The 144179-nt window shown below is 43.4% G+C and overlaps 2 protein-coding genes, 1 long non-coding RNA gene and 1 pseudogene across 3 annotated transcripts; 2 read left to right on the top strand and 2 right to left on the bottom strand.

Moving 5' to 3' along the window:
* Window positions 1-58140: 58140 nt before the first annotated feature.
* LOC117969222 (homeobox expressed in ES cells 1-like) lies at window positions 58141-62293 on the bottom strand. Its single transcript, XM_059000402.1, has 4 exons — window positions 61961-62293; window positions 61016-61194; window positions 59718-59819; window positions 58141-58510 (listed from the first exon to the last, which is right to left on the bottom strand). The coding sequence occupies exons 1-4, from the start codon at window positions 62226-62228 to the stop codon at window positions 58403-58405; spliced, it is 657 nt and encodes a 218-aa protein (XP_058856385.1). The 5' UTR covers window positions 62229-62293; the 3' UTR covers window positions 58141-58402.
* A 297-nt stretch (window positions 62294-62590) lies between these two features.
* LOC131701592 (uncharacterized) lies at window positions 62591-71716 on the top strand. The gene is made up of 4 exons (XR_009308899.1): window positions 62591-62715; window positions 70024-70075; window positions 70876-70955; window positions 71335-71716. It is a non-coding gene; the product is annotated as an uncharacterized LOC131701592 (long non-coding RNA).
* A 2197-nt stretch (window positions 71717-73913) lies between these two features.
* LOC117969221 (DCC-interacting protein 13-alpha-like) lies at window positions 73914-110073 on the top strand. Its single transcript, XM_058999343.1, has 22 exons — window positions 73914-74131; window positions 80704-80802; window positions 82191-82250; window positions 85840-85911; window positions 90844-90931; window positions 91253-91294; window positions 91563-91621; window positions 93274-93420; window positions 93835-93917; window positions 95385-95543; window positions 96586-96774; window positions 99129-99171; window positions 99998-100054; window positions 100636-100727; window positions 102177-102344; window positions 102932-102981; window positions 105101-105275; window positions 106135-106171; window positions 106987-107133; window positions 107818-107868; window positions 108232-108321; window positions 109284-110073. The coding sequence occupies exons 1-22, from the start codon at window positions 74078-74080 to the stop codon at window positions 109431-109433; spliced, it is 2112 nt and encodes a 703-aa protein (XP_058855326.1). The 5' UTR covers window positions 73914-74077; the 3' UTR covers window positions 109434-110073.
* A 6103-nt stretch (window positions 110074-116176) lies between these two features.
* On the bottom strand, window positions 116177-132980 carry LOC117970342 (dynein axonemal heavy chain 12-like; annotated as a pseudogene).
* Window positions 132981-144179: the final 11199 nt, after the last annotated feature.

Raw genomic sequence — 144179 nt, 5'->3', positions numbered from 1 at the left:
CATGCAGGGAGTGTGTTTGGTGTTTGGTGAAGTTCACATGCAGAGAGGAAATTGAATTTCATGCTTCTTCTGAACACATCGTGAAAGAAAGCGAAACTGCTCTGGGACCTGAAATGGTTCACTCACCAACACAGAGCGTATTCATTACAAATCAAACATACACATTTATTTTCCAGTTGTCCTTTCTTACTCTCAACTAGCCCGGCCCAAAACAGAAGGTGTTTTCCAGCAGGACAGCAAAGTGGAATAATGGGGTTCTGTAAACATGAGAACGCAATCATGAATGCGCCCAGCAGGGGTCACCAGATACCAGCCAGACAAGCCAGTCACCTTCTCACATTTAGATTATTCGCATTTTCATAGATAACTAATTGTCCCTCCTCAATTGAGCACAACACACCCTCTATTCCCCAAACCCTTTGAAACAAATCCAGTTGGTGTGCCAGTCTATAATAATGGTGCACCCGTCTATAAACAGGTGAACTCGAGTCTTATTCGAGACCACACCAGCACCTTAAACACCAGCAGCACATCCCTCGTCAGCACCTCTCTCTCCCGTTTCTTCCAGATCTTTAGTATAGTCAGTTTGGCCTGACCAAAGAGAAGATTAGCCAGCTGCACTCTATGCTTTTCCCCTTGCAGTACATAACCCCAAATATAAACACAGTCAGAGGAAAAGTTAACTGCAGACCAGTAAACAGGTCCTTTAAAAACCATAGAAGAGGCTGTAACCTTGAACAGTGCAAATAACATTGGAATATGGTTTCACTGCTATTGCAGAAAAAACACTTCTCAGAATCCCCTTTTTGGATAATTGTAAGGAACGCGTTAGTGGTCATAACGGTGTGCAACACTCTCCACTGTTAGTCTCCTAGTCGCTTCTGCAGTGGTGGCTTACACAGAGCCCCTCGCCCTGAAACAATGGCCTCGTCTACATTGAATTTTTCACGCCAACATGTGTCCATTCATGTATTCAGAATGTTGTGTAAAATTAAACTGTCCATTTCTAAAAGAACCATACTGTGGTCTGAGAATCCATGTTGAATAATAATTTTAAAAAAAAAACACTGTGGTCTGAGAATCCATGCTGAATAAGTGTAAACCTTTCAAGGCATTTCAACAGCATGATGGAGTGGAACATTCTCCTGTTAGAGCAAGGCATTTCAACAGCATGATAGAGTGGAACATTCTCTCGAGCAAGGCATTTCAACAGCATGACAGAGTGGAACATTCTCCTGTTAGAGCAAGGCATTTCAACAGCATGATAGTGTGGAACATTCTCCAGTTAGAGCAAGGCATTTCAACAGCATGATAGAGTGGAACATTCTCTAGAGCAAGGCATTTCAACAGCATGACAGAGTGGAACATTCTCCTGTTAGAGCAAGACATTTCAACAGCATGACAGAGTGGAACATTCTCCTGTTAGAGCAAGGCATTTCAACAGCATGATAGAGTGGAACATTCTCCTGTTAGAGCAAAGACATTTCAACAGCATGACATAGTGGGACATTCTCTAGAGCAAGGTATTTCAACAGCATGACATAGTGGGACATTCTCTAGAGCAAGGCATTACAACAGCATGACAGAGTGGAACATTCTCCTGTTAGAGCAAGGCATTTCATCAGCATGATAGAGTGGAACATTCTCCTGTTAGAGCAAGGCATTTCAACAGCATGATAGTGGAACATTCTCCTGTTAGAGCAAGGCATTTCAACAGCATGACAGAGTGGAACATTCTCCTGTTAGAGCAAGGCATTTCAACAGCATGATAGTGGAACATTCTCCTGTTAGAGCAAGGCATTTCAACAGCATGACAGAGTGGAACATTCTCCTTTTAGAGTAAGGCATTTCAACAGATGCCAGAGTGGAACATTCTCCTGTTAGAGCAAGGCATTTCAACAGCATGACAGAGTGGAACTGTGACAGGATGGACCGAGGTTTGAGACTCAGAGAAGGTTTTAAAGTTCAAAAATAAAGTTTTTAATTAACAAAAATACAAAATAAATCAGCACGAGTGCCAAACAAAAAGATTTTAAACATAAAATACAAACACAAAACAAAACTTACAAAAATAAAGATTTCCAGGCTGGGCGTTGCCTTCACTGGAACCAAAAACTTACAAAGACACAGCACAAACAAAACACTCCTCTTCTGGAACTCTCCTTCAACTCTCTCTCTTAGCCAGGGCCTCTCCCCTGGCTTTTATTCCCTGTGGCTGGAGCCCAATTATTCAATAATTACTGATTAGTCAATTAGGGCTCCAGCCACATTCTCACATGTTTTTCTGGCAGGGAGGAATTTTAACCCCCTCCCTGCCAGTCCCAACATTGATCATAAAGACGGGGCAGTACCCCGTCACAGGAACATTCTCTAGAGCAAGGCATTTCAACAGCACGATAGAGTGGAACATTCTCCTGTTAGAGCAAGGCATTTCAACAGCATGATAGAGTGGAACATTCTCTAGACCAAGGCATTTCAACAGCATGAAAGAGTGGAACATTCTACTGTTAGAGCAAGGCATTTCAACAGCATGATAGTGTGGAACATTCTCCAGTTAGAGCAAGGCATTTCAACAGCATGATAGAGTGGAACATTCTCTCGAGTAAGGCATTTCAACAGCATGACAGAGTGGAACATTCTCTAGAGCAAGGCATTTCAACAGCATGATAGAGTGGAACATTCTCCTGTTAGAGCAAGGCATTTCAACAGCATGACAGAGTGGAACATTCTCCTGTTAGAGCAAGGCATTTCAACAGCATGACAGAGTGGAACATTCTCCTGTTAGAGCAAGGCATTTCAACAGCATGATAGAGTGGAACATTCTCCTGTTAGAGCAAGGCATTTCAACAGCATGATAGAGTGGAACATTCTCCTGTTAGAGCAAGGCATTTCAACAGCATGATAGAGTGGAACATTCTCTAGAGCAAGGCATTTCAACAGCATGACAGAGTGGAACATTCTCCTGTTAGAGCAAGGCATTTCAACAGCATGATAGAGTGGAACATTCTCCAGTTAGAGCAAGGCATTTCAACAGCATGATAGAGTGGAACATTCTCCTGTTAGAGCAAGGCATTTCAACAGCATGATAGAGGGGAACATTCTCCTGTCAGAGCAAGGCATTTCAACAGCATGATAGAGTGGAACATTCTCTAGAGCAAGGCATTTCAACAGCATGATAGAGTGGAACATTCTCCTGTTAGAGCAAGGCATTTCAACAGCATGATAGAGTGGAACATTCTCCTGTTAGAGCAAGGCATTTCAACAGCATGATAGAGTCATTCTCCTGTTAGAGCAAGGCATTTCAACAGCATGATAGCGTGGAACATTCTCCTGTTAGAGCAAGGCATTTCAACAGCATGATAGAGTGGAACATTCTCCTGTTAGAGCAAGGCATTTCAACAGCATGATAGAGTGGAACATTCTCCTGTTAGAGCAAGGCATTTCAACAGCATGATAGAGTGGAACATTCTCCTGTTAGAGCAAGGCATTTCAACAGCATGACAGAGTGGAACATTCTCCTGTTAGAGCAAGGCATTTCAACAGCATGATAGAGTGGAACATTCTCCTGTTAGAGCAAGGCATTTCAACAGCATGATAGAGTGGAGCATTTTCCTGTTAGAGCAAGGCATTTCAACAGCATGATAGAGTGGAACATTCTCCTGTTAGAGCAAAGCATTTCAACAGCATGATAGAGTGGAACATTCCCCTGTTAGAGCAAGACATTTCAACAGCATGATAGAGTGGAACATTCTCCTGTTATAGCAAGGCATTTCAACAGCATGACAGAGTGGAACATTCTCTCGAGCAAGGCATTCCAACAGCATGATAGAGTGGAACATTCTCCTGTTAGAGCAAGGCATTTCAACAGCATGATAGAGTGGAACATTTTCCTGTTAGAGCAAGGCATTTCAACAGCATGATAGAGTGGAACATTCTCTAGAGCAAGGCATTTCAACAGCATGATAGAGTGGAACATTCTCCTGTTAGAGCAAGACATTTCAACAGCATGATAGAGTGGAACATTCTCTCGAGCAAGGCATTTCAACAGCATGATAGAGTGGAACATTCTCTAGAGCAAGGCATTTCAACAGCATGATAGAGTGGAACATTCTCCTGTTAGAGCAAGACATTTCAACAGCATGATAGAGTGGAACATTCTCTCGAGCAAGGCATTTCAACAGCATGATAGAGTGGAACATTCTCTTGAGTAAGGCATTTCAACAGCATGAAGAGTGGAACATTCTCCTGTTAGAGCAAGGCATTTCAACAGCATGATAGAGTGGAACATTCACTAGAGCAAGGCATTTCAACAGCATGACAGAGTGGAACATTCTCATGTTAGTACAAGGCATTTCAACAGCATGACAGAGTGGAACATTCTCCTGTTAGAGCAAGGCATTTCAACAGCATGATAGAGTGGAACATTCTCTAGAGCAAGGCATTTCAACAGCATGATAGAGTGGAACATTCACTAGAGCAAGGCATTTCAACAGCATGACAGAAAGGAACATTCTCATGTTAGTACAAGGCATTTCAACAGCATGACAGAGTGGAACATTCTCCTGTTAGAGCAAAGCATTTCACAGCATGATAGAGGAACATTCTCTAGAGCAAGGCATTTAAACAGCATGACAGAGTGGAACATTCTCCTGTTAGAGCAAGGCATTCCAACAGCATGATAGAGTGGAACATTCTCCTGTTAGAGCAAGGCATTTCAACAGCATGATAGAGTGGAACATTTTCCTGTTAGAGCAAGGCATTTCAACAGCATGATAGAGTGGAACATTCTCCTGTTAGAGCAAGGCATTTCAACAGCATGATAGAGTGGAGCTTTCTCTCGAGCAAGGCATTTCAACAGCATGATAGAGTGGAACATTCTCCTGTTAGAGCAAGGCATTTCAACAGCATGATAGAGTGGAACATTCTCCTGTTAGAGCAAGGCATTTCAACAGCATGACAGAGTGGAACATTCTCCTGTTAGAGCAAGGCATTTCAACAGCATGATAGAGTGGAACATTCTCCTGTTAGAGCAAGGCATTTCAACAGCATGATAGAGTGGAGCATTTTCCTGTTAGAGCAAGGCATTTCAACAGCATGATAGAGTGGAACATTCTCCTGTTAGAGCAAGGCATTTCAACAGCATGATAGAGTGGAACATTCTCCTGTTAGAGCAAGGCATTTCAACAGCATGATAGAGTGGAGCATTTTCCTGTTAGAGCAAGGCATTTCAACAGCATGATAGAGTGGAACATTCTCCTGTTAGAGCAAGACATTTCAACAGCATGATAGAGTGGAACATTCTCCTGTTAGAGCAAGGCATTTCAACAGCATGATAGAGTGGAGCATTCTCATGTTAGTACAAGGCATTTCAACAGCATGACAGAGTGGAACATTCTCCTGTTAGAGCAAGGCATGTCAACAGCATGATAGAGTGGAACATTCTCTAGAGCAAGGCATTTCAACAGCATGATAGAGTGGAACATTCACTAGAGCAAGGCATTTCAACAGCATGACAGAGTGGAACATTCTCATGTTAGTACAAGGCATTTCAACAGCATGACAGAGTGGAACATTCTCCTGTTAGAGCAAGGCATTCCAACAGCATGATAGAGTGGAACATTCTCCTGTTAGAGCAAGGCATTTCAACAGCATGATAGAGTGGAACATTTTCCTGTTAGAGCAAGGCATTTCAACAGCATGATAGAGTGGAACATTCTCCTGTTAGAGCAAGGCATTTCAACAGCATGATAGAGTGGAGCATTCTCTCGAGCAAGGCATTTCAACAGCATGATAGAGTGGAACATTCCCCTGTTAGAGCAAGGCATTTCAACAGCATGATAGAGTGGAACATTCTCCTGTTAGAGCAAGGCATTTCAACAGCATGACAGAGTGGAACATTCTCCTGTTAGAGCAAGGCATTTCAACAGCATGATAGAGTGGAACATTCTCCTGTTAGAGCAAGGCATTTCAACAGCATGATAGAGTGGAACATTCTCCTGTTAGAGCAAGACATTTCAACAGCATGATAGAGTGGAACATTCTCTCGAGCAAGGAATTTCAACAGCATGATAGAGTGGAACATTCTCTAGAGCAAGGCATTTCAACAGCATGATAGAGTGGAACATTCTCCTGTTAGAGCAAGACATTTCAACAGCATGATAGAGTGGAACATTCTCTCGAGCAAGGCATTTCAACAGCATGATAGAGTGGAACATTCTCTCGAGTAAGGCATTTCAACAGCATGATAGAGTGGAACATTCTCCTGTTAGAGCAAGGCATTTCAACAGCATGATAGAGTGGAACATTCACTAGAGCAAGGCATTTCAACAGCATGACAGAGTGGAACATTCTCATGTTAGTACAAGGGATTTCAACAGCATGACAGAGTGGAACATTCTCCTGTTAGAGCAAGGCATGTCAACATCATGATAGAGTGGAACATTCTCTAGAGCAAGGCATTTCAAAAGCATGATAGAGTGGAACATTCACTAGAGCAAGGCATTTCAACAGCATGACAGAGTGGAACATTCTCATGTTAGTACAAGGCATTTCAACAGCATGACAGAGTGGAACATTCTCTAGAGCAAGGCATTTCAACAGCATGACAGAGTGGAACATTCTCCTGTTAGAGCAAGGCATTTCAACAGCATGATAGAGTGGAACATTCTCCAGTTAGAGCAAGGCATTTCAACAGCACGATAGAGTGGAACATTCTCTCGAGCAAGGCATTTCAACAGCATGATAGAGTGGAACATTCTCTCGAGTAAGGCATTTCAACAGCACGATAGAGTGGAACATTCTCCTGTTAGAGCAAGGCATTTCAACAGCATGATAGAGTGGAACATTCTCTAGAGCAAGGCATTTCAACAGCATGATAGAGTGGAACATTCTCCTGTTAGAGCAAGCATTTCAACAGCATGATAGAGTGGAACATTCTCCTGTTAGAGCAAGGCATTTCAACAGCATGATAGAGTGGAACATTCTCCTGTTAGAGCAAGGCATTTCAACAGCATGACAGAGTGGAACATTCTCCTGTTAGAGCAAGGCATTTCAACAGCATGATAGAGTGGAACATTTTCCTGTTAGAGCAAGGCATTTCAACAGCATGATAGAGTGGAACATTCTCCTGTTAGAGCAAGGCATTTCAACAGCATGACAGAGTGGAACATTCTCCTGTTAGAGCAAGGCATTTCAACAGTATGATAGAGTGGAACATTCTCTCGAGCAAGGCATTTCAACAGCATGATAGAGTGGAACATTCTCTCGAGTAAGGCATTTCAACAGCATGACAGAGTGGAACATTCTCCTGTTAGAGCAAGGCATTTCAACAGCATGACAGAGTGGAACATTCTCCTGTTAGAGCAAGGCATTTCAACAGCATGATAGAGTGGAACATTCTCTAGAGCAAGGCATTTCAACAGCATGATAGAGTGGAAAATTCTCCTGTTAGAGTAAGGCATTTCAACAGCATGACAGAGTGGAACATTCTCCTGTTAGAGCAAGGCATTTCAACAGCATGACAGAGTGGAACATTCTCTAGAGCAAGGCATTTCAACAGCACGATAGAGTGGAACATTCTCCTGTTAGAGCAAGGCATTTCAACAGCATGATAGAGTGGAACATTCTCTAGAGCAAGGCATTTCAACAGCATGATAGAGTGGAACATTCTCCTGTTAGAGCAAGCATTTCAACAGCATGATAGAGTGGAACATTCTCCTGTTAGAGCAAGGCATTTCAACAGCATGATAGAGTGGAACATTCTCCTGTTAGAGCAAGGCATTTCAACAGCATGATAGAGTGGAACATTCTCTAGAGCAAGGCATTTTAACAGCATGACAGAGTGGAACATTCTCCTGTTAGAGCAAGGCATTTCAACAGCATGATAGAGTGGAACATTCTCCAGTTAGAGCAAGGCATTTCAACAGCATGATAGAGTGGAACATTCTCTCGAGCAAGGCATTTCAACAGCATGATAGAGTGGAACATTCTCCTGTTAGAGCAAGGCATTTCAACAGCATGATAGAGTGGAACATTCTCCTGTTAGAGCAAGGCATTTCAACAGCATGATAGAGTGGAACATTCTCTAGAGCAAGGCATTTCAACAGCATGACAGAGTGGAACATTCTCCTGTTAGTGCAAGGCATTTCAACAGCATGACAGATTGGAACATTCTCCTGTTAGAGCAAGGCATTTCAACAGCATGATAGAGTGGAACATTCTCTCCTGTTAGAGCAAGGCATTTCAACAGCATGACAGAGTGGAACATTCTCCTGTTAGAGCAAGGCATTTCAACAGCATGATAGAGTGGAACATTCTCCTGTTAGAGCAAGGCATTTCAACAGCATGATAGAGTGGAACATTCTCCTGTTAGAGCAAGGCATTTCAACAGCATGATAGAGTGGAACATTCTCTCGAGCAAGGCATTTCAACAGCATGATAGAGTGGAACATTCTCCTGTTAGAGCAAGACATTTCAACAGCATGATAGAGTGGAACATTCTCCTGTTAGAGCAAGGCATTTCAACAGCATGATAGAGTGGAACATTCTCCTGTTAGAGCAAGGCATTTCAACAGCATGATAGAGTGGAACATTCTCCTGTTAGAGCAAGGTATTTCAACAGTATGATAGAGTGGAACATTCTCTAGAGCAAGGCATTTCAACAGCATGATAGAGTGGAACATTCTCCGAGCAAGGCATTTCACAGCATGACAGAGTGGAACATTCTCTAGAGCAAGGTATTTAAACAGCATGACAGAGTGGAACATTCTCCTGTTAGAGCAAGGCATTCCAACAGCATGATACAGTGGAACATTCTCCTGTTAGAGCAAGGCATTTCAACAGCATGACAGAGTGGAACATTCTCCTGTTAGAGCAAGGCATTTCAACAGTATGATAGAGTGGAACATTCTCTCGAGCAAGGCATTTCAACAGCATGATAGAGTGGAACATTCTCTCGAGTAAGGCATTTCAACAGCATGACAGAGTGGAACATTCTCCTGTTAGAGCAAGGCATTTCAACAGCATGACAGAGTGGAACATTCTCCTGTTAGAGCAAGGCATTTCAACAGCATGATAGAGTGGAACATTCTCTAGAGCAAGGCATTTCAACAGCATGATAGAGTGGAAAATTCTCCTGTTAGAGTAAGGCATTTCAACAGCATGACAGAGTGGAACATTCTCCTGTTAGAGCAAGGCATTTCAACAGCATGACAGAGTGGAACATTCTCTAGAGCAAGGCATTTCAACAGCACGATAGAGTGAAACATTCTCCTGTTAGAGCAAGGCATTTCAACAGCATGATAGAGTGGAACATTCTCTAGAGCAAGGCATTTCAACAGCATGATAGAGTGGAACATTCTCCTGTTAGAGCAAGCATTTCAACAGCATGATAGAGTGGAACATTCTCCTGTTAGAGCAAGGCATTTCAACAGCATGATAGAGTGGAACATTCTCCTGTTAGAGCAAGGCATTTCAACAGCATGATAGAGTGGAACATTCTCTAGAGCAAGGCATTTCAACAGCATGACAGAGTGGAACATTCTCCTGTTAGAGCAAGGCATTTCAACAGCATGATAGAGTGGAACATTCTCCAGTTAGAGCAAGGCATTTCAACAGCACGATAGAGTGGAACATTCTCTCGAGCAAGGCATTTCAACAGCATGATAGAGTGGAACATTCTCTCGAGTAAGGCATTTCAACAGCATGACAGAGTGGAACATTCTCCTGTTAGAGCAAGGCATTTCAACAGCATGACAGAGTGGAACATTCTCCTGTTAGAGCAAGGCATTTCAACAGCATGATAGAGTGGAACATTTTCCTGTTAGAGCAAGGCATTTCAACAGCATGATAGAGTGGAACATTCTCCTGTTAGAGCAAGGCATTTCAACAGCATGACAGAGTGGAACATTCTCTCGAGCAAGGCATTTCAACAGCATGATAGAGTGGAACATTCTCTCGAGTAAGGCATTTCAACAGCATGACAGAGTGGAACATTCTCCTGTTAGAGCAAGGCATTTCAACAGCATGACAGAGTGGAACATTCTCCTGTTAGAGCAAGGCATTTCAACAGCATGATAGAGTGGAACATTCTCTAGAGCAAGGCATTTCAACAGCATGATAGAGTGGAAAATTCTCCTGTTAGAGTAAGGCATTTCAACAGCATGACAGAGTGGAACATTCTCCTGTTAGAGCAAGGCATTTCAACAGCATGACAGAGTGGAACATTCTCTAGAGCAAGGCATTTCAACAGCACGATAGAGTGGAACATTCTCCTGTTAGAGCAAGGCATTTCAACAGCATGATAGAGTGGAACATTCTCTAGAGCAAGGCATTTCAACAGCATGATAGAGTGGAACATTCTCCTGTTAGAGCAAGCATTTCAACAGCATGATAGAGTGGAACATTCTCCTGTTAGAGCAAGGCATTTCAACAGCATGATAGAGTGGAACATTCTCCTGTTAGAGCAAGGCATTTCAACAGCATGATAGAGTGGAACATTCTCTAGAGCAAGGCATTTCAACAGCATGACAGAGTGGAACATTCTCCTGTTAGAGCAAGGCATTTCAACAGCATGATAGAGTGGAACATTCTCCAGTTAGAGCAAGGCATTTCAACACATGATAGAGTGGAACATTCTCTCGAGCAAGGCATTTCAACAGCATGATAGAGTGGAACATTCTCCTGTTAGAGCAAGGCATTTCAACAGCATGATAGAGTGGAACATTCTCCTGTTAGAGCAAGGCATTTCAACAGCATGATAGAGTGGAACATTCTCTAGAGCAAGGCATTTCAACAGCATGACAGAGTGGAACATTCTCCTGTTAGTGCAAGGCATTTCAACAGCATGACAGATTGGAACATTCTCCTGTTAGAGCAAGGCATTTCAACAGCATGATAGAGTGGAACATTCTCTCCTGTTAGAGCAAGGCATTTCAACAGCATGACAGAGTGGAACATTCTCCTGTTAGAGCAAGGCATTTCAACAGCATGATAGAGTGGAACATTCTCCTGTTAGAGCAAGGCATTTCAACAGCATGATAGAGTGGAACATTCTCCTGTTAGAGCAAGGCATTTCAACAGCATGATAGAGTGGAACATTCTCTCGAGCAAGGCATTTCAACAGCATGATAGAGTGGAACATTCTCCTGTTAGAGCAAGACATTTCAACAGCATGATAGAGTGGAACATTCTCCTGTTAGAGCAAGGCATTTCAACAGCATGATAGAGTGGAACATTCTCCTGTTAGAGCAAGGCATTTCAACAGCATGATAGAGTGGAACATTTTCCTGTTAGAGCAAGGCATTTCAACAGCATGATAGAGTGGAACATTCTCCTGTTAGAGCAAGGCATTTCAACAGCATGATAGAGTGGAACATTCTCCTGTTAGAGCAAGGCATTTCAACAGCATGATAGAGTGGAACATTCTCCTGTTAGAGTAAGGCATTTCAACAGCATGACAGAGTGGAACATTCTCCTGTTAGAGCAAGGCATTTCAACAGCATGATAGAGTGGAACATTTTCCTGTTAGAGCAAGGCATTTCAACAGCATGATAGAGTGGAACATTCTCCTGTTAGAGCAAGGCATTTCAACAGCATGACAGAGTGGAACATTCTCCTGTTAGAGCAATGCATTTCAACAGCACGATAGAGTGGAACATTCTCTAGAGCAAGGCATTTCAACAGTATGATAGAGTGGAACATTCTCTCGAGCAAGGCATTTCAACAGCATGACAGAGTGGAACATTCTCCTGTTAGAGCAAGGCATTTCAACAGTATGATAGAGTGGAACATTCTCTCGAGCAAGGCATTTCAACAGCATGATAGAGTGGAACATTCTCTCGAGTAAGGCATTTCAACAGCATGACAGAGTGGAACATTCTCCTGTTAGAGCAAGGCATTTCAACAGCATGACAGAGTGGAACATTCTCTAGAGCAAGGCATTTCAACAGCACGATAGAGTGGAACATTCTCCTGTTAGAGCAAGGCATTTCAACAGCATGATAGAGTGGAACATTCTCTAGAGCAAGGCATTTCAACAGCATGATAGAGTGGAACATTCTCCTGTTAGAGCAAGCATTTCAACAGCATGATAGAGTGGAACATTCTCCTGTTAGAGCAAGGCATTTCAACAGCATGATAGAGTGGAACATTCTCCTGTTAGAGCAAGGCATTTCAACAGCATGATAGAGTGGAACATTCTCTAGAGCAAGGCATTTCAACAGCATGACAGAGTGGAACATTCTCCTGTTAGAGCAAGGCATTTCAACAGCATGATAGAGTGGAACATTCTCCAGTTAGAGCAAGGCATTTCAACAGCATGATAGAGTGGAACATTCTCTCGAGCAAGGCATTTCAACAGCATGATAGAGTGGAACATTCTCCTGTTAGAGCAAGGCATTTCAACAGCATGATAGAGTGGAACATTCTCCTGTTAGAGCAAGGCATTTCAACAGCATGATAGAGTGGAACATTCTCTAGAGCAAGGCATTTCAACAGCATGACAGAGTGGAACATTCTCCTGTTAGTGCAAGGCATTTCAACAGCATGACAGATTGGAACATTCTCCTGTTAGAGCAAGGCATTTCAACAGCATGATAGAGTGGAACATTCTCTCCTGTTAGAGCAAGGCATTTCAACAGCATGACAGAGTGGAACATTCTCCTGTTAGAGCAAGGCATTTCAACAGCATGATAGAGTGGAACATTCTCCTGTTAGAGCAAGGCATTTCAACAGCATGATAGAGTGGAACATTCTCCTGTTAGAGCAAGGCATTTCAACAGCATGATAGAGTGGAACATTCTCTCGAGCAAGGCATTTCAACAGCATGATAGAGTGGAACATTCTCCTGTTAGAGCAAGACATTTCAACAGCATGATAGAGTGGAACATTCTCCTGTTAGAGCAAGGCATTTCAACAGCATGATAGAGTGGAACATTCTCCTGTTAGAGCAAGGCATTTCAACAGCATGATAGAGTGGAACATTCTCCTGTTAGAGCAAGGCATTTCAACAGTATGATAGAGTGGAACATTCTCTAGAGCAAGGCATTTCAACAGCATGATAGAGTGGAACATTCTCCGAGCAAGGCATTTCACAGCATGACAGAGTGGAACATTCTCTAGAGCAAGGTATTTAAACAGCATGACAGAGTGGAACATTCTCCTGTTAGAGCAAGGCATTCCAACAGCATGATACAGTGGAACATTCTCCTGTTAGAGCAAGGCATTTCAACAGCATGATAGAGTGGAACATTCTCCTGTTAGAGCAAGGCATTTCAACAGCATGACAGAGTGGAACATTCTCCTGTTAGAGCAAGGCATTTCAACAGTATGATAGAGTGGAACATTCTCTCGAGCAAGGCATTTCAACAGCATGATAGAGTGGAACATTCTCTCGAGTAAGGCATTTCAACAGCATGACAGAGTGGAACATTCTCCTGTTAGAGCAAGGCATTTCAACAGCATGACAGAGTGGAACATTCTCCTGTTAGAGCAAGGCATTTCAACAGCATGATAGAGTGGAACATTCTCTAGAGCAAGGCATTTCAACAGCATGATAGAGTGGAAAATTCTCCTGTTAGAGTAAGGCATTTCAACAGCATGACAGAGTGGAACATTCTCCTGTTAGAGCAAGGCATTTCAACAGCATGACAGAGTGGAACATTCTCTAGAGCAAGGCATTTCAACAGCACGATAGAGTGGAACATTCTCCTGTTAGAGCAAGGCATTTCAACAGCATGATAGAGTGGAACATTCTCTAGAGCAAGGCATTTCAACAGCATGATAGAGTGGAACATTCTCCTGTTAGAGCAAGCATTTCAACAGCATGATAGAGTGGAACATTCTCCTGTTAGAGCAAGGCATTTCAACAGCATGATAGAGTGGAACATTCTCCTGTTAGAGCAAGGCATTTCAACAGCATGATAGAGTGGAACATTCTCTAGAGCAAGGCATTTCAACAGCATGACAGAGTGGAACATTCTCCTGTTAGAGCAAGGCATTTCAACAGCATGATAGAGTGGAACATTCTCCAGTTAGAGCAAGGCATTTCAACAGCACGATAGAGTGGAACATTCTCTCGAGCAAGGCATTTCAACAGCATGATAGAGTGGAACATTCTCTCGAGTAAGGCATTTCAACAGCATGACAGAGTGGAACATTCTCCTGTTAGAGCAAGGCATTTCAACAGCATGACAGAGTGGAACATTCTCCTGTTAGAGCAAGGCATTTCAACAGCATGATAGAGTGGAACATTTTCCTGTTAGAGCAAGGCATTTCAACAGCATGATAGAGTGGAACATTCTCCTGTTAGAGCAAGGCATTTCAACAGCATGACAGAGTGGAACATTCTCCTGTTAGAGCAAGGCATTTCAACAGTATGAGAGTGGAACATTCTCTCGAGCAAGGCATTTCAACAGCATGATAGAGTGGAACATTCTCTCGAGTAAGGCATTTCAACAGCATGACAGAGTGGAACATTCTCCTGTTAGAGCAAGGCATTTCAACAGCATGACAGAGTGGAACATTCTCCTGTTAGAGCAAGGCATTTCAACAGCATGATAGAGTGGAACATTCTCTAGAGCAAGGCATTTCAACAGCATGATAGAGTGGAAAATTCTCCTGTTAGAGTAAGGCATTTCAACAGCATGACAGAGTGGAACATTCTCCTGTTAGAGCAAGGCATTTCAACAGCATGACAGAGTGGAACATTCTCTAGAGCAAGGCATTTCAACAGCACGATAGAGTGGAACATTCTCCTGTTAGAGCAAGGCATTTCAACAGCATGATAGAGTGGAACATTCTCTAGAGCAAGGCATTTCAACAGCATGATAGAGTGGAACATTCTCCTGTTAGAGCAAGCATTTCAACAGCATGATAGAGTGGAACATTCTCCTGTTAGAGCAAGGCATTTCAACAGCATGATAGAGTGGAACATTCTCCTGTTAGAGCAAGGCATTTCAACAGCATGATAGAGTGGAACATTCTCTAGAGCAAGGCATTTCAACAGCATGACAGAGTGGAACATTCTCCTGTTAGAGCAAGGCATTTCAACAGCATGATAGAGTGGAACATTCTCCAGTTAGAGCAAGGCATTTCAACACATGATAGAGTGGAACATTCTCTCGAGCAAGGCATTTCAACAGCATGATAGAGTGGAACATTCTCCTGTTAGAGCAAGGCATTTCAACAGCATGATAGAGTGGAACATTCTCCTGTTAGAGCAAGGCATTTCAACAGCATGATAGAGTGGAACATTCTCTAGAGCAAGGCATTTCAACAGCATGACAGAGTGGAACATTCTCCTGTTAGTGCAAGGCATTTCAACAGCATGACAGATTGGAACATTCTCCTGTTAGAGCAAGGCATTTCAACAGCATGATAGAGTGGAACATTCTCTCCTGTTAGAGCAAGGCATTTCAACAGCATGACAGAGTGGAACATTCTCCTGTTAGAGCAAGGCATTTCAACAGCATGATAGAGTGGAACATTCTCCTGTTAGAGCAAGGCATTTCAACAGCATGATAGAGTGGAACATTCTCCTGTTAGAGCAAGGCATTTCAACAGCATGATAGATTGGAACATTCTCTCGAGCAAGGCATTTCAACAGCATGATAGAGTGGAACATTCTCCTGTTAGAGCAAGACATTTCAACAGCATGATAGAGTGGAACATTCTCCTGTTAGAGCAAGGCATTTCAACAGCATGATAGAGTGGAACATTCTCCTGTTAGAGCAAGGCATTTCAACAGCATGATAGAGTGGAACATTTTCCTGTTAGTGCAAGGCATTTCAACAGCATGATAGAGTGGAACATTCTCCTGTTAGAGCAAGGCATTTCAACAGCATGATAGAGTGGAACATTCTCCTGTTAGAGCAAGGCATTTCAACAGCATGATAGAGTGGAACATTCTCCTGTTAGAGTAAGGCATTTCAACAGCATGACAGAGTGGAACATTCTCCTGTTAGAGCAAGGCATTTCAACAGCATGATAGAGTGGAACATTTTCCTGTTAGAGCAAGGCATTTCAACAGCATGATAGAGTGGAACATTCTCCTGTTAGAGCAAGGCATTTCAACAGCATGACAGAGTGGAACATTCTCCTGTTAGAGCAATGCATTTCAACAGCACGATAGAGTGGAACATTCTCTAGAGCAAGGCATTTCAACAGTATGATAGAGTGGAACATTCTCTCGAGCAAGGCATTTCAACAGCATGACAGAGTGGAACATTCTCCTGTTAGAGCAAGGCATTTCAACAGTATGATAGAGTGGAACATTCTCTCGAGCAAGGCATTTCAACAGCATGATAGAGTGGAACATTCTCTCGAGTAAGGCATTTCAACAGCATGACAGAGTGGAACATTCTCCTGTTAGAGCAAGGCATTTCAACAGCATGACAGAGTGGAACATTCTCTAGAGCAAGGCATTTCAACAGCACGATAGAGTGGAACATTCTCCTGTTAGAGCAAGGCATTTCAACAGCATGATAGAGTGGAACATTCTCTAGAGCAAGGCATTTCAACAGCATGATAGAGTGGAAAATTCTCCTGTTAGAGTAAGGCATTTCAACAGCATGACAGAGTGGAACATTCTCCTGTTAGAGCAAGGCATTTCAACAGCATGACAGAGTGGAACATTCTCTAGAGCAAGGCATTTCAACAGCACGATAGAGTGGAACATTCTCCTGTTAGAGCAAGGCATTTCAACAGCATGATAGAGTGGAACATTCTCTAGAGCAAGGCATTTCAACAGCATGATAGAGTGGAACATTCTCCTGTTAGAGCAAGCATTTCAACAGCATGATAGAGTGGAACATTCTCCTGTTAGAGCAAGGCATTTCAACAGCATGATAGAGTGGAACATTCTCCTGTTAGAGCAAGGCATTTCAACAGCATGATAGAGTGGAACATTCTCTAGAGCAAGGCATTTCAACAGCATGACAGAGTGGAACATTCTCCTGTTAGAGCAAGGCATTTCAACAGCATGATAGAGTGGAACATTCTCCAGTTAGAGCAAGGCATTTCAACACATGATAGAGTGGAACATTCTCTCGAGCAAGGCATTTCAACAGCATGATAGAGTGGAACATTCTCCTGTTAGAGCAAGGCATTTCAACAGCATGATAGAGTGGAACATTCTCCTGTTAGAGCAAGGCATTTCAACAGCATGATAGAGTGGAACATTCTCTAGAGCAAGGCATTTCAACAGCATGACAGAGTGGAACATTCTCCTGTTAGTGCAAGGCATTTCAACAGCATGACAGATTGGAACATTCTCCTGTTAGAGCAAGGCATTTCAACAGCATGATAGAGTGGAACATTCTCTCCTGTTAGAGCAAGGCATTTCAACAGCATGACAGAGTGGAACATTCTCCTGTTAGAGCAAGGCATTTCAACAGCATGATAGAGTGGAACATTCTCCTGTTAGAGCAAGGCATTTCAACAGCATGATAGAGTGGAACATTCTCCTGTTAGAGCAAGGCATTTCAACAGCATGATAGATTGGAACATTCTCTCGAGCAAGGCATTTCAACAGCATGATAGAGTGGAACATTCTCCTGTTAGAGCAAGACATTTCAACAGCATGATAGAGTGGAACATTCTCCTGTTAGAGCAAGGCATTTCAACAGCATGATAGAGTGGAACATTCTCCTGTTAGAGCAAGGCATTTCAACAGCATGATAGAGTGGAACATTTTCCTGTTAGTGCAAGGCATTTCAACAGCATGATAGAGTGGAACATTCTCCTGTTAGAGCAAGGCATTTCAACAGCATGATAGAGTGGAACATTCTCCTGTTAGAGCAAGGCATTTCAACAGCATGATAGAGTGGAACATTCTCCTGTTAGAGTAAGGCATTTCAACAGCATGACAGAGTGGAACATTCTCCTGTTAGAGCAAGGCATTTCAACAGCATGATAGAGTGGAACATTTTCCTGTTAGAGCAAGGCATTTCAACAGCATGATAGAGTGGAACATTCTCCTGTTAGAGCAAGGCATTTCAACAGCATGACAGAGTGGAACATTCTCCTGTTAGAGCAATGCATTTCAACAGCACGATAGAGTGGAACATTCTCTAGAGCAAGGCATTTCAACAGTATGATAGAGTGGAACATTCTCTCGAGCAAGGCATTTCAACAGCATGACAGAGTGGAACATTCTCCTGTTAGAGCAAGGCATTTCAACAGTATGATAGAGTGGAACATTCTCTCGAGCAAGGCATTTCAACAGCATGATAGAGTGGAACATTCTCTCGAGTAAGGCATTTCAACAGCATGACAGAGTGGAACATTCTCCTGTTAGAGCAAGGCATTTCAACAGCATGACAGAGTGGAACATTCTCCTGTTAGAGCAAGGCATTTCAACAGAATGATAGAGTGGAACATTCTCTAGAGCAAGGCATTTCAACAGCATGATAGAGTGGAAAATTCTCCTGTTAGAGTAAGGCATTTAAACAGCATGACAGAGTGGAACATTCTCCTGTTAGAGCAAGGCATTTCAACAGCATGACAGAGTGGAACATTCTCTAGAGCAAGGCATTTCAACAGCACGATAGAGTGGAACATTCTCCTGTTAGAGCAAGGCATTTCAACAGCATGATAGAGTGGAACATTCTCTAGAGCAAGGCATTTCAACAGCATGATAGAGTGGAACATTGTCCTGTTAGAGCAAAGCATTTCAACAGCATGATAGAGTGGAACATTCTCCTGTTAGAGCAAGGCATTTCAACAGCATGATAGAGTGGAACATTCTCCTGTTAGAGCAAGGCATTTCAACAGCATGATAGAGTGGAACATTCTCTAGAGCAAGGCATTTCAACAGCATGACAGAGTGGAACATTCTCCTGTTAGAGCAAGGCATTTCAACAGCATGATAGAGTGGAACATTCTCCTGTTAGAGCAAGGCATTTCAACAGCATGATAGAGTGGAACATTCTCTCGAGCAAGGCATTTCAACAGCATGATAGAGTGGAACATTCTCCTGTTAGAGCAAGGCATTTCAACAGCATGATAGAGTGGAACATTCTCCTGTTAGAGCAAGGCATTTCAACAGCATGATAGAGTGGAACATTCTCTAGAGCAAGGCATTTCAACAGCATGACAGAGTGGAACATTCTCCTGTTAGTGCAAGGCATTTCAACAGCATGACAGATTGGAACATTCTCCTGTTAGAGCAAGGCATTTCAACAGCATGACAGAGTGGAACATTCTCTCCTGTTAGAGCAAGGCATTTCAACAGCATGACAGAGTGGAACATTCTCCTGTTAGAGCAAGGCATTTCAACAGCATGATAGAGTGGAACATTTTCCTGTTAGAGCAAGGCATTTCAACAGCATGATAGAGTGGAACATTCTCCTGTTAGAGCAAGGCATTTCAACAGCATGACAGAGTGGAACATTCTCCTGTTAGAGCAATGCATTTCAACAGCACGATAGAGTGGAACATTCTCTAGAGCAAGGCATTTCAACAGTATGATAGAGTGGAACATTCTCTCGAGCAAGGCATTCCAACAGCATGATAGAGTGGAACACATTCTCCTGTTAGAGCAAGGCATTTCAACAGCATGATAGAGTGGAACATTTTCCTGTTAGAGAAAGGCATTTCAACAGCATGATAGAGTGGAACATTCTCCTGTTAGAGCAAGGCATTTCAACAGCATGACAGAGTGGAACATTCTCCTGTTAGAGCAAGGCATTTCAACAGCACGATAGAGTGGAACATTCTCTAGAGCAAGGCATTTCAACAGCATGATAGAGTGGAACATTCTCTCGAGCAAGGCATTTCTACAGCATGACAGAGTGGAACATTCTCCTGTTAGAGCAAGGCATTTCAACAGCATGATAGAGTGGAACATTCTCCTGTTAGAGCAAGGCATTTCAACAGCATGATAGAGTGGAACATTCTCCAGTTAGAGCAAGGCATTTCAACAGCATGATAGAGTGGAACATTCTCTAGAGCAAGGCATTTCAACAGCATGATAGAGTGGAACATTCTCCTGTTAGAGCAAGGCATTTCAACAGCATGATAGAGTGGAACATTCTCTAGAGCAAGGCATTTCAACAGCATGATAGAGTGGAACATTCTCCTGTTAGAGCAAGGCATTTCAACAGCATTATAGAGTGGAACATTCTCTAGAGCAAGGCATTTCAACAGCATCACAGAGTGGAACATTCTCCTGTTAGTGCAAGGCATTTCAACAGCATGACAGATTGGAACATTCTCCTGTTAGAGCAAGGCATTTCACAGCATGATAGAGTGGAACATTCTCTAGAGCAAGGCATTTAAACAGCATGACAGAGTGGAACATTCTCCTGTTAGAGCAAGACATTTCAACAGCATGAGAGAGTGTAACATTCTCTAGAGCAAGGCATTTCAACAGCATGATAGAGTGGAACATTCTCTAGAGCAAGGTATTTCAACAGCATGATAGAGTGGAACATTCTCCTGTTAGAGCAAGGCATTTCAACAGCATGATAGAGTGGAACATTCTCCTGTTACAGCAAGGCATTTCAACAGCATGACAGAGTGGAACATTCTCCTGTTAGAGCAAGGCATTTCAACAGCATGATACAGTGGAACATTCTCCTGTTAGAGCAAGACATTTCAACAGCATGACATAGTGGGACATTCTCCTGTTAGAGCAAGACATTTTAACAGCATGATAGAGTGGAACATTCTCTGTTAGAGCAAGGCATTTTAACAGCATGATAGAGTGGAACATTCTCTAGAGCAAGGCATTTCAACAGCATGATAGTGGAACATTCTCCTGTTAGAGTAAGGCATTTCTACAGCATGACAGAGTTGAACATTCTCCTGTTAGAGCAAGGCATTTCAACAGCACGATAGAGTGGAACATTCTCTAGAGCAAGGCATTTCAACATTATGATAGAGTGGAACATTCTCTCAAGCAAGGCATTCCAACAGCATGATAGAGTGGAACATTCTCCTGTTAGAGCAAGGCATTTCAACAGCATGATAGAGTGGAACATTTTCCTGTTAGAGCAAGGCATTTCAACAGCATGATAGAGTGGAACATTCTCCTGTTAGAGCAAGGCATTTCAACAGCATGACAGAGTGGAACATTCTCCTGTTAGAGCAAGGCATTTCAACAGCACGATAGAGTGGAACATTCTCTAGAGCAAGGTATTTCAGCAGCATGATAGAGTGGAACATTCTCTCGAGCAAGGCATTTCAACAGCATGACAGAGTGGAACATTCTCTTGTTAGAGCAAGGCATTTCAACAGCATGATAGAGTGGAACATTCTCCTGTTAGAGCAAGGCATTTCAACAGCATGACAGAGTGGAACATTCTCCTGTTAGAGCAAGGCATTTCAACAGCATGATAGAGTGGAACATTCTCTAGAGCAAGGCATTTCAACAGCATGATAGAGTGGAACAATCTCCTGTTAGAGCAAGACATTTCAACAGTATGATAGAGTGGAACATTCTCCTGTTAGAGCAAGGCATTTCAACAGCATGATAGAGTGGAACATTCTCTAGAGCAAGGCATTTCAACAGCATGACAGAGTGGAACATTCTCCTGTTAGAGCAAGGCATTTCAACAGCATGACAGAGTGGAACATTCTCCTGTTAGAGCAAGGCATTTCAACAGCATGATAGAGTGGAACATTCTCTAGAGCAAGGCATTTCAACAGCATGATAGAGTGGAACATTCTCCTGTTAGAGTAAGGCATTTCAACAGCATGACAGAGTGGAACATTCTCCTGTTAGAGCAAGGCATTTCAACAGCATGACAGAGTGGAACATTCTCTAGAGCAAGGCATTTCAACAGCACGATAGAGTGGAACATTCCCCTGTTAGAGCAAGGCATTTCAACAGCATGATAGAGTGTAACATTCTCTAGAGCAAGGCATTTCAACAGCATGATAGAGTGGAACATTCTCCTGTTAGAGCAAGGCATTTCAACAGCATGATAGAGTGGAACATTCTCCTGTTAGGGCAAGGCATTTCAACAGCATGATAGAGTGGAACATTCTCCTGTTAGAGCAAGGCATTTCAACAGCATGATAGAGTGGAACATTCTCTAGAGCAAGGCATTTCAACAGCATGACAGAGTGGAACATTCTCCTGTTAGAGCAAGGCATTTCAACAGCATGATAGAGTGGAACATTCTCTAGAGCAAGGCATTTCAACAGCATGATAGAGTGGAACATTCTCCTGTTAGAGCAAGGCATTTCAACAGCACGATAGAGTGGAACATTCTCTAGAGCAAGGCATTTCAACATTATGATAGAGTGGAACATTCTCTCAAGCAAGGCATTCCAACAGCATGATAGAGTGGAACATTCTCCTGTTAGAGCAAGGCATTTCAACAGCATGACAGAGTGGAACATTCTCCTGTTAGAGCAAGGCATTTCAACAGCATGATAGAGTGGAACATTCTCCTGTTAGAGCAAGACATTTCAACAGCATGACATAGTGGGACATTCACCTGTTAGAGCAAGACATTTTAACAGCATGATAGAGTGGAACATTCTCCTGTTAGAGCAAGGCATTTTAACAGCATGATAGAGTGGAACATTCTCTAGAGCAAGGCATTTCAACAGCATGATAGAGTGGAACATTCTCCTGTTAGAGCAAGGCATTTTAACAGCATGATAGAGTGGAACATTCTCTAGAGCAAGGCATTTCAACAGCATGATAGAGTGGATCATTCTCCTGTTAGAGCAAGACATTTCAACAGCATGACATAGTGGGACATTCTCCTGTTAGAGCAAGACATTTTAACAGCATGATAGAGTGGAACATTCTCCTGTTAGAGCAAGGCATTTTAACAGCATGATAGAGTGGAACATTCTCTAGAGCAAGGCATTTCAACAGCATGATAGAGTGGAACATTCTCCTGTTAGAGCAAGGGATTTTAACAGCATGATAGAGTGGAACATTCTCTAGACCAAGGCATTTCAACAGCATGATAGAGTGGATCATTCTCCTGTTAGAGCAAGACATTTCAACAGCATGATAGAGTGGAACATTCTCCTGTTAGAGCAAGGCATTACAACAGCATGACAGAGTGGAACATTCTCCTGTTAGAGCAAGGCATTACAACAGCATGACAGAGTGGAACATTCTCCTGTTAGAGCAAGGCATTTCAACAGCATGACAGAGTGGAACATTCTCTAGAGCAAGGCATTTCAACAGCACGATAGAGTGGAACATTCTCCTGTTAGAGCAAGGCATTTCAACAGCATGATAGAGTGGAACATTCTCCTGTTAGAGCAAGGCATTTCAACAGCATGATAGAGTGGAACATTCTCCTGTTAGAGCAAGGCATTTCAACAGCATGATAGAGTGGAACATTCTCCTGTTAGAGCAAGGCATTTCAACAGCATGATAGAGTGGAACATTCTCTAGAGCAAGGCATTTCAACAGCATGACAGAGTGGAACATTCTCCTGTTAGAGCAAGGCATTTCAACAGCATGATAGAGTGGAACATTCTCCAGTTAGAGCAAGGCATTTCAACAGCATGATAGAGTGGAACATTCTCTAGAGCAAGGCATTTCAACAGCATGATAGAGTGGAACATTCTCCTGTTAGAGCAAGGCATTTCAACAGCATGATAGAGTGGAACATTCTCTAGAGCAAGGCATTTCAACAGCATGACAGAGTGGAACATTCTCCTGTTAGTGCAAGGCATTTCAACAGCATGACAGATTGGAACATTCTCCTGTTAGAGCAAGGCATTTCACAGCATGATAGAGTGGAACATTCTCTAGAGCAAGGCATTTAAACAGCATGACAGAGTGGAACATTCTCCTGTTAGAGCAAGGCATTTCAACAGCATGATAGAGTGGAACATTCTCCTGTTAGAGCAAGGCATTTCAACAGCATGAGAGAGTGTAACAATCTCTAGAGCAAGGCATTTCAACAGCATGATAGAGTGGAACATTCTCTAGAGCAAGGCATTTCAACAGCATGATAGAGTGGAACATTCTGCTGTTAGAGGAAGGCATTTCAACAGCATGAGAGAGTGTAACATTCTCTAGAGCAAGGCATTTCAACAGCATGATAGAGTGGAACATTCTCTAGAGCAAGGCATTTCAACAGCATGATAGAGTGGAACATTCTCCTGTTAGAGCAAGGCATTTCAACAGCATGATAGAGTGGAACATTCTCTAGAGCAAGGCATTTCAACAGCATGATAGAGTGGAACATTCTCCTGTTAGAGCAAGGCATTTCAACATCATGATAGAGTGGAACATTCTCTAGAGCAAGGCATTTCAACAGCATGACAGAGTGGAACATTCTCCTGTTAGTGCAAGGCATTTCAACAGCATGACAGATTGGAACATTCTCCTGTTAGAGCAGGGCATTTCACAGCATGACAGAGTGGAACATTCTCTAGAGCAAGGCATTTAAACAGCATGACAGAGTGGAACATTCTCCTGTTAGAGCAAGACATTTCAACAGCATGAGAGAGTGTAACATTCTCTAGAGCAAGGCATTTCAACAGCATGATAGAGTGGAACATTCTCTAGAGCAAGGCATTTCAACAGCATGATAGAGTGGAACATTCTCCTGTTAGAGCAAGGCATTTCAACAGCATGATAGAGTGGAACATTCTCCTGTTACAGCAAGGCATTTCAACAGCATGACAGAGTGGAACATTCTCCTGTTAGAGCAAGGCATTTCAACAGCATGATAGAGTGGAACATTCTCCTGTTAGAGCAAGACATTTCAACAGCATGACATAGTGGGACATTCTCCTGTTAGAGCAAGACATTTTAACAGCATGATAGAGTGGAACAGTCTCTGTTAGAGCAAGGCATTTTAACAGCATGATAGAGTGGAACATTCTCTAGAGCAAGGCATTTCAACAGCATGATAGTGGAACATTCTCCTGTTAGAGTAAGGCATTTCAACAGCATGACAGAGTTGAACATTCTCCTGTTAGAGCAAGGCATTTCAACAGCACGATAGAGTGGAACATTCTCTAGAGCAAGGCATTTCAACATTATGATAGAGTGGAACATTCTCTCAAGCAAGGCATTCCAACAGCATGATAGAGTGGAACATTCTCCTGTTAGAGCAAGGCATTTCAACAGCATGATAGAGTGGAACATTTTCCTGTTAGAGAAAGGCATTTCAACAGCATGATAGAGTGGAACATTCTCCTGTTAGAGCAAGGCATTTCAACAGCATGACAGAGTGGAACATTCTCCTGTTAGAGCAAGGCATTTCAACAGCACGATAGAGTGGAACATTCTCTAGAGCAAGGTATTTCAACAGCATGATAGAGTGGAACATTCTCTCGAGCAAGGCATTTCAACAGCATGACAGAGTGGAACATTCTCTTGTTAGAGCAAGGCATTTCAACAGCATGATAGAGTGGAACATTCTCCTGTTAGAGCAAGGCATTTCAACAGCATGACAGAGTGGAACATTCTCCTGTTAGAGCAAGGCATTTCAACAGCATGATAGAGTGGAACATTCTCTAGAGCAAGGCATTTCAACAGCATGATAGAGTGGAACAATCTCCTGTTAGAGCAAGACATTTCAACAGTATGATAGAGTGGAACATTCTCCTGTTAGAGCAAGGCATTTCAACAGCATGATAGAGTGGAACATTCTCTAGAGCAAGGCATTTCAACAGCATGACAGAGTGGAACATTCTCCTGTTAGAGCAAGGCATTTCAACAGCATGACAGAGTGGAACATTCTCCTGTTAGAGCAAGGCATTTCAACAGCATGATAGAGTGGAACATTCTCTAGAGCAAGGCATTTCAACAGCATGATAGAGTGGAACATTCTCCTGTTAGAGTAAGGCATTTCAACAGCATGACAGAGTGGAACATTCTCCTGTTAGAGCAAGGCATTTCAACAGCATGACAGAGTGGAACATTCTCTAGAGCAAGGCATTTCAACAGCACGATAGAGTGGAACATTCCCCTGTTAGAGCAAGGCATTTCAACAGCATGATAGAGTGGAACATTCTCTAGAGCAAGGCATTTCAACAGCATGATAGAGTGGAACATTCTCCTGTTAGAGCAAGGCATTTCAACAGCATGATAGAGTGGAACATTCTCCTGTTAGGGCAAGGCATTTCAACAGCATGATAGAGTGGAACATTCTCCTGTTAGAGCAAGGCATTTCAACAGCATGATAGAGTGGAACATTCTCTAGAGCAAGGCATTTCAACAGCATGACAGAGTGGAACATTCTCCTGTTAGAGCAAGGCATTTCAACAGCATGATAGAGTGGAACATTCTCCAGTTAGAGCAAGGCATTTCAACAGCATGATAGAGTGGAACATTCTCTAGAGCAAGGCATTTCAACAGCATGATAGAGTGGAACATTCTCCTGTTAGAGCAAGGCATTTCAACAGCACGATAGAGTGGAACATTCTCTAGAGCAAGGCATTTCAACATTATGATAGAGTGGAACATTCTCTCAAGCAAGGCATTCCAACAGCATGATAGAGTGGAACATTCTCCTGTTAGAGCAAGGCATTTCAACAGCATGACAGAGTGGAACATTCTCCTGTTAGAGCAAGGCATTTCAACAGCATGATAGAGTGGAACATTCTCCTGTTAGAGCAAGACATTTCAACAGCATGACATAGTGGGACATTCTCCTGTTAGAGCAAGACATTTTAACAGCATGATAGAGTGGAACATTCTCCTGTTAGAGCAAGGCATTTTAACAGCATGATAGAGTGGAACATTCTCTAGAGCAAGGCATTTCAACAGCATGATAGAGTGGAACATTCTCCTGTTAGAGCAAGGCATTTTAACAGCATGATAGAGTGGAACATTCTCTAGAGCAAGGCATTTCAACAGCATGATAGAGTGGATCATTCTCCTGTTAGAGCAAGACATTTCAACAGCATGACATAGTGGGACATTCTCCTGTTAGAGCAAGACATTTTAACAGCATGATAGAGTGGAACATTCTCCTGTTAGAGCAAGGCATTTCAACAGCATGACAGAGTGGAACATTCTCTAGAGCAAGGCATTTCAACAGCATGATAGAGTGGAACATTCTCCTGTTAGAGCAAGGGATTTTAACAGCATGATAGAGTGGAACATTCTCTAGAGCAAGGCATTTCAACAGCATGATAGAGTGGATCATTCTCCTGTTAGAGCAAGACATTTCAACAGCATGATAGAGTGGAACATTCTCCTGTTAGAGCAAGGCATTACAACAGCATGACAGAGTGGAACATTCTCCTGTTAGAGCAAGGCATTACAACAGCATGACAGAGTGGAACATTCTCCTGTTAGAGCAAGGCATTTCAACAGCATGACAGAGTGGAACATTCTCTAGAGCAAGGCATTTCAACAGCACGATAGAGTGGAACATTCTCCTGTTAGAGCAAGGCATTTCAACAGCATGATAGAGTGGAACATTCTCCTGTTAGAGCAAGGCATTTCAACAGCATGATAGAGTGGAACATTCTCCTGTTAGAGCAAGGCATTTCAACAGCATGATAGAGTGAAACATTCTCCTGTTAGAGCAAGGCATTTCAACAGCATGATAGAGTGGAACATTCTCTAGAGCAAGGCATTTCAACAGCATGACAGAGTGGAACATTCTCCTGTTAGAGCAAGGCATTTCAACAGCATGATAGAGTGGAACATTCTCCAGTTAGAGCAAGGCATTTCAACAGCATGATAGAGTGGAACATTCTCTAGAGCAAGGCATTTCAACAGCATGATAGAGTGGAACATTCTCCTGTTAGAGCAAGGCATTTCAACAGCATGATAGAGTGGAACATTCTCTAGACCAAGGCATTTCAACAGCATGACAGAGTGGAACATTCTCCTGTTAGTGCAAGGCATTTCAACAGCATGACAGATTGGAACATTCTCCTGTTAGAGCAAGGCATTTCACAGCATGATAGAGTGGAACATTCTCTAGAGCAAGGCATTTAAACAGCATGACAGAGTGGAACATTCTCCTGTTAGAGCAAGGCATTTCAACAGCATGATAGAGTGGAACATTCTCCTGTTAGAGCAAGGCATTTCAACAGCATGAGAGAGTGTAACAATCTCTAGAGCAAGGCATTTCAACAGCATGATAGAGTGGAACATTCTCTAGAGCAAGGCATTTCAACAGCATGATAGAGTGGAACATTCTGCTGTTAGAGGAAGGCATTTCAACAGCATGAGAGAGTGTAACATTCTCTAGAGCAAGGCATTTCAACAGCATGATAGAGTGGAACATTCTCTAGAGCAAGGCATTTCAACAGCATGATAGAGTGGAACATTCTCCTGTTAGAGCAAGGCATTTCAACAGCATGATAGAGTGGAACATTCTCCTGTTAGGGCAAGGCATTTCAACAGCATGACAGAGTGGAACATTCTCCTGTTAGAGCAAGGCATTTCAACAGCATGACAGAGTGGAACATTCTCTTGTTAGAGCAAGGCATTTCAACAGCATGATAGAGTGGAACATTCTCCTGTTAGAGCAAGGCATTTCAACAGCATGACAGAGTGGAACATTCTCCTGTTAGAGCAAGGCATTTCAACAGCATGATAGAGTGGAACATTCTCTAGAGCAAGGCATTTCAACAGCATGATAGAGTGGAACAATCTCCTGTTAGAGCAAGACATTTCAACAGTATGATAGAGTGGAACATTCTCCTGTTAGAGCAAGGCATTTCAACAGCATGATAGAGTGGAACATTCTCTAGAGCAAGGCATTTCAACAGCATGACAGAGTGGAACATTCTCCTGTTAGAGTAAGGCATTTCAACAGCATGATAGAGTGGAACATTCTCTAGAGCAAGGCATTTCAACAGCATGATAGAGTGGAACATTCTCCTGTTAGAGTAAGGCATTTCAACAGCATGACAGAGTGGAACATTCTCCTGTTAGGGCAAGGCATTTCAACAGCATGATAGAGTGGAACATTCTCCTGTTAGAGCAAGGCATTTCAACAGCATGATAGAGTGGAACATTCTCTAGAGCAAGGCATTTCAACAGCATGACAGAGTGGAACATTCTCCTGTTAGAGCAAGGCATTTCAACAGCATGATAGAGTGGAACATTCTCCAGTTAGAGCAAGGCATTTCAACAGCATGATAGAGTGGAACATTCTCTAGAGCAAGGCATTTCAACAGCATGATAGAGTGGAACATTCTCCTGTTAGAGCAAGGCATTTCAACAGCACGATAGAGTGGAACATTCTCTAGAGCAAGGCATTTCAACATTATGATAGAGTGGAACATTCTCTCAAGCAAGGCATTCCAACAGCATGATAGAGTGGAACATTCTCCTGTTAGAGCAAGGCATTTCAACAGCATGACAGAGTGGAACATTCTCCTGTTAGAGCAAGGCATTTCAACAGCATGACATAGTGGGACATTCTCCTGTTAGAGCAAGACATTTTAACAGCATGATAGAGTGGAACATTCTCCTGTTAGAGCAAGGCATTTTAACAGCATGATAGAGTGGAACATTCTCTAGAGCAAGGCATTTCAACAGCATGATAGAGTGGAACATTCTCCTGTTAGAGCAAGGCATTTTAACAGCATGATAGAGTGGAACATTCTCTAGAGCAAGGCATTTCAACAGCATGATAGAGTGGATCATTCTCCTGTTAGAGCAAGACATTTCAACAGCATGACATAGTGGGACATTCTCCTGTTAGAGCAAGACATTTTAACAGCATGATAGAGTGGAACATTCTCCTGTTAGAGCAAGGCATTTTAACAGCATGATAGAGTGGAACATTCTCTAGAGCAAGGCATTTCAACAGCATGATAGAGTGGAACATTCTCCTGTTAGAGCAAGGGATTTTAACAGCATGATAGAGTGGAACATTCTCTAGAGCAAGGCATTTCAACAGCATGATAGAGTGGATCATTCTCCTGTTAGAGCAAGACATTTCAACAGCATGATAGAGTGGAACATTCTCCTGTTAGAGCAAGGCATTACAACAGCATGACAGAGTGGAACATTCTCCTGTTAGAGCAAGGCATTACAACAGCATGACAGAGTGGAACATTCTCCTGTTAGAGCAAGGCATTTCAACAGCATGACAGAGTGGAACATTCTCTAGAGCAAGGCATTTCAACAGCACGATAGAGTGGAACATTCTCCTGTTAGAGCAAGGCATTTCAACAGCATGATAGAGTGGAACATTCTCCTGTTAGAGCAAGGCATTTCAACAGCATGATAGAGTGGAACATTCTCCTGTTAGAGCAAGGCATTTCAACAGCATGATAGAGTGGAACATTCTCCTGTTAGAGCAAGGCATTTCAACAGCATGATAGAGTGGAACATTCTCTAGAGCAAGGCATTTCAACAGCATGACAGAGTGGAACATTCTCCTGTTAGAGCAAGGCATTTCAACAGCATGATAGAGTGGAACATTCTCCAGTTAGAGCAAGGCATTTCAACAGCATGATAGAGTGGAACATTCTCTAGAGCAAGGCATTTCAACAGCATGATAGAGTGGAACATTCTCCTGTTAGAGCAAGGCATTTCAACAGCATGATAGAGTGGAACATTCTCTAGAGCAAGGCATTTCAACAGCATGACAGAGTGGAACATTCTCCTGTTAGTGCAAGGCATTTCAACAGCATGACAGATTGGAACATTCTCCTGTTAGAGCAAGGCATTTCACAGCATGATAGAGTGGAACATTCTCTAGAGCAAGGCATTTAAACAGCATGACAGAGTGGAACATTCTCCTGTTAGAGCAAGGCATTTCAACAGCATGATAGAGTGGAACATTCTCCTGTTAGAGCAAGGCATTTCAACAGCATGAGAGAGTGTAACAATCTCTAGAGCAAGGCATTTCAACAGCATGATAGAGTGGAACATTCTCTAGAGCAAGGCATTTCAACAGCATGATAGAGTGGAACATTCTGCTGTTAGAGGAAGGCATTTCAACAGCATGAGAGAGTGTAACATTCTCTAGAGCAAGGCATTTCAACAGCATGATAGAGTGGAACATTCTCCTGTTAGAGCAAGGCATTTCAACAGCATGATAGAGTGGAACATTCTCCTGTTAGGGCAAGGCATTTCAACAGCATGACAGAGTGGAACATTCTCCTGTTAGAGCAAGGCATTTCAACAGCATGATAGAGTGGAACATTCTCCTGTTAGAGCAAGACATTACAACAGCATGACATAGTGGGACATTCTCCTGTTAGAGCAAGACATTTCAACAGCATGATAGAGTGGAACATTCTCCTGTTAGAGCAAGGCATTTCAACAGCATGATAGAGTGGAACATTCTCTAGAGCAAGGCATTTCAACAGCATGATAGAGTGGATCATTCTCCTGTTAGAGCAAGGCATTTCACAGCATGATAGAGTGGAACATTCTCTAGAGCAAGGCATTTAAACAGCATGACAGAGTGGAACATTCTCCTGTTAGAGCAAGGCATTTCAACAGCATGAGAGAGTGTAACATTCTCTAGAGCAAGGCATTTCAACAGCATGATAGAGTGGAACATTCTCTAGAGCAAGGCATTTCAACAGCATGATAGAGTGGAACATTCTCCTGTTAGAGCAAGGCATTTCAACACCATGATAGAGTGGAACATTCTCCTGTTAGAGCAAGGCATTTCAACAGCATGACAGAGTGGAACATTCTCCTGTTAGAGCAAGGCATTTCAACAGCATGATAGAGTGGAACATTCTCCTGTTAGAGCAAGACATTTCAACAGCATGACATAGTGGGACATTCTCCTGTTAGAGCAAGACATTTTAACAGCATGATAGAGTGGAACATTCTCCTGTTAGAGCAAGGCATTTTAACAGCATGATAGAGTGGAACATTCTCTAGAGCAAGGCATTTCAACAGCATGATAGAGTGGAACATTCTCCTGTTAGAGCAAGGCATTTTAACAGCATGATAGAGTGGAACATTCTCTAGAGCAAGGCATTTCAACAGCATGATAGAGTGGATCATTCTCCTGTTAGAGCAAGACATTTCAACAGCATGACATAGTGGGACATTCTCCTGTTAGAGCAAGACATTTTAACAGCATGATAGAGTGGAACATTCTCCTGTTAGAGCAAGGCATTTTAACAGCATGATAGAGTGGAACATTCTCTAGAGCAAGGCATTTCAACAGCATGATAGAGTGGAACATTCTCCTGTTAGAGCAAGGGATTTTAACAGCATGATAGAGTGGAACATTCTCTAGAGCAAGGCATTTCAACAGCATGATAGAGTGGATCATTCTCCTGTTAGAGCAAGACATTTCAACAGCATGATAGAGTGGAACATTCTCCTGTTAGAGCAAGGCATTACAACAGCATGACAGAGTGGAACATTCTCCTGTTAGAGCAAGGCATTACAACAGCATGACAGAGTGGAACATTCTCCTGTTAGAGGAAGGCATTTCAACAGCATGACAGAGTGGAACATTCTCTAGAGCAAGGCATTTCAACAGCACGATAGAGTGGAACATTCTCCTGTTAGAGCAAGGCATTTCAACAGCATGATAGAGTGGAACATTCTCCTGTTAGAGCAAGGCATTTCAACAGCATGATAGAGTGGAACATTCTCCTGTTAGAGCAAGGCATTTCAACAGCATGATAGAGTGGAACATTCTCCTGTTAGAGCAAGGCATTTCAACAGCATGATAGAGTGGAACATTCTCTAGAGCAAGGCATTTCAACAGCATGACAGAGTGGAACATTCACCTGTTAGAGCAAGGCATTTCAACAGCATGATAGAGTGGAACATTCTCCAGTTAGAGCAAGGCATTTCAACAGCATGATAGAGTGGAACATTCTCTAGAGCAAGGCATTTCAACAGCATGATAGAGTGGAACATTCTGCTGTTAGAGCAAGGCATTTCAACAGCATGATAGAGTGGAACATTCTCTAGAGCAAGGCATTTCAACAGCATGACAGAGTGGAACATTCTCCTGTTAGTGCAAGGCATTTCAACAGCATGACAGATTGGAACATTCTCCTGTTAGAGCAAGGCATTTCACAGCATGATAGAGTGGAACATTCTCTAGAGCAAGGCATTTAAACAGCATGACAGAGTGGAACATTCTCCTGTTAGAGCAAGGCATTTCAACAGCATGATAGAGTGGAACATTCTCCTGTTAGAGCAAGGCATTTAAACAGCATGACAGAGTGGAACATTCTCCTGTTAGAGCAAGGCATTTCAACAGCATGATAGAGTGGAACATTCTCCTGTTAGAGCAAGGCAATTCAACAGCATGAGAGAGTGTAACATTCTCTAGAGCAAGGCATTTCAACAGCATGATAGAGTGGAACATTCTCTAGAGCAAGGCATTTCAACAGCATGATAGAGTGGAACATTCTGCTGTCAGAGGAAGGCATTTCAACAGCATGAGAGAGTGTAACATTCTCTAGAGCAAGGCATTTCAACAGCATGATAGAGTGGAACATTCTCTAGAGCAAGGCATTTCAACAGCATGATAGAGTGGAACATTCTCCTGTTAGGGCAAGGCATTTCAACAGCATGACAGAGTGGAACATTCTCCTGTTAGAGCAAGGCATTTCAACAGCATGATAGAGTGGAACATTCTCCTGTTAGAGCAAGACATTACAACAGCATGACATAGTGAGACATTCTCCTGTTAGAGCAAGACATTTCAACAGCATGATAGAGTGGAACATTCTCTAGAGCAAGGCATTTCAACAGCATGATAGAGTGGATCATTCTCCTATTAGAGCAAGGCATTTCAACAGCATGATAGAGTGGAATATTCTCCTGTTAGAGCAAGGCATTTCAACAGCATGACAGAGTGGAACATTCTCCTGTTAGAGCAAGGCATTTCAACAGCATGATAGAGTGGAACATTCTCCTGTTAGAGCAAGGCATTTCAACAGCACGATAGAGTGGAACATTCTCCTGTTAGAGCAAGGCATTTCAACAGCATGATAGAGTGGAACATTCTCCTGTTAGAGCAAGGCATTTCAACAGCATGACAGAGTGGAACATTCTCTAGAGCAAGGCATTTCAACAGCACGATAGAGTGGAACATTCTCCTGTTAGAGCAAGGCATTTCAACAGCATGATAGAGTGGAACATTCTCCTGTTAGAGCAAGGCATTTCAACAGCATGACAGAGTGGAACATTCTCTAGAGCAAGGCATTTCAACAGCACGATAGAGTGGAACATTCTCCTGTTAGAGCAAGGCATTTCAACAGCATGATAGAGTGGAACATTCTCTAGAGCAAGGTATTTCAACAGCATGACAGAGTGGAACATTCTCCTGTTAGAGCAAGGCATTTCAACAGCATGATAGAGTGGAACATTCTGCTGTTAGAGCAAGGCATTTGAACAGCATGATAGAGTGGAACATTCTCTAGAGCAAGGCATTTCAACAGCACGATAGAGTGGAACATTCTCCTGTTAGAGCAAGGCATTTCAACTGCATGATAGATTGGAACATTCTCCTGTTAGAGCAAGGCATTTCAACAGCATGATAGAGTGGAACATTCTCCTGTTAGAGCAAGGCATTTCAACAGCATGATAGAGTGGAACATTCTCCTGTTAGAGCAAGGCATTTCAACAGCATGATCGAGTGGAACATTCTCTAGAGCAAGGAATTTCAACAGGATGATAGAGTCATTCTCCTGTTACAGCAAGGCATTTCAACAGCATGATAGAGTGGAACATTCTCCTGTTAGAGCAAGGCATTTCAACAGCATGATAGAGTGGAACATTCGCCTGTTAGAGCAAGGCATTTCAACAGCATGATAGAGTGGAACATTCTCCTGTTAGAGCAAGGCATTTCAACAGCATGACAGAGTGGAACATTCTCTCGACCAAGGCATTTCAACAGCATGACAGAGTGGAACATTCTCCTGTTAGAGCAAGGCATTTCAACAGCATGATAGAGTGGAACATTCTCCAGTTAGAGCAAGGCATTTCAACAGCATGATAGAGTGGAACATTCTCTCGACCAAGGCATTTCAACAGCATGACAGAGTGGAACATTCTCCTGTTAGAGCAAGGCATTTCAACAGCATGATAGAGTGGAACATTCTCCAGTTAGAGCAAGGCATTTCAACAGCATGATAGAGTGGAACATTCTCTAGAGCAAGGCATTTCAACAGATGATAGAGTGGAACATTCTCCTGTTAGAGCAAGGCGTTTCAACAGCATGATAGAGAGGAACATTCTCCTGTTAGAGCAAGGCATTTCAACAGCATAATAGAGTGGAACATTCTCCTGTTAGAGCAAGGCATTTCAACAGCATGATAGAGTGGAACATTCTCCTGTTAGAGCAAGGCATTTCAACAGCATGATAGAGTGGAACATTCTCTAGAGCAAGGCATTTCAACAGCATGACAGAGTGGAACATTCTCCTGTTAGAGCAAGGCATTTCAACAGCATGATAGTGTGGAAAATTCTCCAGTTAGAGCAAGGCATTTCAACAGCATGATAGAGTGGAACATTCTCTAGAGCAAGGCATTTCAACAGCATGACAGAGTGGAACATTCTCCTGTTAGAGCAAGACATTTCAACAGCATGATAGAGTGGAACATTCTCTCGAGCAAGGCATTTCAACAGCATGATAGAGTGGAACATTCTCTAGAGCAAGGCATTTCAACAGCATGACAGAGTGGAACATTCTCCTGTTAGTGCAAGGCATTTCAACAGCATGACAGATTGGAACATTCTCCTGTTAGAGCAAGGCATTTCACAGCATGATAGAGTGGAACATTCTCTAGAGCAAGGCATTTCAACAGCATGACAGAGTGGAACATTCTCCTGTTAGAGCAAGGCATTTCAACAGCATGATAGAGTGGAACATTCTCCTGTTAGAGCAAGGCATTTCAACAGCATGAGAGAGTGGAACATTCTCTAGAGCAAGGCATTTCAACAGCATGATAGAGTGGAACATTCTCTAGAGCAAGGCATTTCAACAGCATGATAGAGTGGAACATTCTCCTGTTAGAGCAAGGCATTTCAACAGCATGATAGAGTGGAACATTCTCCTGTTAGAGCAAGGCATTTCAACAGCATGACAGAGTTGAACATTCTCCTGTTAGAGCAAGGCATTTCAACAGCATGACAGAGTGGAACATTCTCCTGTTAGAGCAAGGCATTTCAACAGCATGATAGAGTGGAACATTCTCCTGTTAGAGCAAGACATTTCAACAGAATGACATAGTGGGACATTCTCCTGTTAGAGCAAGGCATTTCAACAGCATGACAGAGTGGAACATTCTCCTGTTAGAGGAAGACATTTCAACAGCATGATAGAGTGGAACATTCTCTAGAGCAAGGCATTTCAATAGCATGACAGAGTGGAACATTCTATAGAGCAAGGCATTTCAACAGCATGATAGAGTGGAACATTCTCCTGTTAGAGCAAGGCATTTCAACAGCATGATAGAGTGGAACATTCTCCTGTTAGAGCAAGGCATTTCAACAGCATGATAGAGTGGAACATTCTCCTGTTAGAGCAAGGCATTTCAACAGCATGATAGAGTGGAACATTCTCCTGTTAGAGCAAGGCATTTCAACAGCATGACAGAGTGGAACATTCTCCTGTTAGAGCAAGGCATTTCAACAGCATGATAGAGTGGAACATTCTCCAGTTAGAGCAAGGCATTTCAACAGCATGATAGAGTGGAACATTCTCTCGACCAAGGCATTTCAACAGCATGACAGAGTGGAACATTCTCCTGTTAGAGCAAGGCATTTCAACAGCATGATAGAGTGGAACATTCTCCAGTTAGAGCAAGGCATTTCAACAGCATGATAGAGTGGAACATTCTCTAGAGCAAGGCATTTCAACAGATGATAGAGTGGAACATTCTCCTGTTAGAGCAAGGCGTTTCAACAGCATGATAGAGAGGAACATTCTCCTGTTAGAGCAAGGCATTTCAACAGCATAATAGAGTGGAACATTCTCCTGTTAGAGCAAGGCATTTCAACAGCATGATAGAGTGGAACATTCTCCTGTTAGAGCAAGGCATTTCAACAGCATGATAGAGTGGAACATTCTCTAGAGCAAGGCATTTCAACAGCATGACAGAGTGGAACATTCTCCTGTTAGAGCAAGGCATTTCAACAGCATGATAGTGTGGAAAATTCTCCAGTTAGAGCAAGGCATTTCAACAGCATGATAGAGTGGAACATTCTCTAGAGCAAGGCATTTCAACAGCATGACAGAGTGGAACATTCTCCTGTTAGAGCAAGACATTTCAACAGCATGATAGAGTGGAACATTCTCTCGAGCAAGGCATTTCAACAGCATGATAGAGTGGAACATTCTCTAGAGCAAGGCATTTCAACAGCATGACAGAGTGGAACATTCTCCTGTTAGTGCAAGGCATTTCAACAGCATGACAGATTGGAACATTCTCCTGTTAGAGCAAGGCATTTCACAGCATGATAGAGTGGAACATTCTCTAGAGCAAGGCATTTCAACAGCATGACAGAGTGGAACATTCTCCTGTTAGAGCAAGGCATTTCAACAGCATGATAGAGTGGAACATTCTCCTGTTAGAGCAAGGCATTTCAACAGCATGAGAGAGTGGAACATTCTCTAGAGCAAGGCATTTCAACAGCATGATAGAGTGGAACATTCTCTAGAGCAAGGCATTTCAACAGCATGATAGAGTGGAACATTCTCCTGTTAGAGCAAGGCATTTCAACAGCATGATAGAGTGGAACATTCTCCTGTTAGAGCAAGGCATTTCAACAGCATGACAGAGTTGAACATTCTCCTGTTAGAGCAAGGCATTTCAACAGCATGACAGAGTGGAACATTCTCCTGTTAGAGCAAGGCATTTCAACAGCATGATAGAGTGGAACATTCTCCTGTTAGAGCAAGACATTTCAACAGAATGACATAGTGGGACATTCTCCTGTTAGAGCAAGGCATTTCAACAGCATGACAGAGTGGAACATTCTCCTGTTAGAGGAAGACATTTCAACAGCATGATAGAGTGGAACATTCTCTAGAGCAAGGCATTTCAATAGCATGACAGAGTGGAACATTCTATAGAGCAAGGCATTTCAACAGCATGATAGAGTGGAACATTCTCCTGTTAGAGCAAGGCATTTCAACAGCATGATAGAGTGGAACATTCTCCTGTTAGAGCAAGGCATTTCAACAGCATGATAGAGTGGAACATTCTCCTGTTAGAGCAAGGCATTTCAACAGCATGATAGAGTGGAACATTCTCCAGTTAGAGCAAGGCATTTCAACAGCATGATAGAGTGGAACATTCTCTCGAGCAAGGCATTTCAACAGCATGACAGAGTGGAACATTCTCCTGTTAGAGCAAGGCATTTCAACAGCATGATAGAGTGGAACATTCTCCTGTTAGAGCAAGGCGTTTCAACAGCATAATAGAGTGGAACATTCTCCTGTTAGAGCAAGGCATTTCAACAGCATGATAGAGTGGAACATTCTCCTGTTAGAGCAAGGCATTTCAACAGCATGATAGAGTGGAACATTCTCTAGAGCAAGGCATTTCAACAGCATGACAGAGTGGAACATTCTCCTGTTAGAGCAAGGCATTTCAACAGCATGATAGAGTGGAACATTCTTCTGTTAGAGCAAGGCATTTCAACAGCATGATAGAGTGGAACATTCTCCTGTTAGAGCAAGGCATTTCAACAGCATGACGAGTGGAACATTCTCTAGAGCAAGGCATTTCAACAGCATGATAGAGTCATTCTCCTTTTAGAGCAAGGCATTTCAACAGCATGATAGAGTGGAACATTCTCCTGTTAGAGCAAGGCATTTCAACATCATGATAGAGTGGAACATTCGCCTGTTAGAGCAAGGCATTTCAACAGCATGATAGAGTGGAACATTCTCCTGTTAGAGCAAGGCATTTCAACAGCATGACAGAGTGGAACATTCTCTCGACCAAGGCATTTCAACAGCATGACAGAGTGGAACATTCTCCTGTTAGAGCAAGGCATTTCAACAGCATGATAGAGTGGAACATTCTCCAGTTAGAGCAAGGCATTTCAACAGCATGATAGAGTGGAACATTCTCTCGACCAAGGCATTTCAACAGCATGACAGAGTGGAACATTCTCCTGTTAGAGCAAGGCATTTCAACAGCATGATAGAGTGGAACATTCTCCAGTAGAGCAAGGCATTTCAACAGCATGATAGAGTGGAACATTCTCTAGAGCAAGGCATTTCAACAGATGATAGAGTGGAACATTCTCCTGTTAGAGCAAGGCGTTTCAACAGCATGATAGAGAGGAACATTCTCCTGTTAGAGCAAGGCATTTCAACAGCAAATAGAGTGGAACATTCTCCTGTTAGAGCAAGGCATTTCAACAGCATGATAGAGTGGAACATTCTCCTGTTAGAGCAAGGCATTTCAACAGCATGATAGAGTGGAACATTCTCTAGAGCAAGGCATTTCAACAGCATGACAGAGTGGAACATTCTCCTGTTAGAGCAAGGCATTTCAACAGCATGATAGTGTGGAAAATTCTCCAGTTAGAGCAAGGCATTTCAACAGCATGATAGAGTGGAACATTCTCTAGAGCAAGGCATTTCAACAGCATGACAGAGTGGAACATTCTCCTGTTAGAGCAAGACATTTCAACAGCATGATAGAGTGGAACATTCTCTCGAGCAAGGCATTTCAACAGCATGATAGAGTGGAACATTCTCTAGAGCAAGGCATTTCAACAGCATGACAGAGTGGAACATTCTCCTGTTAGTGCAAGGCATTTCAACAGCATGACAGATTGGAACATTCTCCTGTTAGAGCAAGGCATTTCACAGCATGATAGAGTGGAACATTCTCTAGAGCAAGGCATTTCAACAGCATGACAGAGTGGAACATTCTCCTGTTAGAGCAAGGCATTTCAACAGCATGATAGAGTGGAACATTCTCCTGTTAGAGCAAGGCATTTCAACAGCATGAGAGAGTGGAACATTCTCTAGAGCAAGGCATTTCAACAGCATGATAGAGTGGAACATTCTCCTGTTAGAGCAAGGCATTTCAACAGCATGATAGAGTGGAACATTCTCCTGTTAGAGCAAGGCATTTCAACAGCATGACAGAGTTGAACATTCTCCTGTTAGGGCAAGACATTTCAACAGCATGATAGAGTGGAACATTCTCTAGAGCAAGGCATTTCAATAGCATGACAGAGTGGAACATTCTCTAGAGCAAGGCATTTCAACAGCATGATAGAGTGGAACATTCTCCTGTTAGAGCAAGGCATTTCAACAGCATGACAGAGTGGAACATTCTCCTGTTAGAGCAAGGCATTTCAACAGCATGATAGAGTGGAACATTCTCCTGTTAGAGCAAGACATTTCAACAGAATGACATAGTGGGACATTCTCCTGTTAGAGCAAGGCATTTCAACAGCATGACAGAGTGGAACATTCTCCTGTTAGAGGAAGACATTTCAACAGCATGATAGAGTGGAACATTCTCTAGAGCAAGGCATTTCAATAGCATGACAGAGTGGAACATTCTATAGAGCAAGGCATTTCAACAGCACGATAGAGTGGAACATTCTCCTGTTAGAGCAAGGCATTTCAACAGCATGATAGAGTGGAACATTCTCCAGTTAGAGCAAGGCATTTCAACAGCATGATAGAGTGGAACATTCTCTCGAGCAAGGCATTTCAACAGCATGACAGAGTGGAACATTCTCCTGTTAGAGCAAGACATTTCAACAGCATGATAGAGTGGAACATTCTCTCGAGCAAGGCATTTCAACAGCATGATAGAGTGGAACATTCTCTAGAGCAAGGCATTTCAACAGCATGACAGAGTGGAACATTCTCCTGTTAGTGCAAGGCATTTCAACAGCATGACAGATTGGAACATTCTCCTGTTAGAGCAAGGCATTTCACAGCATGATAGAGTGGAACATTCTCTAGAGCAAGGCATTTCAACAGCATGACAGAGTGGAACATTCTCCTGTTAGAGCAAGGCATTTCAACAGCATGATAGAGTGGAACATTCTCCTGTTAGAGCAAGGCATTTCAACAGCATGAGAGAGTGGAACATTCTCTAGAGCAAGGCATTTCAACAGCATGATAGAGTGGAACATTCTCTCGAGCAAGGCATTTCAACAGCATGATAGAGTGGAACATTCTCTAGAGCAAGGCATTTCAACAGCATGACAGAGTGGAACATTCTCCTGTTAGTGCAAGGCATTTCAACAGCATGACAGATTGGAACATTCTCCTGTTAGAGCAAGGCATTTCACAGCATGATAGAGTGGAACATTCTCTAGAGCAAGGCATTTCAACAGCATGACAGAGTGGAACATTCTCCTGTTAGAGCAAGGCATTTCAACAGCATGATAGAGTGGAACATTCTCCTGTTAGAGCAAGGCATTTCAACAGCATGAGAGAGTGGAACATTCTCTAGAGCAAGGCATTTCAACAGCATGATAGAGTGGAACATTCTCCTGTTAGAGCAAGGCATTTCAACAGCATGATAGAGTGGAACATTCTCCTGTTAGAGCAAGGCATTTCAACAGCATGACAGAGTTGAACATTCTCCTGTTAGGGCAAGACATTTCAACAGCATGATAGAGTGGAACATTCTCTAGAGCAAGGCATTTCAATAGCATGACAGAGTGGAACATTCTCTAGAGCAAGGCATTTCAACAGCATGATAGAGTGGAACATTCTCCTGTTAGAGCAAGGCATTTCAACAGCATGACAGAGTGGAACATTCTCCTGTTAGAGCAAGGCATTTCAACAGCATGATAGAGTGGAACATTCTCCTGTTAGAGCAAGACATTTCAACAGAATGACATAGTGGGACATTCTCCTGTTAGAGCAAGGCATTTCAACAGCATGACAGAGTGGAACATTCTCCTGTTAGAGGAAGACATTTCAACAGCATGATAGAGTGGAACATTCTCTAGAGCAAGGCATTTCAATAGCATGACAGAGTGGAACATTCTATAGAGCAAGGCATTTCAACAGCACGATAGAGTGGAACATTCTCCTGTTAGAGCAAGGCATTTCAACAGCATGATAGAGTGGAACATTCTCCAGTTAGAGCAAGGCATTTCAACAGCATGATAGAGTGGAACATTCTCTCGAGCAAGGCATTTCAACAGCATGACAGAGTGGAACATTCTCCTGTTAGAGCAAGACATTTCAACAGCATGATAGAGTGGAACATTCTCTCGAGCAAGGCATTTCAACAGCATGATAGAGTGGAACATTCTCTAGAGCAAGGCATTTCAACAGCATGACAGAGTGGAACATTCTCCTGTTAGTGCAAGGCATTTCAACAGCATGACAGATTGGAACATTCTCCTGTTAGAGCAAGGCATTTCACAGCATGATAGAGTGGAACATTCTCTAGAGCAAGGCATTTCAACAGCATGACAGAGTGGAACATTCTCCTGTTAGAGCAAGGCATTTCAACAGCATGATAGAGTGGAACATTCTCCTGTTAGAGCAAGGCATTTCAACAGCATGAGAGAGTGGAACATTCTCTAGAGCAAGGCATTTCAACAGCATGATAGAGTGGAACATTCTCCTGTTAGAGCAAGGCATTTCAACAGCATGATAGAGTGGAACATTCTCCTGTTAGAGCAAGGCATTTCAACAGCATGACAGAGTTGAACATTCTCCTGTTAGGGCAAGACATTTCAACAGCATGATAGAGTGGAACATTCTCTAGAGCAAGGCATTTCAATAGCATGACAGAGTGGAACATTCTCTAGAGCAAGGCATTTCAACAGCATGATAGAGTGGAACATTCTCCTGTTAGAGCAAGGCATTTCAACAGCATGACAGAGTGGAACATTCTCCTGTTAGAGCAAGGCATTTCAACAGCATGATAGAGTGGAACATTCTCCTGTTAGAGCAAGACATTTCAACAGAATGACATAGTGGGACATTCTCCTGTTAGAGCAAGGCATTTCAACAGCATGACAGAGTGGAACATTCTCCTGTTAGAGGAAGACATTTCAACAGCATGATAGAGTGGAACATTCTCTAGAGCAAGGCATTTCAATAGCATGACAGAGTGGAACATTCTATAGAGCAAGGCATTTCAACAGCACGATAGAGTGGAACATTCTCCTGTTAGAGCAAGGCATTTCAACAGCATGATAGAGTGGAACATTCTCCAGTTAGAGCAAGGCATTTCAACAGCATGATAGAGTGGAACATTCTCTCGAGCAAGGCATTTCAACAGCATGACAGAGTGGAACATTCTCCTGTTAGAGCAAGGCATTTCAACAGCATGATAGAGTGGAACATTCTCCTGTTAGAGCAAGGCGTTTCAACAGCATAATAGAGTGGAACATTCTCCTGTTAGAGCAAGGCATTTCAACAGCATGATAGAGTGGAACATTCTCCTGTTAGAGCAAGGCATTTCAACAGCATGATAGAGTGGAACATTCTCTAGAGCAAGGCATTTCAACAGCATGACAGAGTGGAACATTCTCCTGTTAGAGCAAGGCATTTCAACAGCATGATAGTGTGGAAAATTCTCCAGTTAGAGCAAGGCATTTTAACAGCATGATAGAGTGGAACATTCTCCTGCTAGAGCAAGACATTTCAACAGCATGATAGAGTGGAACATTCTCCTGTCAGAGCAAGGCATTTCAACAGCATGATAGAGTGGAACATTCTCCTGTTAGAGCAAGGCATTTCAACAGCATGACAGAGTTGAACATTCTCCTGTTAGAGCAAGGCATTTCAACAGCATGACAGAGTGGAACATTCTCCTGTTAGAGCAAGGCATTTCAACAGCATGATAGAGTGGAACATTCTCCTGTTAGAGCAAGACATTTCAACAGAATGACATAGTGGGACATTCTCCTGTTAGAGCAAGGCATTTCAACAGCATGACAGAGTGGAACATTCTCCTGTTAGAGGAAAACATTTCAACAGCATGATAGAGTGGAACATTCTCTAGAGCAAGGCATTTCAATAGCATGACAGAGTGGAACATTCTATAGAGCAAGGCATTTCAACAGCACGATAGAGTGGAACATTCTCCTGTTAGAGCAAGGCATTTCAACAGCATGATAGAGTGGAACATTCTCCAGTTAGAGCAAGGCATTTCAACAGCATGATAGAGTGGAACATTCTCTCGAGCAAGGCATTTCAACAGCATGACAGAGTGGAACATTCTCCTGTTAGAGCAAGGCATTTCAACAGCATGATAGAGTGGAACATTCTCCTGTTAGAGCAAGGCGTTTCAACAGCATAATAGAGTGGAACATTCTCCTGTTAGAGCAAGGCATTTCAACAGCATGATAGAGTGGAACATTCTCCTGTTAGAGCAAGGCATTTCAACAGCATGATAGAGTGGAACATTCTCTAGAGCAAGGCATTTCAACAGCATGACAGAGTGGAACATTCTCCTGTTAGAGCAAGGCATTTCAACAGCATGATAGAGTGGAACATTCTCCTGTTAGAGCAAGGCATTTCAACAGCATGATAGAGTGGAACATTCTCCTGTTAGAGCAAGGCATTTCAACAGCATGATAGAGTGGAACATTCTCCAGTTAGAGCAAGGCATTTCAACAGCATGATAGTGTGGAACATTCTCTCGACCAAGGCATTTCAACAGCATGACAGAGTGGAACATTCTCCTGTTAGAGCAAGGCATTTCAACAGCATGATAGAGTGGAACATTCTCCAGTTAGAGCAAGGCATTTCAACAGCATGATAGAGTGGAACATTCTCTAGAGCAAGGCATTTCAACAGATGATAGAGTGGAACATTCTCCTGTTAGAGCAAGGCGTTTCAACAGCATGATAGAGAGGAACATTCTCCTGTTAGAGCAAGGCATTTCAACAGCATAATAGAGTGGAACATTCTCCTGTTAGAGCAAGGCATTTCAACAGCATGATAGAGTGGAACATTCTCCTGTTAGAGCAAGGCATTTCAACAGCATGATAGAGTGGAACATTCTCTAGAGCAAGGCATTTCAACAGCATGACAGAGTGGAACATTCTCCTGTTAGAGCAAGGCATTTCAACAGCATGATAGTGTGGAAAATTCTCCAGTTAGAGCAAGGCATTTCAACAGCATGATAGAGTGGTACATTCTATAGAGCAAGGCATTTCAACAGCATGACAGAGTGGAACATTCTCCTGTTAGAGCAAGACATTTCAACAGCATGATAGAGTGGAACATTCTCTCGAGCAAGGCATTTCAACAGCATGATAGAGTGGAACATTCTCTAGAGCAAGGCATTTCAACAGCATGACAGAGTGGAACATTCTATAGAGCAAGGCATTTCAACAGCACGATAGAGTGGAACATTCTCCTGTTAGAGCAAGGCATTTCAACAGCATGATAGAGTGGAACATTCTCCAGTTAGAGCAAGGCATTTCAACAGCATGATAGAGTGGAACATTCTCTCGAGCAAGGCATTTCAACAGCATGACAGAGTGGAACATTCTCCTGTTAGAGCAAGGCATTTCAACAGCATGATAGAGTGGAACATTCTCCTGTTAGAGCAAGGCGTTTCAACAGCATAATAGAGTGGAACATTCTCCTGTTAGAGCAAGGCATTTCAACAGCATGATAGAGTGGAACATTCTCCTGTTAGAGCAAGGCATTTCAACAGCATGATAGAGTGGAACATTCTCTAGAGCAAGGCATTTCAACAGCATGACAGAGTGGAACATTCTCCTGTTAGAGCAAGGCATTTCAACAGCATGATAGAGTGGAACATTCTCCTGTTAGAGCAAGGCATTTCAACAGCATGATAGAGTGGAACATTCTCCTGTTAGAGCAAGGCATTTCAACAGCATGATAGAGTGGAACATTCTCCAGTTAGAGCAAGGCATTTCAACAGCATGATAGTGTGGAACATTCTCTCGACCAAGGCATTTCAACAGCATGACAGAGTGGAACATTCTCCTGTTAGAGCAAGGCATTTCAACAGCATGATAGAGTGGAACATTCTCCAGTTAGAGCAAGGCATTTCAACAGCATGATAGAGTGGAACATTCTCTAGAGCAAGGCATTTCAACAGATGATAGAGTGGAACATTCTCCTGTTAGAGCAAGGCGTTTCAACAGCATGATAGAGAGGAACATTCTCCTGTTAGAGCAAGGCATTTCAACAGCATAATAGAGTGGAACATTCTCCTGTTAGAGCAAGGCATTTCAACAGCATGATAGAGTGGAACATTCTCCTGTTAGAGCAAGGCATTTCAACAGCATGATAGAGTGGAACATTCTCTAGAGCAAGGCATTTCAACAGCATGACAGAGTGGAACATTCTCCTGTTAGAGCAAGGCATTTCAACAGCATGATAGTGTGGAAAATTCTCCAGTTAGAGCAAGGCATTTCAACAGCATGATAGAGTGGTACATTCTATAGAGCAAGGCATTTCAACAGCATGACAGAGTGGAACATTCTCCTGTTAGAGCAAGACATTTCAACAGCATGATAGAGTGGAACATTCTCTCGAGCAAGGCATTTCAACAGCATGATAGAGTGGAACATTCTCTAGAGCAAGGCATTTCAACAGCATGACAGAGTGGAACATTCTCCTGTTAGTGCAAGGCATTTCAACAGCATGACAGATTGGAACATTCTCCTGTTAGAGCAAGGCATTTCACAGCATGATAGAGTGGAACATTCTCTAGAGCAAGGCATTTCAACAGCATGACAGAGTGGAACATTCTCCTGTTAGAGCAAGGCATTTCAACAGCATGATAGAGTGGAACATTCTCCTGTTAGAGCAAGGCATTTCAACAGCATGAGAGAGTGGAACATTCTCTAGAGCAAGGCATTTCAACAGCATGATAGAGTGGAACATTCTCTAGAGCAAGGCATTTCAACAGCATGATAGAGTGGAACATTCTCCTGTTAGAGCAAGGCATTTCAACAGCATGATAGAGTGGAACATTCTCCTGTTAGAGCAAGGCATTTCAACAGCATGACAGAGTTGAACATTCTCCTGTTAGAGCAAGGCATTTCAACAGCATGACAGTGTGGAACATTCTCCTGTTAGAGCAAGGCATTTCAACAGCATGATAGAGTGGAACATTCTCCTGTTAGAGCAAGACATTTCAACAGAATGACATAGTGGGACATTCTCCTGTTAGAGCAAGGCATTTCAACAGCATGACAGAGTGGAACATTCTCCTGTTAGAGGAAGACATTTCAACAGCATGATAGAGTGGAACATTCTCTAGAGCAAGGCATTTCAATAGCATGACAGAGTGGAACATTCTATAGAGCAAGGCATTTCAACAGCACGATAGAGTGGAACATTCTCCTGTTAGAGCAAGGCATTTCAACAGCATGATAGAGTGGAACATTCTCCAGTTAGAGCAAGGCATTTCAACAGCATGATAGAGTGGAACATTCTCTCGAGCAAGGCATTTCAACAGCATGACAGAGTGGAACATTCTCCTGTTAGAGCAAGGCATTTCAACAGCATGATAGAGTGGAACATTCTCCTGTTAGAGCAAGGCGTTTCAACAGCATAATAGAGTGGAACATTCTCCTGTTAGAGCAAGGCATTTCAACAGCATGATAGAGTGGAACATTCTCCTGTTAGAGCAAGGCATTTCAACAGCATGATAGAGTGGAACATTCTCTAGAGCAAGGCATTTCAACAGCATGACAGAGTGGAACATTCTCCTGTTAGAGCAAGGCATTTCAACAGCATGATAGAGTGGAACATTCTCCTGTTAGAGCAAGGCATCTCAACAGCATGATAGAGTGGAACATTCTCCTGTTAGAGCAAGGCATTTCAACAGCATGATCGAGTGGAACATTCTCTAGAGCAAGGCATTTCAACAGCATGATAGAGTCATTCTCCTGTTAGAGCAAGGCATTTCAACAGCATGATAGAGTGGAACATTCTCCTGTTAGAGCAAGGCATTTCAACAGCATGATAGAGTGGAACATTCGCCTGTTAGAGCAAGGCATTTCAACAGCATGATAGAGTGGAACATTCTCCTGTTAGAGCAAGGCATTTCAACAGCATGACAGAGTGGAACATTCTCTCGACCAAGGCATTTCAATAGCATGACAGAGTGGAACATTCTCCTGTTAGAGCAAGGCATTTCAACAGCATAATAGAGTGGAACATTCTCCTGTTAGAGCAAGGCATTTCAACAGCATGATAGAGTGGAACATTCTCCTGTTAGAGCAAGGCATTTCAACAGCATGATAGAGTGGAACATTCTCTAGAGCAAGGCATTTCAACAGCATGACAGAGTGGAACATTCTCCTGTTAGAGCAAGGCATTTCAACAGCATGATAGTGTGGAAAATTCTCCAGTTAGAGCAAGGCATTTCAACAGCATGATAGAGTGGTACATTCTATAGAGCAAGGCATTTCAACAGCATGACAGAGTGGAACATTCTCCTGTTAGAGCAAGACATTTCAACAGCATGATAGAGTGGAACATTCTCTCGAGCAAGGCATTTCAACAGCATGATAGAGTGGAACATTCTCTAGAGCAAGGCATTTCAACAGCATGACAGAGTGGAACATTCTCCTGTTAGTGCAAGGCATTTCAACAGCATGACAGATTGGAACATTCTCCTGTTAGAGCAAGGCATTTCACAGCATGATAGAGTGGAACATTCTCTAGAGCAAGGCATTTCAACAGCATGACAGAGTGGAACATTCTCCTGTTAGAGCAAGGCATTTCAACAGCATGATAGAGTGGAACATTCTCCTGTTAGAGCAAGGCATTTCAACAGCATGAGAGAGTGGAACATTCTCTAGAGCAAGGCATTTCAACAGCATGATAGAGTGGAACATTCTCTAGAGCAAGGCATTTCAACAGCATGATAGAGTGGAACATTCTCCTGTTAGAGCAAGGCATTTCAACAGCATGATAGAGTGGAACATTCTCCTGTTAGAGCAAGGCATTTCAACAGCATAATAGAGTGGAACATTCTCCTGTTAGAGCAAGGCATTTCAACAGCATGATAGAGTGGAACATTCTCCTGTTAGAGCAAGGCATTTCAACAGCATGATAGAGTGGAACATTCTCTAGAGCAAGGCATTTCAACAGCATGACAGAGTGGAACATTCTCCTGTTAGAGCAAGGCATTTCAACAGCATGATAGTGTGGAAAATTCTCCAGTTAGAGCAAGGCATTTCAACAGCATGATAGAGTGGTACATTCTATAGAGCAAGGCATTTCAACAGCATGACAGAGTGGAACATTCTCCTGTTAGAGCAAGACATTTCAACAGCATGATAGAGTGGAACATTCTCTCGAGCAAGGCATTTCAACAGCATGATAGAGTGGAACATTCTCTAGAGCAAGGCATTTCAACAGCATGACAGAGTGGAACATTCTCCTGTTAGTGCAAGGCATTTCAACAGCATGACAGATTGGAACATTCTCCTGTTAGAGCAAGGCATTTCACAGCATGATAGAGTGGAACATTCTCTAGAGCAAGGCATTTCAACAGCATGACAGAGTGGAACATTCTCCTGTTAGAGCAAGGCATTTCAACAGCATGATAGAGTGGAACATTCTCCTGTTAGAGCAAGGCATTTCAACAGCATGAGAGAGTGGAACATTCTCTAGAGCAAGGCATTTCAACAGCATGATAGAGTGGAACATTCTCTAGAGCAAGGCATTTCAACAGCATGATAGAGTGGAACATTCTCCTGTTAGAGCAAGGCATTTCAACAGCATGATAGAGTGGAACATTCTCCTGTTAGAGCAAGGCATTTCAACAGCATGACAGAGTTGAACATTCTCCTGTTAGAGCAAGGCATTTCAACAGCATGACAGTGTGGAACATTCTCCTGTTAGAGCAAGGCATTTCAACAGCATGATAGAGTGGAACATTCTCCTGTTAGAGCAAGACATTTCAACAGAATGACATAGTGGGACATTCTCCTGTTAGAGCAAGGCATTTCAACAGCATGACAGAGTGGAACATTCTCCTGTTAGAGGAAGACATTTCAACAGCATGATAGAGTGGAACATTCTCTAGAGCAAGGCATTTCAATAGCATGACAGAGTGGAACATTCTATAGAGCAAGGCATTTCAACAGCACGATAGAGTGGAACATTCTCCTGTTAGAGCAAGGCATTTCAACAGCATGATAGAGTGGAACATTCTCCAGTTAGAGCAAGGCATTTCAACAGCATGATAGAGTGGAACATTCTCTCGAGCAAGGCATTTCAACAGCATGACAGAGTGGAACATTCTCCTGTTAGAGCAAGGCATTTCAACAGCATGATAGAGTGGAACATTCTCCTGTTAGAGCAAGGCGTTTCAACAGCATAATAGAGTGGAACATTCTCCTGTTAGAGCAAGGCATTTCAACAGCATGATAGAGTGGAACATTCTCCTGTTAGAGCAAGGCATTTCAACAGCATGATAGAGTGGAACATTCTCTAGAGCAAGGCATTTCAACAGCATGACAGAGTGGAACATTCTCCTGTTAGAGCAAGGCATTTCAACAGCATGATAGAGTGGAACATTCTCCTGTTAGAGCAAGGCATCTCAACAGCATGATAGAGTGGAACATTCTCCTGTTAGAGCAAGGCATTTCAACAGCATGATCGAGTGGAACATTCTCTAGAGCAAGGCATTTCAACAGCATGATAGAGTCATTCTCCTGTTAGAGCAAGGCATTTCAACAGCATGATAGAGTGGAACATTCTCCTGTTAGAGCAAGGCATTTCAACAGCATGATAGAGTGGAACATTCGCCTGTTAGAGCAAGGCATTTCAACAGCATGATAGAGTGGAACATTCTCCTGTTAGAGCAAGGCATTTCAACAGCATGACAGAGTGGAACATTCTCTCGACCAAGGCATTTCAATAGCATGACAGAGTGGAACATTCTCCTGTTAGAGCAAGGCATTTCAACAGCATGATAGAGTGGAACATTCTCCAGTTAGAGCAAGGCATTTCAACAGCATGATAGAGTGGAACATTCTCTCGACCAAGGCATTTCAACAGCATGACAGAGTGGAACATTCTCCTGTTAGAGCAAGGCATTTCAACAGCATGATAGAGTGGAACATTCTCCAGTTAGAGCAAGGCATTTCAACAGCATGATAGAGTGGAACATTCTCTAGAGCAAGGCATTTCAACAGATGATAGAGTGGAACATTCTCCTGTTAGAGCAAGGCGTTTCAACAGCATGATAGAGAGGAACATTCTCCTGTTAGAGCAAGGCATTTCAACAGCATAATAGAGTGGAACATTCTCCTGTTAGAGCAAGGCATTTCAACAGCATGATAGAGTGGAACATTCTCCTGTTAGAGCAAGGCATTTCAACAGCATGATAGAGTGGAACATTCTCTAGAGCAAGGCATTTCAACAGCATGACAGAGTGGAACATTCTCCTGTTAGAGCAAGGCATTTCAACAGCATGATAGTGTGGAAAATTCTCCAGTTAGAGCAAGGCATTTCAACAGCATGATAGAGTGGAACATTCTCTAGAGCAAGGCATTTCAACAGCATGACAGAGTGGAACATTCTCCTGTTAGAGCAAGACATTTCAACAGCATGATAGAGTGGAACATTCTCTCGAGCAAGGCATTTCAACAGCATGATAGAGTGGAACATTCTCTAGAGCAAGGCATTTCAACAGCATGACAGAGTGGAACATTCTCCTGTTAGTGCAAGGCATTTCAACAGCATGACAGATTGGAACATTCTCCTGTTAGAGCAAGGCATTTCACAGCATGATAGAGTGGAACATTCTCTAGAGCAAGGCATTTCAACAGCATGACAGAGTGGAACATTCTCCTGTTAGAGCAAGGCATTTCAACAGCATGATAGAGTGGAACATTCTCCTGTTAGAGCAAGGCATTTCAACAGCATGAGAGAGTGGAACATTCTCTAGAGCAAGGCATTTCAACAGCATGATAGAGTGGAACATTCTCTAGAGCAAGTCATTTCAACAGCATGATAGAGTGGAACATTCTCCTGTTAGAGCAAGGCATTTCAACAGCATGATAGAGTGGAACATTCTCCTGTTAGAGCAAGGCATTTCAACAGCATGACAGAGTTGAACATTCTCCTGTTAGAGCAAGGCATTTCAACAGCATGACAGAGTGGAACATTCTCCTGTTAGAGCAAGGCATTTCAACAGCATGATAGAGTGGAACATTCTCCTGTTAGAGCAAGACATTTCAACAGAATGACATAGTGGGACATTCTCCTGTTAGAGCAAGGCATTTCAACAGCATGACAGAGTGGAACATTCTCCTGTTAGAGGAAGACATTTCAACAGCATGATAGAGTGGAACATTCTCTAGAGCAAGGCATTTCAATAGCATGACAGAGTGGAACATTCTATAGAGCAAGGCATTTCAACAGCACGATAGAGTGGAACATTCTCCTGTTAGAGCAAGGCATTTCAACAGCATGATAGAGTGGAACATTCTCCAGTTAGAGCAAGGCATTTCAACAGCATGATAGAGTGGAACATTCTCTCGAGCAAGGCATTTCAACAGCATGACAGAGTGGAACATTCTCCTGTTAGAGCAAGGCATTTCAACAGCATGATAGAGTGGAACATTCTCCTGTTAGAGCAAGGCGTTTCAACAGCATAATAGAGTGGAACATTCTCCTGTTAGAGCAAGGCATTTCAACAGCATGATAGAGTGGAACATTCTCCTGTTAGAGCAAGGCATTTCAACAGCATGATAGAGTGGAACATTCTCTAGAGCAAGGCATTTCAACAGCATGACAGAGTGGAACATTCTCCTGTTAGAGCAAGGCATTTCAACAGCATGATAGTGTGGAAAATTCTCCAGTTAGAGCAAGGCATTTTAACAGCATGATAGAGTGGAACATTCTCCTGCTAGAGCAAGACATTTCAACAGCATGATAGAGTGGAACATTCTCCTGTCAGAGCAAGGCATTTCAACAGCATGATAGAGTGGAACATTCTCCTGCTAGAGCAAGGCATTTTAACAGCATGACAGAGTGGAACATTCTCCTGTTAGTGCAAGGCATTTCAACAGCATGACAGATTGGAACATTCTCCTGTTAGAGCAAGGCATTTCACAGCATGATAGAGTGGAACATTCTCTAGAGCAAGGCATTTCAACAGCATGACAGAGTGGAACATTCTCCTGTTAGAGCAAGGCATTTCAACAGCATGATAGAGTGGAACATTCTCCTGTTAGAGCAAGGCATTTCAACAGCATGAGAGAGTGGAACATTCTCTAGAGCAAGGCATTTCAACAGCATGATAGAGTGGAACATTCTCTAGAGCAAGGCATTTCAACAGCATGATAGAGTGGAACATTCTCCTGTTAGAGCAAGGCATTTTAACAGCATGATAGAGTGGAACATTCTCCTGTTAGAGCACGGCATTTCAACAGCATGATATAGTGGAACATTCTCCTGTTAGTGCAAGGCATTTTAACTGCATGATAGAGTGGAACATTCTCCTGTTAGAGCAAGGCATTTCAACAGCATGATAGAGTGGAACATTCTCCTGTTAGAGCAAGGCATTTCAACAGCATGATAGAGTGGAACATTCTCCTGTTAGAGCACGGCATTTCAACAGCATGATATAGTGGAACATTCTCTAGAGCAAGGCATTTCAACAGCATGACAGAGTGGAACATTCTCCTGTTAGAGCAAGGCATTTCACAGCATGATAGAGTGGAACATTCTCCTGTTAGAGCAAGGCATTTCAACAGCATGATAGAGTGGAACATTCTCCTGTTAGAGCACGGCATTTCAACAGCATGATATAGTGGAACATTCTCTAGAGCAAGGCATTTCAACAGCATGATAGAGTGGAACATTCTCCTGTTAGAGCAAGGCATTTCACAGCATGATAGAGTGGAACATTCTCCTGTTAGAGCAAGGCATTTCAACAGCATGATAGAGTGGAACATTCTCCTGTTAGAGCACGGCATTTCAACAGCATGATATAGTGGAACATTCTCTAGAGCAAGGCATTTCAACAGCATGATAGAGTGGAACATTCTCCTGTTAGAGCACGGCATTTCAACAGCATGATAGAGTGGAACATTCTCCTGTTAGAGCAAGGCATTTCAACAGCATGATAGAGTGGAACATTCTCCTGTTAGAGCAAGACATTTCAACAGCATGATAGAGTGGAACATTCTCCTGTTAGAGCAAGGCATTTCAACAGCATGATAGAGTGGAACATTCTCCTGTTAGAGCAAGGTATTTCAACAGCATGATAGAGTGGAACATTCTCCTGTTAGAGCAAGGCATTTCAACAGCATGATAGAGTGGAACATTCTCTAGAGCAAGGCATTTCAACAGCATGACAGAGTGGAACATTCTCTAGAGCAAGGCATTTCAACAGCATGATAGAGTGGAACATTCTCCTGTTAGAGCAGGGCATTTCAACAGCATGATAGAGTGGAACATTCTCCTGTTAGAGCAAGGCATTTCAACAGCATGATAGAGTGGAACATTCTCCTGTTAGAGCAAGGCATTTCAACAGCATGACAGAGTGGAATATTCTCTAGAGCAAGGCATTTCAACAGCATGACAGAGTGGAATATTCTCTAGAGCAAGGCATTTCAACAGCATGACAGAGTGGAACATTCTCTAGAGCAAGGCATTTCAACAGCATGATAGAGTGGAACATTCTACTGTTAGAGCAAGGCATTTCACAGCATGATAGAGTGGAACATTCTCCTGTTAGAGCAAGGCATTTCAACAGCATGATAGAGTGGAACATTCTCCTGTTAGAGCAAGACATTTCAACAGCATGCTAGAGTGGAACATTCTCCTGTTAGAGCAAGGCATATCAACAGCAGATAGAGTGGAACATTCTCTAGAGCAAGGCATTTCAACAGCATGATAGAGTGGAACATTCTCCTGTTAGAGCAAGGCATTTCAACAGCATGATAGAGTGGAACATTCTCCTGTTAGAGCAAGGCATTTCAACAGCATGATAGAGTGGAACATTCTCTAGAGCAAGGCATTTCAATGGCCGCTCAACTTTCAGAAGTACTGATTTTCAGATCTTTTTACCCCAAAGTGTACAGAATGAAAAATAAACAACCATACTTATTGAAACTGGCTTCAACTAAATATCTCTTTACTTCTAGTTCTGTAGGTTTGAACAGGGGCCTTTCTCCTTTCAATTAGTCATTTGGAGTAAAAGGCCTGAAAGTAACCCCTTTGTTTTATTAACCGTAGTTTCCAAAGTTTGTGTTTGAATTTGTTTTGTGAGCAATCCTCTCCTCTGTTGGCTGGTACATTTTCATCACTGGTTTCTGATACTGTGAATAAAGTTTACTGGAGTTAGCGTTACTGTAAGTAGGTTCATTTAGGTTCATGTGGGGAAGTGTATAAAAGACCAGGGTTTGGCCACACTTTCAAAAATAAAACATATTATTTTATTGGCAGGATCAGGTTTTCATCAAATCAAGAGATAATTAAAAAACAAGTGTGTTATCTTCCTTACACCTTTATCAGCAAGGCAAGGGAAACACAAACAAACTCAACCAACTCCTGCATTCAACCAGTCACTTCTGTGGAATACTCTCCTCTCTCCTCCCTCCTCTCTCCTCCCTCCTCTCTCCTCCCTCCTCTCTCCTCTCTCATCTCCTCTACTCCCTTCCCTCTCTCCTCTCCTCTCTTTCTCTCCTCCCTCCTCTCTCCTCTCCTCTTTCTCCTCTCCTCCCTCCTCTCTCCTTTCTCCTCTCTCAACTCCTCTCTCCTCTCTCCCCTCTCCTCTCCTCTTTCTCCTCCCTCCTCTCTCCTCCCTGCCCTCTCCTCTCCTCCTCTCTCCTCTCCTCTTTCTCCTCTCTCCTCCCCCTCCTTAACGAGTAACTAGTGCTGCTTGTATAAATGTACCAATTAGCCAATTTGGTATCCTGAAGACCTAATCCTTGTGATTTTAGCATGGAACCTCAACCTTCTCACTCCAGGACTCCTGCACCAGGCCTCGGAGCTTTTTAAGCCAATTAATCTTCAAAAGCTTGTAGAGAGACACGGGGAAAAGCAACAGAAATTAGCATTCCACAGCTTTACACATACAAATAGTATTGATATGGAAAAATGGAAAATGGAAAATTCAACATAAATACAAAGGCGCATTTCAATATGTGTAAATTTAGCTAAATGTCATAAAGAACTGGTGTTCTACCAGACTTGGAAGCAAGCATTTGTGATGACCACTGCATAAATCAGAAAATGTTTCTGAATGAAATCATTATAAACCTATTTCTGTTCTGCCTGTAATATCTAAGATCTTTGAGAAACAAGTTCCTAATCAAGTCTCACATTATTTACATTGTAATAATATACTGATTTCTTATCAGTCAGGGTTCAGACCCAATTGTTCACTGGGTAAGGGTCGTGTGTCTGGTGCACTTTTCATTGATCGAACCAAGGCATCTGACCTGCTAGAGCATAGTTTATTACTGAATAAACGCGATGACATTGAAGTTTCAACAGGTTAGTCAACAGGTTTAATGCTTATTTGACTAATAGAAGACAAACTGTTGCATTACAAGATACTCAGTCAGATTTGACACGAGGAGTCCCACAGGGCTCAGATTTAGGTCCTCTTTTATTTGTATCAATGATCTTCCTGGTGTGTGCAGGGCCAGCAGTATCCCTCTCTATGCAGATGGTACTGTTGAACACAACCATTGATCTTTACCCGACTTGATAAAAGATATACTGTACAGCCTGACTGCAATAATACCCAACACTGGTTTTAAACAAAACAGGTTACAAGTTGTTGGTATTTAAGCTATCGCTCCCTAACTGTTTAAATATGAGCAATCAACATGCGTTCAAAAGTATGTGCTTGCCATTCCCTTCCTTCAGTCTCACATGTTGCATTGCTGTGTGTGAATAGGGCAGGACTATTGTTGAGGTGATTGCTAATTGATTGGCCAATAGCTTAATCAGTTCCCTCTGTATACAAAAATAAATCATTTTTACTGCTGTTACCAGCGAACAAGAGAGCTGGAGTTTTTAAACAGTGAAGAAGACTGTAGGCTACATGATACATGTGATAGGTCTGAGGGATCAGTAATGCTTGACTAGTTTGACAAACCTTCAATAATGCCTTCAAACTGCATTTATTTATCCTTCACATAATAATACAAATATAGGGATCTTCCACATTATACATAAGAATCATTTTATTTATTGAAAATGTCGTTTTATGTCCACATTTGTGCATTAATGCAACAGGGCAGTCTTTCCAGTCGACTGCACAGCCACTGTATTGCAAAAGTGCAGAAGACCAATATTATCATGACTGCTCGGATAGAAGCCACCTTCCCAATGCCTTGTGATCTGAATGCAAAACCATATTGAAATATGAACTGGGAACTACTTACTCTAAATCATCATTAGCACATTTGACATCATTAACATTTCAAAAACGAATAATAAACCACGTTAGACTGACCACCACGCCCTACATGAAATGTCCAAATTGTTTATTTCTGAGTTGGTAACTTTATTGGGTGTGTTTCTACACTCTGGAAAAATCATGCTAATGACAGTTTGGATAAAGGGTTGAGAATCTAGACCTTTTTGTAGAATGGTCCTCAGAAGAGTTTGAACTCGTGAGGTCCTGCGCTCGCTCAGGGGTTGAATTGATCCCGAGGGCACTGCTGGGTGTTTTAGAGCAATCTGCAGCCCTGGGTTGCATCAAGCAGCTTACAGGTGGCTGCAGCAACCCAGGTGTATTCCCCTGTTAATAAACACAGCTGAGACTCCTTCCAGCAGCGCAAGCGCTGATCAAACCAACACCAAACTGCACCCCTCGCATTTCAGCTTTTTTTCTTGAATTTCTGTACTGTTCAGTATTTCACCCCTCGAAATGCTCATTTTGAGATTGACCGAGTTATTTTAAAGGTTGAATGGTGTACATTTTACTTCAGAAGTGTTTATCCCAATTGTAATGTGGTTACTCAGTCGTCAGAGTTTTTAAAACGTGTTTGCAGTACATCTTTAAATGTAATTGAGTTTGTCTGTTTACTACATTATTAGAAGAAAGCGTGCTGACAAACCAGTTGCAATACATTTTAGACACAACTACCTTCCTCACTTTAACCTTACTTGCCACTGCGTCGTTCTGGGAGGCAGATGGGAATGCTCCTGTTTGCCACAGTAGGGAGTTATAAACATAGTGCTCAAGATCTTTAGACCAGGAAGCAAAACAGAAATTTGAGGGGGCCAGGGAACATTTCAACAGTAATGCATCTGATATTTTCAAGCTCATCTTAGAAACCTTCTTGAATGTGAAAAAACATTTTAGAACAGTATGAAACACTACTCCTTTAACACACAGCAAAGAAAATCTCATTAAAACAATAACATTTATTAAACAATATTTATTAAGCAATAACATTTTATGAACCACCAAAATATACAGAATGTATTTTATATAATAAATTACAACACTTACATAACATCTTAAAAACAAGACTCTGTACAAACCCAGTGGAATGCAGAGGAAAGACCCATGTTTCCAGCTGTAACAGGAGGGTCTCAGATTACAGAGACACATGTCAGATTACAGAGACGCATGTCAGGAGGGTCTCAGATTACAGAGATGCACGTCAAGGCTCTGCCGGGTCCTGCAGAGCTGTGAAGACCTTCTTCACCAGGAGGAACCGAGACTCTCTGTGAGACCGTTTCAGTTTAGCACGCCGATTCTGGAACCAAATCTGGGAAGGAATGACAAAAAATGATTAATCTTGAAAAAGCACCCATCAACTCCGACAGACTTTCACTTTTAATATCACAAACATGCCAATTAAATATATTTTGGAAGAGAAACTTAATACAAATCAAAATATATTTAGATATTGTTTTGAACATTGCAATATATATTTTGAAATACTACAAATATTCTGGAAAATAAATATTTATAAATACAAATAAAATATATTCTGTAAAAAATACATTAATATAAACCAGAATACAATAGATTTTGAAAGAAAATCTAAATATATAAATTAGGGCTTCTGAGTTTCAGTGTTTTCTGCTGACTTTGTACTCTCCTTTAAAAATTCAATTGATCCCTGTTAAGCCTTTTGTGTATCTCAATCACAACTGAGAAACGTGTTGATACCAGCATGGATTTAAAATTTACAGGGGTTTTCTATAAAACAACTAAATTGGCTTTTAAATTTTAAGTCTTACTTTTTCATTTCAAAGCAGAAGTGACTTCTCGAATGTAAATACAGTCACGCAGAACTGTAATTGTGTCCAGCATAAAATTCTTTATTTTGCATTATAGCTTTAAAAGATTAGTCACATAAAATTTTGCGATCTCATTTGTACGTTCTGCTTGTTAATCAAAACTTAAGGCTTGCCCAATTTAAAAGCCAATTTTAGTTTTTTCATAAAAAAAATCATAAATTAAGTCAATTTTACTATTAGCATGTTTCTCAGTTGTGATAGAAATTGAATTTATAAATGGAGAGTAGAAAAGTTGCAGTAAAGCACTGAAAATCAGAAGCCCTATGTATTGACTGATCTTCTCTTTGCACTCAAATGCGATTTCCTCTCTTTGTTGTTCAAGTAAAATACAATTTAATCATCTTACAAAACTCATAAACAAACAACTCATAGCTTTAATAAAGTCAAGGGTGTGCTGATTAGTTTAGGACATTGCCAGCTTTATGCTTCTGTTTTTAATTAATCTTAGCCTAAATAAGCACATTGAAATATTGAAAGATATTGTAATACATTTTTAAATATATTCTGGAAGTGAAATGTATTTAAATATAAATGACAAAACCTTTCCTGAATGAATGCATCAGTCCTGAGTATTGCAATGCATTTTAAAATCCGTTCTGGAAGAGGTGTAGTGCAATCTAAATGAGAAGCCCTCTCCTGCATGAACGGTCAGTCCTGTACTGCACACACCTGGATCCGGTCCTCATCCAGCTCCAGTTTGCACGCCAGCTCCTCCCTCACATCGATCCCAGGGTAGGGGTTCACTCTGAACACACTCTCCAGAACCTCGATCTGTGAGCAGGCAGGGTAACAATGAGGCTCACACTTCAAAAGGTGTCCGAAACCAATTCCTCTCACAGGGTTTCAGACCGGTTTGGCGACAGGCAATGCGATACCTCTCTTGGCGGTAACTATAGAAACCCATTGTTCAAATTAAGAGCAAACGTCCCACCAAATCTTTCTGCATTGGAAGGGAATGAATAACATTTGGGCTACCCATTTACCTCGCTAATATAGCCCTGGATCTGCACCCCACACAGGGGAATTAATAACTCATTCACAGTAATACACAGAGACTACTGTGTTTAAGAACACTTTGCCTTAGAGAACACCCTTGTGTTGAAATTGATACCCCCCCCATTGTAAATGCTCTGGCTAAAGGAACAGGAACTTCACTTAAAAGAACACCGCTAACTCAAACTTAAACTAAAATGGTTTATCCAATCATTTCAAATGTGACTTGTCATCGCGAAAGGGTCTTGAGGCACACAGATTGGTTTATTAAATCTTTTCAGAATCGCAGTCATATCATTGACTCGTTTTGTATTCTGATTTCCATGAGTGCAGCTCATCGCTACAAAATGGCATGCAAACAAATGCTGCCGTTTCTCTTGCTACACAAAGTTGGAAATTGTTCGAGCTCTTTGGGGGGGGGGGGGGACGGACACAAGTCACCGAGCAATCTGGTGTTTTCCGTTCCAGCGAGTTGCTTCCCCATTCTGTTGAATAACTCTGCATGTCTGGAATGTTGCTCTTGTACAGGCACTGTGCTCCCCCTTTATAAGGCAGCCCGTTATACTGCGGAACAGGTTAGAAGACGGTACGGTCATGGCTCCCATGTCATGGCTCCCATGTGCCCCATAATGCCATAGGGGTAGGGGTGCTGTATTAAATTTAGTTTGACAGTTTATTAACATTAGTTTGTCTGTTACTTTATTATAGTTTATTAACCCTATATACACTTGCCTGTTGCTTTTCATATGTTGATGCACGTGCGTCATGACAAGTAATATACATGTATTTATTGGTTCATATTGTGTCTGTGGTCAACTCCGTCTTAAAGAACAGTTTGGCTAAGAGAACACTTTGCTTGCTTCCCGAGGGGCGTTGTCTTAGCCGGAGACCACTGTAACACAAACATGCCCCTGTATCTATCCTGGAAACATGTAAATAAACACAATGCACGTGTGAATGTACGTTGCGGTTACCTGGGCTCCACTGAAAGCCGTCCTGGGCCTCCTGCCTATGTACCAGTTCAAAGCTCGTTTGTATGACGCCGAGCACTGCCGCTTATTGTAGACAACATTTTTGTCCTCTTGAGCTCTCATCTGCGGCAGCAGGACTAGCTCACGCGCTACAGGAGGCGCGTCTTGTTGGCGGCTGACGTCTGGACATAAAAATAAGTCAAAGATTGTGATTAATAAAGTGTCCTACAAAATCATACATAAATGCTATACTGTCAAACACAATTTAAGAATACTAAAAATGTGACATTAAAACTAACTGTTCATTATGTAATGATTATACTGAAACAGTTTCTCATCTATTTAGGAATTGTATACTCCATATATTGTGGAAAGACAGTTTCCTTTACAGCTGATAACATTATTAAAAACTTTTAATTATAAATTGGTCATGTACTGTTCGGTTTCATAAAATATACATTATTATCATCAAAATGTCTAATGAAAATCTGTAAAAACGTTCCATCTTTGTAATTTATTGAACACTTATTGAAGTTGTTAGATCCAGCCCACCTTCTGGTTCTTAATAGACGAGTACCCGTAATACTTTGCATACTTTTTGTACTATGTATTACTAAAATGTATATGCATTTTATTCTGTTTAATATATATATATATATATATATATATATATATATATAATATTGCAAACCACAGATACAATAATAAACCACATTTAACTTTACTGTGCTATCCTGCTGGAAGCAGATGAGAATTTCCCACAGAATGTAGAAGTTAGACTACCTGCTTCCGTAAGGGAAGAAATTATATATATATATATATATATTATAGCCTGGTAGTGATGTCTATATATTCACAATATAATCACAAACTCGAATAACAAATGTAACGTTTTTTTTTGTTTTTTTTTAAATTAAAGAAAAATATGTATGTATGTATTTGACGTACCAGTCCACGGCCGGTGTGGCTTTGCTGATGGAGCACATTCCTTCGTCCTGTCGAGTCCCAGTATACTCTCAATAGTAAACGTAGTCTTCCTGTCACTCAGCACTTTGTGAAATTGCGCGGAAGAGGCCATGCTGGCACCGTGGCGAACCAGCACGATGCAATCCACCTGCTGTACTGCACGATGAAATCCACCTGCTGTACTGTAGAGCTGCACGAGGTCTTCTGCGAGCCTGGCATTTAAAGGAACGAGCTGAATTTTCTGCGTCATTAATTACAATCTTGTATTTGGAGATCTTAGCATCTCAATGCCGTGCCCCCCGCCACGGGACGTGCCGAGTAATTGTTTGTTTGCAGGTAATTATTATGTGGCGACACGGGGGCCATCAGGGGCACAAAGCGTGTTATCGCCTCAGCCCAGATAACCTTCTCAGGGGCTATTAAATCATTACAAACCGCGAGCACTCCATTATTGGAAACCATTAAGGGAGAAAATTACCCCCTCCTTTCAAATTAAGGACATAATGGGAGCCGTTTTGAATGGGAGGCAGGAGCTGCATTCGGAAACCGGTCCACTATATAAGAAGTGTATAATCTTATTTAGGTGAATTTGTCTTCCATGGAAATTATACATTTTGTAATCTCTTAATGCTATTATGGTAATCCTGATGACTTTTCTCGCGTTTTCCCTTCACATGCATATTTAACGGTGAATGTGAACAATTGAAGACAATGGCTTTGGCAGAAGGCAAGCTACGGTGGGTTGGCTTGTTGTTTTACTCGATTTATTGCGCCCCGTCTGTCCGGATTAATACGGCGTTGCCATTCAGAGCGGTTCTTTAAATAAGTGTAGCTATTTATTTAGCGCTTTTACTAGGAAAACGAGCCAGGCACACCTGCTGGGTGTCTCAAGTGTACGCTCTGAACGGCATTGTTTCCCGTGTGTGTCTGTATGCGCTCTGAACGGCATTGTTTCCCGTGTGTGTCTGTATGCGCTCTGAACGGCATTGTTTCCCGTGTGTGTCTGTGTTGTTGTGGTTCGGTAATGAAATCAGCAGTGACAATAGGGTTTATAAACTTTCTACTTTAATAACACCCTGCTCTTGCTTTTCCTGGTTTGGGAAACGAGAGCGAGGACTTAGCTGCTATAGAAATACAAATGTCTGAAGTTGGCTAATTGTTTGATATCATTTATAGTCATTGATTCCAAATAAGCTTAATTTACCACAATGGACTTTAAATATTAATTATGAGGGCATCAGTGTGTATCTTGTGGCACTATTATTTGTGCTGAATGTTCCTTACAGCAGTGACAGTAACACCTGATTGGACGCATCCCCTGTTAAAGGCCACTTTACAATGAAGGCCTTTTTTTCCCAGAATGTAATGTCAGTCTGTATACAGTGTGCAGGACACCATCAGCAGTCCCAAGCCTATCAAACCTCTGTGTTCCCCTGCCTCTCCTATAAGACCACCATTCTGTACTATACCAACCGTTTTGAAAACTTGGATGCAAAATTATGTAACATTGTGTAGGATTTAAATATATTTATAATAGAAACAGAACCGTTTGTATAAAGAAACATGAAAGTAGAAAGGTCTGGGAAACAGTTAAAGTGTTCACCAGTTAAATGAACTGGCGAAGCGAAGAGCTTTTTAAACAATGGTTTTCTGTTCATTTGTGTCCCTTGAAGGAAGCCACTCCCCTTTTAAGGGCACTATTTTTTGGTCCCTTGCCTGGCCTCAATAGCAGAGCTGTACAGATTGACGTGAGGTACTGATATGTGCAACACCCTTCGTATGTCCAGAGGTGCAACCCAATTGAAAGACTGAGCCACCTACTGCTGAAAGCAGAAGCATGTCTAATCACATCCCAGATTGACAGAGATCCCTCAGCTGAGACACACACGTACACAGATACAGCAGTACTGTACATGGATATAGATACTTAAGCATGACACTCCCTTAGAAAAGTTGGTATGATCATTTTTCAGTATTCCCATGGTTATACTATGCATTTACCATGCTTTTAATATGCTTTACCATATCCCTCTGGTATTTTACAATGCTTACCTATACTTTACCATGCTTTTACTCGGCTTAAACACTTTGCTTTCACTATGGTAAGCTTCTGTAAGGAATGACACTCAATTTTCAAAGCATTTAGTCCCGTTTAAATCACTCCTTTTATAAAACATTATAAAATGGAAAAACAAAACCAAGATATTTAGTAAGTTTAGTGTTAAACTGGGCTATAGATGCCCCAACCCCAGTCATTCTTTATTCCTAGAAAACAGATACATTACAATTGTTGTTTGGATGTGTACACTCTTGTATGGCTCACATGTTATCTACAGACCTTTTCTTTTTAGAGAAAGAAGTATAAAATTCACGCAGAAAACAAGCAAACAAAAAATCCACAGGTTTGTAGACATTCTCTAAGAATCAAGTTATCAGCTAATAATAAATGACTTGTAATATTTAGGATTATGCAAACTGGCTCTCTGTTTAATATTACCCTGCACTGGTTTGATAATCTAGGGCTTCTGCAGGGCACTTCATAAAACACGTTGTGACCATTTGCTGTTTTTCAGGACAAGTCTGTGAGTGATCTGTGTAATGTCCCAGATTAGAAACCCCTTGTTCCATGTTTATTATGTCCAACAGGCCCTTCAAACCCAAGAAGATCTGTGTGATCTACACCTACACTGAGATCAACAACACAGTGATCCACACCTACACTGAGATCAACAACACAGTGATCCACACCTACACTGAGATCAACAACATAGTGATCCACACCTACACTGAGAACAACAACACAGTGATCCACACCTACACTGAGAACAACAACACAGTGATCCACACCTACACTGAGAACAACAACACAGTGATCCACACCTACACTGAGAACAACAACACAGTGATCCACACCTACACTGAGAACAACAACACAGTGATCCACACCTACACTGAGAACAACACAGTGATCCACACCTACACTGAGAACAACAACACAGTGATCCACACCTACACTGAGAACAACAGCACAGTGATCCACACCTACACTGAGAACAACAACACAATGATCCACACCTACACTGAGAACAACAACACAGTGATCCACACCTACACTGAGAACAACAACACAGTGATCCACACCTACACTGAGAACAACAACACAGTGATCCACACCTACACTGAGAACAACAGCACAGTGATCCACACCTACACTGAGAACAACACAGTGATGCACACCTACACTGAGAACAACAACACAGTGATCCACTACACTTTGATTTAGCCATAAGGTCGACTCATTGTTGACTGACGTGTGTGCCTGCTGAGTTGCTGCTGAGTTTTATGGTTTAAGTTTTAGGATTGATTATGTGTTTGTTTTATTCCTTATTTTTTGTGTGCTGTGTGGTTTGCTGTGGTGGTGTGAGCCTCTTGCCAGGTCATCAGTGTAAATGAGGATGTGTTCTCAATTGACTCATCTGGATATTGTTCTGATTGATTGATTGATTGATTGATTGATACTTCACTGCTAACAGTGATTGGTGGTTGTGAACCCCACTTTGTAAGTCCTTTCCAGTTACATGCAGTTAAGGCTGCTAACCCACCAGACGTGGAACTGTGCAGCGATGCATCACAATAAATAGAACCAATACTTTTGATAACCAATACTTTAGTACCTTTCACACCAGAGGTGACGCGACAGGCAATGCAGGAGCAGCACCGGAGCGACGCAAAATAAATAGGATTGAATCCGATTTTTTCCGATTTGACGAGTGTCACCTAGGGCATTGATCAATCAGAGAACAGCTTCAGAGCATATGGTCCAGCAGGGTGAAGCAGTATCCAAAATGATTGAGGAAACAATACCTGCCCTGGAAAAATACCCAGAGCTTTATGACAAAGGGCATCACAATTATAAAGATACAGATTGAAAGACAATATATGGGAGTACATTTCGAAAGAACTGGATAAGCCTGGTGTGTATGATTTGTTGCTATACGTTTTGAAATACAGTGAGGGAAGACACTTGTAATTACTGCATCATGTTGACAATATGTGTTAGTCTTGATCATAGGTTTGTCAATAGCAATTTTTTAAAAGTTGTATAGATCTGGCAATTTTCAAACCCGTCGCATCGCCTCTGTGTTGCTTCTGGTGTGTATGGTCATGACGCTGTGAAAGATCGCCAATTAAAACGCATCTGGTGTGTGGAGACCTTTACTCTCCTGGCGGAAGGAGATGACAGAGACATTAGCATGTACTGGGATTTATCAACAGATGTTCCTGGCTTCAGATATATGAATGAGTGAGAGGCAGCTGGGGGTAAAGGGAATGGCATGGATTTCATCCCCAGGGTGGCTTGGTGTATGTCCTGCCAGAACCTGTCAACTTTAGCACACTGCCAGAGGCAGAGCATGTGAATAAAGGGCCAGGCCCCTGCTGCACAACTTCCTGTTTATCTTCCGTGTCACGCAGTGGAAGCTGGTCTCTACCCACCACACTACCAACCCACGACCCAGGAAATGTAGTATTCAGCTGAGCCGAAAACAGCAGAAACAAAAAGGTGAACAGCACCAATGAGAGAGAATGATATGGTGCTGATTAGAGGGAAGAAGATTGACCACTGGAGGGAGCCCCTCTCATCTCCATCTCTTGTGGCTCTTGGTCGCCCCTTGGTGGTTGATTTAACTCTGTCAGAGTAACACAATTCAATCTATCAAAACAAACTGCTTTCAGTGTTACGGTAAAAGTCTGAATATGGGCAGATCTCAAGAATTACTGGTAATTCTTGACATAAACATGAAAACGTTTACTTCAGACATTTAGTACCTTTGGCTAATAACCCAATGGCCGTGGCTGATAACCGAGTGTCTTTCTAATCGCCTTCATTATTATTTATTTCTTAGCAGACGCCCTTACCCAGGGTAACTTACAATTGTTACAAGATATCACATTATTTTTACATACAATTACATTATTTTTACATACAAGTACCCATTCATACAGTTGGGTTTTTACTGGAGTAATCTAGGTAAAGTACCTTGCTTAAGGGTACAGCAGCAGTGTCCCCTACGTGGGATTGAACCCACAACCCGCTGGTCAAGAGTCCAGAGCCCTAACCACTACTCCACACTGCCGCCTTATGCGTTTATATAGTTGTGTCTTTCTAATCACCTTCATGCATTTATATAGTGTGTGTGTAAGCGCGCCATGCATTTATGTAGTTGCCAGCATGGCTGCCCTTAAATGCTTGAATTTTCATTTAACCAGGAGTTAAATTGGCGCATAACGGACCGGAACAGCGTTCCGCCTCTACAGGATTCCGTTCCTGCTCTTCTGATAGAAAGTAAAAACTACCAATCATACAGTTACTGTAACTGTTTGATGCCACGCGCAGAATATATAGTAAAACGACGTGCCAAAGTTTATTCAGTTAGAATTGTGATGGTTATAGGTGAGTATGGCCTCTGTGGTACTACGCTGCTACTCCAGCCCAGAACACAAGAAGACCAAGTAAGAACACACATGAATTAATTCACTAGCACCAGTGGCGGAGCAAATAGCAGGTGCAGCAGGTGCAACGGCACACGGGCCCACACACTCAGACGGCCCCGGAGGGGTATAGAACAATGACACTATCCTTTGCGTTTATATTTTCAGATGTTACACATTTGTATCACTGTAGCTGCCGTGCCAGTAATTCAGTACCTCATTTCAACAGGTATCGCTATTGTCTTAATTATCCTAACTTTTTTCCCCCGGACGTGAAGGACGTCTTCATGGAGGGTTTTGGGGTACTATTGAGCACAGACATCTGCAATTATATTCTGTGTGCACGATTCATCCTGTAGTTTAGACGGAAGCTGATCAACAGGCCTGCATTTCTGATTTAAAAATAAAAACAAGCGTCGGAGGACACCACAGCTCTGGGCAGCCTACAGGCAAGCCTGCAGTCACCTGGCCAGTCTACAGGGGTCGCTGGTGCGCGGTGAGCCGAGAACACCCTGGTCGACCTAACCCTCCCCCACAAATAAGACACAGGCCCTCCAGGACCTGAATTGGGCACCCCTGCTCTACACTGTTATACCAAATAATGAAGGGTTAATTGCATAAAGCACTTTCTTGATGGACAGTGAAAGAACCTCCAGCAGATATCCTTCTGAGACTGGCTGAACTTGTGCTCACATTAAATTGTTTTTCCTTTGATGGTAATTTTTACACTGAAGTAAGGGGTGTTAGCATGGGAACTAAAATGGGACCATCATATCCTTGCCTTTTTGTGGGATCGGTTGAACACAAATCTTTACAGCAATACAATGGAAACACACCTAAACTATATCTTAGGTAGATTGACGACATCTTTGGAATTTCCACCAGCTCCAGTGAGGATTTCAAACAGTTCATTCAGTCAGGAACACATTCCCACCCAGCCCTGGATTTCACATGGAACACATCAGAAACTGGCAACAGTATATCTGTCTTAGACATTTCCAATTCCACCATTAACACCACTGTGTACTACAAACCAGCTGATTCTCATTCATATCTGCAATATGACTCCTCACACCCTAAGGCTTGCCGTGACTCTATTCCCTATTCTCAACTGTTAATACATATTTGCAGCGACTATCAAGCGAGGAAATGTGTGTGTTTTTGGAAATTGTGGCTTTCTGGATAAGATAATCACTAAAGCTAAATCCAGCATTTCAAATATAAATAGAAAAATGCTTTATATAATAGCAATGTATAACACACAGATGATATAATCTCTCTGGTCCTCACTTACCACCCTACCAACAGAAAGATACAGACGATTGTGCAAAAAAACTTTAAAATTTTACAACAAAACCCATCTACAGAGCCTATTTTGAAGACACGCCCCTTGATGTCATATAGAAGAGACAAGAGTATAAGATAATATGTGGTACACAGTGCTATTCGTCCTTCTGGGGAACCTTTGAAAGACACATATCCATGTAATAGACCATGATGTACACCCACATAAAAAAGGGTTCAAATGGTTCTTTCGATGTTGTCAAGGTTCTTTAAAGAACCTTTTGTGTGTGAAGAACCTTATACCTTATCAGATGGTTCTTTAGCAGGCTAAAATGCAGAAAAGGGTTCTTGATAATTTTACAAAAATAATCCTCCCACAACCAACTTGCATGTTCTTCTAATGACTGCAGTGACTGGGGAGAGTTCAGAGACCGGGGGTCGCTTTTTTTATTTTAACAACAATTCAGTTTCTTTTTTTTTAATTGTGTTATTTTTTCATGATTTATTTTTCAATCTATTTTTTTTCACGTTTATTTACATTGTAGGTGTGCAGTTTGTACACTGCACTGTAAAACCAAAGAACGTGTGACGCGTTTATAAGCTAAATGGCGTGTGTTTATTGATGCAGAGAGATGATCTGTCCCTAAACAGCAGTGTTATAAGTGATAATGTAAGCACTGGTGTTTAGACCTTTGTAACATGAACGCATTGTTAAACACTTTTTTTCACACACCCTGAATATCACTGTTCGATTAGTTTACCAACATTAGCATTATAGGAATCCAAGATTACTGATAATCAACGTATGTGAAAACAGAACATCTCAACAGTTCAACTTTCAGTATAAATGGATTATTTTAAAACCACCCATTTTAGCAGTGAAACACACACACACACACACACACACATCGAGAGATGAAACTGTTAAATAAAACAAAGTAAACAAAATTGTCATACAAACATGGATTTGTTAAATAATATTTAACTAAATACAAACTAAACACTGCCGTCGATGAGCGCCATTTGGACAGCGGCTGGTCTGGACTTGGCTCGCGCTCAGGCTCTGCTCGGCTCGCGCTTAGCTGTTCGAAGTTGCCAACGGTTATCTTTTTTTTTCCTGAGGTAAAGCATCTCTGGTCTGTCTGAGGTAAGTCATTCATCTTAAGATAATGTTCAATACATTTTATTATATTTAATATAATTTTATATGTAAAGATAGAGTATAGAAAGTCTCATTTAAGCTGCTTTTTTTTTTTTTTTTTTTTTGGCAGAATTGAGCTTGTTTGGTTGTTACCCGCACAAGAAATACAATAGGCCTTGAGGGTAAGTTATTTACGCAACTTGTTTCCTTTGTTGAAAGAGATTTGTCCTGTTTTTTATTTCATCAGCATCGCTGCGCCTGTAACAGATTATTGTATTTTCGTACGTGTTGTGTTACTGCGTGAAAAATAAAAACCTAGAGTTAATGCTATAACATAATGCGCTCCACCCCCCACCCCTCCCCACCCCACCCCACCCCAGTTTTCATTTTATTATTCAATTAAAATGTAAGTTATTTATCTTTTTTAAGTACATGCAGTTACACACCAATTCAAGTTTAATGTTCAAATGTATCATATTAAAAGAAAAAAAGACGCGAACCAAGCTATAGCGTTATACGGACTGTTTTCATAGCTTCAGTCATCACCGCTCTCTCTGTGGCTGCTTGAATGACCTAGAGAAGAAAGGTAACAAGCTTTGATTTGAGTTTTGATTCAGTTCTGGAAAACATTGAGGTTGACATTACATTGTTTTGTTTGGATTTTAATATTGATAGCTATAAAAATAATTATTCAGGTAAATAGAGATACTGTGTGTGTGTGTGTGTGTGTGTGTGTGTGTGTGTGTGTGTGTATATATATATATATATATATATATGTGTGTATATATATATATATATATATATATATATATATATATATATATATATATATATATATATATGTATATATATATATATATACACAAATATTTTTTAAAGCAGCTGACACCTGGATCTTTTTGGAATGCGATTTCTCTGGATACTGGTACTGATGTCAAGTAACAACCTATCGGTTATTATGTTTTTTTGGTTTTTTTTCTAGGTTTGGAGTTGACTGCAGCAATATTACTTCTACCATCCCTGTTAAAAGAAGATTCGTCAACTTTATTTGTGATAGATCAGGTACATTTGGATTGATCGGTTGTTTCCATCTTTTACTGCTTGTAGGCTGAATGTAAGAGAATGTAAAAGAAACATTGCAACTAACAGATGTATTTACATTTTGTACACCTTTTGCATGTACTATATATTACTACTTGATCAAAACAAAAGTTTGTAAATGTTTCAGAATATTTTTTCTGATATTATGAAAACATAAGTGGCCTTTCCTTCCACCCCATGTGCATTTGTAATAGCTCTTATGTATATTCAGCCAGTGCAATTATCCTATCAGAAACATTTTGAATGACCTCCAAGTCCATAATGTTTTTTTTTGTTGTTTTGTACTGTATTTTTTTTTTGACATGTATGGGTTTCTGAATTTAAAAAATATATATTTCAGGACCCAGCCTTCCCAACCCCTGTGATTTGTTTTACATGACTGTACAGAGGGAAATCCTATGTCATACGAGAAAGTGACCGTCGTAATGGATGGCCAGTCCATGCTAACTGATGATTTGAATCTCTTGCTTTGGGGGCTGTCTGTTTTTTCTTTATATTATATATTTGGTATTGAATATCCAAAGCAGACGAGGAAGACAATGAACTTTTTGGCGGCATTTGTCTTCAAACTTAATACTTTAAAGACAATTTGCCTTAAAATACTATATAATGCTGTTTCGGCCTCTGTTTAGAAAATAAACACATAAAGTGACCATTAAGGTTCTGTTCTGAAAGTGCTGCAGAAATGTTTAGTGTTTTAAGTTTGTTTTTACTGGAGTTTACTGGAGAAAATGTGAAGGAAGTCTCTAACTCTTTCATTTTAATTGATTTACTTAATTTCAATTTAATTATGTACATATTTTATGATTGTATTTAATAAATGGAGCTTCTTTTCTCCAATTAGAGAAAAAAAAAGATTTGCTGCATTTTTTTAAATTTCACTTTACACAGAAGTAGTTAGTAATTTGTGTGTTCTATTTATTACTGCTAACTAAAATGAAGATATTTCTATAGCTTACTTACAGAGGAGAATTGTAAAAGGGAATGGTCTATCTACATAGTTAAATGTTACAGTAACAAAAATACATTACATTAATCTTTAATTTCACACAATGATTTTGTAGTAGGAGCAATATAATAAAAATCAAGATGGGAGGGTCGTATTGCAGACAAAATATGCATGGGTAAAGAAATGGTTTGAAAGAATCTTTTGGGTTGGGGGGGGGGGATGAACCTAAAAAGGTTCTTTAAAGAACCATTTAAAAAGGTTCTTTGAAGAACCAATAAAGATTCCCTACTACAGCGATGCAAGAACCTTTAATGGTTCTAGATAGAACCTTTTTTCTCTTTAAAGAACCATTTTGAAAAGGTTTGACCTTTTCAAAACGGTTCTTTGAAGAACCAAAAAAGGTTCCCCTATGACATCGGTGCAAAGAACCTTTAATGGTTCTAGATAGAACCTTTTTTCTCTTTAAAGAACCATTTTGAAAAGGTTTGACCTTTTCAAAACGGTTCTTTGAAGAACCAAAAAAGGTTCCCCTATGACATCGATGCAAAGAACCTTTAATGGTTCTAGATAGAATCTTTTTTTCTAAGTGTGACCTGTAAATACATTCATTCTGAAACAGATAAGAGGCATTAAATCTTCATTCAAGATTCATGAACATTTTACAAGTACCTCTAAAGGAATAGTCTACTGCATTATCTGCAAGAAATGCAACAAGTTGTATATTGGGGAAACTAAAAGGCGTTTAGCAGACCGGTTTGTATAACACTTAAGAAGCATTTGCATTAACACCACTGCATTTCCAGTAGCCCATCACTTCAACAATGATGATCACACTGCTGAAGACATCACAGTCTATGTGATCAATCAGTGCTATGGAACAAATGTTGCTCGGAAACAAAAGGCATAAGTTATAATAAGTGTCTGCGTGTATCAGCAGTGTTGCCAACTCCACAAAGCAGGAAGTCGCTGGAGAAACCACACAAAGTCGCTAGATGTCGCTATTTAGACATTCTAAAGTCGTCAGAAATGTCGCTATACAATTTACCACTCCTCTTGGAATCGCTTAACCAGAGTAAACACCAATATAAACTATATTAAATGTTTTAATGATGGTTGATCGTTTTAAACATCCTATTTATATTTGTCTGGATTATCTGCCTATACAGTTAGTCTGATGTCATTGATTTTATTGTAACATTATACCCCACTTATCACTGATTTAGTACAGTATGTTTGTTTAAATAACTGACGTCGTTCGCGTCCGCTAACAAGCGGGCAGCAGTTGTAGTAGTTATTTGCATTACGATTAGCAGGTCACTCGTGATCTCTTTGGTTCACAGCCGCAACCAGCTCCGCAGCGGCTTTTCAAAGCTGCGCCGGGCTGTGCAGGATCTGCACAGATTTCTGCGGGTGGAGTTCAGTGACGTCACGCAGCAGCCCTCGGAGAACGCGTATCTCTGCGATTGTGTGCAGATCTGTGGGAATCTGCACCACTTGAAGAACGCCAACACTGTACTACTTCATTACTTCAGGACGAGAGAAGCGTGGTGTATTGAGCTGCGTGTGATTTATGCTGTGATGATACAATTTGGCGACTTCTTTCTCCGACAATCCCTGTGAAGTCGCTAGATTTGTCACTAGGGAAACCCAAAAGTCGCTGGATCTAGCGACAAAATCGCTAAGTTGTCAACACTGTGTATCAGTGTGTTTTTATGCAGATGACCCCTCCCCCTCCCTTTCAGAAAGCACAAATCCAGCTTTGCCCCACAGGAGAGGCTATGAAACTGTACCCCCGTCTCCGCCATTACGGCTCCTATCCTCCATTAGCTCACTAAGGCGAAGCTCTCTGTTAGAGGCACAATGGCACCCGTTTCAAACCATTCCTTTGCTCAAAACCAGGGAACGTGACGACTGGCGCTAGATAGATCCAATCAAGGATATAGAATATGACATCAACATTTAGTTTCTTCCAATTAGCAGGCGAAGGCGGTATTTCCGGGGCTGGGTGAGCTGGGGTAGGGTGTTTTGGATGCTGTATGGATTTGTGGCACTCGGACGGAGTTAAGGAAAGCTGGTGTTGTTGTCATTATCGGTATATTCATATATTCATTTTGCTAAATAGCACAAATACGCCATGCCCGGGATTGATAAACTACCCATCGAAGATGCCCTCGAGGACAGTCCACAGGTAACGCCTATTTTGTTTTGTTTTGCACACTGTGTTGAAGGGAGCGGGCCAGCACATTCCAGTATATAAACGACGCTGCTCAATAAAGAACTCCCCGCGCCGATATCCTTCTCTGTACATGTCATAAACACTACCGGGCATCGGTGAGTGTTTGCAATGTAGCGTGCACTGCAGCTGCCCAGCACGCTGTATACCGAGACGTGTCAACTGCATGCCTCTCAGCACAGCGCTCTGCTCTCTGGTGAGCAGACTGGACAGAGGCACGGAAAGACCTGCGCTATGCAGCACACACTTGTGCAAACGCGCTGTTGCTCGTATCTCCGTTATGATTATTTACGGCTTTTATTTGTAATGTAATAATGTATTTGGTCCATTGAGATCTAACACCTCCTCGACAGTGATGGAAGTTATCCGAGCACTGATCACAGGGATGGGAATAAGACTCCTATTGCACAGCAGTTTCACTCATTCCAGGTTTTAATATGAGTTTGATTAGCCACGGTGTATATGTAACAAGCTCAAGTGTATCTTATTAAACTCATAGTAAAACCAGGAGTGGATCACACTGCTATGCAATTGGAGTCTTATTTCCATCCCTGGATTAGGCAATACAGCAGAGCTGAGAGACAGCATGTGATTGGTTGGTAGGTGCTTCCATATCCAAGAACACACTGATTACTGTTGCTTCGGTGACACTCAAGTTTAGTAGCCATGTAATTAAACTCACTCACTACTGCAGCAAGATACTCCCAACCAGTTTACAATTCAGGAAATAACTGATTTACCCTTTGACACGCTGCGCACTGTGCAGAACACACTGGTGTCACTGCTGCTAGCTTGTGTAACTTCATGGAGTTGTATTCCCCTTGCTATAATGCCATCTTCACTGGAATGCTGTTTTGACTCGTGTCCTGTAAGAAGGAAGGATAGGAATAGCAAAGTGCACTGCAGAATCACTGGGGGAGTGAGGCTGACCTACAGCTCAGGAAGTGAAGCGGTGGTTGAAACTCAATGTAAAGAAACCAAGGTGATTAATAACAAGATGAGCAGCACTCCTCTTCACAATGATTGCAGCTAACACAATCCTTCCATAAATCAGCCATCAAGCACTTCCATTAGCTCCATGCATCTCAGATGTGGAGTTTCAAAAGAAACACATGTTATAGCACACGTGGATTAAAAGATGATATGTGCTGCCACACTAGGATGAAGGAAACTCTCAGTTTCTAACCCGTATTCTTGTACTGTACTGCCTGGGTCATTTCACCGCAGCAGTGGCTTCTGGTTAAAAGCATGTTGCTGGCTGAAAGTTACATGCGAGTCAATAGGGGAAGCAGTGATTGGTTATTGACAGAAAAGAAGCCGGTGAAATGACCCTGGAAGTACAAGCCAGTATAAAAGCCTGGCTTCCAAACAGAGTTTTCTTGAATCTAGTCTAGTTTCAGCTGTCCTGTTTGATAATGAAAGCTGCACACTGAGATCAAGGTTTTGCACTCAGTTCAGAATGTGAGAACTTCCCATTGATGTGAGTATAATAGGTGCCAGGAATTCTTTCAATCCAAACTCCCCCAAGTGAAGGAAACACCTCCCACCTGAGGAAGATTCATTACTCCAGCGACGGTTGTGCTGCCCAGTACAAAACCCGCTTCAGTTTCATTAATATCTGCCATTATAACCTGGATGCACAATGGATTTTCTTTTGCAACTTCACATGGCAAAGGCCCTTGTGATGGTATTGGGGGGAAGTCAAGCGAAAGACTGGAGGCTGTGTGGTCCAGTGGTTAAAGAAACAGGCTTGTAACCAGGAGGTCCCCGGTTCAAATCCCACCTCAGCCACTGACTCATTGTGTGACCCTGAGCAAGTCACTTCACCTCCTTGTGCTCCGTCTTTCGGGTGAGACGTAATTGTAAGTGACTCTGCAGCTGATGCATAGTTCACACACCCTAGTCTCTAAGTCGCCTTGGATAAAGGCGTCTGCTAAATAAACAAATAATAATACTGCAAAAACAAGCTTGCAGCGTCACACTGATGGCCAGATTGTCACCCCTGAAGACATGGATTCATTCTGCAACACTGCCTTCGACAGCATGACCTTCATCTTTGTATCCGGGAAAGACTTGGCCAATGCTGAACATAAAACATGGGTTCAAGTATGCATTAACCATAAAGGGCATTAAACGCCTGCATAGATTCATCCCCATTTCCCAGACTCGGCTTCAAGTCTCTTCCCTCTCCAGAAGTGAATCTGAAACTGTAAGCATCTCCTGGGATGGCTCTGATGAATCCAAAGCTAAGGAAGAAGATGCAGTTTTATACCAGAGAGGAAGTTTTGTTTCTGTCATCTTTGTTTATACATGTTGGATGGGTCTGATTGAAAATGTCTGTGAGGAATTTGAAGACTTTTATATGCAATGCATGCAGACTGGTGGGACTCACAGCAGTATCGCTGGCCAGAGAAGCAGGGCACATGCTGGGTACCCCATGGCAACATTCTGTACAGTGTTATATGCTCTAGTCTCACGTCATCTTCCTCAAGAGGCTACAAGTTTCAGAATCAAATCATTCTTCATGAACTCATGTCATCTGATTCAAAGTAAATGTTTGTTACCTGAAGATTATTCGGGTTTCTTAGAAATGGGAGGGGGAAGGTTAGGTTTAGATTTTTTCAAAGCAAACCACAATTCTTACCTTCCTGGAATTTTGCACAGAGATTTGAGATTTTTATTTTTTGGGTTTCACCCCAAGGTCAAAGGTAAAAAACTTTAAGGTGTAACTTCCTTTTTGTTTTCTTTCAAATGTATTTGCTGTGCGATTTCCAATAAAATGACACCTCCCAAAAGTCTGCAGCACAACCTGTTTTTTAGGTAAAAGGTTGGTTAACATTAAGGGGGGGTCCCATCAACCACATTTTGACCTCTCTGTAACTTTTGACCCCTTGACCTGATCAGTCTAACAATGTAAATTTGAGCTTGTTTCCAGGAAACAACCCCAAGAACCAAGAGACGGTCGGGTATAACCTGTTGGGTGATTTGTCACAGAATGGCCCTGCAATTACTGTAAAGGGGAGCTGGGCAGTGTCAGTACTGCTAGTGCTAACAAGTCAAGACAATGGATTTTCAGAACTTCTAGAACTTGACAACACTTTGAAACATAGTTTGTAATTTGTTTTGGTTATTTCCAAAATGTAATGAAATGCCTTTCCTCCCGAGGAACCCTTCGCTGCTCTGAGAGTGTTTAATCTCCAGTTTGTTTTCATTAGATAATGAGAATATAAAGTGTATGCATCAGCTTTATTAAGCTGTAACTGTGTGTGATCAGCTCCTTAGTGCAAGAAGCGAAGGTGGGAGCTCTCTCTGGCTCTCTGGCTCACATGCATGTCTGACTTGTTAATGTCTGTTAGGAGCTCCAGTCGTACACCAGGTACTGGTGCAGAGAAGGGTGTTTTTCTAGTTTGTATTTCTGCAATTGTAACAGACAAAACATCAGACACCGAGCTGTTTAGTAAAGAAGGGTAAAAGTGGCAGTAATGTCTGAGTGGGGTAAAAAGGCAAGAGCTACCCCACCCCAGTCTTTCTGCATCCCTGCACTGGTTTATAGACCTCAGTGTGGGGAGGAGGGCACAGTAAAATGAGTCTCTTCTCAGCAGTAAACTGAAGCATCCCTGTACCAGAGAAAGCGATCCTTTCCTCCCCTCCTCTACAGTGCTGTGAAGAATTTGCTAGCTCTAAAGTGTTTTCTATATTTATCTCCTTGCACTCTCAGTTGAGTCTGGCAGTGAATGCTTCCACACTTTCACGTCGCTCTGCTGGTCCAGGGTATGTTTCGATGTAGGCTGTGCTGGGATAGATATGATATGGCACTTCTCTGCCAAGTTCATCCACGTCTGTTTGCATTACAGTAAAGCTGTCCTGTCTTCCAGGGGTGGAAAGTGCAGACACCTCGATGTGTTTAGTATACAGTAATCCGTCGTGTAACTGCCCGTCACGTATCTGCCCTAACCGTTTATCCACCATGATCAAGCTTGTCAGCAGTGTGTGTGTGTGTAAGAGAGAGTGAGAGAGTCAGAGAGTACCAGAACCAGGTAGATACTGAAGAGTGAGTAAGCAAGTCGAAGCTGCCGACAGCCGAGCGAGTAGCGGGAGTTTGTTTATTATTGAACAGAGAAGATTAGTTCAGAGATTGTAGATCCCACCAAAGGTTTCGTACACTGTGTTGTACAATTGCTGGTCGTGTCACGTGAGCGGTTCAGTGTGTTGACGTAAATAAATCAACTTCTACCTCCGTCTCGATCTCCTGCCTCTTTCAGCAGTGAATGCACACACCCACACGGCAGACAGAGGCCCTGTCACAAGCAGTAATACCCTGTACCTTTCTAAACAAGCGATTTAGGAGCGCTCCCCAATAAAAGCTGAATCTGAAAACAATAATTGTGTGAATATAGTAATTGTTACAGCTGTGTATAATGGTATTTAAAACAAGATTCATTCATCTGACTTCTGACATGTCCTTGTTTTATAAATTACTTTATTGATGAAATAAAAATCATATACAGACGTGCTCAAATTTGTTGGTACCCTTACAGCTCATTGAAATAATGCTTCATTCCTCCTGAAAAGTGATGAAATTAAAAGCTATTTTATCATGTATACTTGCATGCCTTTGGTATGTCATAGAATAAAGCAAAGAAGCTGTGAAAAGAGATGAATTATTGCTTATTCTACAAATATATTCTAAAATGGCTTGGACACATTTGTTGGTACCCCGTAGAAAAGATAATAAATAATTGGATCATAGTGATATTTCAAACTAATTAGTTTCTTTAATTAGTATCGCACATGTCTCCAATCTTGAAATCAGTCATTCAGCCTATTTAAATGGAGAAAAGTAGTCACTGTGCTGTTTGGTATCATTGTGTGCACCACACTGAACATGGACCAGAGAAAGCAAAGGAGGGAGTTGTCTGAGGAGATCAGAAAGCAAATAATAGACAAGCATGGTAAAGGTAAAGGCTACAAGACCATCTCCAAGCAGCTTGATGTTCCTGTGACAACAGTTGCAAATATTATTAAGAAGTTTAAGGTCCATGGAACTGTAGCCAACCTCCCTGGGCGCGGCCACAAGAGGAAAATCAACCCCAGATTGAACAGAAGGATAGTGTGAATGGTAGAAAAAGAACCAAGGATAACTGCCAAAGAGATACAAGCTAACTCCAAGGTGAAGGTACGTCAGTTTCTGATCGCACCATCCGTCGCTTTTTGAGTGAAAGTGGGCTCCATGGAAGAAGACCCAGGAGGACTCCACTTTTGAAAGAAAAACATAAAAAAGCCAGACTGGAATTTGCTAAAATGCATATTGACAAGCCACAATCCTTCTGGGAGAATGTCCTTTGGACAGATGAGTCAAAACTGGAGCTTTTTGGCAAGTCTCATCAGCTCTATGTTCACAGACGAAAAAATGAAGCTTGCAAAGAAAAGAACACCATACCTACAGTGAAACATGGAGGAGGCTCGGTTATGTTTTGGGGCTGCTTTGCTGCCTTGAATCTGTGCAGAGCACAATGAAATCTCAAGACTATCAAGGCATTCTGGAGCGAAACGTACTGCCCAATGTCAGAAAGCTCTGTCTCAGTCGCAGGTCATGGGTCCTCCAACAGGATAATGACCCAAAACACACAGCTAAAAGCACCCAAGAATGGATAAGAACAAAACATTGGACTATTCTGAAGTGGCCTTCTATGAGTCCTGATCTGAATCCTATCGAACATCTATGGAAAGAGCTGAAACTTGCAGTCTGGAGAAGGCACCCATCAAACCTGAGACAGCTGGAGCAGTTTGCTCAGGAAGAGTGGGCCAAACTACCTGTTAACAGGTGCAGAAGTCTCACTGAGAACTACAGAAAACGTTTGATTGCAGTGATTGCCTCTAAAGGTTGTGCAACAAAATATTAGGTTAGCGGTCCCATCATTTTTGTCCATGCCATTTTCATTTGTTTTATTATTTACAATATTATGTGGAATAAAAAATCAAAAGCAAAGTCTGATTTCTATTAAATATGGAATAAACAATGGTGGATGCCAATTACTTTTGTCAGTTTCAAGTTATTTCAGAGAAAATTGTGCATTCTTCATTTTTTGTGGAGGGGTACCAACAAATTTGAGCACGTCTGTATTTGTATGTGTTTTATGGCCAGCAGTATAAGGATGGCTGGATCTTGAAAATGCCATTTGTATGTGATCTCAGTGAGATACAGTGTACTTGAAGAATGAGTTTTGACTCACATACTTCTGTCACTGGATGCTTTGGATTCCACCCGCATTGCATGAAGTGTGACTGAGCTCTTAATATTGAGAGGAATGTGTGTGTGCTGATTATTCACATATTATACATTCATCTGGTAACTGTACATGCTGCCTGGCTGTGGCCTTGCAATCGCCCTTCACCTTTGGTTATAAAAACTACAACACATTTTGTTGCAACACAAGTGGATTGTGTTTGAAAAGCAGCTGGCGAGCTTAATGTGTTTGAAAAGCAGTTGGCAAGTTTATCTCTCTTGTTCTTCTGTGTCTCTCCAGACGCGGTCCTTGCTGGGGGTGTTTGAAGAGGATGCGGCTGCTATTTCTAGCTATTCCCAGCAGCTGTACCAGGCCATGCAGAGGATCTACGATGCACAGGTGAGACTCCTGCCCTGCTCTCATCCCTGGTACATATACTCCCAAAACTCCTGAACTCCCACCACCAAACAAAAGATTCCTCCTCTTTTTATATCATGTGGCTGGGTCTTGATTGATTATTGAGACCCAGCCACATTCCACACGAGTATTCAGCAGGGATGGAATTCATCTCGTCCCTGGCAAACAAATAAAAACACATATATATACACTATTTACACCATGCCCTGAATTGTAATTACTGTTTCCATTCCACATCCAGTGTAGGCAAATACATTTCATATTCAGTGCTTCACAGGCCATATACATCTTATACACCCATACATGTTGCAGTAATAAGGTCTAATGTTTAAACGTGAGTGAGAGGGTGGTGAAATTCACTGGACACAACACAGTGGGTAAAGGTTTGAGCACCCCGCAGGGTGTACTTTATTAATTCTGCCACAAGGTGGCACTGCGCTGCTGGCTCACTCAAATACCATCAATGGTAAAAGAGGAGCAGAAAATAAAAGCACACACACACACAGGCACGTCAAATAATAATACAAACAAAAGGTGAAAGAAAAATAAAACACAGAAACAAAACTACAAATAAAAGTTGCTGCTTTTGCAGCGTTCCCCCATTAGGGTGGTGCTTATTGCAACATATTGATGTGGAGATGCAACAATGAAAAAGTGGCCATTGAAATGTCAGTCACAGGATCTCTTTTTCAAGATGCTGGTAGCTCTAGTTCTGCAGGTCACAGGATCTCTCTTTCAAGATGCTGGTAGCTCTAGTTCTGCAGGTCACAGGATCTCTCTTTCAAGATGCTGGTAGCTCTAGTTCTGCAGGTCACAGGATCTCTCTTTCAAGATGCTGGTAGCTCTAGTTCTGCAGGTCACAGGATCTCTCTTTCAAGATGCTGGTAGCTGTAGTTCTGCAGGTCACAGGATCTCTCTTTCAAGATGCTGGTAGCTGTAGTTCTGCAGGTCACAGGATCTCTCAAGATGCTGGTAGCTGTAGTTCTGCAGGTACAGGATCTCTCTTTCAAGATGCTGGTAGCTGTAGTTCTGCAGGTCACAGGATCTCTCTTTCAAGATGCTGGTAGCTGTAGTTCTGCAGGTCACAGGATCTCTCTTTCAAGATGCTGGTAGCTGTAGTTCTGCAGGTCACAGGATCTCTCTTTCAAGATGCTGGTAGCTGTAGTTCTGCAGGTCACAGGATCTCTCAAGATGCTGGTAGCTCTAGTTCTGCAGGTCACAGGATCTCTCTTTCAAGATGCTGGTAGCTGTAGTTCTGCAGGTCACAGGATCTCTCTTTCAAGATGATGGTAGCTCTAGTGCCAGGGGTTTGAACAGCATGTCTCTGCCATGCTCCTTCCTTCAGTGCTAACACGGCTTCTTTGTTGCAGAACGAGCTGAGTGCAGCCACACACCTGACCTCCAGGCTTCTGAAGGAATACGACAATCAGGTGAGTCCCTCTGTTCTTGATCTCCACCAGTCTCCTGTTTCAGCCCTACATCACTACAGAGTTAAACAATGTGTTAACTCCTGCTTTCTCTGTAGTTAGTAGTGTTGGGTGATATTCCGGTATCCACGATATATCACTGTACCAAAGTGTTGCTATTGGCCCATTGACTGTGCCACGATAACATTGTGGAGAAGGTACTAAAACCCCACAGCTTCATTGGAAGTATAGTAGTATACATTAGAGCTCATTCAAGAACACAGTCAGAACCCTGACTCGTACCAGAGTGTACACACACACAGATTAAACAGTACATACAATGAGGACTTGAGCTCAAGCTAACCAAACTCAGCTATTGAAATACAAACGACAGCTCTGGAAATGAAATGACCCCTTCGGCAGTGGAAGGTGGATAGAGGTGCAAATGCAGCCCCATATATAAACCCACACAAAACCCATACATAAACCTTTACATAAACCCACACATAAACCATTACATAAACCCACACATAAACCATTATATATATATATATATATATATATATATATATATATATATATATATATATAGTGCAGTCACAGAAGGGAAATGTGTGAGCCTGAGAGTGTCTGAAGCCCTGGTCCCTTATAAAAGGTAAATGCGGTAGCAGCAGTGCGCTTGCAGTGCGATAGGAGCAGTGCGCTGGCAGTGCGGTAGCAGCAGTGCGGTAGGAGCAGTGCACTGGCAGTGCAGTAGCAGCAGTGCACTGGCAGTGTGATAGGAGCAGTGCGCTGGCAGTGCGGTAGCAGCAATGCAATAGGAGCAGTGCGCTGGCAGTGCGGTAGCAGCAGTGTGCTGGCAGTGCGGTAGCAGCAGTGCGATAGGAGCAGTGTGCTGGCAGTGCGGTAACAGCAGTGCGATAGGAGCAGTGTGCTTGCAGTGCGGTAGCAGCAGTGCAGTAGGAGCAGTGCGCTGGCCCCCAGGTGTCATCAGTTGGCTTAATGGAGAAAGGCTGTATAAAATACAATGAGGTAATGGTATTATTGTGATACTTGTAGATTGATGAATTGCATGGAGAGTGAACTGTGTGTAAAAAGAGTCCTTTGTTCTCAAACTGGTTGGGTGTGGTAGGAGTTGGGAGAGGGAAACAATGTGGAGGAAGACAAACAGAACGAGAACAGGAGTGGTGTGTATTAATAGGAGAAATAACAACTGTGTGGTAGCATCTTACCAGCGTGTTATTAAAATCGAAAATCAGAAGCCCTAGTTATAAATAAGAGCCAAATAGGATTCCTTGTAAAACACGGCACTGCTGAGCACATCTTTACCGTAAACCAGAGGTCAGCACCATATCGAGAGGTGATGGATATGCGTGTGTGTTCCATAATCATAGCCACGGACACTGATAACTCTCACCACGGACATGCGTGTGTGTGTTCCATAATCGCTGTCACGGACACTGATAACCTTCGCCACGGACATGCGTGTGTGTGTTCCATAATCGCTGCCACGGACACTGATAACCCTTGCCACGGACATGCGTGTGTGTGTTCCATAATCACAGCCACGGACACTGATAACTCTCACCACGGACATGCGTGTGTGTGTTCCATAATCGCTGCCACGGACACTGATAACCCTCGCCACGGACATGCGTGTGTGTGTTCCATAATCACAGCCACGGACACTGATAACTCACCACGGACATGCGTGTGTGTGTTCTATAATCGCTGTCACGGACACTGATAACCCTCGCCACGGACATGCGTGTGTGTGTTCCATAATCACAGCCACGGACACTGATAACTCTCACCACGGACATGCGTGTGTGTGTTCCATAATCGCTGTCACGGACACTGATAACCCTCGCCACGGACATGCGTGTGTGTGTTCCATAATCACAGCCACGGACACTGATAACTCTCACCACGGACATGCGTGTGTGTGTTCTATAATCGCTGTCACGGACACTGATAACCCTCGCCACGGACATGCGTGTGTGTGTTCCATAATCACAGCCACAGAACTGATAACTCTCACCACGGACATACGACCCCTGCTCTAAACACACTGATCAACAAACACAACACCAGCAAAGCAAGATATTCACCTGCTTTACTGATTTCAAGAAAGCATTTGATTCTCTTTGGCACCCTGGACTGTACCTCAAGCTGCTCTTGTAAAGCCAGCACGGCTTTTCTGTTTTCTGTTTTATTATTTTTATCTCACGACTCGCGTTTCTCATTCTGTCTCTGAACACACCAACCCAACCGAGTGAGAAATTCATGCTCCTTTTAAGCAGCTGTGCCGGGACTTGATTGCTAATCATTCAGTCTGGCCCCAGCACAGTCTGCACGTGAAGTACTTGTGACATCCCTGTGCCCACATACCAATATACACTATAAATCAATCAAACTGTACAAAACAACCCAAATACACCCAGGGGCAGGGGTGACCCCTCACAGTTTCCCTTTCACATTTTCACAGTCATCCACAGATGCTGTCTGTTTGTTGTCTTGTGCGTGAAGCACAATCGGTTCAAGGCGGGAGGGATGGAGCGTCCCTCAGTTTGCCATCACCAGCAGCAGGAAGACTTGGCCCATATGCTGTGATAGCCGCTCGAGGAATCTGTTATTGAGACGAATGTAGAGGACTGTGAATTTAAAATGAGTCTGGCATTGTTAATGTTACAGGGATGCTGTGCTTGAAAGTGCAGTGCAAAGGGGGTGGGGCGGAGTCTCCTCTCATAGGGATGTAGTGGTGATAGTGACAAGCCAGTGCAAAGGGGGTGGGATGAGTCTCCTCTCATAGGGATGTAGTGGTGATAGTGACAAGCAAGTGCAAAGGGGGTGGGATGAGTCTCCTCTCATAGGGATGTAGTGGTGATAGTGACAAGCCAGTGCAAGGGGGTGGGGCTGAGTCTCCTCTCATAGGGATGTAGTGGAGGGGGCTCTGGATATGTGCAGTGAGTCAAACTGTATTTCTGCATACATAGAGAATGGCTTTGCCAGTGGGGATCGTGTGATGTCCCTTTAAACATATTTTGAGCCGATTTGTTTTCTTAATTGAGTTAACAAACAACGTGCATTGATCTCCCCTGATTCTATTTGAACCTGCATTTCAATCTGTTGAATTCAGCTTATTAATGTCCACTGCGTTAGTTTCCAGTAGTGCGTCACTCATTTAAACAATCTGGTATTCAGTTAAGGCTTAACAACTATTAATTAAGGTTTAAAGGGAGGGAGAGAGATGGAAAATAAAAAACGAAAACTAGAAGCCCTAATTATACCTCTCAGGACTGTACAGTACTTACCTATGCTGTACAATGCTTTCACTGTGCTTTATTACACTTTGCTATGCTTTTACTATGGAACGCTTTTATAAAAGTATGGTGATCAACTTTCTTTCTTAAGATACTGATAGCTCAGGGCGGGGGTGTATGTTATGCTGTGGTTGAAGGGAGTTGGATTGGGTACCTCTCTTTGTGCAAACAGAAATGACTAAGATGTATTATCTTTGTTTTAGCTGCTGTGTGTCTGTGATGTGTCTTGTTGTTTTCCATGCAGGGCACTGAAGGGTTAATACTTTGTTTTTCATTGTGTTTTTTTGCAGCGCTTCCCTCTAGGTGGCGATGATGAGGTTATGAGCGCCACTCTGCAGCAGTTTTCCAAAATGATCGATGAGGTAATAAAACACAACGCGGGGTCCAGTGATGATCTAAACAAAGGCAGACCCAATACCTCTAGTACCATCACTGAGTGCAATAGCAATTAAGAAGTGTGAAATATATAAGTAGACATTGTACTGCACAGAAGAGCGTTTCTCTCCTTTCTGTAGCAGGTATTTGATAGACAGTCCCAGCGTTTCTCTCCTTTCTGTAGCAGGTATTTGATAGACAGTCCCAGCGTTTCTCTCCTTTCTGTAGCAGGTATTTGATACAGTCCCAGCGTTTCTCTCCTTTCTGTAGCAGGTATTTGATAGACAGTCCCAGCGTTTCTCTCCTTTCTGTAGCAGGTATTTGATAGACAGTCCCAGCGTTTCTCTCCTTTCTGTAGCAGGTATTTGATAGACAGTCCCAGCGTTTCTCTCCTTTCTGTAGCAGTGTCACAAAGACGGCCAGAGTGGGTGGCGTCAGACCAGAAAGGAATACACAGACAGAGATGGTGGTGATGATGAGCTGAGTGCAATGGCTGCACTCAGCGTTTATTAACAAATAAAAGGTTTCAAAACAGCACGAAACAGGACACGGCACTTGTGCCAAAATAAACAGACATACAAAACGGACTACACAGACAAACAAACACGGTGAGCAGATACTCTAACTATTTACTTATATTTACGTTACTCCTCTCTCTCCCGTTCTCCACTCACCGAACACCCAACCACGAGTGACTAAACGTGCATCTATTTATACTGTTTGTGCTGGGATTCAATTACTAACTAATTACTCACTTGAATCCCAGCACGTGAATTCATTACGTGAAACCCCGTGTTCACATATTATATTTTAAATGCACGTGCGTGATGTGCAATCCCGTGCCTAAATACAAATATACAATTTAAACATACGTGAAACACAGACCCGTTTATATCCCGTGTACCAATCTATACACCAACATTAACATACGCACGCATACATACATACACAGAACACACAAATGCACACAGGGGCGGGGCACTTTGCCACATATACCCCCCGTTGTGCGCAGCACACATGGCCTCAACGGCCACCTCCCCCCTTAAATACCCAGCAGTCCAGGCCAAAGTCTCGGGCTGGGAAGGGAGGCTTCAGTGGGCCCATGGCTGGAAATGCTGTCAGCTCCCCTGCCGGTAGTGGCACGGCTGACAGCATGCTGGTCCCGTCCTGCAGCGAAAAAGCTGCGGGGGCAGGTGGTCCCCCGACCTCCCCCTTCTTCGTAGCCGGCAGCTCCCTCCTGTGGGGCTCCGGCCACAAGAACTCCTGCAGCGAAACTGCTGCTGGGGAAAGTGGTCTCCAGACCTCCTCCCCCTTCTTCGTGGCCGGCAGCTCCCCTTTCTTGGGCTCCGGCCACCGTACTCCCTGCGGAGGTACGGGCAGCAGAGGCAGCTCCTGCTCCTCTGCTCCGGGCGGTGGCAGAGGCAGAGGCAGCTCCAGCTCCTCTGCTCCTGGCGATGGTGGAGGCAGAGGCAGCTCCAGCTCCTCTGCTCCTGGCGGTGGTGGAGGCAGAGGCAGCTCCAGCTCCTCTGCTCCTGGCGGTGGTGGAACCAGCAGGTATTCACCCTCTGCTGGTGGAGGTGGGAGGGGCCAGCAGTCCTCCCACTGCGGTGGAGGTGGAACCAGCAGGCATTCACCCTCTGCTGGTGGAGGTGGGAGGGGCAAGCAGTCCTCCCACTGCGGTGGAGGTGGAACCAGCAGGTATTCACCCTCTGCTGGTGGAGGTGGCGGAGGTAGAGGCGATGGGGCTGATGCTGGCCACTCAGAGGGAGGCTGTGGCGGTGCTGGCTCCCTCTGCTGTGGCGGCTGGGCATGTGCGCGCCGTGCTGCCTTCAGCAGCATAGCTAGAGGCTGCTGGGGGACACCAGCATCCTGCCCTTCTCCCCCCCAAAAATTTTCAGGGGGTTGAGCCTGTAACTCCTCCCCCTCTGGCTCTTGGGACGGCACCAGCAGGTATTCACCCTCTGCTGGTGGAGGTGGGACCAGCAGGCATTCTCCCTCTGCTGGCAGCTTGGGTCCTACGGCTGTGGAAGCCCCGACTTCCCTCTTTTTGGGCTCTGGACGCACCGACTCCTCCCTTTTGGGCTGTGGACGCACCGACTCCTCCCTTTTGGGCTGTGGACGCACCGACTCCTCCCTTTTGGGCTGTGGACGCATCGACTCCTCCCTTTTGGGCTGTGGAAGCTCCGACTCCTCCCTTTTGGGCTGTGGACGCACCGACTCCTCCCTTTTGGGCTGTGGACGCACCGACTCCTCCCTTTTGGGCTGTGGACGCACCGACTCCTCCCTCTTGGGCTGTGGACGCACCGACTCCTCCCTGGACGTTCGGGCTCCCCCCACTCAGGCGTAGGACGTTCGGGCTCCCCCCACTCAGGCGTAGGACGTTCGGGCTCCCCCCACTCAGGCGTAGGACGTTCGGGCTCCTCCCACTCAGGCGTAGGACGTTCGGGCTCCTCCCACTCAGGCGTAGGACGTTCGGGCTCCTCCCACTCAGGCGTAGGACGTTCGGGCTCCTCCCGCTTGGGCTGTGGACGCTCAGGCTCCTCCCGCTTGGGCTGTGGACGCTCAGGCTCCTCCCGCTTGGGCTGTGGAGGCAAAACCAGCAGGCATTCACCCTCTGCTGGTGGAGATGGGGACAGCAGGTACTCACCCTCTGCTGGTGGAGATGGGGACAGCAGGTACTCCTCTGCTGGTGGTCCTGCTACCTGGGCTGCTGTTCCGTTTATGGTTGCCTCCAGGTAGCTGAGGACAAACTCCACACCTTCCTCCAAGGTGTTTGGGGTGTGTTCCTCCTGATATGCCTCCCATCTCTCACTGTCCATCATCCACAGGGCCCGGACGACTATGGGCAGAGACTGGGCCTCCAGCCCAGCATTCTCTAGGAACCAGCCCCGCAGTTTGATGGCGTCTTCTGCCATTGACTTTTTTTTTTTTTTTTCCCAAAACAATATTTGTAATCCTTTATATATATATATATTTATTTTTTTTCCCAGACCCCTCCTGGTCTGACGCTTGGAGGCGCGGCTATCCCACGAAGACACCACGTGTCACAAAGACGGCCAGAGTGGGTGGCGTCAGACCAGAAAGGAATACACAGACAGAGACGGTGGTGATGATGAGCTGAGTGCAATGGCTGCACTCAGCGTTTATTAACAAATAAAAGGTTTCAAAACAGCACGAAACAGGACACGGCACTTGTGCCAAAATAAACAGACATACAAAACGGACTACACAGACAAACAAACACGGTGAGCAGATACTCTAACTATTTACTTATATTTACGTTACTCCTCTCTCTCCCGTTCTCCACTCACCGAACACCCAACCACGAGTGACTAAACGTGCATCTATTTATACCGTTGTGCTGGGATTCAATTACTAACTAATTGCTCACTTGAATCCCAGCACGTGAATTCATTACGTGAAACCCCGTGTTCACATATTATATTTTAAATGCACGTGCGTGATGTGCAATCCCGTGCCTAAATACAAATATACAATTTAAACATACGTGAAACACAGACCCGTTTATATCCCGTGTACCAATCTATACACCAACATTAACATACGCACGCATACATACATACACAGAACACACAAATGCACACAGGGGCGGGGCACTTTGCCACAAGCAGGTATTTGATAGACAGTCCCAGCGTTTCTCTCCTTTCTGTAGCAGGTATTTGATAGACAGTCCCAGCGTTTCTCTCCTTTCTGTAGCAGGTATTTGATAGACAGTTCCAGGGTTATTTTACTCCAAAGACTTTTGTTTTCCAGTTCAAAATAAAATAATATTTGTTTAGAAATTTGGAAAGAATGAGAAATCCATATAATCATGAAGGCATTCCTGCACATGAAAGCTTTTTAAGAAAAAAATGCTGACCAATATAAGGCACTTCGGCCCATATGCATAAAAGATGGCGGTAATTTCCAGACATTAAAATAAATGATGTCAGTTTGTTTCAAGTCAGTGTAGAGTGTGTTTATATACCCTCTATTACTCATGATCTTCATTGTAGTGATTCAGTAGGCTATACTTGTATCTGCTGTTGGGTTTATTTTCATCCAGTCAGTATAACAGTCGTCTTTTTCAGTGGGTCTCTTTGGATAATGCAGTTCCTAGCGTCCCGCTAACTTGATTATGATCGGGGACGTGTCAGAATGTAAGGCATCACAGTGTCTGTATAGTAAGGGACTCCTGTACTGAGAGGTGGTGGACGCGAGCGAGAGGTTAAGAAGACCTGCAAATGGCGTTTATGCATCACCCGATGAAATACTGTCATGCTAAACACAATTACTGGCACGATAATGGAGGTGGTAAGTTTTATGCATATGGGCCTTTGTATATGAAGTAATGTCTCTACAAGGTCATGAAATGGTTCTTAGCGATGGTTGATATTTGTGGTGTCGGGACTGGTCGCACACTTGAAAATCTCTTCTATATTCTTTAAGACATGACCACTGATGTTGTGCAGCAAAATCTTCTTCTATTTTATTAACTTAAAACGTTTAGAACAAAACAAAAGAATCCATGTTGGTCATCACACTATTTTACATGAGCCCAAAGTGCACTTAGGTCATGGCAAATTTACTGATGGCTTTAATTAAGCGGTAACACCCGACCCAGACAGATTTAGCAGTAATGATTCTGAGCAGACTGTGGTCTGTCAGTATTCTGTGGTAAAGGTGTGTGTGTTCAGTCTTGTCTGTGTCCTGTGTGTTGGTGTCCGTGGTGCTCACATTCTCTCTCTCCTGTGTGTTGGTGTCCATGGTGTTCAGATTCTCTCTCTCCTGTGTCCTGTCTTGTCTCTCTCCTGTGCGTGCATGTCCATAGTGCACAGATTCTGTCTCTCCTGTGTCCTGTCTTGTCTGTGTCCCGTGTGTTGGTGTCTGTGGTGCTCAGATTCTCTCATGTCCTGCAGATCAGCTCGTGTCATGCCATCCTGTCCACGCAGTTGGCGGATGCCATGATGTTTCCCATCACTCAGTTCAAGGAGCGTGATTTAAAAGGTGAGACCGCTCCTGCTGCTGCTGGAGCTTGTTTTCTATCCAGAACTGCAAGGGTAACCCCCTTCATTTAGAGTGTAATGAACTTTTCAGCACTGACAATACTCAAGTACTTTGATAGATATTTGTTACTCCTAAAATATATATATATTTAGAAATGAATGTTTAGATCTATTTAAATTCACTGGTGTGGTCAAAGATAACTTTTAGCTGAATGGATTTAGCTGTGAATTCCAGAGCAGCCAGACAGAGTGAGAGGTCCAAGGCCAGGGTTTAAACACAGAGGCGCCTATGCTGCTCAGTAATACCGGCTTCTCTTTGCAGAAATCCTGACGCTGAAAGAAGTGTTCCAGATTGCGAGCAGCGGTGAGTATTTCTGATGAACAGCGAGTATGCACAGCAGTGTGTGTGTGATAGGCACAGTGAACACACTGCAGTGTGTGTGTGTGAAAGGCACAGTGAACACACTGCAGTGTGTGTGTGTGAAAGGCACAGTGAACACACTGCAGTGTGTGTGTGTGAAAGGCACAGCGAACACACAGCAGTGTGTGTGTGTGATAGGCACAGTGAACAGATAAACAGACAGGTGAATAATCTACAGTGATTTTCAGGTTATTCTTTTTTTTATTTTCAGATCATGACTTGGCGATGAACCGGTACAGCAGACTGTCGAAGCGAAGGGACGTTGAAAAGGTCAGCATGAAGTCTTTATAACACTAATGCCTCGAGTACATACTTCACACATTACAGCGGTCTAGAGAGCTGCTTATCCAATTGTGCTGAACCTGGGCTTGGGCATTGTGTAGCTGTGTAAGTTACTGAGGACCAGAAGCAGTGTCTGTGGATATAGAGAGTCTGCATTGTGCAACACTGCCATCTTTACAGGTTCACACAGGGATTTATCTTACAACCTGCTGCTTTGTGATGGATCCTGTTTTTAAAGTCTGCACACAGAAGGCTGATTCTGCATGTTTATGATAGGTACTGTTTTTAAAGTCTGCACACAGAAGGCTGATTCTGCGTGTTTATGATAGGTACTGTTTTTAAAGTCTGCACACAGAAGGCTGATTCTGCGTGTTTATGATGGGTACTGTTTTTAAAGTCTGCACACAGAAGGATGATTCTGCGTGTTTATGATGGATACTGTTTTTAAAGTCTGCACACAGAAGGCTGATTCTGCGTGTTTATGATGGGTACTGTTTTTAAAGTCTGCACACAGAAGGATGATTCTGCTTTGTTTAGTAGCTGACTCGTGATTCTTGAGTTCGGTTGTCTATGATCATTTGTAATGACACTTTGTCTGACGTAGCCAGTGGAACTATGTTTAAAAACAACATGTTTGCGTTATTGCAATAGGAAAGGCAAGCTTTGAAAATCTCATGAACCTGCTTCATATCCCTGCTGTTAATGTCAGCCTCCTCTTAATGGCACCACATTCCCAGTCACACTATAATTCTACCTCGATGTTTTGCTGTCTGTCTTAGACTTAAAAATATTGAAAACCGTGGATTAGGGTTTGGTCCTGATACAGTATAGAACATGTACACTTTGCTGTCAACGTGGCCTAATGGTGAATTTATTGCATTCATGAATTATCAAGCCGTGAAATAACAAGGGTTTGACTGTCCTGAGTGTTAAGCCTCAACTCAAGTCTCTGATCACCTGAGGTGTGTGACCTTGTGTGTTCAGGAGAGGCTGGAAGTGAGGAGGGTGTGTGACCCTGCCTGCTCTGTGTGTGTGTTCAGGTGAGGAGGGAGGGTGTGATGTGTAGGTGTGACCCTGCCCGCGCTCTGTGTGTGTGTGTTCAGGTGAGGTGGGAGGGTTGATGTGTAGGTGTGACCCTGCCTGCGCTATGTGTGTGTGTGTTCAGGTGAGGAGGGAGGGTGTGACCCTGCCCATGCTGTGTGTGTGTGTTCAGGTGAGGAGGGAGGGTGTGATGTGCAGGTGTGACCCTGCCCGTGCTGTGTGTGTTCAGGTGAGGAGGGAGGGTGTGATGTGCAGGTGTGACCTTGCCCGCTCTGTGTGTGTGTGTTCAGGTGAGGAGGGAGGGTGTGATGTGTAGGTGTGACCCTGCCCGCTCTGTGTGTGTGTGTTCAGGTGAGGAGGGAGGGTGTGATGTGTAGGTGTGACCCTGCCCGCTCTGTGTGTGTGTGTTCAGGTGAGGAGGGAGGGTGTGATGTGTAGGTGTGACCCTGCCCGCTCTGTGTGTGTGTGTGTTCAGGTGAGGAGGGAGGGTGTGATGTGCAGGTGTGATCCTGCCCGCTCTGTGTGTGTGTGTTCAGGTGAGGAGGGAGGGTGTGATGTGTAGGTGTGACCCTGCCCGCTCTGTGTGTGTGTGTGTTCAGGTGAGGCTGGAGGTGATGGAGGATGTGTACACAGCCAGGAAGAAGCAGCACCAGACCACGTTGCACTACTTCAGCGCCCTCAACACCCTGCAGTACAAGAAGAAGATCAGTCTACTGGAGCCGCTGCTGGGGTACATCCAGGCACAGGTGTGTACTGAGGGAGCAGGACCCTGGAACAGGGCTGGACCACGGAGACATTTTCAGTTACTGCCTAAAATCTCATAATTAGCTTAAATCTTGTCTTAACTCCTATTAATTGAGACTTTCTCCCTAGTTAGTAGTGCTCTCTCTCTCTCTCTCTCTCTCTCTCTCTCTCTCTCTCTCTCTCTCTCTCTCTCTCGCTCACTGGTCGATTTCCTCTTGTTGGCTTTATAAAATAAATCTATACCACTGTTTTCTCCCCATAATATAGGGGGTCTGAATTAAAGCAATTCTGTGGCATTTCTACCCTCCCATCTCTTAACGGACAAACCAGTCCTCTCTAACAGTAACATTGCCACACTGGTGCTACACAGGTGCATGTTATTGAGTGCCTCCCTCCTCCTCCTCCTCGTATTGCAGAGCAGTTTCTTCAAGCTGGGCTCAGAGAATCTGACAGCGCACTGGGAGGAATTCCTGTCCAACATCGGGACCAGCGTTCAGAAGTAAGAGCCTCCGTCCTGTTCAGAGCACACTGTCAGTCAGACAGTCAATCAGACACACACTGCAGAGCCACATTCCAAATCACACACTGCAGAGCCACATTCCAAATCACACACTGCAGAGCCACATTCCAAATCACACACTGCAGAGCCACATTCCAAATCACACACTGCAGAGCCACATTCCAAATCACACACTGCAGAGCCACATTCCAAATCACACACTGCAGAGCCACGTTCCAAATCACACACTGCAGAGCCACATTCCAAATCACACACTGCAGAGCCACATTCCAAATCACACACTGCAGAGCCACATTCCAAATCACACACTGCAGAGCCACGTTCCAAATCACACACTGCAGAGCCACGTTCCAAATCGCACACTGCAGAGCCACGTTCCAAATCGCACACTGCAGAGCCACGTTCCAAATCGCACACTGCAGAGCCACGTTCCAAATCACACACCGCAGAGCCACGTTCCAAATCACACACCGCAGAGCCACGTTCCAAATCACACACTGCAGAGCCACGTTCCAAATCACACACTGCAGAGCCACATTCTATTCCAAATCGACATCAGCAAGATTTTTGCGGATAACAAAAATGCATCTAATTAAGTTGCCAAACCAGAAATAAACAACTCGTCAATTTATTTTGGAGGCATGTGTATTTTAAAGTTGTAAATAATTAATTTTAGATTTATAAAAAATATATATTTTTCCTTTAATACAAAAAAATGAGCGATGTCAATTTGGAGTAAATCACTTTGAGAGTCCAGGCCATACTCCCTGTGCTTTATTTCACTTTGCTAAGCTTTTATTGTGGGGAACTTTGATAAGAGAACAGCTGATCCAGCCATGATGAAACTTGGTAAGGACATTCTTTGCACAGGTTATTGAGAGTATCAGAATCTGGGGCTCTGTGGAGGTACCTGTCAGTGTGCCTGTCACGCTGTTATTGTGTTTCTGCAGTGTCAGGGAGCTGGACTCCGATCACACAGTTATTGTTCCTGCAGTGGCAGGGAGCTGGACTCAGATCACACTGTTATTGTATTCCTGCAGTGTCAGGGAGCTGGACTCAGATCACACTGTTATTGTTCCTGCAGTGTCAGGGAGCTGGACTCAGATCACACTGTTATCGTGTTCCTGCAGTGTCAGGGAGCTGGACTCCGATCACACTGTTATTGTTCCTGCAGTGTCAGGGAGCTGGACTCAGATCACACTGTTATTGCTCCTGCAGTGTCAAGGAGCTGGACTCAGATCACACTGTTATTGTATTCCTGCAGTGTCAGGGAGCTGGACTCAGATCATGCTGTTATTGTATTCCTGCAGTGTCAGGGAGCTGGACTCAGATCACACTGTTATTGTATTCCTGCAGTGTCAGGGAGCTGGACTCAGATCACACTGTTATTGTTCCTGCAGTGTTAGGGAGCTGGACTCAGATCACACTGTTATTGTATTCCTGCAGCGTGCGCAGGGAGATGGACTCGGATGTGGAATCCATGCAGCAGTCGATCGAGGACCTGAAGGGGGCCTGTGACCCCCTGTACCTGCCAGACCCCGATCCAGCCAGGATCCCCATCAACAGGAACCTGAGCAGGAAATCAGGCTACCTGAACTGCAGGAAGTAAGACACGCAGGCTCTCTTCCTCTCACTTAAACATACAGAACAGTGCATTTTATTATGATAGACTTGGATACTAAAGTGGAAGGTAATAGGGCAGGATTCACAGAGCTCTTACAGTAGGATAGGGCAGGATTCACAAAGCTCTTACAGTAGGATGGGGCAGGAGTCGCAAAGCTCTTACAGTAGGATAGGGCAGGATTCACAAAGCTCTTACAGTAGGATGGGGCAGGATTCACAAAGCTTTTACAGTAGGATAGGGCAGTATTCACAAAGCTCTTACAGTAGGATGGGGCAGGATTCACAAAGCTCTTACAGTAGGATGGGGCAGGATTCACAAAGCTCTTCCAGTAGGATGGGGCAGTATTCGCAACGCTCTTACAGTAGGTTCTTGTTGAATTTGCTGCATGGTTATTCTTATGAAATACCCTTATGAAATACAATGTAAGTGAACTACAAACTAAACTGACTAGGACACTTTGCAGAATTCACCAAAGAATACAATCTAGAGCCCATCCCACACAGTGTAAAAATAAAACTAACAATGTGAAACTGTGATTATACCCGACTGGTAATGCCTAGCTCAGCTGCCATTCAGTAAGCAATGTAAGTGAGGAACATACTGAACCAATTTAGAGGCAGATTACTCTGTGTTTAGTTCAAACATTGATTGAATTTAGTAGTAAACCAAACTGAAAAATGGAAACGTTTTAAACTTGATTCAGATTTACACATTTAGATTTACTCTAAGCAACGGTTAAACTCCTGATAACCTGGATGGCTGTCAAAAATGTTTGTCAGCTTGACTTTCTTATGGTTTTACCTTAGAATTTACCTTAGAATTCCCCTAGTAACGCTATGTGTGTGTCTCTGTGTTTGTGTGTCTGTCTCTGTGTCTGTGTTTGTGTGTGTGTCTCTGTGCCTCCGTCTTTGTGTGTGTGTCTGTGTTTGTGTGTGTGTCTCTGTGTTTGTGTGTGTGTCTGTGTTTGTGTGTCTGTGTTTCTGTGTGTCTTTGTGTGTGTGGCTCTGTGTCTGTGTTTCTTAGTAAGACCGGCCTAGTGTCCTCATCCTGGGAGCGGCATTTCTACTTCACCCAGGGAGGGAATCTGATGAGCCAGGCACGCGGGGAAGTGGCTGGAGGGCTGGTCCTGGATATCGATAACTGCTCCGTCATGGCCGTCGACTGCGAGGACCGCCGCTACTGCTTCCAGATCACTGCCTTCGACGGAAAGAAGTGAGTCCCTCCACAGTCCATACAGTGCGCTACCTGACATCTGTAACCCTGTAGAGAAGTGAGAGTCACTCCACAGCAGAGAAGTGAGAGTCACTCCACAGTCCATACAGTGCACTACCTGACATCTGTAACACTGTAGATAAGTGAACGTCACTCCACAGTCCATACAGTGCACTACCTGACATCTGTAACACTGTAGATAAGTGAACGTCACTCCACAGTCCATACAGTGCACTACCTGACATCTGTAACCCTGTAGAGAAGTGAGAGTCACTCCACAGTAGAGAAGTGAGAGTCACTCCACAGTCCATACAGTGCACTACCTGACATCTGTAACACTGTAGATAAGTGAACGTCACTCCACAGTCCATACAGTGCACTACCTGACATCTGTAACACTGTAGATAAGTGAACGTCACTCCACAGTCCATACAGTGCACTACCTGACATCTGTAACACTGTAGATAAGTGAACGTCACTCCACAGTCCATACAGTGCGCTACTTGACATCTGTAACCCTGTAGAGAAGTGAGAGTCACTCCACAGTAGAGAAGTGAGAGTCACTCCACAGTCCATACAGTGCGCTACCTGACATCTGTAACCCTGTAGAGAAGTGAGAGTCACTCCACAGTAGAGAAGTGAGAGTCACTCCACAGTCCATACAGTGCACTACCTGACATCTGTAACCCTGTAGAAGTGAGAGTCACTCCACAGTAGAGAAGTGAGAGTCACTCCACAGTCCATACAGTGCACTACCTGACATCTGTAACCCTGTAGAGAAGTGAACGTCACTCCACAGTCCATACAGTGCGCTACTTGACATCTGTAACTCTGTAGAGAAGTGAGAGTCACTCCACATTCCATGCATGTGTCACGCTTACATTTGTACATATATCTTGAAAACTGCTTGTCAGATTGTGATGAAACTTAACCAGCATTCTTCTGTTGATGCCATTGAGAGTATCTGGTAGTATGTGGAGAAGTCAATCTGTCTGTATTTTCTCATATCCTACTGGAATTCCAGCTCTGGTGGTGGGTGTTCCTCACATACTTGTTCAATAAAGGTTTCTACTTTTCCAGACTATTCATCCTTGAACTGCCTTCCTTCGTTTATTTTCAGTTGGACTCTGGACTCTTATCTTCACTTCCTGTCTCTTATAGAAGTTTACCATGGTATTTCATACTATGCATTTAACATAGTTTGCCATGTTCTTAATATACTTTACCATACCTAGCTGGTCTTTACAATGCTTACCAAATCTCGACCATGCTTTCACTTGCTTTATTACAATTTGCTGTGATTTTACTCTGGTAAACTTCCATAAAGGTTGCAGCAGGCATTAGGATCCTACCTGAGCACACATAGTCACATGAGCCTGAACCTTATATGAGGCTCCTGATCCAAGCACAGGGGTCAGTCTGTAGTGCTGTGACAGGTCAAGTGGCTCCTGATTCAAGCACAGGGAGTGGGTCTGTAGTGCTGTGGCAGGACAAGTGGCTCCTGATCCAAGCACAGGGAGCCAGTCTGTAGTGCTGTGACAGGTCAAGTGGCTCCTGATCCAAGCACAGGGAGTGGGTCTGTAGTGCTGTGACAGGTCAAGTGGCTCCTGATCCAAGCACAGGGAGTCAGTCTGTAGTGCTATGACAGGTCAAGTGGCTCCTGATCCAAGCACAGGGAGTCAGTCTGTAGTGCTGTGACAGGTCAAGTGGCTCCTGATCCAAGCACAGGGAGTCAGTCTGTAGTGCTATGACAGGTCAAGTGGCTCCTGATCCAAGCACAGGGGTCAGTCTGTAGTGCTGTGGCAGGACAAGTGGCTCCTGATCCAAGCACAGGGAGTGGATCTGTAGTGCTGTGGCAGGACAAGTGACTCCTGATCCAAGCACTGGGAGTGGGTCTGTAGTGCTGTGGCAGGTTAAGTGGCTCCTGATCCAAGCACAGGGAGTGGATCTGTAGTGCTGTGGCAGGACAAGTGACTCCTGATCCAAGCACAGGGAGTGGATCTGTAGTGCTGTGGCAGGACAAGTGACTCCTGATCCAAGCACTGGGAGTGGGTCTGTAGTGCTGTGGCAGGTTAAGTGGCTCCTGATCCAAGCACAGGGAGTGGATCTGTAGTGCTGTGGCAGGACAAGTGACTCCTGATCCAAGCACAGGGAGTGGATCTGTAGTGCTGTGACAGGTCAAGTGGGCTTCTCAGAGAAAAGAAAGAAACTTGGAAAGCAAACATCACTGACAGCAAAACAGTCAGGGCTTGTGATGTTCTGCTAGGGAACAGTGTGTGTTATTTTACCTTGCTTAATAACTCTTGCAGGATTCAATACAGCAGCTTGCCCTAATCACTTTCATGGTGTTTCAGGTCTGCAATTCTTCAAGCTGAAAGCAGAAAGGACTGTGAAGAGGTAAGTGTTTCTATAGCGATTCTAGAAACATTCTTCATGTGCCTCTGTCTTCCATTGCCCTTAGAGACAGAACGTCCCTTCCCTCTTGGTTTACAAAGTTAAATCAATCAGGATGTTGCTACTGTTCTCAAAGTTTTATTAAGAGCTCCTCACAAACACAAACCCTCTGACAGTGACACATGTAAAACCCTGCTGTATGAAAATGTAAATGCAGTTCTTACAAACGTGAGCTGTTCAAGAATGGGTTTTAATCGAGACAATTCAGTGGAGGGCTATTTATAGTTCAGAATGTAGATGGAAATAAAAACAAACAATAAAAAACAAAGAACTTTGTTCCTGGACAATGAAGGTTCACAGTTTAATCTGGCTTAGTACAGCTTTGAATCACAAAGCTCTGTGGTACAATGAAGCTCTACGGGTTTTACCATCAGAAGGAAGCTTGTTAAATAAACATCTTTATGCAGTTATGTAATCGAGGTTAGGGAGTTCACTGTGTTTGATTTAGGTAATAAACTGGGGGTGCTGTGTGTAAAATGTGATAAAGAAATGACTTGCTGGTACTTCAATATAAAAATACCTTTTTGACCGTTCTTGTGGTCTCATGTTTTTCAAAGCTGCCAGGCTTTACGCCTTGTTATATTCTTAAGCACAGTGTTGACTAGCGGAGTATTTTGATTTAAAAACACAATTCTAAGGCATGGCCTCTTTAAGAACGTTTGGAAAACACTGAGCTTTCAGACATGTTCGTGCTTATTGCTGCTCTAGTGCTCTAACAGCCCTGAAATGGCAGTAATGATTCGGTTTGTCTCTGTCTCTGTTTCCATAGTGGATTGCAACGATTAATAACATCTCTAAACAAATCTACCTGAGTGAAAACCCAGAGGTAAGGTGCTGTGTTGTAACCTGGCGACATTTAGAAATCTACTGGTAAAAAATGCTTCATGTGATTCACCTTTTACTGTTCTTCCCAAGACACTGCCCTCAGCGCTGCCCTGTTCTTACTGCCTGGTAGTGTCTTTTTCAGTCCAAATGACAGAAGCCCCTTGGGTATGTCTAAAGCAGCGAGATGCTCGCAGGCTGTTCACAAGTGTATATCCCTCTTCATAGTGTACGTATGGCACACTTCCATTTATACATGGATTTAGAGAAACGCTTATTCAATTGCCGTGATGAAGCTTGGCAAGGGCATTCTTAGCACAGGCTATTGAGAGTAGCAGCGTCTTATGCAGGCTGCACATTTGTTTTCAGATATATCTAGAGAACCAGTGATGTAATTGTGCTGAAACGTGTTCATCACTTAAGAGTGAGTGTGTACGTATGTCAGATGTAGGTCACAGCGATGCTGAAAGCTCGTGCTCTGTGTTGGCGGTTGGTGTAGGTGGTGGAGAGCCTGTGTGACACTGACCTGCTTGTTTCACTCCCAGCCCCCCAGTCCTCACTGCTGTTTGTTTCCTGGCTGTGCAGGAGACCGCTGCTCGAGTGAACCAGTCTGCACTGGACGCTGTGACCCCTTCCCCATCCTTCCAGCAGAGACACGAGAGCCTGCGGCCAGCAGCGTGAGTCTCCCTGCATGCCATAGCCACGGCACCATTGGATTAGAGCAATCGAGATAGGGCTGGATGTCTGCTTTTTGAGACAATAAACATTTCACCAAAACTAACAGCAGTATCAACGGCATGTTTGGAGATGTGTGTAGTACAAAAGCAAATTGAGAATATTTTGTCATGTAAAATGAGTTCTGTTTATGGTGTCTCTTATTGTAACAGAAGTCATGTTGCACAGTTTGAACAGACAGAAGCCGCTCTCCCAAAGTGCACAAGATGACTTGTAATAATCAGAGACCCTACACACACCCTATCACTTATTAGTAGCAATTAAGAGCGCTGTTTATAGTAGTAAACCAGTTTTATTTTAAGTGTGATCTGCCGTGTTGACGTGGTTTCTGTGTCCTGTTTGCTTTCTCCAGTCAGTGATCTGTCGTGTTGATGTGGTTTCTGTATCCTGTTTGCTCTCTCCAGTCAGTGATCTGTCGTGTTGACGTGGTTTCTCTGTCCTGTTTGCTCTCTCCAGTCAGTGATCTGTCGTGTTGACGTGGTTTCTCTGTCCTGTTTGCTTTCTCCAGTCAGTGATCTGTCGTGTTGACGTGGTTTCTGTGTCCTGTTTCCTCTCTCCAGTCAATGATCTGTCGTGTTGACGTGGTTTCCTGTGTCCTGTTTGCTCTCTCCAGTCAGTGATCTGTCGTGTTGATGTGGTTTCTGTATCCTGTTTGCTCTCTCCAGTCAGTGATCTGTCGTGTTGACGTGGTTTCTCTGTCATGTTTGCTCTCTCCAGTCAGTGATCTGTCGTGTTGACGTGGTTTCTCTGTCCTGTTTCCTCTCTCCAGTCAGTGATCTGTCGTGTTGACGTGGTTTCTCTGTCCTGTTTCCTCTCTCCAGTCAGTGATCTGTCGTGTTGACGTGGTTTCTCTGTCATGTTTGCTCTCTCCAGTCAGTGATCTGTCGTGTTGACGTGGTTTCTCTGTCCTGTTTCCTCTCTCCAGTCAGTGATCTGTCATGTTGACGTGGTTTCTCTGTCCTGTTTGCTCTCTCCAGTCAGTGATCTGTCGTGTTGACGTGGTTTCGCTGTCCTGTTTCCTCTCTCCAGTCAGTGATCTGTCGTGTTGACGTGGTTTCTCTGTCCTGTTTCTTTCTCCAGTCAGTGATCTGCCGTGTTGATGTGGTTTCTCTGTCCTGTTTCCTCTCTCCAGTCAATGATCTGTCGTGTTGATGTGGTTTCTCTGTCCTGTTTCTTTCTCCAGTCAGTGATCTGTCATGTTGACGTGGTTTCTCTGTCCTGTTTGCTCTCTCCAGTCAATGATCTGTCGTGTTGATGTGGTTTCTGTGTCCTGTTTGCTCTCTCCAGTCAGTGATCTGTCGTGTTGATGTGGTTTCTCTGTCCTGTTTGCTCTCTCCAGTCAGTGATCTGTCGTGTTGACGTGGTTTCTCTGTTCTGTTTCCTCTCTCCAGAAAGAGCCGCCCCAAGGCCTCACACACCAGCAGCTCCGACTCCGCCTCCCTCTCCACGCTCTCCCTCGATTCGCTCGTTGCCCCGGACACGCCCATTCAGTTTGACATCATCTCCCCTGTGAGCGAGGAGTACACAGGGCAGGCCAAGCTGCCTGGGCAGACGGGCAGGTAGCAAGCTTTTTGAAGAACATTTAAATAAAATAATAATAATTGTATAAAATATGTATCTTTATCCCTTTTCCTAAGTCTCCTTACTCCCCCTGCTTCTTAGTAATATATTTTTGGACTGCCAGCACAAGCCTGCGTTGGCACTGTGTTATTGCAGATATGAACGAACTTGGAGTTGAACTGCACCCATAAAATGACCATGTGCTCTTTGAAGGATTTCTCCTGTTTTCGAGTCGCCCTGTGCTGCTGACGAAGGGTTAAATACAGCACAGTTTGACATTTATGTAACTACTCTAGCAAGCTGTTAAAGAAGCCAACAACATTTCTGAAGTTGTATCTTGAGAAGCCTGATTTAAGTGTTCTGGAACTTGGTACGGACATTCTTTTAACACTAATTGTTGAGAATGGATTTGTATGTGGTTCTATTGCTACAGTAGTGGACCCCATCAGGCTTATAAGAGCTAGGAAAACAAGTTTTATTAACTTGCACCTTGATTCTAAACCTCATCCAACATTGAATATACTGAAGGTTATCGTGTTCACTAACTTGTCTTAATAAAGCCTGTCTCTCCCCTTCATTCAAAAAGGACAAACCCGTTTGGGGAATCAGGGGACGGGAAGCCTGAAGAGACTGAAGGTGAGTGCTTAGGGAAGACTCGCATCACAGGAATTAAAGACACTGAAGATGAGTGTTAGGGAAGACTGGCATTACAGGAATTAAAGACACTGAAGATGAGTGTTAGGGAAGACTGGCATTACAGGAATTAAAGACACTGAAGATGAGTGCTTAGGGAAGACTGGCATTACAGGAATTAAAGACACTGAAGATGAGTGCTTAGGGAAGACTGACATCACAGGAATTAAAGACACTGAAGATGAGTGCTTAGGGAAGACTGGCATTACAGGAATTAAAGACACTGAAGATGAGTGCTTAGGGAAGACTGGCATTACAGGAATTAAAGACACTGAAGATGAGTGTTAGGGAAGACTGGCATTACAGGAATTAAAGATGACAAGCAAGCCAGCTTCAATAATCGTTTGAGGGCTCACAATGTTGTCAGTCCTTGTTTAGATAACAGGGCATGTATAGCATTGCAGTTGTGTAACTGCATTGTAATAACTGTGTGATTACTAGAGATGCAACAATTCACTGATGCATCGATCACCCAGCCTTACATTGATTGAGCTTTGATTACATAGTGGTGAATCGATGCATTAATTTCCAGCGCAGTTTGAAGTATCCCAATCCCAGTTTGTATTAAGACGTTGATGTGTAGTTATGCGCTTGTATTACTGCTAGCACAGCAGGTAGCAAATGTCAGCGCGTTGTTAGGATACAAACTTTTGACCTCTAAATTCGCTTTGGACAAGTCACGTTAGTTAAAATATTTCATTTACACTTTCCGGATTTAAAAATGAAAGCGAGACAATGTTTTTTTTATTTATTTAAAAAATGGAAGAGACATTTTTGGGGTAAAGGAAAGGGAGGACAGAAAAGCCATGTCTGGCAATTTATTGGATTTCATGTAGATGGTAAATGCTGTTGGATTTCGTGTAGATGGTAAATGCTGTTGGATTTCATGTAGATGGTAAATGCTATTGGATTTCTTGGAGATGGTAAATGCTGTTGGATTTTGTTTAGATGGTAAATGCTATTGGATTTCATGTTGATGATAAATGCTATTGGATTTCATGTTGATGATAAATGCCATTGGATTTCATGTTGATGGTAAATGCTGTTGGATTTCGTGGAGATGGTAAATGCTGTTAGATTTCGTGGAGATGGTAAATGCTGTTGGATTTCGTGTTGATGGTAAATGCTGTTGGATTTCATGTAGATGGTAAATGCTGTTGGATTTCGTGGAGATGGTAAATGCTGTTGGATTTCGTGTAGATGGTAAATGCTGTTGGATTTCATGTAGATGGTAAATGCTGTTGGATTTCGTGGAGATGGTAAATGCTGTTGGATTTCGTGTTGATGGTAAATGCTGTTGGATTTCATGTAGATGGTAAATGCTTGTGACATAAAATGATAACAGTAATGTCAATTAGCAAGCATATTCCAGATTGAAATGACTTGAATAAGAATGATTGTTTTTGTTATTATTAAAGTTATTAAAGGGACACATGGTGCAGACCCGTGCATATTTTTTCAGTTCCTAACTGAACTCAAGTCCTTCAGATTATTATTATATATTTGTTTTTCAGAAGTGTTCTCACTTGAATATAGGCTGTGCCTTGCTGTTTCACTGTTCTGCACAGCAATGTTTTTAGCTATTGGATCTTCTGATAACAATCCTAATGTTTGTTCTTGATTTTGAAAAATAAAATGTTGTTTATGCATCGATTACTGTTAATAAATGCAGATGAGATAATGGATTAAGAGACTTGCTGATTGCACCGCTAGTAATTAGCAATGGGTGCTGCATGTAACATGGTGCCACTGTGTAATCACATGGAAATCACCTTGTCAACACAATCTTATTATCTGATGGAATCACATGATCACACCCTGGTGCAGGCCAGTCACCAGCAGTTACCATGGTGGTGTTATTACCATGTCATTACAAGAGTATGTGTGCCTCCATTATTGAAAGTGCAGCCAGTAAGTTCCATGTAATTGAACTGGGCATGACTTTAATTCAGTGTGGGATCGAGAGTGGAATGGGATTCAATGATGCAAGATTGATTCTGGTGATGGTTTGTATTAGACTGTAATGACAGTGGCCCTGTGGCCCCTCACTGTCCCCCCGCAGACTCCATCCTGCAGCAGCTGTACATGGTGCGGTTCCTGGGCTCCATGGAGGTGAGCTCAGGGGAGAGTACCGATGTGATCTACGAGACCATGCGGCACATCCTGGCCGCGCGTGCCATCCACAACGTCTTCCGCATGACCGAGTCCCACCTGCTCGTCACCTGTGACTGCCTCAAGTGAGTCCACTCATTCTCAGGGGCTCTTTTTGTGATTCCCCAAATAATGTTTTCTGTATAGCACTGCCTCCTTATTTCTCTATGTAACCTACACATCAGAAAAACAATGAATTAGTGACCTCTCCGGATCGTGTTTCAGCTGTCTAATAACAACAAATACAGTGGTTCCTTAGACACGACAAAACAAACAAAACGCTCAGGATTACAATACAGTTTCTTCTTCCGGTTCAGCGTTTAACCATAACAAAGGAACAGATCACTTTGCTACGTCCCCTTTTGTACCATCATGACCCCTTGGTTAACGAGTGAAACTGCTCCTCCAATCCGCGGCTGCCACATCGATTCCCTTCCGGGTCGATGATTTAGTGTACCGTAGCTCCGCCCCCTTTCTAGATGGCCGACTTCCGTTTAACCCTGGGAATGAATTGTCTGGCCATCCAGTCCAGGGCACTCTGTTCCCTTTACACAGCCCTCACAGGTCGGGAGGGAGATTTATCACCAAGAATCATCCTGTCTGTCTCAGTCCTGCAGTGAATGAACCAGATTAGTAAATTAGGGAATGTGGATGTATCAAGGGAGTGCTGTGTGGGTGCTTTTTTTATTTAATATTTTTATTTTTGAAGTTAAGGTGCTTTGGCCACAGTTTAGAACCTGCTCTTCAGTTGTAACTGCCTTTTCAATAGATATATGTAACACAGGCTAGATGAGCCAAAAGGAAGCACTCAACACGCACTATGGGATCAGGTTTCCTTGTGTATCACTGGCAATAAAGAGAAAGAATCCACTAGGTGGCGCTGGCTCTCACTGCGCTGTGTACGCAGGAAGAGCCTGACGTGTTCTGTCTTGTTTTTCTCTGCAGGCTGATCGACCCGCAGACTCAGGTCACCAGGCTGAGGGTGAGTGCTTGCTTTCTGCTTGTCCTGGATAACGAGGGGTCTGGTTATCACCAATACACAATAAGAGCAGTACATCAAACTTAGCTTTTAGCTGTTATACATTGAGAACACCACTGCGTATCCTAAAACACTGTCATGTCAGCACTGTACACCTGAGACAACTGCCCAGTCCATGTTGACTTCCCAGTGGTCCGTGGTGCAGTTTAGTAGATTCTTTGCAATAGGTACAGCATGCACTGAGAGTCTAGTCTGTGCTGTGATTTGACTTGAGCAGTTCTCAGGCTGCCTCAACACATCAGAACTCCAGAGCAGGACTGGTCTGCAAAACCAGAATGAAAGAACCGCTCAGTTCACTTTTCGGATGGTATAACATTTTTTTTTAAAAGCCTGAATATTTTAAAACAATCATCAGAAAAAGAGAATAAACACTGACATGAGACCAGACTGCAGTGTCCATACACAACAATACCACAGCACTGACATGAGACCAGACTGCAGTGTCCATACACAACAATACCACAGCACTGACATGAGACCAGACTGCAGTGTCCATACACAACAATACCACAGCACTGACATGAGACCAGACTGCAGTGTCCATACACAGCACTGACATGAGACCAGACTGCAGTGTGTTCATGCACAACACTGACATGAGACCAGACTGCAGTGTTCATACACAGCAATACCATGTGAAATGTTTGTGCTGGTCAGTCAGTCTGGTATAACGCTGTCTGTCTCTCCTCTGCACGCTGTTTGTGCTGGTCAGTCAGTCTGGTGTAACGCTGTCTGTCTCTCCCCTGCACATTGTGCAGTTTCCTCTCTCCAGCGTGGTTCTGTGCGCCTCTCACCAGGAGAACAAGCGCCTCTTGGGTTTCGTGCTGCAGTGCTCAGGGAGCCGAGCGGAGGGCAGGCCAGTGTCTGTGTGCTACGTGTTTGAGTCCAACAACGAGGGAGAGAAGGTACCATGCAAACACACCGCCGCTGCAGGGCCCTGTGCTTGTTTATCTCTGGACACCTTCCTGTGCAGCCAGTTCAAACAATCTCTGAACTGAGACCCCCATACACCCCGTACTAATATATTATAGAAGCACGTCTTGGGGTAGAATTTTATCATTAAACAGTTTGTATTAGTCTTAATAGAATTCATACCTCCCTACAGCAGCAGTGTCCGTCCTGTGATCGGATCACATTTCCTTTTGCTTCTTACTAACATAAAAACACTTTGACTGATATAACCTGTATTATAAGCAGCTGCTTTTGCAATCCTGTGGAGTGTCTGTAGAGCTGGCACTCTTGAGTGTCAATGACACAGCACTCCAAACATTTATACTACAACACGCTCTATAGAAACAGATTCTATACGTTAATATCAGCTGTCATCAAAGCATAATAACAGACGTATCAGTATAAGCACAGTAGTTGCAATGATCACTGAAAACATCGTACAAAGGGTCAGTAAAATGCAATTTGAGGGTATTTAATATTTGTGGGGTCCATACCTTGTTAAACTGCTTGCATGAGTTTTTAACCTCGAACAGGATTTCATTGTGTGCTTTGTAATTTTATGAAGACGTGTGATCTTTCTTGTAGAAAAGTATGAAGTGTGTCATGTTGTTTAGTCAGCAGTTCTCTTTTATTTTCAGATCTGTGATAGTGTCGGGCTGGCGAAGCAGATCGCCTTCCATTCAGACATGGTAAGAGGAACAATAAAAGGCGATTTTCTGCAAAATCATTTTTATTTCAGTACATATCAAATGCAGGATTTGCATGAGCAGAAACTGTTTTTACTGCAGATGTGTTCAGGTTGTTAAAAGGTACTTCCTAGATACAGTTACAAACTACCTTGTCCCACGAACTTGAGGAATCAGTATCATTTTTTTATTTTTTTATTTTTTATTAAATGGGCAGCTTAAGAAAATAAGAACATAAGAATTCGGCCCATAAGTGCTCGCCCAGTTCCTAGTAAGTGATTAAACCCAGATCTTCAGAAGTCGTCTGGCTCCTGGTTGCTGCTTTATCCCTGACACCCCCTGAACTCAGTGCTTGACCTGATTTAGGATCGCAGAGCGACAGTGAAGCAGAAGGAGCTGGACAAGGAGAAGGAGAGGCAGCAGGAGGAGATCTGCAAACAAAAACAGATTGAGAAGGTATGAATGAACCAGGGGCAGCAACGCCACCAGCCCAGAGCACAGGGCGCTTCCTGGGGGAATGAGAGAGAAATGCATTGTCACTGTTATTGCATTGAATTGAACTCTTTCAGCTATATCTAATGCATTAGTTTTAGTGTCTTATTGGAATAAAGTCCTGCTTACAATACCCAAGACTACACCTGGTTAACTGCTCAGCTGTTTTGAGTGCAATTATTTGTCCTAGATTAGGCTAGCACTCTGCTGTGTTAGTGGAAGTATTTTTCCTAGACTAGGCTAGCACTCTGCAGTGTTAGTGAAGGTATTTTTCCTAGATTGTACATGCACTCTGCTATTTCTAGTGGAGTTTTCTTCCCTCCATCTTTATGAGTTTGTATTGTTTAAAGAGTTAGACATGCTTTTCTGAGGGGGGCTCCCGAGTGGCGCTCCGCATGGAGTGCAGGATGCGCTCTATAGCCTGGACGTCGCCGGTTCGAGTCCAGGCTATTCCACAGCCGACCATGGACGGGAGTTCCCAGGGGGCAGCGCACAATTGGCCGAGCGTCGCCCGGGGGGAGGGAGGGTTAGGTCGGTCAGGGTGTCCTCGGCTCACCGTGCACCAGCGACCCCTGTAGTCTGGCCGGGCGCCTGCGGGCTTGTCCTCCGACGCTGTAGCTCTTGGGTGGCTGCGTGGTGAGTCCGCAGTGTGAAAAAAAGTGGTCGGCTGGCGGCACACGCTTCAGAGGTCAGCGTGTGTTCGTCTTCACCCTCCCGAGTCAGCGCAGGGGTGGTAGCAGTGAGCTGAGCCTAAAAAATAATTGGCCATTCCAAATTGGGAGAAAATAATAAAAATAATTGGCAACAACTAAATTTTATAAAAAAAAAAAAATAAAAAAAAAAAGAAATGCTTTTCTGCACATGATATTTTGCTCTCAAACCGGTTTTGCCTACGAGGGTGCAGGATGCTGAATGGTTTGTTTCAGGACTTGGAGGAGCAGAGCCGCTTGATAGCAGCGTCCAGTCGCCCAAACCAGGCCGGGGGCGAGGCGCAGGGATTGGTTCTCAGCAACAGCCAATCAGAAGACAGCGATACGGGAGAGGAGGGCAAGAAGAAGGGTGAATCAGAGGCCTGACACTGCGAAGAGTCAAGAACCGAAAAAACAAAACCAACAAGGCAACATGTCCAACAACACAGTGAACGCTGCTTTTAAAGCTCTTCATGTCTTTATGGAAGGTTTTTATTATATTGGGGACTTTTACTTAAAAAAAGCAATCATGGTATTTCGTACTGGTATGGCTAAACATAATGAACTGACATTGGTCAGTCAGGTAGACGGCTATTTGTATAAAGTCAGTATTTTATACATGCTTCTTTATTGAGAGAATGTTTAAATCTAAACTTTTAATGACATTGTTTTTAACCTGTATAAATATATAGCACTGAAACCACACTGTAGTAGAAAACAGTCTCATCATTATGCATTTGAACAGCATGAGCAGATACATGGTGCATCTGGTAGCATTACAACTGTGCTTGTGCAGCTTTCAATTTCAGTCATTTTTAATTCTGTGATTCTGTTTTGTCAATTTATACTATCCTATACTGTAATCAGTAAGGAGCAGTGAGGATCTCAGCAGGGATTCAGTAAGGAGCAGTGAGGATCTCAGCAGGGATTCAGTAAGAAGCAGTGAGGATCTCAGCAGGGATCCAGTAAGGAGCAGTGAGGATCTCAGCAGGGATTCAGTAAGGAGCAGTGAGGATCTCAGCAGGGATTCAGTAAGGGAGCAGTGAGGATCTCAGCAGGGATTCAGTAAGGAGCAGTGAGGATCTCAGCAGGGATTCACTAAGGGAGCAGCGAGGATCTTAGCAGGGATTCAGTAAGGAGCAGTGAGGATCTCAGCAGGGATCCAGTAAGGAGCAGTGAGGATCTCAGCAGGGATCCAGTAAGGAGCAGTGAGGATCTCAGCAGGGATCCAGTAAGGAGCAGTGAGGATCTCAGCAGGGATTCAGTAAGGGAGCAGTGAGGATCTCAGCAGGGATTCACTAAGGAGCAGTGAGGATCTCAGCAGGGATTCACTAAGGAGCAGTGAGGATCTCAGCAGGGATTCAGTAAGGGAGCAGTGAGGATCTTAGCAGGGATTCAGTAAGGAGCAGTGAGGATCTCAGCAGGGATTCAGTAAGGGAGCAGTGAGGATCTCAGCAGGGATTCAGTAAGGAGCAGTGAGGATCTCAGCAGGGATTCACTAAGGGAGCAGCGAGGATCTTAGCAGGGATTCAGTAAGGAGCAGTGAGGATCTCAGCAGGGATCCAGTAAGGAGCAGTGAGGATCTCAGCAGGGATCCAGTAAGGAGCAGTGAGGATCTCAGCAGGGATCCAGTAAGGAGCAGTGAGGATCTCAGCAGGGATTCAGTAAGGGAGCAGTGAGGATCTCAGCAGGGATTCACTAAGGAGCAGTGAGGATCTCAGCAGGGATTCACTAAGGAGCAGTGAGGATCTCAGCAGGGATTCAGTAAAGGAGCAGTGAGGATCTTAGCAGGGATTCAGTAAGGAGCAGTGAGGATCTCAGCAGGGATTCAGTAAGGGAGCAGTGAGGATCTCAGCAGGGATTCAGTAAGGGAGCAGTGAGGATCTCAGCAGGGATTCAGTAAGGGAGCAGTGAAGATCTCCGCAGGGATTCAGTAAGGGAGCAGTGAGGATCTCAGCAGGGATTCACTAAGGAGCAGTGAGGATCTCAAAAGGGATTCAGTAAGGGAGCAGTGAGGATCTCAGCAGGGATTCAGTAAGGGAGCAGTGAGGATCTCAGCAGGGATTCAGTAAGGGAGCAGTGAGGATCTCTGCAGGGATTCAGTAAGGGAGCAGTGAGGATCTCAGCAGGGATTCAGTAAGGGAGCAGTGAGGATCTCAGCAGGGATTCAGTAAGGGAGCAGTGAGGATCTCAGTATGGATTCAGTAAGGAGCAGTGAGGATCTCAGCAGGGATTCAGTAAGGGAGACAGTTTCTAGTGGATATTCCTTTGTGCTGATGCCCAAGCAAACTTGACAAGCCTCAAGCACACTGCAGAAAAAGAGCTTCCATGTGTTTACAACACGCATCACAAATGAATTGCACTATTAGTGATTTCAAGTGGTACTGCAGCTGGAGGACAAAGATTAAGCAAGGTCAAATGTGGGAGAAAACCTGTACAAACCAGTAAGGCTAATGAAAAGAATTCCTCTGAAAATCTGTGGCAACCGAAAACAAAGAACCCTAAGCATAGTAAGCATCGTAAAGCACAGAGAGGCATTGCAAAGCGTATTAACAAGCTATGGCAAATGCGTAGTATAGCCATGGGAAAAACGAGGAGAAAACTGCTAAATGACTGTATTAAACTTTTAAACAGGATGTGCCGCAGAGTTTACCTTGCAGACAGTCCTAGAAAATGAAGAGAAAACGGTTAGAAGAGCAGCTGTATTAAACCACACACACTGTGCGCTCCGCATTGTACATCTGCGGCCCAGCTGTCATTTCAGAGTTAGTGTGAGAGGCCAAGGCAAGGATTGGGGGGTATTGATTTGTATTGTAACCAAGGCATTTCTGTGAAGGGAAGTCCAGTGTTAAATCTGCAGAAACCTATCCTGTTTAATCCACTGGTTTGAGGTGCTTTGTTCCAGATGTTGCCTTACTAGACTTTCCAGCCTCTGGTTTCAAATCCTAAAGATTAGTCCAAAATAATAATAATAATAATAAAGTGTTTGACTTGTTCTTGAAGAAGGTGATGGGAGATTTCTATTTTTTGGTTGGTTCAAAGTCTGTCTTTAAGTTGACAGGTTCATTTCTTTAATGGGGTTCAAAGCCAATGCACAGTAGCCTTGTTCAGCACTGCTGGCAAAATGAAAAACTGTACTGTCAGGTCAAGGGCATTGTTTACCAATCAAGGGCATTCTTTACAAATCAAGGGCATTCTTTACCAATCAAGGGCATTCTTTACCAAGGATCCTTTTTCTACACAGTCATCTTCCTTTTTAGCAAGCATATTAAATAAAAAGGTAAAGTTTCAGATGATTTATTAAGATGTTATGTTAGAACACAATTTCTGTGCGTCTGTATGAAAATAAAACCATATAATATATATATAAAAAAATGTCACCATGTTTTTTAACCACCCAGCTGCCCATTTATTTTGGCAATTTCCATGTTAAGAATGCCTTATTTTTTTTTTTTCATTCATGCCCTCAAATAAGCAATTTTTGCTATTTTTTTTAAAACACACTTTTTTATTGTGATTATGATAAACAGAAATACATTATTTCAATAGAACTTAAATAACAAAATAACAACGATGTGTTTACAATTGTAGCATTATAATATAGATCACAACATAACATCATTTTTTTTCCAATGGCAGCATTATACAAGTATAAATAACATAATTTTTTCCAATGGCAGCATTATAATAACATTATAATACTTGTGCAGGCATATCACATTTTAGAAATTATTTTTTGGGTGATAGATTTCAAAGCAGACGCACTTCAAACCCTCATCAATGCTAACGTCTTTATCTAGCACATATACATCAGAAAACTTGCATCGCAAATTTTCAATCACGTCATATACAGTATCTTCCCCAGTTTCAGGCACGGTGTATAGCGCTGTCATATGAATCAATAAATAAATAGGTTGTTTTGACCAGTACCAAACCTGACAAGGCATCCTTACAACCTGTAACACCTACAAATAAATAAAGAAATCTCCTTGTTTTATTCTCTGTAGATACACAGGCATCAATTTTTCACTCTCAGCTGTGTATGTACAGATGACCCGGTCTATCAAGCACATTTCTTAGGGACTGCTGCCATCTGCCAGTAAAAAACAAAACTGCATACACTTTTACAATACAGGTTTCTTATTTTTTCATTGACGCACGTTAAAGACGTGTTAAACTTTGCAGATGCACATATAACCTCCTGCACGCTGTTCTCATGGGAGTGACAAATTTGGACTCGCATGCGCACTATGTGGAAATCGCGGGATAAGCAGCTGGGTTTTTAAAACCTAAAATTGATTCAGAACCCTGTACTAGATCATCTCCGGAGGGCTGGTTAGAAGTGTCTGTAGAGCATCTCCGGAGGGCTGGTTAGAAGTGTCTGTAGAGCATCTCCGGAGGGCTGGTTAGAAGTGTCTGTAGAGCATCTCCAGAGAGCTGGTTAGAAGTGTCTGTAGAGCATCTCCGGAGGGCTGGTTAGAAGTGTCTGTAGAGCATCTCCAGAGGGCTGGTTAGAAGTGTCTGTAGAGCATCTCCGGAGGGCTGGTTAGAAGTGTCTGTAGAGCATCTCCGGAGGGCTGGTTAGAAGTGTCTGTAGAGCATCTCCGGAGGGCTGGTTAGAAGTGTCTGTAGAGCATCTCCGGAGGGCTGGTTAGAAGTGTCTGTAGAGCATCTCCGGAGGGCTGGTTAGAAGTGTCTGTAGAGCATCTCCGGAGGGCTGGTTAGAAGTGTCTGTAGAGCATCTCCGGAGGGCTGGTTAGAAGTTTCAGGGCTTTGATTTATACTTTGTGACCACATTTTGGTAAAGTGTGACTTGCATCTGACTGGAAGGCCACCTCCACTGCATCCCTGAGATTTCATCCCCAGCAGGCGATATTAATAAGAGGAGTCAGCTGTATAAAGATGTTCTTTTCCAGAGCGGCTTACCTGGTAGAGCGCAGCCGTATGCTGTGCAGGGTGAGTCATACAGCGCTGGGTCATATCCTGGCTGTGTGAAGTAGGCTGGTTTTCACTCCGAAGGGAGCGTCGCATTGGCTCTGGCGCTCCCGTGGGTTAAGGAGGCAAAACCAGCAGAGACTGTTTCTCCTAATTGCACTACACGAACCCTGCTGGCCTGGTGACCAGTGAGCTCAGAACGGACACCTGCAGGGCTGGCCTTTGTCCTGTAGAGGTCAGTAGCTCGCTGACATCCGCTCTCGAGTTCCTGGGTGTAAAAGAGGAAGCTGGCTCGGTCGTGGGATCGGAGGACGCCACTGAACCAGTTCTCTTTAGCTGTGTGGGGAATTTCTGCGGTTGGCGGTAAAATAATTGAGCAATAAAATAAAATAAAATTTAAAAAGATGTTCTCCAAGAAAAGGCCCAGTTACTGAATTATTACCGTGACTAGATGGGGTACAGAGGGTGCAAATCTCCTCTGAGACACATGAGCCAGGGCTGTGAGGCCAGGGCTGGGCTTCATGCAGAATGACTGGTTGGACTATTTTACAAAATGCAATCTTTCTAGCTTCTGAAAATTACAAGTTTAATTAGCTTACATTTATTAAGCATACATTGTTTTAAAATACAAGACATTCCAAGTAGCAAAAGTAGTTACAAAGCATGTGTTACACACAGTCATTAAAGTAGTTACAAAGCATGTGTTAATTTGGAGTTTTACAAGAAAAATTGCTGAAATAAATAAATGTTTCTTGTAACTTTTTTTCCTCATCCACAAAGCAAAACTTTTGCTACAAAAGATTTTTCCTAAAATTATTTGTTTTCGCGAAATTTTGAGAAATTATACATTTCCATTGGGGTATGTAAACACTTGACTACAACTGTGTGTGTGTATGTATATATATATTTGTAAAGTGGAGTGTGGTGTAATAAAGTGACATGCAGCTGCAGCTTTGTAAAGTGGAGTGAAGCAATGAAGCGACATGCAGCTGCAGCTTTGTAAAGTGGAGTATGGTGTAATGAAGCGACGTGCAGCTGCAGCTTTGTAAAGTGGAGTGTGGTGTAATAAAGCGACGTGCAGCTGCAGCTTTGTAAAGTGGAGTGTGGTGTATAAAGCGACGTGCAGCTGCAGCTTTGTAAAGTGGAGTGGTGTAATGAAGCGACGTGCAGCTGCAGCTTTGTAAAGTGGAGTGTGGTGTAATGAAGCGACGTGCAGCTGCAGCTTTGTAAAGTGGAGTGTGGTGTAATGAAGCGACGTGCAGCTGCAGCTTTGTAAAGTGGAGTGTGATGTAATGAAGCGACGTGCAGCTGCAGCTTTGTAAAGTGGAGTGTGGTGTAATGAAGCGACGTGCAGCTGCAGCTTTGTAAAGTGGAGTGTGGTGTAATGAAGCGATGTGCAGCTGCAGCTTTGTAAAGTGGAGTGGTGTAATGAAGCGACGTGCAGCTGCAGCTTTGTAAAGTGGAGTGGTGTAATGAAGCGACGTGCAGCTGCAGCTTTGTAAAGTGGAGTGGTGTAATGAAGCGACGTGCAGCTGCAGCTTTGTAAAGTGGAGTGTGGTATAATGAAGCGATGTGCAGCTGCAGTTTTGTCAAGTGGAGTGGTGTAATGAAGCGACGTGCAGCTGCAGCTTTGTAAAGTGGAGTGTGGTGTAATGAAGCGACGTGCAGCTGCAGCTTTGTAAAGTGGAGTGGTGTAATGAAGCGACGTGCAGCTGCAGCTTTGTAAAGTGGAGTGGTGTAATGAAGCGACGTGCAGCTGCAGCTTTGTAAAGTGGAGTGTGGTGTAATGAAGCGACGTGCAGCTGCAGCTTTGTAAAGTGGAGTGGTGTAATGAAGCGACGTGCAGCTGCAGCTTTGTAAAGTGGAGTGGTGTAATGAAGCGACGTGCAGCTGCAGTTTTGTCAAGTGGAGTGTGGTGTAATGAAGCGACGTGCAGCTGCAGCTTTGTAAAGTGGAGTGTGGTGTAATGAAGCGACGTGCAGCTGCAGCTTTGTAAAGTGGAGTGGTGTAATGAAGTGACGTGCAGCTGCAGCTTTGTAAAGTGGAGTGTGGTGTAATGAAGCGACGTGCAGCTGCAGCTTTGTAAAGTGGAGTGTGGTATAATGAAGCGATGTGCAGCTGCAGTTTTGTCAAGTGGAGTGTGGTGCAATGAAGAGCCTCCGTCCTCGTTCCCTGTGACAGTGTGTCCTGTCCTGTCAGCCGGAGCCCTGCAGGGGGCCCTCTCTCCTCACATCGTACTCCCGGTACAGCAGGAAGTCTTTCAGCCGGTTAGGAAGTGGCAGGAAGGTTAAGAAGACTGGAGCGCGCAGGCGGAGTCGACCCAGACAGCTGCGGATCTGCAGACGACGGAGGTGCTTCAGACAGGGTGTGCTCTCTGCAACACAGACAGGGCAGTCAACAATACAGCTTTACACTCTGAGGACTGTGCAACACAGACAGAGAAGTCAACAATACAGCTTTACACACTGAGGACTGCAACACAGACAGGGCAGTCAACAATACAGCTTTACACACTGAGGACTGCAACACAGACGGCAGTCAACAATACAGCTTTACACACTGAGGACTGTGCAACACAGACAGGGCAGTCAACAATACAGCTTTACAAACTGAGGACTGTGCAACACAGACAGGGCAGTCAACAATACAGCTTTACACACTGAGGACTGTGCAACACAGACAGGGCAGTCAACAATACAGCTTTACACACTGAGGACTGTGCAACACAGACAGTGCAGTCAACAATACAGCTTTACACACTGAGGACTGTGCAACACAGACAGTGCAGTCAACAATACAGCTTTACACACTGAGGACTGCAACACAGACAGGGCAGTCAACAAAACAGCTTTACAGACGCTCTGATCTTGTGTGCAGTGTGATTGTGTTTGTGTTCAGACACTCTGATCTTGTGTGCAGTGTGATTGTGTTTGTGTTCAGATGCTCTGATCTTGTGTGCAGTGGCAGTGTGAATGCAGTAGAGTGGCTCTCTTACGCTGTATCTGTTGGATCTCTGGCCACTGTTTCTGTTGAATCAGAACAGCTTTGAGTTTGGAACAGAATGGAACGTGATCGACGTAATCCAGCATGATCCGCACAACCTTCCCCGAGATATCCTTCAGGCAGTTCAGTGTGATCACCTCAAAGAACTGGAGAGAAAGAGATGGGACAGGACTTTACACACAGAACAGATCAGTGTAATCACCTCACAGAACTGGAGACAGAGGGATGGGACGGGACGGGACAGGACTTTATACACAGAACAGCTCATTGTGATCACCTCACCGAACTGGAGAGACAGGGACAGGACTTTACACACAGAACAGATCAGTGTGATCACCTCACAGAACTGGAGAGACAGGGACAGGACTTTACACACAGAACAGATCAGTGTGATCACCTCACAGAACTGGAGAGACAGGGACAGGACTTTACACACAGAACAGATCAGTGTGATCACCTCACAGAACTGGAGAGACAGGGACAGGACTTTACACACAGAACAGATCAGTGTGATCACCTCACAGAACTGGAGAGACAGGGACAGGACTTTACACACAGAACAGATCAGTGTGATCACCTCACAGAACAGGAGAGACAGGGACAGGACTTTACACACAGAACAGATCAGTGTGATCACCTCACAGAACTGGAGAGACAGGGACAGGACTTTACACACAGATCAAAGACACACCGGCAAGATGGGAAGTAGTGCTTCAATTACATTTAACCATAACACAACACTCAATAACACATTCTAATGTAACACTTGAAAGAGCTGGATGTTACTGATAGTATTGTTATTAGTATGTACACACACACACACACACACACAAATAAATATATATACAGTGCCTTGCAAAAGTATTCAGACCCCTGACCAATTCTCTCATATTACTGAATTACAAATCGTACATTGAAATTTCGTTCTGTTTGATATTTTATTTTAAAACACTGAAACTCAAAATCAATTATTGTAAGGTGACATTGGTTTTATGTTGGGAAATATGTTTAAGAAAAATAAAAAACTGAAATATCTTGCTTGCATAAGTATTCAACCCCCACACATTAATATTTGATAGAGCCACCTTTCGCTGCAATAACAGCTTTAAGACTTTTGGGGTAAGTATGTACCAGCTTTGCACACAGTGTCGGAGTGATTTTGGCCCATTCTTCTTGGCAGATTTGCTCCAGGTTGTTCAGGTTGGTTGGACAACGCTTGTGGACTTCATTTTCCTTCAGATTCACAGCCTGACCAATGATCCATCAACAGTGGGGTTTTTATCCAGAAAATGTGACAGCAACTTTAATGGTTCACAGGTGGAGGCCAATGGGAAAGTAATTGTGTCCTCGTTAGGGCAATTTCTTTCATTGGTGTAAACTGGGAGCTTCCACAGCACAGGGGTTGAATACTTATGCAAGCAAGTTTCAGTTTTTTATTTTTCTTAAAAATATTTCCCAACATAAAACCAATGTCACCTTACAATAATTGATTTTGAGTTTCAGTGTTTTAAAATAAAATATCAAACAGAACGAAATTTCAATGTACCATTTGTAATTCAGTAATATGACAGAATTGGTCAGGGGTCTGAATACTTTTGCAAGGCACTGTATATATATATATATATATATATATATATATATATATATATATATATATATATATATATATATATTGTGATGAATTGCCCCCACTTAGGTTCGTTGCCCCTTTACAGATTGACCCAGACACAGAAAATTGGGGGTTCAGCGCTTCCGCGCACTTTTAATAATACACACAATAAACAAAATACAAAATAAAACAAACACCTAGCTCCTTCGGAGCGCTAACTAAGACTCAGGAACACCCTGTCTATAAGTAGGACAGCTAAGCCGTTTCCCCACCAAACAAAAACCCAACAAATTAAAACCACACAGGTTTGACACAGAACTTAACTTTTGTATGACTGCTCGGAGACAGAGCACACCATCTGCCTCCTTCTACTCAGCAGCAATGAGCAGACTAGCTGCCTCTCTTAAATACCCTGCACCTGGTCCTAATTTAACAATAATTACCAGGTGCAGGGGATAATTAACAATAAACCATTTAACAAACAAATGTGCATTCTCACATGTTTCATGCAGGGAGGATTAACCCCCTCCCTGCTGTGTTACAATATATATATATATATATATACAGTGCCTTGCGAAAATATTCGGCCCCCTTGGACTTTGCGACCTTTTGCCACATTTCAGGCTTCAAACATAAAGATATGAAACTGTAATTTTTTGTGAAGAATCAACAACAAGTGGGACACAATCATGAAGTGGAACGAAATTTATTGGATATTTCAAACTTTTTTAACAAATAAAAAACTGAAAAATTGGGCGTGCAAAATTATTCAGCCCCTTTACTTTCAGTGCAGCAAACTCTCTCCAGAAGTTCAGTGAGGATCTCTGAATGATCCAATGTTGACCTAAATGACTAATGATGATAAATAGAATCCACCTGTGTGTAATCAAGTCTCCGTATAAATGCACCTGCACTGTGATAGTCTCAGAGGTCCGTTTAAAGCGCAGAGAGCATCATGAAGAACAAGGAACACACCAGGCAGGTCCGAGATACTGTTGTCGAGAAGTTTAAAGCCGGATTTGGATACAAAAAGATTTCCCAAGCTTTAAACATCCCAAGGAGCACTGTGCAAGCGATAATATTGAAATGGAAGGAGTATCAGAGCACTGCAAATCTACCAAGACCTGGCCGTCCCTCTAAACTTTCAGCTCATACAAGGAGAAGACTGATCAGAGATGCAGCCAAGAGGCCCATGATCACTCTGGATGAACTGCAGAGATCTACAGCTGAGGTGGGAGACTCTGTCCATAGGACAACAATCAGTTGTATACTGCACAAATCTGGCCTTTATGGAAGAGTGGCAAGAAGAAAGCCATTTCTTAAAGATATCCATAAAAAGTGTCGTTTACAGTTTGCCACAAGCCACCTGGGAGACACACCAAACATGTGGAAGAAGGTGCTCTGGTCAGATGAAACCAAAATCGAACTTTTTGGCAACAATGCAAAACGTTATGTTTGGCGTAAAAGCAACACAGCTCATCACCCTGAACACACCATCCCCACTGTCAAACATGGTGGTGGCAGCATCATGGTTTGGGCCTGCTTTTCTTCAGCAGGGACAGGGAAGATGGTTAAAATTGATGGGAAGATGGATGGAGCCAAATACAGGACCATTCTGGAAGAAAACCTGATGGAGTCTGCAAAAGACCTGAGACTGGGACGGAGATTTGTCTTCCAACAAGACAATGATCCAAAACATAAAGCAAAATCTACAATGGAATGGTTCACAAATAAACATATCCAGGTGTTAGAATGGCCAAGTCAAAGTCCAGACCTGAATCCAATCGAGAATCTGTGGAAAGAACTGAAAACTGCTGTTCACAAATGCTCTCCATCCAACCTCACTGAGATCGAGCTGTTTTGCAAGGAGGAATGGGCAAAAATTTCAGTCTCTCGATGTGCAAAACTGATAGAGACATACCCCAAGCGACTTACAGCTGTAATCGCAGCAAAAGGTGGCGCTACAAAGTATTAACTTAAGGGGGCTGAATAATTTTGCACGCCCAATTTTTCAGTTTTTTATTTGTTAAAAAAGTTTGAAATATCCAATAAATTTCGTTCCACTTCATGATTGTGTCCCACTTGTTGTTGATTCTTCACAAAAAATTACAGTTTCATATCTTTATGTTTGAAGCCTGAAATGTGGCAAAAGGTCGCAAAGTTCAAGGGGGCCGAATACTTTCGCAAGGCACTATATATATATATTTAATAGCAACTAAATATGGAATGGAATGTTCTCATTCAAAATCTAGTCTATATAGAGCTGACCTATGGAAATATGACCTAGTGATGAAAAACTGCTACCTGCCATTCAGCATTGGATTAGAAAAAAGAAACTCCTGTTTCCCCAGGCTCTTGTCAGATTGGTTTCTAATACAAGCCAATTCCCTTCTGTGTGTGCATGCACTATTATAGAAGATATAGCATGTGAAAATAACATTTACCACATGTCTGAACTTAAAAATATGGAGAAAAAAAGTTTCATTTGTAAGAAATACACTGTCACGAAATCCGCGGGTTCAGATTTCTTTACGTACTCTTTTTATTTGCTCAGCACACACTCTTATCTCAGGGGAGACGTTAGGAGGACAGAGATGTTATTACTCCTAGTGGGGTATAGTTCGTGCTCTGGACCCGCAGTATATCCAGATGACTAATATAGAACCCAAGAATCAGAGTATGATCAGTACTCCTTCGGTTTATTAACAGTTAAATATTGGATTGAGTAGCTACAGGCTACTTCATATCCCCAGCTGACAGACGTTCTGGGCAGTCCAGTGTCTTAACAGATATTAACGTTTACACTTTAATACATTTTTATGTATTCGTGCAGCCTGCAGGCCTGGCCACGACCACGACACTAAAAACACCCAATAGCCTATTTCAGCACATTCAACAAATGTTCTCCTATCCTCTAAACATAGTGTGAGTCCCTTATAGCAATTATAATTACATGCAATACATGTGAGATAAAATAATAATTGATTAATGCTTACCCTTTAATATAAATCATAAAGGAATATGACTGTCTTCACCAGGCAAATTAAACTGAGTTCAATCAGCTCAATTATGTAGATCTGCAGAAGATGGACCACCTAACCCTGTCTTGGATGATTGTGGTACTCCATTGTAATTACTTTGGAGTTAAATAGGTTTTTCGTCTCATTGGAATACATGGGATTCCTCAATTAAATCCAGTCATTAATCTGGTGAGACAGCTCCCATTCCTTTTACAAATAATAGTTTTCAAAAGATCCGGACTAACTTTTCAGAATTAATAGGTGTCATGTACTCAATAAATTCAAGACTTTATATTTGTCCAACTCTATGATCTCATTCCTTGCTTTCCTCCGAGCCCCTCCTTTATCTGAAAAGTCAAGTGAACCAAAGTTCCCAGGATCTTGGTTTATAATATAATATAAAAACACTACTGTTTATATGTGCATGCAAAACACTATTTTTATATGTGTTATATATGAGAGATGTTCTTAATATGTGACATCATCTTCTAATTGATTATATTTTGCTAAATTAAAGGTATGTGTTTCTTTTAACCTCATATTGTTTCATCATTTTGTTAATGAGTCAGTTTTAATTCCATATACCATTGTCTAATAGAGTATTTGACAAAAGATTGTCTCATGCAGTATTTAAGTCAATTAGTTTCACTAAGTTTAAGTGGTAATAGTTTTCATTAGAATTATTTATCCCTTAAAAGATGCACTAACCAGGCTCTGACCTGTAACTGACTCTTGAGTATATGCTATTGCCATCAATTTCCACAGTCTCTTGTTTTTTCCAAAGCCAGAGTCTGTGCAAACACATTTTAGATATATGACCTGTCTGTTAAGCCATAAACCTTCACACTCCAAATCTATAAGACGTGCAGCTTTTACTGGCGTGGAATGTAAGAAGACCCCTTCCGTTCTCAACAGCCCGATAAGGAGGGAGGCCCCTCAATGCAGCAGTTTCAAAGAACCACATTATAGGACTCCATCTACCATCATTAGACAATAGTATAGTGGATTAATAACAAGGTACATTATAGTATATTATTACAAACTTAACACAAAACATAACACAACACCTTTTATATTCTATAATTCAATGGATATCATAATGTCTAGAGGTCTTGTTGTTCAATAGAAGGAGAAAGAAACTACCACTTTCCCAATTAATTAAATCAAATACCGCTTCCAGCTTTTAATCTTCTTATTAATACAGTAAAGTCATGAACAAGCAATAATACTTTTCAGTTTTTAAATAATATGTTTTCTTATTATAGCAAATACTTAAAACATATTATTAATCTTATGAAATCAAATAATTATTTTTAGTTTCAAATATCATGCTGTCTAAAAAAGGGGTTGATCATTTATTTTATTAATTTACAATACCTTTGTGTCTAATTTCTATTCTTTAACTATTATGAACTATAAACAGTGTCAATTAGCACTGAACCTGTTTCATTATAAGATAATCTTTCAATTAATTTACTTCAGTTTACAGTTGCTCCTAGAATTTATAATATCACTTTATTTCTTTGGTGATTCCCTCTAAGATTTAAATCCAAATACAGGCCAGTATAACTGCATTCGACTCTTATATTTTTTATAATGACTGAACTAGGCTTGACCCTGTTCTTTGTTCATACAAAATCCAGCCGAGACAGGTTTTTTCTTAAGACCTTGGCTGTTCAGTTTTAATGTTAATTTATTGTTGTAAAGAATCTCTTATCTTGTTTTTTTGGAACATAAATTTGTAGATTAACGTTCACTTTTTATCTGGAATGGTGCTTTTTATCAAGCGTCATGCTTTCTGAAGATAAGATATACAAGCGGTAAATCGTTCATTATATATTTTCTTAGACTTAATTAAAAACATATGTAGATTTACCTATTTCATGGAGCAAGAGAGCCATCTACTGGCGGTACAAGGATACTCTTTCTTTAGCCCTCCTTCAAAACACCTCTAACACTTCATTTTTATATCACAGTACATTCCATATTTAAAATCGCCTTGTACATATCCAGCATATCCCCACGTTCCCAGCAGGATTCAGCTTCTGTACTAGGTTTCGCTCTAGTTGTTTCCACAAGAAGTCCCTTGATCCAATGTTTCTCCAGCACAGGTGTGGATTTCCATGGTCTGACTTCATTCCTATAAGATACTTAGACACGTTTAGCTGTACATATTATTTCTATATATTTCCTTTTGTTCACACAGGGTCATTTTGCAAGGTATGCCCTCCATCCAGAATACTAAAGGAGGTCAAAACTCACTGTTATTCATATTTTTGGGCACTCAGTTGTTGCCTTTCCCTACATCATCAATTGGCAGACTTAACATAACTGAATCTGAATCAGTTGATGAACCATTTACTGTAGCTTACTGAGATCCTCCATGCAATGGTGTCCAATGTTTTACTACATGGAATAACTAGTTCAGCGTCACCTGCGACAACTTTATATGAATACATTAAGTGTATATATAAGATTTAAGTCTGACCAATAAAACCATCATCTAAAAAGTGGGAACTCTGTAATGAAAACCCTTATTGAAAATGTAAAAAGCAAGATCCTAATAAAACAGTTGGGAATGTCTATGTAACGTTCCCTGTATAGCGTGGTGCTGCGCAGCGAGTACCCACCATGGTGTCCTTGATGATGGCAGAGCTCCAGCCCTCGTAGTCTGCAGGCAGGTGAGCCTGGTCCCCATACGGGCAGTAGAAGCAGCGCTGCACGTCGTACCCATACCCCAGCAGCATCCTGAGCACCACCTCATCCTTCAGCGCGTACTGCAGTTCGGAGGGGAAGTGCGTGGTGTTCACGCAGCAGTAGTAGTTCACGATGGCCCCATGGCGCAGCAGCGGCTGATGAGCGGGTGGTTGCCCAGGTGCAGCGCCACCTGCAGGCTGTTGACGGGGTCCTGGTTGGGCAGCGTGCCGGCCTCCAGCAGCAGCTGCACGCAGGCCAGGTCCCCGTTGGACACAGCGAAGAACAGAGCGGACTTCCTGAGGTCGTCGTAGCCGTGGCGCACGTGAGGGTCCAGCATGACGTTGACGTCGTAGCCGGCCTGCAGGAGGAGGGCGAGGCACTGCGGGTGCCCCCCCGCGGCTGCAGAGTGCAGGGGGCTCATGCCGCTCTCCTTCACCGCCGAGCGCTCGGTCACTGGGATCAGCAGCTTCAGAGCGCTGGGACCAACACACAACAAACACCGGCTCACAGGCTGCACATCTGCACAAACCCAGGACCTCTCTTCCAGGGGAAACTCGATTTAGCAAAATTCAACCCTCCCTGAGTATGGTTAGTCCCTCCCTTACTATAGTTAGTCCTTTCCTTACTATAGTTAGTCCCTCCCATAGTATATACTGAGAAGGGGATACAAAGCATGAGAGTTACCTTGTTGCAATCTAAACATTCGAAATAGTTTTTTCCAAGAAATCACTGCAACTCCTCCACCCTGTGTCTGCTTCTCAATAACCATACTGCTTTTTACAAAGTTTCTGCTTCGTACAACTGTAAATGCAAATGACCCTGAAATAAGTTTACACCAGCAAACCCTATGCACATAACTTGGCAATACAGAGCTTCTGAATTCACCAACCTTGAGGTTCAATAAATCTGATTGAGAGTGTGTATAAATATGTGCTCATGACATCGTAACAAAACAGCCCCTCGTTAATAAGAAATCCGTCTTGCAAAGTGGCACATGTATTGTGGTGCAGTACATACTGCATCATATTGTGACATAGATGTGTTCATGCCTGTCTCTCTGTGCTGTGGGTGCAGTGCAGAGATGTGTTCATGCCTGTCTCTCTGTGCTGTGGGTGCAGTGCAGAGATGTGTTCATGCCTGTCTCTCTGTGCTGTGGGTGCAGTGCAGAGATGTGTTCATGCCTGTCTCTCTGTGCTGTGGGTGCAGAGATGTGTTCATGCCTGTCTCTCTGTGCTGTGGGTGCAGAGATGTGTTCATGCCTGTCTCTCTGTGCTGTGGGTACAGAGATGTGTTCCTGCCTGGCTCCCTGTGCTGTGGGTGCAGAGATGTGTTCATGCCTGTCTCTCTGCTGTGGGTGCAGAGATGTGTTCCTGCCTGGCTCTCTGTGCTGTGGGTGCAGTGCACAGTGACTCACTGCAGGTATGCCGCGCGGTGGATGGGCAGGTGTCCCGAGTATTTGGGCACGTTGATGTCTGCTCCATACTCCAGCAGCAGAGCGATGGTGTCGGGGCTCCCCGAGGCAGCCGCTTCAAACAGGATGGAGGCAGAGGCCAGAGCCTGGGACTCAACAGAGACTCCTGGGAGAGAGCAGAGACACGGAGACAGTGACACAGAGCTCATTAGGTCTTCGTTATCAAAAATAAAATACACAATGGTTCTACCACACGAAATGAACCATTTACTTACAACGATAGATTTCACAAAGTCATTTATTTTAGTCATACAAATTTCAATGAAAAAGAAGATTCATCTCCATATTTTTCTTCTGTATTTATTTCATGTTTTAGACTGATGAAAAATAAAGCTGCCCCCACACGTGCAGTATAAAGGAGCCACTCCAGGCAGAGAGAGGTGTGTCGTACCTTTCTGCAGCAGTGCTGGACGATGTCTGTGTGCCCACACTGTGCCGCCAGTGCCAGGGGGGTGAGCCCATAGCTGCTGCGGGGGTCTGGGTCAGCTCCACAGAGGAGGAGCAGGTCCACAGTGTCCCTGCGGCCCAGCCGAGCCGCCTCGTGCAGCGCTGTGCGCCGGTGCGCCCCCTGCTGGTTCACATCAGCGCCGAAGCGGATCAGCAGAGAGAGCAGCTCACAGGAGCCGTTCTTTACAGCTGAGAGGGAGGGAGAGGGGGGGGGGGGGGGGGGGGGGGGGGGGGGGGGCACAACGTCAGGGGCTTTGTTATAATGGCACATGTAACTATAGTCAATGTGTTTTACAGGGGCACTTACCTGGTTCTTTTTATATCCCATTCCAATCCAGGATCTTAAATGAACACCAAGGTACAATCAAACTATTAAAGATGTGATTGAAACAGGGCTGTGCACAATAAGGACCTGGTGGGGACAAGGTCCTGGACTGGAATGCAATAAAAGAGGCACACAAGAGGCAGGCTCTGGTTTAGCACAATAAACACACTGTGTTAACCAGGGTAAAGGACAGTCAGTTCACTGCAGGAGCAGGTTACTGTGCTGTATTTTCAGAAGGTCTTGTGTGATCCGGCACAGCCCTGGCCGGCTCCTACAGGCCTCCTCTCACACTGCTGCCCTGAGCTGCTGGAGCAGCACTGCACTGTGACGCACAACCCTGTCAGAGTTTCATAATCTCAATTCAATTAACCATAGGAGCTGACTGACTGACTGACAGACAGATAGACAGACAGACACTACACAAGCCAGTAAGAGCAGCATATTTTACTGCTTGACCAGTATACAAGATTTAGTCGTTGTCAATTATTTGTATTATTTTCTCCCAATTTGGAGAGGCCAGTTATTTTTTCGGGACTCGGGAGGGCAAAGACGAACACACGCTGTCCTCCGAAGCGTGTGAAGTCAGCTGACCACTTTTTTTCACACTGCGGACTCACCATGCAACCACCCAAGAGCTACAACGCAGCTCTCGGGCAGCTTACAGGCAAGCTCGCAGGCACCCAGCCAAACCACAGGGGTCGCTGGTGCGCAGTGAGCCAAGGACACCCTGGCTGACCTAAACCCTCCCCCCAGGCGACGCTCGGCCAATTGTGTGCTGCCCCCTGGGAGCTCCCGTCCACGGTCGGCTGTGGAATAGCCTGGACTTGAACCGGCGATGTCCAGGCTATAGAGCGCATACTGCATTCCACGCAGAGCGCCTTTACCCGATGCGCCACTCGGGAGCCCCTTATAAAGAGAGTTTTAACTGTAACAACCCTTTGTTGGTGATTCCTCAGAGGTGGAGTCCCCACTCACTAGTTTTGTAAAATGACCAGTTTTACTTTCTTTTCACAGAAATGCTTTGATAGAAAGTATGCATGTGTGTCATTGCAGCTGGCTGGTGGGTCAGTGCACTTGCCTGCCACTATGGTGGAGTCCTCCTCCTCGTTCTTGGTGTTGGGGCACGCTTTGTTCAGATGTATGGGGTCTGATCTGAGGAAAGCCAGCCAGGGCAGGGGACAGGATTCTCCTTGTCCTGCACCCAGTCCTGCTCACTTTGTGTTGCTAAATCATCAGGGGGTAGCAATAGGAGCCATTAGTCTCTATCAGTCTCTGGTCTGAACGGAGTTACTTACCTGGAATAAGTCTCACTGAGTTTATTGGTCTTCAGTTGATTTCCAATTGATGCAGGAAATGATCCCGCTAACTAGAGAGGCTTTATTTCAGTAACTCAGCAAGGTGGGGCGGGAAAACAGATACCTCTTGTAAAATGTAGAAGTATTTAAAGAATCTTCAATTCAATGACAAACTTTTCAACTAGAAGTCTTTTTCAATGTCTGAAGACATTGGAAAAGACTTTGTCGAAATGTCTGTCATTGATTTGAAGTTTCTTTAAGTCATCGATAGATGAAATGGTACCTGTATTAGTGCAGAGATGATAGACAAAGAGAAGGAGATGTGACACCTTTTATTGGGACCAACAAACAATAACTATTGTGTCAATCTCCTTCTCTGTGTCTAAAGTTTCTTTAAGTATTTCTAAATTCAGCACTATTGAAGACTGATAGTTCTGGAAGAAGTTTTATAAAATTCACATATTCACTACAGCACACTGAGGTGCAGTATCTGGTGGGTCTATATGTACACACAGGAATGGGTTTCTGCAAGGCCCTGCCACTGTGAATGTTGTAAGAGTCTCATCAATATCACCTGTAGAAACTCATTTCGTGGGTAAAATGAAAAACAAATTCTGAGCCCCCAGTTGTTGTGGATTTAGTCACCTGTTCTAATACCTGTTGGAGAGGGGTGTGCATTACAGAACGACCAGTTGCAACAGAACCCCAGATCCAATCAACTATACCTAATTACAGTGTTACCTTACCTGATGACCAACTTAACAAAAGAGAAGCATCTGTCCTAGTGCTAGCAACACGGGTCGTGCAAATCAATCGGATCGAGTGCCCCTTGCCTTGGAAGGTGAGTTTTAAGATGTTGGTGTTGCTCTGGGCTGCAGCCTCGTGGATCGGCAGCCAGCCACGCTCGTCCGCTTCCTCAAACGCGTGGCGGTGAACTGTCAGCTCGTGCAGGGCGTCCTCGTCACCTGAGACAGGAATCACACAGTCACGCTATCCGGGACCCTCACCATGACAAACACAATCACACAGTCACACTGCCAGGACCCTCACCATAACAAACACAATCACACAGTCACACTGCCAGGACCCTCACCATGACAAACACAATCACACAGTCACACTGCCAGGACCCTCACCATGACAAACACAATCACACAGTCACACTGCCAGGACCCTCACCATAACAAACACAATCACACAGTCACACTGCCAGGACCCTCACCATGACAAACACAATCACACAGTCACACTGCCAGGACCCTCACCATAACAAACACAATCACACAGTCACACTGCCAGGACCCTCACCATAAAAAACACAATCACACAGTCACACTGCCAGGACCCTCACCATAAAAAACACAATCACACAGTCACACTGCCAGGACCCTCACCATAACAAACACAATCACACAGTCACACTGCCAGGACCCTCACCATAAAAAACACAATCACACAGTCACACTGCCAGGACAATCACCATAACAAACACAATCACACTGCCAGGACCCTCACCATAACAAACACAATCACACAGTCACACTGCCAGGACCCTCACCATGACAAACACAATCACACAGTGCACGCTTTGTGGTTGAGGGATTAACATGCACTCACTTTGGCATGGATGAGAAAACACAGTAACTGCTGCTTCTGGAATGCTGTTTTGTAATTTGCCAGGTGCTGTATTACAGTGTCAAGTTTTTTCAATCATTTTCACTGATTCTCTTTGCATAGTATACATGCAGTATCATACTTTGGTGTTTTAGACACTGGTGTACCTGACAGTGTTCATTTATAATGCTCCAGCGTTAATAAAGCCACTACAATGTAGTGTAACGACTCCCTCGGAGATATTTTCACATAGCTGATGCACCCCCAGAACTAATTACATCGGATGGGACAGATTCTACTGTAATCCATTTTTTAATCCAGCCATTTTCAATTATGTTCTGTAATTGTATGTAAAACTATTTTTGAAATCATTATATATCGTGTGAAAGCTGAAGTACTGCCAGTTAATATGTTGTGTGTAGGGTGTCTCTTATTGCTAGTGGAGATGTCAGAGGAGCCACAGCGAAGCTGAGCCATGCCGTCTTTGCACAGGATGGCATCTATTCACAGGAAAAGATGGACTGGAATTTTAACAATAAGTGCTTGATTCATCATATGTGATTTATAATGTGACCTAGAAGTGCAGACAATGAATGCAGACTTGTTCTGGGGCTATGTATGAGGACTCCACTGCTCGTAGCCATGAAGAATGGAATTAGAGGCACTGCAGACATTAATCAAAGAAAGCAACCCCACCGTACCCACCTGCCTTTATAGCTGCGATGACCTTCTCATTGTCTGTAGCGCTGAAGAGGAATGGGAGAAACAGAACAAATCAATACCAACGTGCCTCTATCACGCTCCTCCACTCCTCTCCCTGTCCCTCCTCACCTCCCCCAGTCTCCTCACCTCTGCCCCATCCCCATGCCCCTGTCCCTCCTCACCTCTCCCCATATCTCTCCTCACCTTTCCCCATCTCTCCTCACCTGTCCTCACCTCTGCCCCTAGCTGTCCTCACCTCACCTTTCCCTTATCTCTCCTCCTCTCACCCTCTCTCGTCACCTTTCCCCCTATCTCTCCTCACCTCTCCCCCACTCCCCTCACCCCCACTCCCCTCACCTCTCCCCCACTCCCCTCCCCTCACCTCCCCCTCCTCCTCTCCCTCTGTCTCTCCTCACCTCTCCCCATAGCTCTCCTCACCTGTCCTCACCTCTCCCCCTAGCTCTCCTCACCTCACCTTTCCCCTATCTCTCCTCCTATCTCACCCTCTCTCCTCACCTCTCCCCCACTCCCCTCAACCCCACTCCCCTCACCTCTCCTCCTATCTCTCCCCCTGTCTCCTCTCTCCCCATCCCCTAAATCTCCTTACCTCTCCCCCTAGCTCTCCTCACCTCTCCCTCTCTCTCCTTACCTCTCCCAAGTTGGAATATAACATACAATATATATAAAACTGACTGCAAATATTGTCACCATGTACTTTTGTACCTACAAAAGCACAAAAAACTTTGAGGGTCACAAAATATTTGGTCACTTTGAATAGATCAGTGTCCTGAAATGCAAGGATTTTGATAAGCTATCCATTCCAGGAGTGCAGTGACACTTACAATTTACCAGCAATCCAAACGACTGGGTTTGTGAAATGGTGTCTGGTTATCAAGACTGGTACCACATTCAATTATTTTCTCTCAAAAGCTGAAACTTAATAGAAGGAAGAAATCTCCACAAGCCCTCCCTTCTTCCCAAATGTTTCTCAAGAAGTGGGACCTCTGCATGCTGAACTCCCCGGGATAGCATCTGCAGTTAAAGTTCAGGGTGATGATCGTATTGCTGCTGCTCCAGTAAACAAGCAGCTGTAACTGAACCTCAGCGCTGGGCTGTGACATCACAAAGGAAGCGGAGTGGAATGAACGTGAAACGCTTCCTAGCGGCCTGGAATCGGCTCGCTGTGTTACAGGAGGAGGGGTCAAATACTGTCTCAAATGCATAACTTCCCAGGACGACTTTCATAACACCAGCACCACTGAGCAGCAAAAAGCTAATATTATACAATAAGAGTGAGTAAGGAATCCTGAAGTATATTATTAGAAAGGTCTGGATATGTGGATTTCACCAGCCCCCCCCTTATCCCAGTCCAGCCAGTCTGGATAATGTGGATTTCACTCACCACCCTTATCCCAGTCCAAGCAGTCTGGATATGTGGATTTCACCCACCCCCCTTATCCCAGTCCAGCCAGTCTGGATAAAGTGGATTTCACCAGCCCCCCTTATCCCAGTCCAGCCAGTCTGGATAATGTGGATTTCACCAGCCCACCCTTATACCAGTCCAGCCAGACTGGATAAAGTGGATTTCACCAGCCCCCCTTATCCCAGTCCAGCCAGTCTGGATAATGTGGATTTCACTTTCACTGTATCTGGACATTTACAAAGGAGCCCAACCCAACACAAATGAGTGCAATCAGGGGGCTCCCGAGTGGCACATCCAGTAAAAGCACTCGCTAGAGTGCAGGATGCGCTCTATAGTCTGGACGTCGCGAGTTCGAGTCCAGGCTATTCCACAGCCAACCGTGGACGGGAGCTTCCAGGGGGCAGCGCTCAATTGGCCGAGCGTCGCCCGGGGGAGGGAGGGTTAGGTCGGCCAGGGTGTCCTTGGCTCACTGCGCACCAGCGACCCCTGTGGTTTGGCTGGGTGCCTGCGAGCTTGCCTGTAAGCTGCCCAGAGCTGCGTTGTCCTCCGACGCTGTAGCTCTGAGGCGGCTGCACGGTGAGTTTGCAGTGTGTAAAGAAGCGGGCGGCTGACGGCACATGCTTCGGAGGACAGCGTGTGTTCATCTTCGCCCCTCCCGAGTCAGCGCTGGGGTGGTAGCGGTGAGCTGAGCCTAAAAAATAATTGGGCATTTCAAATTGGGGAGAAAATAATAAAAAAAAACTAATTGGCAACGACTAAATTATTAAATAAATAAATAAATAAATAAATAAATAAATAAATAAATATGAGTGCAATCACATCAAACATAATGTCAAAACACAAGGTCAAAACATGCAAGAAACTATGTCAAGTAGACTAATGGTTCAGCTAGTGTCTTCATCAGTGTAATCCAATCAAAGAGAAACAGCAGCTTACCAGACTAAACCCTTTATTAATCTGCAGTGTAAACACGAATGATCAACACACAAGAGGACATGCATCGAGAATATACAGCGCAATATAGAGCAAAACAGAACAACACAGCATACAGATCTGGATCAGGTGCAGCCTTTAGATGCAACATATATACCCACTGGTTAAAACCTGCATTCATTTTTAATAAAACAAATCAATTTTGACAGTTACTAGCTGAGTATTTCCTACCTTGCTCTCTGGGACTGTATTGCTGAGCTGTAGAGTGGTGTTTCTGTATTCTCTGGCAGAGGTAGGTTATCTCACTTTCACTGCCCTCAGCTATTAATATACATACCTGGTCATGAGGCAGTCTGTGAGTCTCTCTCTCTCGTCCAGACCCTGTTTGCTCATGTGATCAGTGTGGCAGTGTGCAGGAGAGGTTACAGGAGAGCAGAGCTCCACAGCCCTGTCTGCAGTGTTCTGCACTATTCAGCTGACAGTGATACTTTTAAAGCTTTTGATCCAGTGCAAAGTTTGCGTCAAGTGTAAAGATTTAGTCCTGATTGGCTGGAATGAGCGTTCTGTGTTTACAGTGGGAATTCATATTTAAGTGTTGTTTACATATATATATATATATATACAGTGCCGTGAAAAAGTATTTGCACCTTGTCTGATTTTCTGCATTTGGTCAGATTTATTTGTGAGTTGTAGTATATAAAGGGAGTCCGAGAGAAAAAATGACACCAAAGTTTGGTGCTTCTTTCATTTGTTTGGTGTGCAAGGTAATCAAACATGCAATCTTCAGGTGTGAAAAAGTTTTTGCCACCCCTAATTAACTCAACTCAATTAAAGGGATAATTAAGGTCAGCTGTTTGAGTACTTTGGTTAACAACCAGGCCGGATTTGGGCCAGCCCTGCCCAATATAAATCTGACTAACTTTGGCCCTTACCATCAGAGTGAAGTTGTCAGCACACGAACAAAAGAAATTCCTGAAGACCTCTGGAAAAAAGTTGTTGATGCCTATAGTCTGGAAAGGGTTACAAAGCCATTTCTAGGGCTCTGGGGCTCCACCGAACCACAGTCAGAGCCATATTGTCCAAATGGAGAAAGTTTGTGACAGTAGTGAATCTTCCCAGGAGTGACCGTCCTGCCAAAATCTCTCCAAGCGCAAGGCATAAAATCATCCAGGAAGTCACAAAGAACCCTAGAACAACATCCAGGGATCTGCAGGCCTCTCTCGCTCGGATAAGGTCAGTGTTCATGACTCCACCATCAGAAAGACACTGGGCAAAAATGGGATTCATGGCAGAGTAGCAAGGCGGAAACCATTGTTCACTAAGAAGAACATGAATGCTCGTCTCAAGTTTGCCAAAAAGCACCTGGATGATCCTCAAGAGTTCTGGAACAATGTTATATGGACAGATTAGTCAAAAGTGGACATTTTTGGCCGACATGGGCCCTGTTATGTCTGGCGAAAACCAAACACTGCATTCCACAGTAAGAACCTCATACCAACGGTCAAGCATGGTGGTGGTAGTGTCATGGTTTGGGGATGCTTTGCTGCATCAGGACCTGGATGCCTTGCCATCATTGAAGGAACCTACTCTGTATCAGAGAATTCTACAGGAGAATGTCAGGCCATCCGTCCGTGAGCTGAAGCTGAAGCGCAGCTGGGTCATGCAACAAGACAATGATCCGAAACACACAAACAAGTCTACATCAGAATGGTTGAAGAACAAGAAATTTAAAGTTTTGGAATGGCCTAGTCAATGTCTAGACCTAAACCCCATTGAGATGTTGTGGCAGGACCTGAAACAAGCAGTTCATGCTCGAAAACCCACAAATGTCACTGAGTTGAAGCAGTTCTGCATGGAGGAGAGGGCCAAAATTCCTCCACGGCGCTGTGAGAGACTAATCAATAACTACAGGAAGCATTTGGTTGCAGTTATTGCTGCTAAAGGTGGCGTAACCAGTTATTGAACATAAGAACATAAGAAAGTTTACAAACGAGAGGAGGCCATTCAGCCCATCTTGCTCGTTTGGTTGTTAGTAGCTAATTGATCCCAGAATCTCATCATGCAGCTTCTTGAAGGATCCCAGGGTGTCAGCTTCAACAACATTACTGGGGAGTTGGTTCCAGACCCTCACAATTCTCTGTGTAAAAAAGTGCCTCCTATTTTCTGTTCTGAATGCCCCTTTATCTAATCTCCATTTGTGACCCCTGTTCCTTGTTTCTTTTTTCAGGTCAAAAAAGTCCCCTGGGTCTACGTTGTCTATACCTTTTAGGATTTTTAATGCTTGAATCAGATCACCGCATAGTCTTTTTTGTTCAAGACTGAATAGATTCAATTCTTTTAGCCTGTCTGCATACAACATGCCTTTTAAACCCGGGATAATTCTGGTCGCTCTTCTTTGCACTCTTTCTACAGCCATAAATATCCTTTTTGTAGTGAGGTTACCAGAAATGAACACAATATTCTAGGTGAGGTCTTACTAATGCATTATAAAGTTCTAACATTACTTCCCTTGATTTAAATTCAACACTTCTCACAATATATCCGAGCATCTTGTTGGCCTTTTTTATAGCTTCCCCACATTGTGAAGATGAAGACATTTCTGAGTCAACATAAACTCCTAGGTATTTTTCATAGATTCCTTCTTCAATTTCATTATCTCCCATATGATATTTATAATGCACATTTTTATTGCCTGCGTGCAGTACTTTACACTTTTCTCTATTAAATGTCATTTGCCATGTGTCTGCCCAGTTCTGAATGCTGTCTAGATCATTTTGAATGACCTTTGCTGCTGCAACAGTGTTTGCCACTCCTCCTATTTTTGTGTCGTCTACAAATTTAACAAGTTTGCTTACTATACCAGAATCTAAATCATTAATGTAGATTAGGAATAGCAGAGGACCTAATACTGATCCCTGTGGTACTCCACTGGTTACCTCGCTCCATTTTGAGGTTTCTCTTCTAATCAGTACTTTCTGGTTTCTACATGTTCCCTAATCCATGTGCATGCATTTCCTTGAATCCCTACTGCGTTCAGTTTGAGAATTAATCTTTTAGTCTAAGGGGGCGATTACTTTTTCACATGGGGGCATTGGGTGTTGCATAACTTTCTTTAATAAATAAATGAAATATGTATCAATTTTTTGTGTTATTTGTTCACTCAGGGTCCCTTTTATCTAATATTAGGTTTTGGTTGAAGATCTGATAACATTCAGTGTCAAAAATATGCAAAAATGCAGAAAATCAGACGGGGCAAATACTTTTTCACGGCACTGTGTATAATATATATATATATATATATATATATATATATATATATATATATATATATATATATATATATATATATATATATATTAGAATTCAGATCTGTTTACAATACATTATTAAATAATAATAATAATATTATTATGTTAATTCAACCTAAAGAAAAGTTTCCCACCATTTCCCTTTTGTAACTAATACATCCATCCATCCATCTATCCATTCATACAATCTATTTTACAGGAGACAGCATGCAGATAAATACAACAATCGCTGAAGTAAAAGAATCCCTGAATTAGACTGCATCCATTTCAGAAATACAAACAACAAAAACAGCAGTTTACCATTAGAGAGCTTTACATTTCTAAACTTTAATAAACACATAGTTGGATAGAGCAAGCCGTGTTTGTGTTGCTGAGTGGAGATGTCATGTTATTAGCTCACACAGGGTGCATGCTGATTTCAGCACAGACTGCTTTAGGGCTTGAAGAGTAACATGCTTTCTCTTCCCCCATGACTCTGGAGCTCAAACAAGGAGGCCAATCTGAGAAGCACTGGTCAGGAGGGCACATCCCTGAGTCTGCAGGCTCTTCCTTGAAAGCAAATCTTTTAACAACTATCTAGTGTAGGCTGCTTTCATTTAAATAACTTACTCATTCTAATGAATGTTCATTCGGGGGGCAGACAAAATGTTTGTTTGTTATTTTCCCATCCAGATATCAATTAAGTAAGTAGCAAAGTTATATTTGACGTTACTTAACCTTTAGGAAAGACGCTGACATTCTCTCCAATCATAAAGAGACCATTGGATAAACAACTGGTTTCACAGACCCCGATTAGCATAATCCTGGACTCCCATGATGTTTGTTACCTTGGGTAAGGTAATCCAGCCATGCCGGATATAATCACATCTAAAAGGGGAACACATTGTGTTGAAACCAGCCGTGACGGATACAATCATATCTAAAAGGGGAACACATTGTGTTGAAACCAGCCGTGACGGATACAATCATATCTAAAAGGGGTGTGTGATATAATCACATCTAAAAGGGGAACACATTGTGTGATATAATCACATCTAAAAGGGGAACACATTGTGTGATTGTGACAAAGATGGCTGCAGGGAGGAACTCAGACCAGAGAGAAACACACAGACAGAGACGGTGGTGATGCTGAGCTGAGTGCAATGGCTGCACTCAGCGTTTATTAACAAAATAAAAAGGTTTACCAAACAGAACACAAAACAGGACACGGCACTACACGCCAAAATAAACAGACAGACAAAACGAACTACACAGACAAACACGGTGAGCTTCTTTTACTATTATTACTTTTAAATACCCTCCGTCTCCTAACCCGTTCTCCACTCACCGAACACCAACCCCCAGTGAGTGAAAACATGCAGCTTTTATGCAGTTGTACCGAGATTCGATTGCTAGTCAATCATTCAATTGGAATCTCGGTACAACTGCACGTGAATTAATTAAAGTGCAATTCCCCGTGCTCACATATTACTTTTTACTTGCACGTGATGTGATGTGCCATCCCCGTGCCTAAATACAAATATACAATTTACACACACGTGAAACACAGACCGCTTATATCCCGTGTACCAATGCCTATACACCAACATTTACACACAACACGTAACATATAACACACACAGGGGGGGCACTTTGCCACATATACCCCCCCTTGTGCAACGCACACATGGCCTCAACGGCCACCTCCCCCCTTAAATACCCAGCAGTCCAGGCAAAAGTCTCGGGCTGGGACGGGAGGCTTCAGTGGGCCCATGGCTGGAAATGCTGTCAGCTCCCCTGCCGGTAGTGGCACGGCTGACAGCATGCTGGTCCCGTCCTGCAGCGAAAAAGCTGCGGGGGCAGGTGGTCCCCCGACCTCCCCCTTCTTCATAGCCGGCAGCTCCCTCCTGTGGGGCTCCGGCCACAAGAACTCCTGCAGCGAAACTGCTGCTGGGGAAAGTGGTCTCCAGACCTCCTCCCCCTTCTTTGTGGCCGGCAGCTCCCCTTTCTGGGGCTCCGGCCACCGTACTCCCTGCGGAGGTACGGGCAGCAGAGGCAGCTCCAGCTCCTCTGCTCCTGGCGGTGGTGGAGGCAGAGGCAGCTCCAGCTCCTCTGCTCCTGGCGGTGGTGGAGGCAGAGGCAGCTCCTGCTCCTCTGCTCCTGGAGATGGTGGAGGCAGAGGCAGCTCCTGCTCCTCTCCCTCGGGTGGTGGAGGCAGAGGCAGCTCCTGCTCCTCTGCTCCTTGCAGTGGTGGTGGCGGAGGCAGAGGCAGCTCCTGCTCCTCTGCTCCTGGAGATGGTGGAGGCAGAGGCAGCTCCTGCTCCTCTGCTCCTTGCGGTGGTGGTGGCGGAGGCAGCGGCAGCTCCTGCTCCTCTGCTCCTTGCGGTGGTGGTGGCGGAGGCAGAGGCAGCTCCTGCTCCTCTGCTCCTGGAGATGGTGGAGGCAGAGGCAGCTCCTGCTCCTCTCCCTCGGGTGGTGGAGGCAGAGGCAGCTCCTGCTCCTCTCCCTCGGGTGGTGGAGGCAGAGGCAGCTCCTGCTCCTCTCCCTCGGGTGGTGGTGGAGGCAGAGGCAGCTCCTGCTCCTCTCCCTCGGGTGGTGGTGGAGGCAGAGGCAGCTCCTGCTCCTCTCCCTCGGGTGGTGGAGGCAGAGGCAGCTCCTGCTCCTCTCCCTCGGGTGGTGGAGGCAGAGGCAGCTCCTGCTCCTCTCCCTCGGGTGGTGGTGGAGGCAGAGGCAGCTCCTGCTCCTCTCCCTCGGGTGGTGGTGGAGGCAGAGGCAGCTCCTGCTCCTCTCCCTCGGGTGGTGGTGGAGGCGCTGCCGGCTCCTCCGACAGCGGGGGTAGGGCTGGTGGCGCTGCCGGCTCCTCCGACAGCGGGGGTAGAGCTGGTGGCGGGCGTCTCCGCTGGGCTCCCTTCAGCAGCAAAAACAGCGGCTGCTGTGGAGCCTGAGCTTCACGCCCTCGTCCCTCCCAAAAAAAAATAGGGGTTTGGGCCTTCAGCTCCTCCCCTCCGGACACAGGACGCACCGACTCCTCCCTCTCGGGCCGTGGACGCACCGACTCCTCCCTCTCGGGCCGTGGACGCACCGACTCCTCCCTCTCGGGCCGTGGACGCACCGACTCCTCCCTTTTGGGACGTGGACGCACCGACTCCTCCCTCTTGGGACGTGGACGCACCGACTCCTCCCTCTTGGGACGTGGACGCACCGACTCCTCCCTCTTGGGCTGTGGACGTTCGGGCTCCTCCCACTCGGGCTGTGGACATTCGGGCTCCTCCCACTTAGGCGCAGGACGTTCGGGCTCCTCCCACTCAGGCGCAGGACGTTCGGGCTCCTCCCACTCAGGCGCAGGACGTTCGGGCTCCTCCCACTCAGGCGCAGGACGTTCGGGCTCCTCCCACTCAGGCGCAGGACGTTCGGGCTCCTCCTCCCCTGGCTCCTGCTCTGGGCAGTCCTCGTCCTCATGCCCATATGCAATGCACATGGTGCACCACCTTGGCTCCCTCTGCTTCCTCCTCATTTTTCCCCCTCTCTGCCTCCTTCTGCTCACCTTCCTCCTTTGGGCTGGTTCCTCCTCCTCTTCCTGGAAGGGGCAGACAGCCACCGTGTGCCCATACACCCCGCAGGCAAGGCACCAACCTTGGTCCTCCAACCTGCCGAGGAGATCCTCCAGCTCACTGCAGCCGTCTCTCCAGTTCCAGCCTTCCATTTTTTTTTTTTTTTTTTTTTTTTTTTATTTACTTTTCCACAAAAAAAAAAACTGCGGTTCCCGCTCTGGCCTGAGCCCTGGAGGCGCTGTTATCCCGGTTCTGACACCACGTGTGACAAGAATGGCTGAGTGGGTGACGTCAGACCAGAAGACAGGAACACAAACGACAGAGAGATGTGGAGTTTGGTGGAGCTGAGCGAATGCTTTCGCTCAGCATTTAATGAATAAACAGACAGAAAATAAACGTTTGTAACAAAACACAAAAAACAGGACACGGCACTACACGCCAAAATAAACAGACAGACAAAACGAACTACACAGACAAACACGGTGAGCTTCTTTTACTATTATTACTTTTAAATACCCTCCGTCTCCTAACCCGTTCTCCACTCACCGAACACCAACCCCCAGTGAGTGAAAACATGCAGCTTTTATGCAGTTGTACCGAGATTCGATTGCTAGTCAATCATTCAATTGGAATCTCGGTACAACTGCACGTGAATTAATTAAAGTGCAATTCCCCGTGCTCACATATTACTTTTTACTTGCACGTGATGTGATGTGCCATCCCCGTGCCTAAATACAAATATACAATTTACACACACGTGAAACACAGACCGCTTATATCCCGTGTACCAATGCCTATACACCAACATTTACACACAACACGTAACATATAACACACACAGGGGGGGCACTTTGCCACAGTGATATAATCACATCTAAAAGGGGAACACATTGTGTGATATAATCACATCTAAAAGGGGAACACATTGTGTTGAAACCTGTAACCCAACCCTCTGTACGAATGTGTCAGATCTGTGTTCACTCACCTCTCATGAAACTGTCAGGGAGCTGTGCCTGTTAAGCACTGCACAATACATCCAGGATAACAAAGGGGCAGCCCAAAGAGTTTTGTCCCTCCAGCAGAGTGATTATTATTATTATTATTATTTATTTCTGAGCAGACGCCCTTATCCAGGGCAACTTACAATTGTTACAAGATATCACATTATTTTTGCGTACAATTACAATTTACACAGCTGGGTTTTTTACTGGAGCAATCTATGTAAAGTACCTCGCTCAAGGGTACAGCAGCAGTGTCCCCCACCTGGGATTGAACCCACAACCCTCCGGTCAAGAGTCCAGAGCCCTAACCACTACTCCACACTGCTGCAACAGAATAAAACAATGAAACTGGGAAACCAAGCCATTCTTAAGAAGCATGTTTAATTGTTGGCAGAGGTACTGCCAACAATTGCGTGTCTATTCACATAAGCAGCAACATAGAGGCCATCATTCGTAATATTAATAAGTCATTTAAAAAAAAAAAATACTACATTGCAAACTTGAAACATTACATTTATTTGACATATCAAAAAGCTACATCTTTAATGTATAGTTTTAAAACCAAAAAAAATGAATTTTGATTTTTTGTTTTATAAAGTGCTTGTTGTTCTGCTGTTGTTTTTTTCCGTGTGTTGGGAGCAGGAGCGTTGTGTGTGTGTGTGAGTGTGTGTGTGTGTGTGTGTGTGCGTTTGTCTTTGTGTGCGTGCATGTGTCTTTGTGCGTGTCTTTGTGCGTGTGTGTGTGTGTGTGCGTGCGTGTGTGCATGCGTCTTTGTGTGTGTGTCTGTGTGTGTCTGTGTGTGTGCGTGCATGCGTGTCTTTGTGTGTGTGTCTTTGTGTGTGTGTGTGCGTGCGTGCGTGTCTTTGTGTGTGTGTGCGTGTCTTTATGTATGTGTCTTTGTGTCTATGTGCGTGTGTCTTTATGTATGTGTCTTTGTGTGTGTCCGTGCATGCGTGTCTTTGTGTGTGTGTGTGCGTGCGTGCGTGTCTTTGTGTGTGTGTGCGTGTCTTTATGTATGTGTCTTTGTGTGTGTGTGCGTGTCTTTGTGTGTGTCTATGTGCGTGTGTCTTTATGTATGTGTCTTTGTGTGTGTCCGTGCATGCGTGTCTTTGTGTGTGTGTGTGCGTGTCTTTGTGTGTGTGCGTGCGTGTGTGTCTTTGTGTGTGTGTGTGTGTGTGTGATTCTGCCCCTTGTTCTTCTCAGTCATCCAGCTGGCAGAGTAGTGCCACCCCAAGCTTTATCCAGTGCTGCACAGGCCGCGCTGAGGGCAGCCTCATGGCGATAACGAAGTTGGTGGAGTGCCCTGTGGTGGACAGGGTCCCCTTGCGCTCGCTCGTTTTGTACAAGGGGCACACGTACTCGTTGGCTTTCTTCTCAGAAGACATTTTCTCTGCGCAGAAAAAAATTGGGCAGCGCCGCCAGGGAATGCATCTGAAGCTCGCAGTACTAGCCGGTAGTCAGACAAACACTTCCGGGAAACAGGGGCTGCACTCATTGTGTTTAACAAGAGGGGCAGCTTTTTAGAGTGTAACATTCAGACCTGCTGCTGGGTTATCCATAACCTGTGCTTGCGCTGCGCTGTGCTGTGCTGTGCTGGATGAAACTGATAAGTACAGTTCCAGTGGAAGTGCCAGGAACATCAGAGGAGGAACACGTTGTAAATACTTGTATACAATCAAGACTTTATCGGATTACAGCCAAATGCAATCTGAAATGTCTGAATGATACGTTTGGACAAGTTTGTAGAAAATTCAAGGTAGGTGTGAGAGACAAACAGATAGCAAGATGGACGGATGAACGGAGGGACACAGTCAATGCAGAGTACTCATTTTAATTGAGGACCCTCAAAATAGATCTTCATAATTCATTCATAACTTTAAACAATTATAAATGCTGAGGTAAGAATTTACAAAACTAAATCAAGTACACTGTTTCTCCCATTAACTTCACGTAACACTTACAAAAAGTTTGTCTTCTTGACTTAGCTTCTTTAAGTTTTGCTTGTGGTTTCCACAATAAAGCAAGTTTTCAACTGGTTTTCATGGATCAATTTCCTGTTTCCCACTGTATTCTTTTAAATCACATACTATTTGCAATGTGCACACTATCTGCTGACATGTGGCAGACACTCTTACTCTTCTGAACCCTCCTCAGTGCAGCGGTGCGCAGTCACTGGATAGGGTGCAAGATCACAACTGTACCATACACTCTTACAGTTCTTACACATGTCACCCGGACCTCTTCTGAACCCTCCTCAGTGCAGCGGTGTGCAGTCACTGGATAGGATCAGACTGGCTGAATCTGTTCCCATCCCTTTACTGAAGTGCATAATGAATGGTAGCTACACCAGCTTAGAGATGCTTTTTCAGAGCAGTCTGGTCCAAGTCATTATATTCTAGTGACAGGGCTGTTATACAGTAACACTGGCAGTGCTCTGGGTGAAGGATTAATAAAGTCCAGTGGTGGTCACTAAGGGTTTGTCTACTAGTTGTATAAATGTGTAAGGCTGTTATTATTAAACAACCTACCTTGCTTCTCATAAAGACTGTCAGTGATTTCACAGAAACACACTAATTGTTTTAATTTCCAACGCTGCAGATGGAATACACTTAACAAATGGCTTGCATGCACTATAGAGTTATAAAGAAACAGTAATATAGTATTATAGTATTCCTGATTGACCACCTTGCTACAGCAATAGAAAGCATCCCAACTCTCTCCAAACACGGAATACTGTATTTATCACATAGATTTACCTTCCAAAAAATGTGCTTGACAGATAGGAAATTGGTAGGTTAGGTTGAGGGGGACTAAGGCCCTGTCCACACTACATAACCTCGAGAACCGTACTCGAAACCGTTCTAATTAATCCAGCTCAAAGCGTCCACACTGAAGTTTAGTCAGGCTTATTGCGTCCACACACCATTAAAATTCCCAGCAGCGCAACGAACCGCAGAAATTAATAAGACAGTATCCCACCATGCACTGTATTTTATTTTAAAATAATGTGTTATGCCCCATATTAACAGAGGTCCATATTGCATAAATGAAATATAACAAGTATTATGGAAAAAGTAAATCCGAACACACACACACACACACACAAGTAGGGCTTGAAGTTTTCAGGTTTTATTTTTAATCAGGTGAAGTCCCTTTAAACAAATTGAGCTGATTCTGTTTCATAATTAAACTCAGAAAAAGCTGTTAATTACAAAACAATCTTTGTTTTTACCTTCATATCTTGCCTGAGCCTGATTCTGGTCCTCTTAATTTTATTTCAAACAGAGCTGACAAATTACATGATTTGTTCATCCCCGATCCTACTTTTAACTCGCATTTCATTTTTGCAGTTGCCTAATTTAACGCTGTGTTTTTGTTATTTTCCCCACTAGTTTAATTAACAGAGATGTCCTGACAGATTTTTTGAAGCATAAAAATGAATACCTAATGCGGAGTGTACACTGATAGCAAGTCCTTCAGGCACCTCCTCTGAGTATTTCGCCAAACATACCACAAAGCATTTTGGGATATTGGAGGTTACACAAAAAATGTAGTTTGGTATTACAGCGTCCACACTTCTGATAAACCGCACTACCTGCTGCGATCTAATTAGAACTGGACTCGAGACTACCTCCTGAGGTGGTCTCGAGTACGGTATTAAATGCTGCGTAGTGTGGACGCAAACCGTATTTAGCACTTTTAAGCCGGCTTAAATGCAACTAATATGGTTTAAAGGCATAGTGTGGACAGGGCCTAAGATGGCGCAGAGAAATCCAGAATCCAAAATCAAGAATCCAGTCGCTTATTCACAAACATGCTT

This window comes from Acipenser ruthenus, chromosome 25, assembly GCF_902713425.1.
Source record: "Acipenser ruthenus chromosome 25, fAciRut3.2 maternal haplotype, whole genome shotgun sequence".
In the NCBI taxonomy this organism is placed as follows: domain Eukaryota; kingdom Metazoa; phylum Chordata; class Actinopteri; order Acipenseriformes; family Acipenseridae; genus Acipenser; species Acipenser ruthenus.
This window is presented reverse-complemented; position numbering and strand designations above follow the sequence as displayed.

What these genes read in the sequence shown, in the direction of transcription:
- LOC117969221 (XM_058999343.1), top strand. Translation starts at nt 74,078, where the DNA reads ATGCCCGGGATTGATAAACTACCCATCGAAGATGCCCTCGAGGACAGT. An exon ending in ACTGCCTTCGACGGAAAGAA is followed by an intron (nt 96,775 to 99,128) that starts GTGAGTCCCTCC and finishes ATGGTGTTTCAG; the next exon opens with GTCTGCAATTCTTCAAGCTG. An exon ending in TCGCCTTCCATTCAGACATG is followed by an intron (nt 107,869 to 108,231) that starts GTAAGAGGAACA and finishes GACCTGATTTAG; the next exon opens with GATCGCAGAGCGACAGTGAA.
- LOC117969222 (XM_059000402.1), bottom strand. Translation starts at nt 62,228, where the DNA reads ATGACGCAGAAAATTCAGCTCGTTCCTTTAAATGCCAGGCTCGCAGAA. An exon ending in GCCACACCGGCCGTGGACTG is followed by an intron (nt 61,195 to 61,960) that starts GTACGTCAAATA and finishes TTTTATGTCCAG; the next exon opens with ACGTCAGCCGCCAACAAGAC. An exon ending in TGGATGAGGACCGGATCCAG is followed by an intron (nt 58,511 to 59,717) that starts GTGTGTGCAGTA and finishes ATTCCTTCCCAG; the next exon opens with ATTTGGTTCCAGAATCGGCG.